Genomic DNA, 144179 nt, shown 5'->3' with positions numbered 1-144179 from the left:
CAAATTAATAAAAGTAATAACAACAATAATTATGGCAATAATGTAACCACAGACCACTGAGCAAGCTGCAATATTTTTGAAAGCTTCACAATGTAAATCCTCTTAATGGAAGAAGCACAACAGCAATGTGGTGGGTGACCTCCTTGCCTAACAATTCCAGGAGCCTGGAGTATTAGCCTCTAGATCTGACAGGAAATATTTACATTTCCCATTACATTTCCTGTTTCTCTTGCTCATATTTCACCAGTGAAGGGTGCCAGTCCAAAGCCAGTGACACTCAGTCTTGCTGCAGTAGGCATGTGCTGACAGGAGGGAAATGACCAACCCAAAGGAGCCAAGCAGGGCAATTTCTTGGCAGAACAAGAGGCAGCAAGCAACCATAATCAGCCCAAAGGGTTGTAAGAAAGTCAGGAGACCTTTGCACAAAGCTGTAAAGCACTCTGTGAAGCTGCAAGCGGGGAAAGGGCGTGTGCCACAGCTGAGAGTGGCACAGCCTGTCCTGATCCACGTGTGAGTGAAAGCATGGCGCTGTCCTCACAGGAGGTGAAATGTGCTCTGCTGCAGGAACACAGCCTGGGGGATCGTGCAGCCAAGCCAGGTATCTCACTGGCTGATACATCACAATCACTCAAACAAAAGTAAATTACAATGAAGCAATTCAGGATTTTCACTTCTACATGTATCATAGTTGCACCCAAAGCCTACAAATCCCATGGGACACTTGTGGAGTTCATTGGGTTTGAACCAAGAACCCAATCCTTGTTCAGTCAGGAACAAGTGCTTGTACAATCAGTGGCCATTGAAGAGTGCTGATACATGACTCAAAATAAAAAAGATGATGCATTTGAGCTACATACTGATCAACAGCAATGGAGCCTTTTATGTGTTGGCCTTTTAGATACTTCAGGATGTAATTCCCTGTGCTGGACTTGGACAGGACAAACAGACGCCTTTTCCAGGAATTCTGCCAAAGAGAAAGAAATTTGTGTCTCATTAAAATTCAGGACAGCAGATATGAGGGATTGCTGAAATATGACTAATTTGTGCTAGTATACCTGTGAGCTGAAAAGTTGGTGAGGTGGTGATTTGACGAGGAATCCGTGCTTGCAGACTTCACCTTCAGGGCAAAATATATTTTGAATTCTCACTAATCAAAGAGAAATGAACAGCACCATTACTTAACTTGCTGCCAATTATCTCTTTTAAAAGACCTGTTTGAACTGGAAATTGTTGCTTAGCACTGGGCTTCTGTGCTTAAATGGCCATAAGACAAACACAAATCAAGGCTATAAAATATAGAGCCAGGCCCTGCTTCCCTGATGTTAATGCTGACAACTGGCCCAAACTGCAAAGTAATAGTTGTGAAAACGTAGGGGCTCAGAAGATATCATGAGTTGCTGTCTTATTTAACTGATCTTATTTAACTTTTGGAGTCTGGTGTTACTTAGCTTCATAATCAGTAATCTGAAATACACCCCTAAAGAAATTCATAGGTGGCATTCAGTCAGCTAAGGATAGGTGATCTCACAACTTTACTACTGACAAATTTTAATATAAGAAATTTTGTACCTGCAGAATTTATTTTATTTGTAGAAGCCATCCTGATTGTTTCTTCCACCCAGATAACAAAAAGAGCAAAAATGTTGAAGCTAATTCCTTTCAGTTTTCTTGCTGCAGAGCAGCATTTCACTGCACACACAATTGCTGTTGAGAAAATAACAAAAATCTTACAACGGTAAATTTCCATACTGATGATCAAAATACATAAAACAGCCATAATAACTATTAATTTAAATATCTTTATAAATAATTTCATATTAAATTATACACTATATGCTATATCTGTTATTTTATAATACAATAAAAAAATTACAAATAACAAATATTATCCACTTTTATGAGCCAAAAAGATGATTTGCCTAGAAGTGATGAGAGCTGCCAAGAGAATTTCATTTGGCCCTTTCTTTGCACTAGTGACAACACCTGTAACCTAGGAATATTGTCTCCATGTATGTTTCTGACACTGCCCTGCCTCTATAAAACTGGCATAACTTGGCCTAAAAAGTTTAAAATATATGTAGAATATACAGTTATAATACTATGGCAATTTTAATAATTTGCAAGTTTGTCGTACTAATACAATGTTTTTCAAAAGTTTCCCTTTGCCTTACCTCAGAACTCTCATTCCCTGCAAAATCAGACCTTGGCTGGAAGTTGTTGTACCCACAAGGAGGTTACACAGACCCCCTCGTGCCACCTGAAGCCACAGAGCCTCTCCTGGGAAAATCTGAAGGATTACAAGTGCTGCTCTCTGGTTCTTTACTGAGAACCCTGGCTGCAGTGAGAGATTTAAGGGCTTTCCTCTGCTTCTCTTTCTTCAGCGATTTTCTCCATGGTGCCAAAAGCAAACATGGTCCAGTCAGGAGTAGGCTGGTCAGGAATGGGGTGGGTTACACATGGAATCTTACCCCTGAGACACAACTAAAGCTATAAACTTTCATTCCTCCTGTTCCAGAATCTAAATGGGAATGACCCACTGCAAGCTTAGGTACATCAGAGGTTTCTGTACATTTCTGTCTGTTTTGTTTTTGTTTTTTTTTTTCGGGGAAACCTTTGCAATTTTTGCCTTTTGGGAGGAAAGATTTGTTGTCCAAATGCCGTGATAAACTGTTATGAAATTTGCTTCTAGGGTTTTCATCTGTTGCCTACCAGAAAAATAAAAGGACAAAAAAGCAATTTCCAAAACTAAAAATGACAGTACACAAAGTCAATAGTAGGGGCACACACCTGGGGTTGCAATGAAAGGCAATGTATTGTTCTGTTCAGTGTGACTGACAGTCACCTCAACTGGCAAACCATGCAATTACTACAAAACAATGTTCCAAGAGTCTCTGACAGGATAAAAGTCTCTTCTGGATGTCAGTAAAAGTCAAGATTTGGATGGATAGACAAACACCTGTGAGATTAGTTGTGCTGTCTCACTCTGCCTTTTGGGAAAAAGTTTTTAATTGTTACATCTAATTGTCTTTTCAACAGAAAGCAACATTGTAAATAGGTCTAATTCAAAACAGAAAATGCCAATTCCATGATTATACCCCCTCAGATTTTTGTATGCCAGGCATTAAGGGATTTGATTGCTTCAAACCTTTTGAAATGCAATGAGACATTTCAGTCAAAATGCAAATAAAATGCCTCAAATCATTATGATGAAAGCTATTATAAAACTTCAAAAATTTCCAAGATAAGGAAAACAAACGGTGTTAATACTTACAAGCAAAATGTCTTCATGGTGAAGGAGGTTATTAGAGAAGTACACCTTCAAGTAAGTCCAGATTCCCTGTCCTGCCTCCTGCAGCAAAACACGATGAGACCTTGCCCTGCATTGTGACTGCCCTCTTATAATCCATGTATAAATACAAACACCCTGAAACATGACCCACAAGGAAATTCCTGTTTCTGCATGGGAAGTAAACAAAGACTGCTCTGGAAAGGGGAAATCCAGAGGATTAATATTCACTTAGAAGCAATGAAAAATATGCCCATTTGAGGCAGTGATAAATGTCCCCCACACAGAAAAAAATCCTGGAGACAGCCTGGTTTTGTTGGTTCAGCTTTCTGAACAGTCCCTTCATTTCCCCACCTGTTTCTAAAGCCTAATATCCACCCATGGCTGGAACATAAAGCAGCAGTAAGAGCCCTAAAAGATCATAAAAGTGCCATAAATTGAAATCAATTTCAGATTTAAAGAGCATTTAGTTAAACATACAATGGTGAAGCAGGATTTCTTGTGCTGCCCATGTCACAACAAGGTAATTTCAGTGTCAGTTTTGGCTGAAAGTGAATTTTTGGGTTTCTCTCCAGAAACATTCAGTGCATCAATAATGAACTAAACCATCTGGCTAATCCTGTAGATGGCAAGGGAATTGCTTTCCAATAGAAAATAGTCATAAATTTGATCAGGGGAAAAAAGCTAAAACACCCTGCAGCTTTTTGAATCACTGTTCAGCAACCTGGCTCTGCTGAAAGGGTCAGGGGTTCCCCACTCTGAGTGGGCTCCTTAGGCTCACGGGCTGCACAGCTCTCAGCCACCTCAGGATCACCACGCAGGGGTGATGTCTGCTGGTACACAATCTTCTTTTGAAATAATATTAACTTTCCTGGATAGGATCTAAAGCAATGCTCATCTAGCAGAGATAATGGTACTGACACAAGGGGATGTTCTTCTCTCTATCTTTCACTTCTACTCTAAGTTAATCTCTCCATGTTGCTTTCCTCTCTGGCAGTGTATCCAGGTATTTTATGCTGATTTTTCTGTGTCTTATATACTGGAACTGGCCTGAAGTTCTGGAGACAAGGGAATATTGTTCACAGAAATTTAAAAACAGGCTAGATCTCAAGCAAATTAAAACTAATGAACTATAAAGACATGAAAGAACCTCTAGAGAAGTAACAAATATTGAAACGTTAGCTGCCCATGGTAAACCAGGAACATCCTTAATTCCAGAAAATAGCTTAAGCTGGAGCTATCTGGCAGAAGCAGCAGGGAGAACACACTCACATGCACTGCTAGAGCACTGTACAATTTACTGTGTAAAGGGCAAGAGGAAGCACTGGTGGAACATGCAATTTCCAATAAAATACTTCCACTAACTTTGGTTTACTCCAAGAGAGGACGTGGCCTGTCCAACCAAAGTCACCCAATGCCAAATTCCTTTTCTAACCCACCTTTCCCCTGACACTGTAAACCTCCTCCTGAAAAGATGCCAGAGACCACCTGCACTCCTTAAACTGAAAGGGACTGGAACATATCTTGGTTGGTTTTTACCAGATCGAGTGACAAACATGCAGATATACAAAAGAATTTTTTTTAAAAAGGTCTTTATTGATGTCATGCTCAATATTTCCATAAATCACCACTTATTTCATTCAAACAACTGTAAATTTATGAAAAAAATATGTGTCTCACTATGTCACAGTATTTGTAAGAAAATAAACTTAATCATTTGCTAACTTGGTTTTCATTTTCTCAGAAGATTGTAAGGAGTGTAGAGTACATTAACTGGGAAAAGAGTGAACAACTAATTCTTTATCAGTTTAACCAAATCATTAAACTTACTTTTTTGACCTAGCTACCAACTAAAAGAAATATAAAAAGTAGAAATATAAAGATCACCAACAAAACTCTAAAACACAAAATCAAGACCATACAGTAACTAAGAAGGCACTTCTCGTTTCTGATTCAAGTAACCATTTCCAGTTTTGGCAAAAAATCCTCACATCTAGAAGTTAGATCTAAACATACATTTGTTATTGGAACATATAATTCTACCTTTTCAACATTAAATTTTAATGTTTTGAAGCCTTATCATTAACTTTTGAATCAAGAAGCAGACACTTTTATTTCTGCAAGCAGAAGAAATGCAATACCATTATTTCAGGTTGTTCTCTCAGTCAATTGTCATTTGCAAGGCAAAATATCTTCACAAAGGCACTTTAATATGGTTCCATCCAAGTAAAATTTGCCAATCTTCTACAAAGATTTTAATTTTGATTGTTCTGTTTATTATATTTCTATATTGTTCAGGTAAATAATCTAAAAATATTGATTTTTTATACATTCATCTTATGCTAGAATGATGACTAAGTAAGCTGACTTCCAGACTGAGCACAGAGCAATCATGAGCCTTCATGAATAATGTTCATTAGAAGAAAATTAATACATTAGAGTAAGAAATGCCCTTTTAAATAGCTACAAACTGTTTTATTACTGGACATACCCATAATATGATGGTCTTTGGGAATTTCCAAGAAAGTTATGGTTCCATGAGCTAGTAGTAATGAGAAGGACTCTCAAGATTTTTTTGTTTTTATTCTTAATTTACAATCTGATTTCTGGGAAAAAGCTTTATGGGTCAGGTAGCTGACTCATAACATCTTCAGTAGGCATAAATCATCACAGCCACACTAAGGGAAACCAAGACACAATAATTAGTAATAGCTGTCAGGCTGGCCCACAGCTTCTTTAAAATATTGTATATTCTCCATCCACGAGACACCCCCTCTTATACAACATTAAAAAATCTCGCCTTACCACATTTCTGTTATTAAAAATGTGCTACTCCTGTCCACACTCACATCTCCACCCAAAACCTGCCCTTTCAGCACGGGCTGCACTGAAATGCCCTTTCAGAAGTAAAGCTCCTTGGTGAGCATGGAGACCACGCAGGGAATCTGCTTCTTCTCGCTGAAGCGCGGATCGTCGGACTGCGACTCGAAATTGGTGGCCACCACGTAGTTGACCCGAGTGAGGATCTGCATGATCTCAAGCTGCTTTCCATGCTCATTCAGCACAGAGCACAAAGACTGCACAAACCAGGAGCCTCTTCCAGGATTTCTCCAGGAGTAATAACCTGACAGGAAAGACGAGGAAGAAAATACGGGGAGAGTTATTTTTGCTCTTTTGTGTGAAAGACTCTGGGCAAAGACTGACAATGCACACACTGAAACTGCTGTTACACATCCTACTTCATTACAATTGAGAATAACAGAGTTATTTTTGCTCTTTTGTGAAAGACTCTGGGCAAAGACTGACAATGCACACACTGAAAGCTGAACTCTCAACTGCTGTGTTACACATCCTACTTCATTAAAATTGAGAATAATGTATATTAACTCTCCAAACCTCACACTGCTTATGTACCATTCTACATTTTGGCACCAGGGAATCTGCAAGAAGTAAAATTACACAGGTTTCCTTTCTGAGAATAAGTATTGTGCTGAAACTACTCCTCCTCCTGCCTTCACCACACGTTCAGCACACCAGGACACAGAAGGGCAGGATTCCCAGAACACAGTACTGCCTTTGCCATCTGAAATCTCCCTTTTCCTCTGCAGCCAGTGCAGAAGTGGGGGATACCCAATGTACACCAAACCTTTGTTCTTTGTCCATCAGTGCACAATTTATCATCAGGGGATCCATCTCCAATTCAGTCAGTATGGATGGTGAGTTTTCAGGCTTCTACCCCCATCTTACCCTCTTTTCCTTACCTGGCACTGTGGAATAAGCAAACAGAAAATCTGCTTCCACTGGGATTTTATATCTCGGGTTGGCATCTGTCTCCAGGGTGTCATTGGCAGGTCCAGAGTCAGTTTGTATACCTTCATCAAATTCAGAGCCTCTGCAGGCCTGAAAGCAGACAACATCAATAGAATGTTTCCAGTAAGCAGAAACAAGGTTTTATAACAATTAGTATTCATCACAGTTTTTTAACGGATTTTAATGTTTTTTTTAATTCTAAGCAGTACTTTGCATGTATTAAAAGCAGAGATACAGTTCTGGGGGATAACTAATTGTTCAGTGATAAAGTTACTAGCTTACCCTTTGAAAAATATACATTTTGTAAGCAGAGGAAGGCAAAGGTGTTGAGGCTGTGCATCTAAGCTGTTTGTCAACAAGTGCCATGCCAGCACTGGTTTATTCAAACCATGATTAATTTTACCAGTCTAGAGTCATTCTCAGCACCCAATTATTACATAATGCTGACTCCTGGACAATTTCTTGGCAGTGGACTCTACAGGCAGAGACTCTACAGTGTGGACAATGTGGTCTAGTGTTTGACCACCCATTACAAGTATACTGCATTTTTAATACTTTTCCATTTATCTCTTTGATTCTTAATTTTCTCTTAATAATGAGTTTAGCTAAAGGGCACACTGGGACAATGGTCCTGGTGGGTAATTTTCAGCTCTTGATCAGTAGCTTTGACTGACAGCTCTTGTGAAAAAACAAGTCTGCCTGGCTTATATGACAGGGCTGATTGTCTTTATTAAGATAATTTTAAAGTCTATAAAGTAACCATTTCAAAAGTGTAATTAGGAGAAACATCACTTTAGTGGTATGAAGAGTCTAAATCAGTTTTCACTTTGAGGATGAGGATTAATTGATGGGATAGCCTAGGGAAAACCACATCTGCTGCAACTCTTATATGCAAATAATGCTGTGTATTATCTAAAAAAGAGAATTCAGACCCATGATATGTCAGTTAATGCTGTTTGAAACAGTTGTCTTTAAAAGTTTTAACTAATACAATTAATACATTAACTAATAATTGTATTAACTAGTACAAATAATTACATGCTAATTTAAAAATGCAATATAAATTTTTAGGCTACTGAGGGAAAGAAAAGTGTTTCTTTAAGCAGCAATTTGTAGAGGAAGCCTTAATTCAAAGAGACCTGGACAGTATTATTCCTATTGAAAATCATGTACTGTCCTTAGCTCTGTCTTGTACAAAAGTGAGTTTATCTTTCTGCTTTGAAGTCCATATATTACCAAGAAAAACCATGTAGAAAATGACAATGATAATATTCTTTACACCCGTGAATCTCGTATACAAATTATCTTCTAAAAACAAACAATAATTTTACCCATAGACAACTTCTTTCAACACATTTTTTCCACAAACCTCCGGCAACATTCAGTAAGTCAAGCTACAGGGCCTTTCTAGGGCAGACAACCAACAGAGCATGTTTTCCCTGCTGCAGCAGTAGGACACTTCATTTTCCTTAGGGCTATTACCTGAATGAAAAACAGTTTGGGTTTGCCTATAAGGCTTTTACACTTGTCTCCTCTGAACAGTGCAGTCAGACTCTTGATAGCCATGGGTCCATCTGTGCCATAGATGAGCCCCTCTTCCCCATGGCTTAGGAGGATACAGGCAAAACAGGCAGCATCACTGTGGTTCTCCTCAGCAGCTACAAGGCAAACACTTCCGAGTCAAAAAAAAGCCATGTTTTAAATGGAAATGATATTTAGCAAATGCATTTTTCTGAGGGTAAATACACACTGGGCTCCTACTGTCAGGCATAAGAAGGAGTGGATCATCTTTTACAATGCGGTGAGTACCTTGAGCACAGGGATGCATCCTTCACTTGACTCTGAGTTTAGCCCATTGGAATCAACAGGCTGAACTCCTTATGTAATATGAAGGCTTTTCACCTAACACACAGGACAAGTGCTTCACAAGAATACTGTGCATTTCTGAACTGATGCTGGGGGATGAGGTGGGGAATTAAGCCCAGTCCATTCAGAAAACAAATCCTTCAATACATAAAATTGTATGCGTGGGGCCTAAGCAATCTGCTCTACTTTAACCCGCTGTGAGCAGGGAGTAGATTCAGTGACTTCCAAAGGTCTGTTCCCCTCTAAATTATTCTACAATTCTGAATTTTCACCTTTCTTCAGTAATTTTTCCATATCATCACGGCTTCGGTCATGGTGTATATCAACCTCAAACCCCAAGTTTTTAAAACTCTTAGCAAGGTCTCCAGCATCTTTGTCAGTGCCATTGCGTGTGCCCATTCCTGCCAGGAAACAAAGAACATGGTTGACTGCACATTACACAACTCAAAATGTTTCACGTGTTCAAAGGCAAACGTTTAAGTTTATCATTGATAAAATTAAACAATGTCTCAGTGACATGTTTTTAAAACAATCCTCTAGCAGCACTGAGAACAAATTGTGAGATTTCAAAAATAAGGCCATGTTCAGTGTTAACACATATTTTATCCTGAAAAATGCTGGCGTGCCCCCAGCACCTTGCAACACAGGAGCTCTAAGGATGATCCATCTCCTTTTGGTTATGCAGGCACAAAGCACCCCATGGAAAACCTGATGAAAAGTGTCTCTATTATACCCAGTAAAAGGATCTGATACAGAATCTTTTGGGGAAAACAATTTACTGTGCTTGCCAAGCGTACAGGAAAAATCCTACAAACCTGATTGTAGCACAAGTATTTGTCTACCTTGAAACCACATGTGGTCTGGAAGGTTAAATGCAGGAGTGTGAACAGAGCACACCTACAGCTATTAGCTTTTGTAGGTCATAGCTGCAGCTCAGGGACAGAGAATTTATAACATGGGTTGCAGATGCCAAAGTTCAAATTTTAACAACGTAGTTTTAAGCTCTGGAACAAAGGTTGAGTTTGAAGTTGGTACAGCAAGGAGACATGGTCTTTGAGACATATACTGAAAAGATGTTGAAAAGAGCCACTCTAACACAGGTGTTGGAGAACAGGAAAAGTTTTAGGAACAACTATTTATCAAAAAAGAGAAAAACATTCATCAAAATTCCATGTCCTAAAACTAGAATACTTATTGATTAAAGAAAGTGTAAAAATTCTATGGTCTGTAATGAGTAACATCAAAGAAAGAATATTACCTGTTTTGTCTTCAAAATTTTTGTTGTTTATAATAATACATTTGCCAACTTTCTTGTAATCCATATTATACTGGAATGTGGGTGTAACAATTCGGTATTGATTACTGGGAGAGGGCTTTGGCTGCTCTTCTTCTCCATTCTTCCTTTTTCTAAGTGGACTAAATGAAATTATTGTTAGTGACCAGTCACATGCACGGCCTCTTTACCGTAATTCAAACCACTCGTGCAGCCCTGCCCCATGTTTTTCCTTCTCCAATATTTGTTTTCTTCATTTACATTTTGGATCAAGGCATTAAGATCTTGTGATTTTCATGAAGTGATTATTGTGTACAGATGGATTCTGAGGTGAAATAACTCTGGAGTGAACTGCAGCCAGCAGCAGGACACAGATCCTGACCCAGAGATAAAACAAATGGCCTACATGAAGTGAGGCTGACAGCAACCTTTTGCAAACTGTTACTGGACATATTTTACTTTTACTGTAAGTAATTAATGTAAGAACAGACAGATTTCCCATAGTAGCTACTCCAGGAACATGGAGATATGCAGTTTACCCAGCTGTGTGATGAGAATTGTTTACTGAATCACCATCATCCCTAAATTTTGTGCAGATTAAGACTAAGAAGGACGTAGTTTCTACTGATAAAGGTTATAGATGTGAACAAGTCATGTGTTAATTTGGCCTGCCAAACAGCAGTCTGAACCTATGAAAAACCCAAGCACATTTCAATGTAATCACTGATACCTGAACGTTGTAGAATAAAACCTAAGAAAAAACAAATCAAACTATTATAATAATTGTGTTAATGGGTTATATTTATAAATCTTCTCTGGTTATATGACTGTGTACTGATCTTTTTGCTATGTACAGGAGTCTTACACTGTATTAGAAAGAGATGCCAAAGGATAGCACAGATTTTACTCACAGATTTAATCTAAATAAAGTATTAATATCAAATCAATTACAGCCAGCATGCACACCTGATGCACAAGCATGAGGAACTCAGCAGTACTTGCTTTTACAGGTGGACTTTTTGGTCCAAGCAGGTGGCTTCAGGTGTGGTTAAGATTTCCTCAAGCAAAACTGAAGCCAGTAAGAGCCTATAAGGAGTCTGAGTCAATCCCAGAATTATAAGCAATTTTTGGAGCCCACTTAAAAACAATGCTCAGGAAAGGGCAGAAAAAGTTATTGACACCTCTCTTATTTGTTCCAGCATCCAGCTTCCAATAGTATTTATTGCTGATGTTTGAGAGGAAAATATAGACTACTTTCACAGCACAAAGAACTGTATAATACAGTTTGGTTATAACAGCATTAATTTTTTCCTATAACCTCAATTAATTTAAGTACTTTCACTATTCTCATCCTGCCATCTTCCTAAAGAATTATTAATTTATTTGGTTCAATAATAACCTGTAGACATGAGATTGCTATGAACTGATTAAATGTTTAGATAATCTATTTTCTTACCTGCCTGATTTAACAATGGTTGTCTTTTAGCTCTAAGTGTCCTTTTTTTATTACTAAAGGACAAGACCAATAGGAATCTATAATAAACCTTCTTTAAATGATTCATCATGTATAAATGTACTGCAATTCAATTTCAAAACAGCTTCTTATCTTTGAGTGCCATCACATTCTATTCTAAAGGGCCAAATTAAATAGCTGCACCTGGCAGGCTTCCATTATACTCTTTTTACATGTGACCATCTTAATATCATGTCCTCTTTTAGACTTCCCTTAGAGACTGAAAAACAAGATACTGAACTGGATCTACTTGAGGATTATGTCTGGAAATACAGGGGTTTTTTTCTGACAAATTGCAAATATGGATATTCTCCTTGCATATGCTTCTTGAGGGCTCTGGAAGCAATAATTAAATATGCTTTGCCTCAAGAAAAAGTCTTAACCAATTCTTAACTAATTTTTTTTAAAGAATCACTCAGAGCTGTATGATGCTGATATTACATTTGACTTTCAAAGAGATTTTGGATTCTTATTTTAAGCTAAAATTTGCCCTGGTCCTCCATCACCAGGCAGTTCTTTGTGAAAGAGAGAAAAATAAATTTCAGAACAACAAATAACCACTCAGCTCCATGAAGGTTCAGTTTCTACAGATTTATCTGGCTTCAGTGATTTCCTGAAAAAGTAATTAAACAACAGTGGCTGTTAGAGACACTAACATATATATTTTCAAGGATATTTTCAAGGGGATTGTGGATTTATCTGGCTTCAGTGATTTCCTGAAAAAGTAATTAAACAACAGTGGCTGTTAGAGACAACAGGATATTTTCCAGGGGATTGCACACACATTTCTGTTTATGTCCAACCCATGAACAGCTGTCAACACTCAGGGATGGACCATTTGAGCAGTATCATGTTTGCACTGTCTAAAATGCTGGAAGTGACCAAACTCCAGCCCAGAAATCAGGCAGCCACGTTACCCCACGAAAAGCCCCACTGTCAACAGCAGCGAGGGTTAAGTGGCACAGCAATGTAGCCACGCAACTTCTCTGAAACCACTTTACTCCCAAGTTCAACAGTTTGCACTCATTCATGCAGAAATCCTCGTGAGTTTGAGGGATGCAATTCCTGCTGCTGGAATTCCCAAGAGCAGCCAGAAGCTCTGTGCCAGTCAATGGCAAACACCACAGCCAAGCCTGGGCAGCTCATTTCCCCGTTCCTTCACACACCACACTGTGGTTTTACTCTAAGGCTTCCTCCCATGATGAACAGGTTAATGAGATACCCAAAACCCACAGCATGGTCACGCCTATCACTTCCTTACTGGAAGACAATAAAAAGTTCCAGAAATCTTTTGGCATCAGTCCAAACTGAATAAATAAGGGAGCAAAGGCTGTGGATTATACTCAGCCTGGATCTGCAGTCCAGACAAGATTCTGGCTCCTGTGCCAACATAGCACAATATGGGAACTGCCTGACTGGCTACTCTGACAGTATAATGTCCAACATTTCAGATTCAACAAGCTAAATCAGACCTTGTAATGATAACTAATAAAGTTACAAATAAGTAATAATCAGGCCTTAAAGGAAATCTTCTGTCAATGATGGGCAGACTTATGACTGAAGCCTGAATCTTTTTTTCTGTATTTTGAACTGGACACCAGCTAGTAAAATGTTTACTGCTGCTCTTACTAAGCTTTCTAATTACTGTATTTTCCAAAAGGATTTCCACAGATTAGTTATATGCTTTTATAAAATGTTTTAAACTATGTGTCCTCTGCTTGATTTCCTTCTGCTTCTCTGACATCTAGTGTCTTTAATTTCCCTCTTTTGGGATTCAAACCTGCCTGGACTAAACAGAAAGTTGAATTTCATGACTGTTTACTCATTCTTCAGGTCTTAATTACAGCTGTACCATTATTCCTCACTCCATTAGTGGTCACTAATCCTTCCCTTATACAGAAATATTCTCCCCATTATTGCTGTCAGGTATTTCAAGTTTCCTCCCTTTGGTCAAAAGTTCAGAAAAACTGAAACTCCACTCTGGCACTCTCATATAGCTTGCACATTTTCACCCTCACCGTGTCCCTAAATCCAGGTCTCAGGCTTGCCAACTGCATATTTGGGAATGTGACTTCATCAAGTCTAGACTCAGTCAGCATCAACCCTGAGAAAATCATTATTACCAACTTCCCACTTTTCAAACATAAAACTAAAGTTATCTATTCTATTTATCATTTTGTTACTGAACTTTTAAATAGTAGTAAAGTTTTTAATCAGCATAAGTGGCTAAAATTCTGCCAAAGTCAATGGAGACATCTCACTTGCACAAGTAGTGGACTTGATCATCTAAAGGACTGGCACCTATCACAACAAACCTTCTTTTCTCTCATACTTGGAATAAATTATTGTTTCAACATGGTTCAAGATTTAAGGATAAAAACATCACCAACAACATTTAACTATACCTAAAGATTATTTAGAAAAAATAAAGCAGTGTCTCTTAGCAGCTGTGATTTTCTCTCCTTTGACTTCCTTTCTAGTGGCACCTTCCTCCATTCCTGCTGCTACCACACATTAGTGTGACATACCAACATATTAAGAATCCATGTGCAGGACAAAGGCTTCCTTGAGCATTGTCTTTATTCATCTAGTATTCATCTCCTCCTCTGCCTGGCTATTTAAATGACTGTTCTCTTCCAGGGAGTGTTCAAAATAAATGGTATTACAGAAGGATATCTAGGTTTTAAAGAAAGCTGTAGTCCCCTTCTCTCCCAAGAAAATCAGGGCCTTTTGTTGCTGTACTGAAAAATGTAAGCAGATTTAAAAAAATCTACAATTCTACACTATTTAATTTAAGGGAGCTGACATTCAGAGTTGGATGGAAAAAGCCACACTGATTCCATTCATTTCTATTTGAAGTAAACCCACAAAAAGAGAGAACTGTGTCTTACTCTGCTCTATGCAGTAAACTTTGCCTTTCCTTGATAAGGAATATCTCAAAACATTGACAGTTTTACTCTGGCTTCCTTCTTTTATACAATGTGTAATATAATTTTTGAATAACTGATAACATGTTTCAGATAAAAAAAAAAATTGCCCTTGAAAACATGTTGTCTTTGCAAAACATCACTTCAGGACACCTGGAGTCCAAATGCTTTCTTGGCATTGGTGAATAGTTTTATTCTAGTTTCTGTCACATTTCTCAGCCTTTCTGTTGGGTCTGGGCAGGATTAGAGCAGTGAACAGTACAAACATTCTCAGGTAATCCACTGACACCCACCAGAACTTTCATACCCTTAAGTGCTGTGGGAACAAGGTGTCTTAAACTGCAATGCTCTTTAATCTATTACAAACAACTGAGATGCTTCCCTTAGGACTTTTTGGGGACTCTATACAGGCCTCATTTGAATAAATTTCCCATTAAGTTACAATATTGTGGAATGCATGGGACAATGCATTAGTCCTAAGGCCTCTTGAGAAACTCACATAGCCTATTGCTGATTTATTTTTATGCAGTTTATGTTGCCCTTTCTGCTTAAAAACTCCCACTCTCCCTCCATTGTTGCATGTACAATATAAATTATGTTTGTGACTACTGCTCATCACAAATGCTGTTTGCTCTCCTGGGGAAAAATCCTGGACTGGACTTATTCACTTAAAAAGAGAGTGAAAGAATAGACAGAAAACAATGAAATGCAAATAAAATTGTGTTTGAATTCACAAGGCATCACTAAGCTATGTGCAGTAAAAATGAGTGTGCTGGAGATCAATTTAGATTTATTCATTAAAACAAACAAACAAACAAACACACACAGAACAGGAAACAGAATTTATAAATTAGCCAAAACAAGGTTCAATATTTTGTCCTATATTTCTACCTTAGTCTCAATAATTACTGGTCTGATCTGGGCTCCATAATTCATACTTCTGATGCTTTCTGATGATCACACATTAAGATCTCTTACTTCTAAATAAACTTCTCTTCAAACTACCAGCTTTAATACCTTAATTCCATCTAATTTCACTGTATTTAATAAACCTCTAATTACTGTACACTCTCCCCAATTTGAATTTTTTTTTAATTTTGAACCCTGTTGGCAATATCAAGCAAATGACACTTGTTAAACCTGACTAGATCTTTTTGTATCTTAAATTCTCTAAGCCACACTTTTGTTCCTTGTCAGATCTGTTTTGGTAGTGTCACACAGATTTAGAACTTCATGCAAATAACAGATTATCCTGTTGCCTTTTTCCATTAATGTTGCATCAGGTTGGCAGAACAGCAACATTTCTGGACAAGAACAGTGCATCACTACTTGAATTGTCTTTCATAAAAATGACTATTCCTTTTCTGTTAAAAATCAGAAAGCAAAAATTACATGGGATAAAGACTAAACCACAAGGTCTAGACCAAATACCAAAACTGTATTACAGTGCATTTGAAAGTGCATACTCAGGCTTGCAAATTATGTGCCATGACAGAAACTGAAGGAAAAAGTCTAATAGCTGAAACAGAAGTCTCCTGAGGAAAAAGGGGCAATACTAACTGTATAGGAGGAAGGTCAAGTAAGCCTTGCATACTTTCAATTTCCCTGTTAGCAAATGTTAGCAAAGGACTGCTGACTTTGATAGATGAGCACCAACAAAAATCACCAGTCTTTAGACAGCTATTTTAAAATATATTCCAGATAGATGTCAAAGGAAAATTGAGAAAAAATTTCTAATATTAAAGTCAGGATATTTTCCACACAATAGAAAGTCTTCATTTAGCAGAGAGAATAAAAGGAATCCTACAAAACTGCACACAGAAGTTCCCTAAAAAGCATTTAAACATAATGTCATCTACATTGCTAACCATGGCTCACAGATGTCTTACACAAAAGGCATGAAAACTGACAGCTGCAACTTAGAATAGCAAACATAAACAACACAATACCACACACAAAACCCCAGTGTTCCTAGATTTCTGTTCCCTGTCAGGATCTTGTTTCATCTGTTAAAGAAATTCAAAATTTCAGTAAACCATGCTAAGCTTATAACATGGGAGTCTGAAGTTCATATTTATTGATGATATATGAAGTCTGTGCTGCCCTTGCCTATTTATATATTGCTTTGCTGAAATGTCTAAAATTTGAAAGTCATTTTTGGGAATGAGTGGAATAAAGGGAAATGGCCAGTGTGCCTCCTGGAACACCAGAGCCCCAACAAACACACTCCACTTTCCTCCTGGGAGCAACAGCACTGCTCAGGCAATAAAATAATGACTGTAAATGTTCTCAAGGACAGGGCCATAGGAATTAATCAGCCTTCAGTATCTTTTTGAACTGCCAATTAGTTCATGAGTTCTTTAGGGCTTCTTTGGAATCAGATTGCCAGCTGACAAAACAAAGCCAGTTTGAAAGCCAGCAGAGGCAAAGCCTTTTCTCTGAATGAACCTGAAGTTAGGAACCTACTGGACAGTACCTCTTCACCTGGAAACTCACGTCACAGGCCCTTCAAATAATGGTAAACACAGTAATTTTGAACAGAAAATATTGCTGTAGCAGTATCAAAAGAAAGAGTTAGGTAAACAATGTGATTATTTCCTTTAACTTATCAAGATAATACTAGAGCTGGAAAGGACCTAAGCTATCATTAAAAAAATTCTTTCCAAGACAGGACTGACTGAGTTCATTCATCCAAAAAACCAATGTTATAATAAAAACATAGTTTTGTTCTTGATATGGCACATGAAAGAGTACTGTAACAGATTTCACAGAAAATCTGCAATATGAACTGCTTCCATTTATTTAGAGAAATCCTGGCATTTTCCTAAATTTCTTAATATCACATCCGAGAGTACAACACAGAATAAAGTATATTTATTAAGACCATATGCTAGCTGTGCTTTGCCCAATTAACTTGATGAAAGGTATTAAACAAACCAAAATCAGTTGTGCTTCTGCTGTGGAATCACTTTGGGAAAAAAACTCCGTATTTCTTGGTCTCAGTTCTTCCATCACAAAATGAAGTCTAAACAAACAGATTTCATAAAGCAATTGCAGATCATGTGGCTTCCTTCCAGGAGGAGGATAGTACAAAAACTGATGCCCCATGTTCCAACCAACTGAGCCAGTCTCAGGGGCAATCCTGGACCCTGTGCTCTGGGATGCCCCTGCTCGAGCAGGGGGCTTGGACCAGAGGAGCCACTGTGGTCCCTTCCAACCTGACCCACTCTGGGACTCTATCCAGTAATGGTTTTAAACTAGAATACTTTTAAAACTCGTATTTTGTCCATCTGTGCAATGTTTATGTCTAGAGTGTGTGGGTTAGCTTACTGACAGGTGCCTCCTGGAAAGAAAATGCATGGAACAAACCATTCTTACTGTAAAGTTATTATTTACATTCTTATTGTAAACCTTCACTATGGAGGTTTATAGTGGATCTCAGTCCAGAAACAAATTCCTAACTCTGATTACTACACATCAGTTTCCCTGAAGAGAGAGCAATGCTAGTGTCTGTATGACTATTTAACATCAACTGAAACACTGAATACATTTTCAATACCTCATTATAAGACATTTTTCAGACCCTAAGCTACTCTTGTAGCTTTTTTGTTCCATTTTAGTTTCAGATTAATCTCCAATTAGGAGAGAGAATCTTCTCTAAAAACCTGGAAAACTGAGAAACTCAGTGCAAGACAACTCACAGTATAATGAAAGAGTTGAGCTGTTTGAAAGAACAAGCCTCAGACTACAACTTCTGGCACAATTTGTAAACGTTTTTTGAAGCTCTGATAGTTAATCTAAATATGCCTTCCTGTCTTTTAAAGTATGTGTTAGTGATGGCCTTAACTAATTCAAATCAAAACCACAACTGCAATTTAATTTATTATATACAAATGAAGCAGACCAAGTGCATTGGGACTAAGCCAGCTGCACTTTGGACAAGAAGTTTCAACAGACAGATCAAATATTGTTCACATTTCACAACAGTTCAAAAAAGACAAAAGGAAAAAGAAAAGAAACAGGTAGCAGTGCCCTAGTTTTGTGCACTTAATATTTTAGGGATCACTTACAACCCACTTGACAATTTTGTGATGTGATGACTGCAAAATGGAGTTCTAAACTCTCAATCATCACTTTGTAATTGAGATTCAGCTTCTCAATTAGCTGCATTTTATCTGCCAATCAGGTCTCACAATATTGTATGCAACATAATAGCCAAAAAACATTCAAAATGTAAATTTTTACAAATAAAGAATTTTACTTGCTGAAAGGCTTTCTGCTCCTTTCTAGAAAACCTGCACATCCATACCTTCCATGGGTGTTCTGGAAACTGAAATCTTGCATGATCATACCCTAGGCACTATAATGTACATAGGCAACTGACAATTATATGCAAAAAAAGATGAAGCTTCTTCTGCCTTTCATAGTACTAAGAGAAATTAACAGGTACATAGGCATTGCTTGGAAAATGACTCAAAAAAAAGCAAGCCCTCCAAACACTAATGCTCAGAGAACACTCTAGCAAGGATTAGCAATTGCAAAATGCCAATGGAGCTAGGATTAGCTAAACTGAACAGTTTTAGGGTATAAACTCATGATTTTTCCAAACAGGTGGCAGAGAAGGAAGGATCTGAATAACATTCCACAGTACCTTGGCTCATCATCAAATGGTACTCCACACTGCATCTGAAAACAGCTTCAGCCTGTCCTCAGGAGCAAGTCTGGCGTTGTCTGGCAGTGCTAGGAGCCCACCATGCTCGGGCTGCATTGCAGAGAGAGCAGGATGCTCTGCGAGCTCAGGCCCGGCGTTCGCCTGTGTCAGCAGTGGGTCACGCTGGACTGTTCTGCTCTGTGGGGCCATTCAAACCCCCCCAGCCACCACCCTGCCAGCTGAGGTCATGCAGCCCGAGCCACCCTTGCTGACAAGCAGAAAACACTCATTCTACCTCTGCTCCTGTGTAAGAGTAAGGGAAAATAGACGTTGAGGTGGAGGTGGGATGGCATACTTCACTTTGTGTTATGTCCCTTCTGTCAAAACCTGATCCACAACATTTATAAAATGAATGTTTCTAGCAAAATAATGCAAATTAACATGCATAGTTTACAAAGCCTCTCTATGCTTTAACTAATACAACTACTTCCTACACATTTACCCTCAAACACAGTTTATTATAAATTTGGCTTAAATTTGTTTGGATTGCTCTGAAAGCTTAAACGTGATGCTACAAAATAGCTGTCCTCCAAATTCTGTATGATACAGCCCAGAGTTTGTTACAATAAAGGAAATAAATTACTACACTAATTACAAAAAGTAATTAGGATACTTGACTGTGATTACTTCAGCTACAGTTCCTGGATAACCCAGTGTTTGCTGTACTTCACATTAAAAAGGCTCTAAGGAGACTGGAAACAAATATTGACTGTGAATCAATGAGTTCTTGTAATACAGACTAAATACTATTTCAAGATACATGGGCTTTTCCTGGGAGGTAAATGCAGTAAGCATCCAAGGGAAAGCACAAGCACTGGCCACAGTTTCCACCCATTGTTAAATACTCCTGCAGTGCTCTCCAGAAGCTGAGTTCCAGATCTAACAAAAATTGCTTTAACAAAACAACAACAACAAAAACCCCAAAACACAGACACACACACACACATATGTACACAAAAAAACCCTCACCAAAACCCCAAACAAACGAACAAAACAAAACCAAAACAACCCCCGACTTAAAAAAGAGTAATAAATATGAAATATCCCTGTTGTTTCTTGTTACAACCTCTTAATTGTCTTTGTAGGAACTTTTCCAGACTATAAATTACTTCTGAAATTTCATGTTTGATGCTTTCAGGTGAACATAAACAATTGGTATTTGCCTTGTGCTAAGCAGAACAAGCAAACTCCAACGAAAATTAAAATTATACTGTGATAGATTTTGGAGCTGTGGCAGTAAAAGGAAAGATCATCACCCATTTACAGGACAAACTAAGGCACACAGTGACTTCCTCAGAAGCATTAAGGGAACATGAGGCTGAAACAGGAGGTCAGCTCAGACATCTGAGCTGCAGCCCGGAACATAACTTCAGATAATGATTCATCAGCTGTTAGTTGCTTTAAAGTAGCTTGCTATTTTTAGTCTATCTAAGGATAAAAGAGATACTTTTCTTAGCAATATTTATTTTGAAAGGTCTATTATATTGTGACACAGAAAAATGTGTAACAGAACAGACAACTCTGGAGAACATATGCATCTGCATCAGTGTGAAACTGTTCTCCATAAAAGTTCTACCTGAAAAGCAGCTTCTTTTACAAATCAATATAAAAATAAACTGTTGGTATTCCCCATACAGGCATTTATGGGCTGGACTTGGTGATCCTTGTGGGTCCCTTCCAATTCAGAATGAATGTGATACTGTGAAAAGTGGATGGAAAATAGATCCCAAAAGACAGAGGAACAACATAAAAGCTTAGAAACAAAGACAACTTTCTACACCTGTTACAACTCCAGACCTGAGGTTCAGCTGAGGATGAATCTCAAAAATGAGTATTTATTCTCTGAAGGACAAGGTTATTGGTGTTGAGAAATATGGCTGTACTGAGACAAGGGTCATGAAGTTAAAAGAGACAGCCTAGGGTAACATCTTTGTTTCCCCACTTTGATGTCCTACAACCCAAATAAACACTGTACACATGGAAAGAAAAGGTAATATCCATGCAACGTTTTCATCTAAATACTAATTTACAAATGTGGTAGATATCTTAACAATATAACCAACCATTGAACTACAGAAGGTGAGAGGCACACTGGCATTTCCAGGAAACTTTCAAATTACTCAAAAGTCTCAAAGTTTAAAGTGGTGTGACTTGACAGAAATAAATATCTGACAGATATTTAGGATTTGCAGTGTTAAACAGCTAAAATATTCTTGGTGACTACATGCACCACAAAACCTCTGAAATTTCTCAGTGGGGTTTTCTTACAACCCATTTAATGTGTCTGCATTGAGGGCACTATAGAATCACACACTTTCATTTGTAAGTAAGTATTTGTAAAGATTTTTTAGTAGATATCTGTTTTTTCTGTTTCCAGATGAGAAGGGGAATATTGACTGTAAAAGAAGACAGTAGGGCTGGAGCAGATAAAAGTAACCAGATGACAAATGGTTCTGTACAATTAAATTAGGATAAAACTGCTACCTAGATACTACTAATAACAAAACTCTTCTGCACTGAAGCTCACGAGCAGTCAGGATTTTCAACAGTGCAAATGCAAGTCTACCAAGCCTTGGGAATTTCTGGATGCAGCTTTAAAAAAAAACAAAAAAAACCCAACTTTAATTAGGATTAAGAGAAATCTTAGCTCTACTTAACACAGTGCAACTGCAATTTTATTCCATTTCATGTTCCATTAGCTTTCCTGGATGCTAAAATGCATTTGCTGCTATCAATCATAAAAATCAAAAGATACCAAATGAAGTTATTAAATCTTCCTGCAGAGAAGCAAGACTATATTTAAAGCCTTGAAAGTGTCAAAGGAGCACACATAGCATAGTAAAAAACCCCAAACTCGTGTGGGAAAAAGTCTATTAGTTAGCTAAAAAAATAAAATATGCATTTGAAATCCTTAGTTGAATCTTTTTTTTAAACAGGTTTTAAACTTTTTTTGGTGCACAGCCCTGCCAGAATGTGCAAGGCTGTGCACCAAAAATGTGCCTGTGCACCATTTGCTTTCTGGAACATAACTTTTTGCTCAACTACAGCACAGCCGATTTTTAGCTCTTTTCGCAGTACACAAAATTAATCCCCTCCTGCCATCTAGTGGCTAAATAAAAACCCGGCTGGCATATTTAATCCAAAATTTCTTCCAACTCTTTTCCCCACTGCACAGTTTTTCTCACCAACATTAGCTAAGTATTAGCACTTTTCTAAAGAGAAGGAAATATGTAGAAGGTAATTCCCCTAAGTTGAGGTGTCAAAAGAATCTGCCCATCCTGGCTTGTTCTGAGCCTTGTGGGCTCCTTGGTGCAGCAGCCTCACAGACTTCTCACAGAGAAATATCTGTAGTGAGTAAGGTTTTAATTTATTTCTAGTTACTGCTGCGACAAGGCAGATCTCCAGTCACAGCCAGAGTGGCAAATTGGAGCTGTGAAGCTACTGGAAACAGCTGGTCTTTCTGCACAGCTTTGAATGTGGCTTCTCACTGCTCTGCTCTCTCAAATTAAAATTAACGTGCTTATGTAACATCACAAGTTACTTGCTTTCCCACTGAACTCACTTATGCTAAGCAATAGTACATGAAATGCAGTGAAGAATTTAATTGAGAGAACTGCACAACTGGTAAAAGACTGGGTGGATAAAAACAAATAAAAAGGGACAATAAAATCATAGTCATTCCAAAGCTTTCTGGACACCTTATTTAAGATTTCTTCATGCTGCCAAAATGAAGCTTTGGCAATCAAGACAGAGAGCCCCACTGGTTCAAGTACAAGTACGTCTAGCCTGGTACCTGGTACTGACTAGGAGTGAGTCTGAAGAAAGCAAACAAAAGAAACTGGATACAGAATATATTCTCACAGAGTTGTGACTGAGGAACATCTTCACCAAAGATTTTAACATCTGGAATTTTCTTCCACACATACATTTAATCTCTTCTGAATTTACCTAAAATCTTGACATCTGCATATCCCCTGGGTACAGTGACATTCTGTACCATGTTAAAATTACATCTTAACACTTCTTTTAAACCTACTGCATGAACTTTTCATTGGATGTACCCTAGATTCCCTGTGAGGCACAAAGGGTGATCATTCTCCCTTCACTTTCTCCTTTATCACAATCATAGTTCAGATCAGATCCCATTTGCCTTTATCCTCTCACATTCCTCCCCTACCTTCCTTCAGACCAAGGACTTTTAGTTTCTGTAGGACATAGACAGACAAATACCTTAATTGTCAAGCACCTCATTCCTCTTTAACAAATCACTATTTTCTTCAAGAAACTCTGTTAGATTTCTCAGAAGTTTTTTTTTCCTACAAAATCTAAGTTGAATTCTCTAAACTGCATCATACTTAATCTGTGTAATTCTTTACTTCTGAAGAAAAATGTTGCAAATTGCATCTTCAAGGAGTTCCCAAAAGATGAATGCCTCAAACTGATGAATAGCCAAATTATTTGAAAAATTTCTTATTGAAAAAGTCATAGAAATGCTGATTATTGCCTTTTCTTTGGCAATTATTAACTTTGAGTTGCACAATTTAGTAATAGTATTAACATATCACCTCTTATAAAGAAGACCAAATTAAATATCAAACCACACATTTTATAAAGTTGGAAAGAAACCTTTGAAAAAATATTTGACAAGATTTAGAAACAAATGTTACATTTGTCTATTTGTTAAAATTAATAATACACATATGCATCATGAAACATATTTGAGGAATGATAAAATGAGACAAAGTACAGTGATTTGCTTAACAGCACATCAAAAGTCTTCTAAGACTAAAGCATCTTCACTTCTCTCACAAATTTGTTATCCCTATTAAACTCACAGAATAAACAGCAGAAATAAAAGTATATTAGCCATGTACTCTCTGAATTACATTGCTCACTTTAATGTAAATTTCCAATAGTAAAAAAAATCGAAACCTCTCTGTAAATGCATTAGACTTTGTATCAAATATCTCTTGCAAAATCTCACTAAATCCAATGTGAAGTAGCCATTTGCTGACATTCAACAGTATTTATACACTTTGCATGTTCATTTTTCATCTTTTGCAATTCTAATCACATTTATCCAGTGTTTTCAGGAGTACAGATGAGCAGTAAATAGTTCTTGCTTCCCACTGCTTTAATGAAAGTAAGCTTATGCTTCAGTGAGACTACTATGCTTTAAAATGAAAGGCTTTTAATGTGTTCTGTAAGGGGTTACATCTCTAGACTTGGTGAGGCTTCTTTGTGCTACAACCTAGATGGCACATCCAGGCTTTAAAGTAACTTAGACAGTCAGCAGGGGATTCCAGTGATGCTGGAGATTAGCTGAGCTGAGTGCAGTAAAATAGATAATTAATGGCATATTCAATTCCCAGCTCCACCAAAGGTCAATGTTTAAGATGTGCGACTGTAATTGATGCTAAATGAACTTGGTGGTCTCTTAGCTGCCAAATAAAACTTATGGGAGATATTATAGGTTTCCCTACAGGGGATATTACAAAGAAATGTTTTAAGGTACAGACAAGATACATCAAATTCATACAACATAAACCACCTTTCTATGCAGACCACCAATAACATTGTAGACATTCCAAACTGAACACCAAATCAAGCCTTTTTATGTTTCTTTGATTAAAAGGGTACCATGGCAGCTGATACAAGAAGAAGAACAGGAGTACAAGTAGGAACTTACTTTCCAAAAAGTGAGAACCTGCTGCTTCTGTCTGGCCTTGCATCAATTACATCACAGCCATCTTCATCATCTCCCTCTCCAGCAGGGAGATCATCATGCTGATCCTCTGACATCTGCAAATGAAAGTACAAGAATGTAAGTGTCCCTCAGTGAGCACTGACATTTTAGAAATACTTCTGAGAACCAGATTATTTATGGTCTGGTTTATAGAAGATACATTTGAGGGTTTTAGTCAGTTTCATTGCATACTTCTTCCTCAGGAAAGAGTGGCTACAGATTTCTGGTCCTGAATTGCTGTGGCATTGCACGTGTTCAGCCATCTCTATCTTCTTGTGCCAGTTACCAAAAGGAACTCATCTAACATCACTCTCAAAAAAGCAGATTACAACAAAATCAAAAATAATTCTATGGTGAAAGATCACAGAATCATAGAACACAATCATAAAATAGAAGCAGAATATTCTGAGTTGCAAGGGACCCCTGGGATCATCGAAGTCCAACACCTGGCCTACACAGGGTAGTCCCAAGTACCCTGCCATGTGCCCAAGGGAGCTGTCCCCATCACAGAAGCAGTTCCCAGATGGCTCCCCATGGTCTGGAAAGAAGCAGGTTGGGATGAAAGCAGGGCTCCTGTGTTTTCACTTGCATATACATAGTCAGATGTGTGTAAGTGCAAGAGTCCTGTGTGTTTCCTATGGGTGGTTTTAATTTCACCACCGAGCAATAGGGAAACCACAGCAGAGCGACCTGTGCCAGCTCAGCGGAGAGAAGCGCAGGGCACACGCAGGACCTCCCCTCGGGGTGGGACGCACTGAAACATCTGTCTCGGCCTCCAGACTTCCACCAGGAAACCAGCAGTGATTCCTGCCCCTTCCCCATAGTTAGGCAGATTATATTTGCTTCTATCACCCATTTACTGCGAAGAGCAGACACGCTTACATCGAAAACCACCGCAGCAGCAGCTCAGAGGCGCACCAGCGGCTCCATGGCTGCACCACCCGGCCAGGGAGCAGCACTGGCAGAGGTTTGGGAGCTCCCCGAGAGTAAGAGCAGCTCCCAAAGCCAGGTCCAGCCTCGGCTTTGGGAAACACAGACACACACAGACACACACAGACGCACAGACACACACACAGACACACAGAGCAAGCAGAGCGCGCAGGCCGCGGGGGCTGCCCGGGCACAGGAAAGCAGCAAGGAACGGGAACCGCGGGCAGGAGAGCAGGGCAGGAAAGCAGGGCAGGGGCCGGGCAGCGGGCCCGGGGGAGGCAGGGGCAGGGGAAGGGCTGCGAAGGGCCCGGGGCTTGCCTTGCTGCTGGGTCCGGCCGCGCGGGAGCGAAAGCGAAACTTAAAGGGAAACTTAAAGCGAAAGAAGCAGGAGGCGCTCCCGGGGCGGGGCGGGCTCCCGTGGCGTGTCCCAGTACACATCCCTGATCCTTGTTCCCGTCCCCATCCCTGACCCTTGTCCCCGTCTCCGCCCCTATCCCTGACTGTTGTCCTCGTCCGCATCCCTGCCCCTTTTCCTGTCCGCATCCCTGACCCTTGTCCCCATCCGCATCCCTGTCCCCATCCGCATCCCTGTCCCCATCTCTGTCCCTGTCCCCGTCCGTGCCCCCGGCAGAGGGTCTCGGGCACAGCCCCCGGGCCCTCCTCGCTCCCCAGGTAATGACGGCCACATCACAGCGAAACCGAAATTACCACGTTTTATTAGCTGTGCTCTGGCACACCCCCGCCAAAGAAGAGTCGAAATTTCATGGTGACACGAGGTTGTCTAGATCTAAGGAAATTTTCCCCCTTATATAAACTTCAGTGGCATTTCCTTATCCTCCCAATTATTGTGCGTGTTGCATCTCTGCTAATTACGGTATCCCACTGTGCAGCCGTAGCATCAGGCCCAGCGGTCCAGTGCACAGACTGAAGATTGGCACAGTCTTGCTAATTACTCCTGGATGCAGGCTCCAATCCTGCAAAATCATACACCTACCCAGCGGTGCGTGGTGTTTAACATTCACTACCTGAAGAGATTTACATCAAAGAGACATTTTTCAGTGTAACTGCCTCCTAATTGGCACAAAACACAGGCATGGTAACAAACAGGCTTTTGCTCCCCGACAGGTCAGTGCCTCCATGTGATGGAGGAGCTCTTGCCGTGTGTCTGCAGGCTGCTGCTGGGACAGCTCCCTGCTCCCTGGGATTGTGCCCTGTGGCTCCTGGCTGGATGCGTAGCCAAAGTTTTCTCCTGAAAATCAAACTAGCAGAATCCCATGGTTCCTCTCATGCCATCTGTTAGCTGCTTTTTTTTTGAAAAACAGCGTCACTTCCAAATCCATAATGGATCACCATGGACAGCAGGGAGACTGGAAATGTATGGATCGTTATGTATAGATCAAATGTATGGAGGAGTGAAGAGGAGAGGAGAGGAGAGGGACTCTGTAATCACCAGCGGTGACTGACAGTGGCACCCGAAATTCAGAACATCCAAATATGCTTTTCTGATGATATATATGGGTCTTACCCATATATATATATGGGTAACACCCATATATATATGGGAAATATATATAGTTTCTGTATTTCCCATATATATATGGGAAATACAGAAACTGTTTGATTCTGTGTCTTCATGAGAATGTTTATCCATTGCCATCTGGTCACCACAGCCAAATTAGCAGACTTAGAAATGACTTTTTTCTACACATCATTGTATTGCTGTCAAAAAAGTGGTCTGATAATGCTTGCCAGTTTTCAAGAGTTTACTACTAGAGTTGGTTGTGGGGAATTTCTCAAACTCAGACTCAAACTGTTGATGAAACTTCAGTTTCTATTTTCTTTTCACATTGGTTGCTGGCCTTCACAAAGAGAAAGTTTGATTTCTCAGTGTGCTGCAATACCTTTCTTAAATACATCTTAATTTTAATGCAGTACAAGGTGCTAGACTTCTTTTTCAGAAAATCTTTCTTGTTTTCAGTATGGAGTAAGGGGAAAATTAGAAATATAATAGAAATAGAAGGAAGCATCTTGCTTCAGGGAATGGAGTGATTGCCACCTAGGAAAGGGTCAGAAAGGAAAAAAAAATTCTCATGTAGAATATGGCACAGCTGGCTGTATGCATTACTGGGCAGGGGAAAGAGCCAGCAATGTGATACCTATAGCATCACCATTTCTCTCCTTTGCCCTGGAGACCCAGCCTCCTCCTTAGAAATATTAATAATGGAGCCTTTGGATATTTACATTGGGGAAAATAAGTGTTTAACCACTGCATGCAGCTGCAGGTTGAAAATGGGGTGTACCTATGGGAAACTGGAAGATGGATGCAGGTACAAACTAGAAGGCTCGAGGCAACTGCAGTTATTATTCCTGCCTGGAATAATAACTGTGTCCTGTGTTCTGCACAACAGCTGTGAAAACAAGGATGGGCTCTTGTGAGACCTGGGAGGCGGGTGTGGGGATACCTTTAGCATGGAGGGTTTGAGTGACTCACAACGTGTTCCCTCCTAAACAACTGTTGTTAGTTTTTCATGTATTTTGCAAGGAAGGATGGATGGTTTTGGAATGCTGTGAGGAACATGGCGGTAGGGCAGGGTGGTTGGGCACACTACAACTTTATGGAATTCTGCAGAATAAAATACCTCAGCCAGCTTGATGGATGTGTTTTGTTGGGATTTCTCTGTAATCAGGCAGAGATGAGAATAATGCACATACCATATTTTGTGAGTTTTAAACTTGAGTCTTATTTGTGTTATGATATGCCCACAAATGGGCATATTTGGACACTGGTGGTGATGTGGGCTGTGCTCTACATGCTTTTCACAATTTTCTTCAAGCTTTTAGCCTAGATTGTCGCACATCCTCTGTTCTTTCTCTGCTCTGTAACAGTGATTTCTTCTTAGCCCCTTGGTTCTTTTTTGGATTTCTCTATTAATTTATCTCACTCTGTTAGAGTTTTCTTGACACTGGCAACAAGGGGAAAGTGTAAGCATAAACTCTTTAATCATGAAATATAAACAGTTGTTGGTTGATTTCCAAAACAGCAAAAATTGGGAAAGCAACTGTGTAAGTTTGTAAGGTTCCTTAGAAGTTTTTATTCAAATTTTGGGAGATTTTGGTGTTGATAAATCTTTTCCAGTTTTCTTTCAATATTTTTTCAAGCTGGATTTCCTACTATGCTAAATTTGATTAGCATGGAGAGACTGTATGAGGCAAAAGGCCCTGAGCCCAGGTAACTAATTAACCACAGCATCCAGAGAAGGTGAACATAGACAAGGCTGGCTGAGTGCTGGAAATTTTACAGGCAGATTTTAGTGGTGGATAAAACTCCCACTTTGTGTAGTGAACCAGCACCTTTGGGGTTTTTTGCAAGCAGAGGGAAGATGGGGTTGCCAGAATTTGTCATGTTTGGCTTCCTGTTCATGTGGTTGGAAGGGCACAGCTTCAATTCAGGAGTGACAGAGGAGATGACCCTGACTTGAATGTCTCAGGAGAGGTTACTTTGTGTAAATAATATGTGCTTTTTTACAATCAGATTGGGGATGCAGACATGCTTCAAGTTTTCTGCGCAGTTAATTCACTGAATTCAAGGAGGCTGGAGAGGTAACAATGTTTCTTCCCACTAATTTGCACTTTCAAGGTGCTGTCTCCTTGTACTTTATGTGTAACCACAGTACTTTTAAACCACATTGATTAAGGTTCTACTGTTAAGTCAAGCCTTTTAAGATTTTCATTGATATCAAAAAAGCCTTTATGAGGCCTTACTAAAGGAGGAAAAAAGCCACAATGAGCTTTTAACTGAAGAGAAAATGTCTTGCTAAGATTTGTCAAGATAACAAAGTTGCACTGGTTTTGTGATTTAATTCCTTGCATGATCAAAATGCAGCGTGTACTTTGTAATGAGACCATTCAATGTTTATTTTTTAATAAACTCCCTTTTCTGTTAGCAACTTGGCTTTAATCCAGGGTGGCGAAGAACAGGACAATTTGGGGGTCCTCAGAAATGCGAAAATCTTTAAGAGACTCCAGCAGAACTGGTGCACAATGGATGTGAGGGAAACACTGTGGCTGGAAAAGACAGTAGCTGTAGAGGACATTGTGTCTTACCACACTTCTCCTCTTGAACATGCTGTGACCTGGGAGAAGCAGGAGAACTTGGAAAATGCATTTGCTGACTTCCAGCCAAGCTGGTAGTATCTGTCACTGTGAAAAGAGAAAAACAGGCTTTGTATGTCTGAAATGAAGGATTTATCTGTGAAATAAAGGGCTTTATTTGATCCTTCCTCTTGGAAGGAGCACACAGTCTCATTCCTTTCAGGGATGCCTGTGTGCTCTGTGGGTACACAGTGCATATGGGCAGCATGATGATCCATGCTGGAGTCCTCTCCAAGTGATCAGGGCTCAGGTGACTGCTGGATTAATTATTTGTTCTGTAATTACCAAGTGTTTATGGTTTTGTGTGGTTCAGGGATGTCCTGCTTTCACCACCCCTCTGGACTCGTTTCAGGAGGGTCTTAAGCAATGCAGGGACAGGAGCAGGTCATGCACCCTTATTCTTGCTGAAGTGGGAGACAAGGGCTCCAACATGGCTTCAGACAGCATGGAGATCACTAGGACTGTCTAGAAAATGCACAGTATGGTGACTCCTGGAGTAGGTGAATACAAAGAGGCGATAACTGGTAGTGTGCCAAGTGCTAAGTAAGGAGGAGACAGCCTGGCCACTGTGACCCTAATACAGGTCACTTGTATAAACACAATGGCAATCTGGGACAAGATGCAAAGCTGTGTGAGAACGGAACTGGAAGCCTTCCAAATTACTTTGGTTCACAGGTGTGAGTGAGATAAATATTCTTGTGATGTAACTTGGTCAACATAAATCTCTCTTGATCCCAAAACGAATAACATAAGGTAACTCAGCAGTTATTTTAGTATAAGAAATTATGTTCAAGGGACATTTTTAAAAAATGAAAATGCATCTGTTTATATACTGATATTAGTTACTTTGAAAGACCTTAAGTGTTTTCAGGACTTAGTGCCACTGCTCTTTAGATTAGAGACTCTATTTTCAGCACACCAGTTGCTGACAGGACATTGTGCCAGTACATTGTCAGCATTCAGTAAAAGCAGCAATAATAAGTTAAGCAAAACTGCATAGCTCAATAGAGAGATGAATAGGAGGCTCTCTAAGCACACCCAGAAGGTTTAGATAGAAACTATTTTGATGGAATTGTTTGCAATTTATAGACAAGGAAAGTGCTTAGCAATATCTCAGGACTGCTGCAGGCAGTGGGGCAGATGCATAGATGACTAAGTAGACTTTTACTCAGATTGAGATAACTCTTAGCTGTGTCCCAGGGTTATGGAGCCCTGCAGCTGGAGGTGTTATGATTAGGTAAGATGTAAATCTTAAATCCTGACCATTTGTAGCTGGCAGAATTTAATAGCTTCTTTTGTTCAGAGCAGGCTTCACAACCCTAATAGCTTGCTTGAATCTTAATATCAGACATTCCTTATCTTTTTTTGGTGAAGAAATTTTTATATTCTGATCTGTTGCAGTCTACTCTTAGTGAACACTGTTAAATAGCTGCTTTGTTCATTCTATTAAAAAGTAAATGGTTCCTTTCTGAAGTTTTTCCTGTAGGAAGTAGAAGTCTGGATTTGTACCCATCATGTTTAGAACTCTTTGAGATAAGAGGCTCTGCCTGCTTCACTGTGCATCCTCCTACACCTGGAGATGGAGTGACAGGTGAATGAAGCAGAAAGATATGAGAGAAGAGTGTGCTGACATAATACACAAGGTGAAACTGAGCTGGCAGCAAGGGAAAAAATGACTGGGACAAAGGCAATGAACTCCTTCTACATCCACCCCAGGGCCAGGAAACTTCAAACCCATCTCTGACCTGTATCTCTGGTGGTACCTCCTTCTGCTGTGAGGCTGCTCCTAAATACACAATGCTCTCCCGTGAGGTCACTTGTTTATCAGGGTGAGGAGAAACTAATGGCAAATTGCTGCTGCTGTATGTACTTTTTGCTTCATCCTGGGCTTATGACTGCAAAACTGAAATACAAAATGATCGGGCTCTAACATTCACATGGATGTGATTCGTTTCTGTGAGTTCATTCTTCTATTTAGAGAAAGATATTGCTGCCCTCCCTTCTGCACTGACACAGTTGCCAAAATAACCACTCTTACTAACTGGCAGCTTTAAAAGCCAGCCCGCAGCTGACTTTGAAACAGAAGGTCAGCAAAGGGAGCAACAGACTTCAATTCAGAGCTTTAATGGGAGCCATTGACCACAGCAAAAGGCCTTGACTGGAGTGTCTAGAGTGTGCTTTGCACAGGCCAAAAAGTCACTTTCATACTCTTTGAACCTTTTGTATAAACCTATATATTTTTCACTCTGTGGATTTCAAGATGAATGTGCAGCCGTGTGCTAGATGTGGCTATGGGGTTTACCCTGCTGAGAAGATTAACTGTATAGATCAGGTCAGTTCTCTTTCTTTATCATTTTGGACTATAATAAATGTACAGATTGGCACTTCTAACACTGTGCAAATCTCTCGGTTCCAAAAGTTCTTTGCTCATAACTGGGTTCAGAACTGAAATGAATTAATAACATGTATATATTTGAAGGAAAAAATAGTTAGATTCATTAAATGAAAGGTAAGGATCAGCAGTAAGATTTTAAACTTAGCAGAATAATAATGAAATACAAATCATGTCTGTTTGGTTTCTCTTTTGTGGCGTGTCCAGACGTGGCATAAAGCCTGTTTTCACTGTGAAGTATGCAAGATGATGTTAACTGTAAACAACTTTGTTAGCCATGAGAAAAAGCCTTACTGTCAAGCGTAAGTGTATTTTCTTTTTTTTCTTTCCATTTTATTTTTTTAAGCAAAGGTTTAATTTGGCTAGTCATTTTAATATAATGGAAGATCATCATTTGGACTCTCTGTCCCATGTGTGATGTGGAATTAGGTATTGTCAGTGCCGTCATGCTTTTCTTTGGATTTATGTGAGTCACAAATGGTGGGAAATTCTTTTTACCATGCAAAAAATCTTCCTCATTTAGCCAGTGTGTTAAAAGATACCAAATCAAGTTCCATTTCAGTATTGTGGGGAGAAAATAAAACCAACCACAAAATTCAGTGCTTTCCGGATCAGTGGTTAAGAGTAAACAAGGTTGAGCTAATCATAAGGAAAATGTATAAAATGCAGATTTTGGAGTTGGTTTGTTCTAGGAAGTTTTTATTTTATAATGATCAATTCCTGTCAAATTTGTCAGCAGAAAAAGGAGAGATGACAGTTGTTTTTTATTCTATTATTCTCTTTTGTTATTAGAAACACAGCATTGATATGATGATCATTAAAATTAATTTTGCTCTAGGCACCTACTCCCTACAATAATAACTTGAATGTAATCTAAGATCTCTGTGTGAGTGGGGGAAGAGATGTGTATAGAGGGGTGGAGGCTGGTATTGTGTTTTTGAGTGATGGGAGAGAACCTTTCTGGTGGGCTGTCTGGTACATTCCTAATATCCCTTTACACTTTTACTATACCTTTTCTAGGCACAACCCAAAAAACAATGCATTCACGAGTGTATTTGAGACACCAATAAATATGAATGCAAAAAAACTGTCGGAAGTGGTAAGTGAGGTAAGAAGCTTGAGGGCCAAATGTGTTTGTTCTACATTTTGATAGCATATTTATGTCTCTTGTTTTGTAAGTATAAATATGTGCTTTTTACTTACCTTCCTGTGTATGATTCAAACCTCATCTGGGTTTCAATCATAATTTTTTTCAATGCGATTACTCATGTGAAAGAGATCTCTGGATTTCCTTCTCCCAGAAGGAAAAACTGATTGGAGCTGCTCACCTGTATATCTGATAATCTATACGGAAGCACAGTTCACCAGAACTCCCCAGAGCTGTGCAAACTTAGTGACTAAGCAGGGTTTCACAACCTCTGGAAGCAAGAACAACTGACTTGCTTTGTGATCTCATCAGAAACTGCTCCGAAACAGCAGATAAATTATAACTAGGTGGGACGCACGCAGAAGTTCCCGTAAATACTTTGTCGAGTATTTCCGCGGGACCTGAGGTGGGAAAGCAGCAGGGCTGGGCAGCTGTGCAGGGTTTTCTGGAGGTGTTTTTTGGGATGGAGGTGCATCCCCCCTGCGGGTGCTGCCGTGCCGGTCCGGCCGCCAGCGCCGCTCCGCACCCGCGGTCATTGCCAGTGCCACCCCCGGGTGCCCCGCACTGATTCCCTCCAGACACATCCTCTTCAAACCTGCACTGCGAGGGGTCTGGTGAAATAAAAAATCCAGGGACGCCCAATAATTGATGGCTACCTCACTTTTCTGCATAATGATGTTTTCTTGGATGTCGCATCTTTCTATATCCTGAAATAACATTACTTGTGAATGTATTTCACAGGCAAAGATGTCATTAGCCATCAATAAAATTAACAAAGAAAGTTGTATTTCTTGGATTATGGCATGCTAAATTAATTCTGATGTCCTGTATTAGCTGCAAAACCTTGATGCACATGAATAGCCTTTGTCAGACACTATAATCTATCATTTTGTACAGCATTCTTATGCCTTGGTTTTTGCAGTATCATGGGCTGGAACTATTTCAGCAATGACTATCTCACTTACTTTAAACTGTGTGTGACAGATCTGCTCAGGAATGAGTTTGGGATTACTGCAGGTTCTATTTCTGGTTTAGGCAGTGATATGAGACTGATACTTCCAGTGCATATGAGTACACAAGCCAGAGAAATTATAGCTCAAAGATCACTTTCCCTTGTTTTACACACCTTAAACACCTTCTGTCCTTTTCAATCACATTATGAGGTTCTGTTCCAGAGAGAAAATTGCTAAGGGTAGTAAAGAAGCTGATTCTGCAGTACCCGCTTAAAGAGAGTACTTCTGTAAAAAATATGAAAGCAGGAAAATTTTTCGCTAGTAAATGTATAAAATAATGATAACTTGGAAAAAGGTTTCTCTTGCTACTATGGAAGTTTGTTCTTTTTATATTGAAGTTTATTTCTGATGCAGAAAATAGAATGTTTGTTCAATCCCAACACGATGTTCTCACATAAATCTTATGTTGAGACATCAACTGGAATGCAGAGATAAAAATTAGGTCTCTTTATACAGAATTTCTGTGTTAGCAGGCAAATCATTCAGCTCTCTGCACCTCTGTGCTTAAATTAAAATGGGAATAATGGATCATGTGCTCAATAACATTTCTGTCCAGTCAATTTAAATTTTCTACTCTGGGTTTTTCCATCTGGAGAGTGAGTTGTATAACAGACCTGTGATTTCAGTTGGATTTCTTCTACATGCTATCATGATAAAAGTAGCAGTAAGAACAACATAATGACCCAGGACTAAATATAGTAGTCATTTTCATATGCACGGTTAGGATATGACACTTTGTGGACACTGTGCAGGGAAATAGGAGAGTAGAATATTGCTCACTTGGTAATAGCTTCTTCATCTAATGCATTGACACATCCTGCTTTAAATTTCTTAGGGATTTCAATTCTTATAGATTATTTCCTCCAAAAGTATTATCTAAAGATCAAATTATTCTTTCAGAATGTCATGCCAGGTCTCCCCTTTTATTCTTCTCCAAAGGGGGAAGAATAGTTAGTATGCACTAACAAACTATTAAAATGAGTCATTATCTTTTCTTTTTTAGATAAAATATCGAGAAAAGAGTGAACAAATCAAATCAGTCTTTCAGTGGGATGTAAGGTCCAGAGAAATTGAAAGTGTCTATAAAGCCCAACAACTGGCTACCCAGGTAAGAAATATTCCTTGAGTCTCCCAGCCAGCAGCCTGCGGGACACCAAGGATTGGCCCTGCCTGTCCTGATTGTCAGGGCTTTAACCATGACACTTCAATGCTAAAAAAAACCCCTTTGCTTCTCATTTAGCTAAACTTTTCAAGACAAAAGAGCTCAACTATAGCTTAGGATAGAATAATCAGAAGGTGAAGCAGGAAGAGTGTGTCTATAGTCAGCTGTTGGGGCTGCTGCAAGCCACAGTGTATGTGTCTTCTCTCTACTGGCACTGGAGCTTCACAGCAGGAGATCTGATTCCCAGGGGATGTTATCTGAGTTTCACTCCAGGATCCTAGATCCTGTCATCTTGATTCAGTTCTTGCTGTACAAGTTCTGCCTTGGCACTCTGAAGGGATGTGGAGTGCAGGCCTTGTGCTGTGCAATTCCACTTCCACAGCACTCTGTTCTTCCTTTTTTTTTTTTTTTTTTTTTTTTTTTCTGTCAGATCAGCTGTTTGAATGGTAAAACCAGGCTGAAGATAGGTAGTTATTTAGTTCCTGTCTTGCAGAATGCCTACTATGCTGCCTATGAGGAAGGAAAATCGTGGTACCCAGGAACAATCCCAGATCCTGAGATGGTCCAGATAACACAGGCACAGAAGGCTCTGACTGGAGTAAGTGGACTGGTGTTTGGCTTTATTTTCATGGTCTATCATATTCTGAAGATTCACAAACGCATCAGAGTCGGTCTTTGGTAAGATGTCACCTCCAGGCTTTGCAGGAAGACTATCTGGAGGGTCTGTCTACACACTGTTAAGCTGTTTCCAAAGGAGAGACTGACATGTTTATTTCTGTCACTAACAATACTTAGCCATGTAAGGAATTGAAGTCACATAAGAGTTTTATTGCTATCACACATTTATATATTTATGTAACTCAGAAGCACTTCAGCTGCTGACCAGACTGAGGTGATCTGATCTAGGAGGTAATGCTCTTTCCTTCAGTCGAGCAGGACTCATGAAAAATGTGTCGCATTTTCCCCAGACCTTTTCATTGACTGAATTTCCATGGCTGATGAAAATCACTTCTAAATTACTTCTAAATTATGACTGTGTCCATACAATGGGTTAGTGACCTAATCAGCATAGGCAATTAACAGTGAATAATTGATACAAATGAGAAATGTTTTCTGTTGTATGTAGGAAATAGCTGTAACTAACAACTTACAAAGTGGAAGTTCTTGAATTTATTTTCTTTTGAATAAAGTGATGCATACCTTTAGGAAGCAGGCATGAAAAGAAGAATCACATTAAACTACAGTGGATTCCTCTCTAATAAACAAATTCATCTTCCAGTTTCAATATACAGAAGAATTTGAGCCACGAAGAGGCAAAGGCAGCTTCCCTGCTATGATCACTCCAGGTTATCAGGTTGCTAAGAGAGCCAGCCAGCTAAGCAGTGATGTAAGTCACAAGGGTTTTTAATTATATTTTACACTTCTGAATTTGGAGAATCCTGGGTTCAGGCCATTCACTTGAGATGTTAGAGTCTATGGTGAATATTTATATTGTTACAAACTGAGAAAATGTTAACATGATGCAGAAAACAAGGTTAATGAAGTACTTGGCCAGGGAAGACAATCATGTAGAATAAGTGACAATGTAGATATTTCCTGGAAAATGTAGCAACTTTTGCATAATTTATCACAACCTGAAAAAGATTGTGACTTGCACTGGAATGTTCATAAAATTCATTACCTTTGCTTTCCCATTGTGGCTATATTCATCAAATTATTTACATTTGACATTTTTCACTTTATTATTTGAAATCAAATAGCTGTAAGATTGAAATTAATTCACATACAAGATACTTTAAATTTATGCACAGAAAATTGCTTGTTTATTTAAGAAAAATTCACATGAAAAACATAAGCAGAAAATAAATCCCATAAAAATGATTTTAAAGTATTGTATTGTGTTCTGCAGATACTATCTACAATGTCATTGCAGTATGGTCTTGGGACATTAATGATTATTCTCATGGTACTTTAATCGAATGTATGGCTCACATAAATCAAGGGAAAATTTGAATATCTGGGTCCATTTCTGTCTGGTTTTGGTATTCACTTTAAGGAAATTGGGGCTTAAATATATGGATAGCTTGACTGTGGAGAGTGGAGAGTGTCACGACTGCTGTTGCTCATTTTTTCTTGAAACCTTCTGATAGGAAATATACTTTTGCTGCTTACTGGTATGTGTAATATGGATATATATGTTTTCCTCTTCAGGTGGAATATAAACGTGGGCATGAAGAGAGAGTTTCAAAGTTCACCTCTGTTGTAGACACTCCAGATATACTTCATGCAAAGGCTGGAGCACATCTTGCAAGTGATGTAAGTAAAACAAAATAGATTGATCTGATTTTGGCTCTGCGAGTGGTTCCTAGGTTATTTATAAATTATTTGAAAATATGAACACAAAGAAAAATTAAAAAATAATATTTTAAAGGCAGACTCATTTTACCATGAAGAATTTAATACTTTCAGTTTATTCAGTTAATACTTTCAGTTACAAAGACCACATTAAATTTGAGGCCATTTTAGGCTGTCAAAACAGAAGCTGGGTAACCAGTCTGCTCCATACCCAGCAACTGAAAAGAAAGAAAAAGAACATGCAAACATGCAAAGAAAAGAAAGAAGCTGCCTGACTAACATAAATAGAGCAGGCATCTTGCAGACACCTTAAGTATTTTCTTTAAACAACTCTCTTCATCCTACACCCTGAACAAGACTCAGGGGCCATGCAGAAGATGTGTGATTGTGTATTTAAAGACCAAATTGCAAAGAATCAGACTTCATGGTTCATTTTCCTTTTGGCAGACGACAGCTATCAAACATGCCTGACTTTGCAACTTTAAGGATTGATTATGTGTGCAATCAAGACACATTTGCTCTAATTGCTCCTGAACTGTCTTAAATTTTTACAGTTGAAATACACAGAAGACTTTGAAGAACGGAAGGGAAAAGGCAGCTTTCCTGCTATGATCACTCCAGCTTATCAAATAGCCAAGAGAGCGAATGAATTAGCCAGTGATGTAAGTGTCCAAAGAAAAGTCTCTTTCGGGAAAGAAAATATTAAACTGTCACACAAATTTTGAACTAAAACATTTGCTGGCAGAAATTCCATGAGCATGGCATACTGATCTTCACTGGCTTTCTTTTCCTTTCCAAACATAACAAAACCACAACACCCCTGTAGTCTTTAATAACCACCATAAAAGGACATCAGTGTTCCTTCAAAATGTACAGTTAATTGTGCTTTGTTATTGGAAACTGAAAGAAAAGCTCTTTTTGTTGGAGAAGATAACATATGGAAGAACATATAATTCAAAGGAAGTGAATTTAAAACATTTGATAAGAGTCATTAAGGAAAATAAGAGATCCCTAATTTTGAAGGTAAAATCAACTGACTCTTAAACAATTAGATACTTTTATTTGACTTTGATCTGTGGAAAACCCTTCACTTTTGCCAGCAAACCCACATGGTGATTAAAGGGCAGCATCGGGTTACAGGCATTGTTTTGACTTCAGCAAATGTAGTGCAAATCTTGGTCTAAACTTGAAGGTTGATTGCCTAAAATTCCCTTTATCACTGGGGATAAAGCATCTTTCAGGAACAAACCCATTTATTGATGGGGTTCAGGTGACCCTGTGGTAACAAAGTGCTCTGTGGTAACCATGAATTTGCATTACAATCAGTTCTATTTGTTTAAAGTGCTGGAGCATCAGGGATTAGCCACTGTCAAGCAGGTGGTGCTGAACACATTGACCCAATGGTCTGGGTTGAAACGGCAAGTCCCATGCTCCTAGTGCATTATTAAGTGCACCACTAGTTCTGTTTTTATATCTTCAAGTGGCATTTTTGACTTGTGCAGGTTGGTGGCAATGGGAATTTTGACAATCCTTTATTGGCAACACGTGCGTGCCATTGGTTGTTATTTATTGTGCAGCATCTGTGAACCAGACTATTTGGATTATTCGTTTCCTTTTTTTCCTGTTAGGTGAAGTATCATCAAAGATATGAAAAAGAGATCAAGGGAAAAGCCAGCCATACAGCTGGAACAGATGTTGCTTTTGCAAGAGAAAATGCAGATCAGTATGGACAGGTATGCAACATCCAGGAGATAGCCATGCTGGTGTTGGTCATTTCCACAGCTGATTGCTCCAGGCTTTAGAGACTGGTGACACCTGTTTTCATTTTGTTTTCCTGTGTGAGATGGTAGAAAGCTGGTAGATAGTTAGGTATTACTTTTCCCTGTGGGTATTTTAACAAATCTTAGGAGCTTTGCAGCTCTAAATATGTGTGAACAGCGCCCAATCTCTTAGATACACAGTCTCTTAGATTTCACCTCCTCTACAAAAGGGGAATTACAAACCTGACAAGCTCTATTTCTGTTTTTGTGGAACCAGATAGGCTTTAGTTCTGTTTTGGTCAGTGGCATTTGTTTTCCTTATGTTTCGTTTTTAAGGGAATACAATTGGTTTTGTGGTTGCCCAAAATGCACCCAAATTCCAATTAGGTTAGGGGAATAGCACAGCTATATAGAACTGAATGCAGCTAAAAGGAATTTGAAAGGAATTGAATAGTGGTGTTGTATAAAGAAAAGTCTATGGTTAATCTCAGGGGTTTTTGTCCTGCTCCTCAGTAGGTCCATATACTTTGGAGAAATGAAGGAACAGGGGCTGTATTTTCCTAAACCTTTGGTATTTTACAATCCTTCACTTCTGTTGAAATCTACATTTAGTATTCTGTGGAAAGGAAACCATCCTTGAAGAATATGGGTTTAGAATTGTAGCAATGAGTCCTTCAATTACTTCTGTCTTTTGAACTGCTACAAGTTTTAATAGGAATAAACAAATAAAATCAATTTGAAAAAGCACTAATTACATTTCCAAGCATTAGAATGCTTCTGTTTTAGAATTAATTTAAGTTTTCTTTCTTTGAAAGTGTCTTTGAAACTTCAGTCATGGACTTCAAATTCGATTTGAGTTTTAATCTTTATAGATTGGATACTGATATTATTAGTCAAATAACACAGAGTCACTGAAATTAATGGATCTTTCTAAGTAAATTGTGACTTAACATGGGTAAGAGATTAGATTTCTAACTGTTGAGATCATTAACAATGAATTGAGTGTGCATCAGACAGATATACATAGATATATATATATATATATATATATGTACATGCATATTTATGTATATAACAAGACAATTTAAGGAATCTTACAGTAAAATTCCTGTACTGAACATCTGTTTTGTTCATGTTTAAAAACCTTGAAAGTAGCTAAAATAGTTTTCTGAAACGTTGAATATATGCACAATATTATAAATTATATTAAAATGTATTTAAGAAAGTTAGAAGCAAAAGACAGGTTGGTCTGGAGAATTCAGACTCATTAATGGTATTTTAAGAAACTACCTCAGCTGATTATTCAACTGTATTTTTTCTTTTCTGGGCCTGTCTATAGAATAATTTAATGCCATTGTAACTATTGTTCACCAATGTGCAATAATGTCCACAAACTTGTGGCGTGACCTATTTTAAAACGTGACTTTGATGGTGCCCAGAATGACCAACAATGGATGGTTTTGCACTGAGAACACACAAAAGAGACATCCCAGATATTTGTAGCCGTTCCTGTCTGTGTTCTCCACGGCATTCTTGACATGCATTCTATTCATGGCACATTCTATTTTCACTCAAACTGCCTCTTTACTACAAAAGATTTACCAAATATTGCAGAGAAGACACATTACACTTTATCTCACTTGTTTGTATTCTTGTTTGTACTCCATATTCTCCCCAGATCTTGCCATAGAAGGCTTTGAGATTATTATTGTCCATTACATTAAAAAAAAAAATCTGGTATTTTGCTGTTAAACTATCTAAATGGCTTTCAAATGGTCAGGCATTTACACCTAAACTTATCTATAGATGGATTTAAGGGTGTTACTTCCACAACAATTGGGGTTTTTTTTGGTCAGACAAAATGAATTTTTGGTTTTGTTCACTAAGGAGTTTGGCATTTTGATATCTAGGTATCTCTGCTTCATTTATTAATAGCTACCTAAATTTCTCTTGGAATGTAGCACAGGTAGCTTCAGAGGCATAAGTAATTTAACAGGTCAATTTATTCTTATGTTTTGGTCACTTTTTCAGTTAAAAAAAATAATTGAAGCCATGAACCTTCCTACTAACAAGGTATTTTACTTTGTAAAATAATCCTTGGCCCCACCTGCTCATGTGTGATGAGTAAACAGTCTGAATTTTCTTCAGGGATATATGGATGAGTTTGAGGAACGCAGAGGGAAAGGAAGCTTTCCTGCTATGATCACTCCAGCTTATCAAAATGCCAAGAAAGCAAATGAATTGGCAAGTGATGTAAGTATGAAACCTGAATCAATACAATTCATAAACAATTAAAACCAGCAGTTTGTCAGAGCAGTGCCTGCGAGGAGGATGCTAAAACTGCACTTGAGAAGTAAACAAAAGTGACATTTTGCTGCATTGCTGGGGACTGGATGGCTCAGGGGATTAATAATATCCATTAATAGAAGGGGGCACAGCTCCAACTTGCATGAGGGAGGAGATGGATGTAGCAACTAATGGGGATCCCTACTGTTAGGTTAACCCTCCTGGCAAATCTGCACCTGTATTATTAATGAAACCTTCAACTGCCTTAATCATCCCGTGGACTGCTGTGGTATTCCCAGTAGTGAATAAATGGAGGATGAATGAGCTGTACTGGTTTTGATATTTTGATGTATCATGCCCCCAGCACAAAGCAAAATATGGAGCAAAAGAAGCATAGAGTATGACACTGTCACTTCACAAAAGTGAGCTTATTTCTGGGGTGTGATTTTTGGTTTTGGATGGTAAACTAAAGAATTGGCAAAGAGGTGGTGGTGTGTGATTCCTGCATCCAGCCCATCCATTAGAGGGCCTCAGCCCTATTTGCAGAGACCATTTCTGGCAGTGACAAAAAAATGAGTCAGTCTGTGGGTCAGTACCCTGTGGCTGCTCTGAGGGCTCCTGTGAGTGACAATTTTGTCGTGTGGATGCCTGTCCCCGATGGGGCTGCCCGGGCTGATGAGCTCAGTCTGTCTTCTAGGGACCTAACAGATGGTGGAGCCTTTCAGCTTGTATTAATCTGGACTAGACATGAGCAACAAACTGGAGTGAAAGGAACAGTCATGTTCTGTTACCTGAGCTTATCACTGAGAGAATATAAAACTCCTCAAATCCTCTGTGACCAATCCCAGTTTGATGACAAACTCAGTGATCCCCTGTTTAATCATGAAATATTTAACATTTCCAGGTAAAGATCACAGTTTCATAGGTTTTGAAAATGCTAATGGTCAGTAGTTTCCTCATTAGTTTATAATACATAGAATGAAGAGGAGGATTGCTTCATGGAAGTAACATTTGCACACTACCGTACTTACCAACTTTCCTTGTAGTTTTAAAGCCTGAGGAAATGTGTGCAGACTTGGAAAATAAAAAAAAACCCAAACTACTTTGTATTTCAGTTCATGTAAAATAATTTATAAAAGGCCAAGTACTACCTCTCTTCACCCATCCAAGTCCAATTTATGTAAAAACCTGATGTCTAAATTTAATTTTAAAATCCCTTATTTCAGTCTTGATTTCGTAAAGAAATATAATTCCCTTAAACACACTAAAAGTACAAAAATATATAGCTTTTTAAAAAAGCTGGTTTCTACAAAAGGAAAAGTTTACAGACTGCTTGATGACTATCTGTAATCCTCTGACTAAAATTAAGTACCGAGGATTAACTTCATTAATAGAAGAGCACAGAAGCTCCAGCCCAGAATCTGCCAGTAATCTCTTCAAGCTATGAACAACAACCACTGCTGTTCAGTCTATGTCAAAAAGTTACAAAAAGTGCTATCTAGTAAAATGTCTTGAGAGGGACTGTGAAGAGCTATGGGGTTATATTTGGGTTATTCAAGGTAGCAAATACAGTATTTCAGCTTGGTAAATTCCATTTACTTATCAAAGCAAGCACAGGGAAGATATTATCCTGACTCATGAAGCCAGTCTAAATAGTAAGGATGAAAAGGTGCGCATCTATTTTATAATTCTCCCTACTTCTTTTCAGATAAAATACAAGAAAGATCTTTCCAAGATGAAAGGTGCAGCTCACTTTCACTCCCTAACAGCTGAAGACAACTTGGTCCTTAAACAAGCCCAAAGTGTTAACAAGCTTGTCAGTGAGGTAAGGGCTTGAATCGATCTCTTAACAAGTTTGGGAGCAGCTCACACAAACATCTGTGTTTGATGAGTAAGGACTGCAAGTTAAAAAAAAAAAAAAAGCTGTTGTTCTTACTGCATTGTACATAACAAAAATTATCTGTGTGCAACACAGCAACTGGAGAGAAAAGCTCAAGAACAGATCTTTAGGTGCTGCGTTCTGGCCCTTCCAATCATCTGTGTGAAAGTGTGGGAAATTAACCCCAGGAGAGTGATTCTAGTTCTGACCACATAAAGGATTGAAATCTGAAAAAAACTCACCCCAAACCTGAATTGTGCAAATTAATCCTAAAGCTCTATATCTTAATATCATATTAAAAATATGATATTAAGATATAAAGCTTTTGGATGAATTTGTTGTGTACCTTAGAGTGTCTCAGAGGGTATTCTAATAATCAAAAAATAGGAAGACACAACATTTATACCATTCTGGTTATGCAGATTTCTGTTTTCTTCCATCCTGTGAAAGACTGTGAGTCACTGATAATTGATTCTTTTTCTGCTTGATAAGGGAAGATTGCAAGAGAATTCTCAGTAGATTCTGAATTATTAATTTATTTATAGTGTCATATCAGCTATAAAACTATTAATAAATGTGAGTTTCGAGAACTTCCCCATGGCACTTTAAAAACTTATACTCTTGAGATGTCAAAGTATAAAACCTTCAATAATGAAAAACCCCTGGAAGTAGGGCTGGAAGGGGCCTCCTGGGCCAATGATTCCTGGCTCCTGCTGCTTCGACACAGCACTGTATAATCCTCCTATTCCAATTTCTAGCCTACATTTATTCCTGTCCACTTTATTACCACTGTGTTTTGTGCTAGCGTTGCCCTTTAGTTTAAAAAGTTCTTCTCCCTGCATGGTTACTTTTCTGAGAGGTTTACAAATACATCATTTTCTTCTCTCTGCCTTTGATTTCCTCAGCTAAGCAAGCTGAGTTCTTCTCATCTCTCAGTCTTTCACTGCAGCTGTTACAGGCTGAGTTCCTTAAACAGGAATGACTGTAAGAGTACAAAAGCTCTTGCTGAGGTCTTGCTGGAATTTGGTACATGGCACATTTGTACATGCTCATTTTCTCCACACTCACCTTAGAATTTCTTTGTGTGTCATTGTTTTTGTTAATAGTTTCCCTCCTGTCACTGTCTGGTATAGCTTGCAGAGGATGAAATTGCATTTCTTTTGCCTGTAAAATGAGGACTGAATATGAATATTCTCTTCATATTAATTTTCATCATCCACCTGATGAACACCATGTGTTAAAATCTCTGAACAGTGGGTCTGCCTAATAAAAAGTATATGAAGAAACTTGATAGAGGAGATTAAGGTTTTACCATAGCTTCCCGTTGTGCATTTTTGTCACTAAGGTGGAGTACAAGAAGGATCTTGGAAACAACAACAAAGGCTACAGCATGAACTACTGTGACACTCCACAATTCAAGAATATGAGCAAGATCTCAAAATTCACCAGTGATGTAAGTTTTCAGTACCTTGTGTGTGGCTTGCTTGCCCTGGTAGCTGCTGGAATCACAGGTCATCTGTGAGTGTGTTTTTCATATAAATGTGTGCTGGAAATAGGATTATTACTCATTTTAGCCAGTTTTTGTACAACACTTCTCCTAGTGTGTCCTGATGTATAGGTGGGGCTCATTTTATTTAGGATTATGAAAAGAACTATTATGGTATTTGGAAGAAAGGTCACTTACCAGGCCCTGCTGATCTAGAGAAGTAGCAGAGTTGTTACTCTTGTCTGTCATAATTATGACTTATTTCATTGTTCATGTTTATCTCCTGACTGGACAGGTAGGCAGAAGATGCTTCACCAGAGTTCATGCCAGAGAGAAACATAATTACTGTGTGAAAATAATCAGTGTTAATAGTTAAACCTCTGGTTTCTCATGAAATACAATTTTGCTTCATACTGCCTCTTACCATTCTCTGAAATCCCAGAGGAGTAAATATTTTGCCATACAGTTCAGATAGTTGAACAATCAATTTTTCTCATGAAATACGGTTTTGCTTCATACTGCCTCTTACCATTCTCTGAAATCCCAGAGGAGTAAATATTGCCATACAGTTCATATAGTTGAACAATCAGTCTTTCTTGTCTAATCCCCTACTCTGGAACTGTGGAAAGCTGCACCAAAACAACCCAATTTTGTTCATTTCTTAATGTACAAATATTGTCTCCCTGGAACTTTGTTCTAGTATTTATTTCTGATGAAACACAGATGTATCTTCTTTATGTGGCATTTAAGTGATATGAAGAGCAAGGAAATGATATATTGTAGTAAAAGAAACTCACTGAAGGTTTTAGCTTTTATTTTTTAAAATACCAAGGCTGCTGTGGACTAGTGAGTTCCTCTGTTGGCTTTATACTAGTAGACCAGAGCTGTAACATGTAACAATTTCTCTCCCTGCTGTAAAATATGGAAACTCTTAAAAGCTGAAACTCTTCACTAGAAAAACTGAATATATTTTCTCAGAGTATTTTTTGTAACAATTTCTCTCCCTGCTGTAAAATATGGAAACTCTTAAAAGCTGAAACTCTTCACTAGAAAAACTGAATATATTTTCTCAGAGTATTTTTATCTTTTTTGTTTTTTTTTTTTTTTTTCTGGTACAGCTTAAATACAAAGAAACCTACCAGAATGAAATGAAAGGTCACTATGTGGGTATTGGCATGGACAAGAGGATGCTCCATGCCATGAAAGTTGGCAGCTTGGCAAGCAACGTGAGTCCCTTTTAATCAGACTTCTGTGCTTGTGGCCTCCTTGTCTTTCAGTTTTTTCCAGAATTAAGTTGATAGAAAACTTAAGATCATACTGTACTGGGGATCTGATGGATAGATATGTTGAAAAGAGGGGAAATTCTGGAAAGCCTTTTGTACTATTTTATGGCTCACTGTGTGGAAGAAGTTAAAATAAGAAATTTCAGTGATCTGGCAACATACTGAGATCCTTCAGTTTTCTTTGACATCAGTAGGATGCTGAAGGTTGTTTGCCACCACCCCCAGGGTCAGACCTTTGCTGGAAAAAACAGTCTTTAATGAAGATTTCTGGATTCTAATTTAATTTACTGGGTTAGTCAAGAAGCTATTTCATTACACACCATTCCTTCAAGTACATTATTTACAAATCTGTAAGAAGCTTGAGAACTAAGCAGAAAGATAAAAGAGATGTGTCATAGGTGGAAGTTAAGTTAATGCTCCCACTGTTGGCATTGGATTAATTGAGAAGCTGAAAAAGAATCAATTAGTGGCTAAACTATGCAAATAATTTCATTTTCTTTGTCACTCATGACATTGAACTTACTTTGTTTCTTGCATTTAATATTAATATTATTGTTTCTCCTTTCCTCTTGACTGATAATTATTCAAACAAATGACAGCTGAAAAAAAAAGAATTTTTTTTTTTGTTCTCCTTGTGTTTCAGATAGCCTATAAGTCTGATTACAAACATGACGGTGTTGACTACAATTACCCAGCTACTCTCACTCCTTCATACCAGACAACAAGAAAGTTGGTCCCTTTGAAAGATGTAAATAATTTTATGTTTTTATTTCTGTTTTTTTCCCCCTCCTGTGACTTGCATAGCTCATCATCTCTCTGTAGGAGAGATTGTGATAGATTGCATGTGTCAAATGATGATTTCGTGACAGCAAACAGCCATTGCTAACAAAGTTAAAGCAAAAAAGTGCAGTGTCAAGAGATGTCAGAGCAGTAGAAAGTGCTGCCGTGTCCTGTTGCTGGAGTCAGTTCAGCACAGATTGCAGAGTGATGTGAAATCTGTGACTTCTGCCCTGTCCCAGCCCTGTGCTGCTAAAGCCTCTCCACCCTGGGGCAGCTTCAACAGCAGCATCAAGCCCTGAAAGCACAGGGAGACCAAAACAGCCTTTGTGAATCCTCTGTGAATTCCCTGGGGATCGGTGTTCCCCTTTGGAGGGGAAGGGGCTGGTCACAGAACCTTCCTGGTCCCCGAGAGAGCAGCCCCCTGTGCCCCTCACTTGTGGGAAGTGAAAGTGTGATTCTTTCACTTCTCACAAGCATTAAAACCTTGACTGATCTCCTCTACCTTTGGCAACTCACCCTGTGCCTCAGTCGGGAGCACGCAGTCACCAGGCTTTGCTTAGAAAATCAACAGGAGGAGAGCAGCAGCTCTGCAGGGCATTTCTCACTTCCTAAGGCGTGTACACCGTCTTTACGCTGGAATTGCAAAAAAAAAAAAAAAACCAACCAGGAACATTATGCCTTAGTGAGATCATTATCATTATGTAAAAAAAAAAAAAACCAGGAACATTATGCCTTAGTTGAGATCATTATCATTATGTGAGATTTATCTGAGATTTATTTATCTAAATACCTCTTCCAACACAAGGATGGTAGCATGAAGAGCTAGAATTGGGAGCCCTGATGTTTTTGAGGAAGTGTTGGGTGTGCTTCAACTCCAAGATGAGCTCTTGCCTCTACAGCAGTAATTTCAGCTTTGTCTTTATGAAAGCTGAGAACAGTAAAATTCAGTGTTTGATTGCTTACTGTGTTCTTAAAGAGTTCAAGGTAAGCCTAAATTCATGTCCAAAATGTAAAAAACATTTCAGCAATTCCAGTGTCTCTAGAATTGATGGTCAGCATCAGGGTCTGAAACATATAATTCCACTGGCCACAGACACCAGTCCTGATCTAGGATTTTGCATTAGTCCCAGGACTTGTGCACTCCCAAATAACCAACATGGTTACTCTGAACTCCTTTAGGAATACACCTCTCTCATACACTAAGCAATCACAAATAGCAATAAATACACAGTTTCAGTTAAAAAGAAATGATCCCTTTCCGTGGAATTAAAATTCTCTCTGTCTCTGAGGAAGCAAATGCACTGTTTTAAGTACCTTAATCACTTTGGACCTGTGAGATAATTCAGGCCTTTTTTCCTAGCTTTTATCATTCTGGCAGAATGAGGAAGTTTGTGTGAGGATACGGGAGATAAGAAGGTTTGCATTGAAATAGTTTCAGTAACTCAAAGTCTCCAGAAATATGCTCCACTTTACTGTAAAGAAGTGTTCTTAAGAAACTAGTTTTAAACAATGTGATTTACAATGTTTGCAAAGTGGTGATTAACGGCAGTGAATATTAATGAGGGCCTACAGAGAATAATAATTGTATTTTGTAGTATAGCAACGAGTCCTTTTGCAGCAACAGGTTTGATTGGAAGAGTCATGATTTTTTTATCATGCATAATTTGAGGCTTTGACATATTTATTTTATAACTTATTATTGTGGCTACCATATTAATGCGTTAGTAATTTAATAGGTTTCAGCCCTCTTGTTGGCTGGCATTAAAATGACTTTTTTTGTTCTATAAGTATGTATTTTTCTTTTCTCAACATCCACACAAAACTCTGACCACACAGAAAAATTATGTGGTTAATTTATTACATTCCAACTCAGTAAAGAACAAGTATAAGAGATTTCATTTGCTCTTTTCAGTGGTACACTGGACAGACCTCTTCACAGACAGTTGCAATAAATCTTGTCTGATAAAGTTAAATATTGACTAAATGATGGTTAAGAATATGAGTTTTATAGCAATGATTTGAGGGATTTTATAGCAATGATTTGCAGCTGGTGCTGCATCTTCATAAGAATTTGTGGGTTTTACAGGAAGGGATTATAGGTGAAATAATTTTCAGAGTGGGATAAAAACTGCGACCTCAGACAGGGAGACTTTCAGAGCACTAACTCAGCTCTCATCCAAGAGATCCTGGCATTTTATCTCAGCTCTATATATTATGGGTTAAGTAATATTTTATCCAGAGTATTAACTATTAAAACTTCATCTATTCAATCTTTCCTTTTCTGGTCTGACCATTTCTTCCTTTACTAAATCTTTTTTTTTAAATTTTATTTTAAATTAGGTAAACTACAGGCAAAGCATAGACAAGCTGAAGTACAGCTCTGTGGCCACTACTCCACAAATTGCTCAAGCCAAAATAAATGCACAGCAGCTCAGTGATGTAAGTTCTCCCATCTTTAGCCCCTGTTGTTTATTAGAATGATGAGATAATTTAATTTCATAGCATTTGTAGCCTTAAGTGTTCTATTCTTGACAGTTCTTCAGCAGATACATAGCCAAACCAATAATACATATTGAATAAAATCACTTTCAAAAGTGTGGCAAGCATACCAGTAGATTTGTCTCCACTTTTAAGATTTGTATCAGTGTGCTTTTTAAAGAAATTATTTTCTGTGTATTTATTAAGATAAGGTTTTAAATTATATCTTTTTTGCTGAAAGATAATCAGTGGCTCATTTATTTATAGAGTAAATTTCTACTTCCTACTGCTTAAGTAAAAGTTAGCCTTATTGCCTTCAAACTTGCATTACAAACTCCTACGAGTGCATTTATAATTTATGGCACCAATAACCTGAAATTTAAAAGCAATCATTCAGTCTAATTGTTATATTTTTATTAAGTTAAAAACAACTGAGTTTCTTGTTGACCTTTTCAACATATGCAGGTGAACTACCGAGCCCAGTACGAGAAGACAAAATCAAATTACACTCTACCTCAGGATGTACCACTGTTAGTGAAAGCCAAAGCCAATGCTGAGTTATACAGCGAGGTAAGTCAAGCCTTGGGGAAATACTGGCATTCATGATGCTGTTAATAGACTGAAATGAATATAAAGATGATGACACACTTTCTGGACGCAATTGGCATTTATCATTTGGCTTTGTACTAAACAACATGAAATATGGTGACCAGAATAGACAGAGATCCAATTTCAAAGGCAGTGAAACCTCTAGACTTTTTTTTACAAGATATTTTCTGATGATCTGAATTTCTTTAAATCAGTAAATCAGTATTCACTCCACAAAATTAACTGCTTCTGAGGTGAAATTTGTATGACGAACCAACATTTGCACAGTTCTTGTAATTCAAAGTCCACTGAAGTCAATGGAAAGAAACAGTGACTTCAGCCAACTTGGATTAAGCCCACTGTTGGGCTTGATAAAGAGCAGGATAAATATAAACATGCAAAAAGCCAAATCCAGAAACTGGGGCTTCCTGAAAACCTTCTACCTCCATTGGGTGCCTGCACAGTGTGGATGAAGCCATACTTGATATTGCTTTACTGGAATTTCAAGTGGAGTCTTGAAAAAGAGCTTAAAAAACTATTACTTAAAAAACTATTATTCCACCAACTTTCAGAAGTTAAGGATGTGATTCTCCTGCATTTCACTGGTGCTTGTGAGACAGTGTGGCTCATGAGTGTGCTTTTGAAGACAACCTGACCATGGGGGATGCTGCTCCAACCTCTGCTTCAGCCTGTGGGTGGTCTCAGGGCACACCAGCTGGATTCCTTTTGAATGCTCTCTCATGTAAAGAACTGCACCTTCAAATTCAGTGCATGGGACTTGACTGGTTATAGTTTGGGGTGGGAAAGAAAAATCCTGAGATGAGTGGAGTGTTGCCTGGCTCTTAGCACAAGCTCTTCTGCCTATGGATCAGCTTCTACAGATCTGCACTGTTTTCATAGGTAGACATAACCAGAGGCAATTTTGAAAAACCCTTCCTCCTCCATGTCTGTCTGAAATTGGGAATTATTGCTGGATGGTCTGGGACATTAAGTGCCTGTGAACTCTAAGAATAAAGTTTTGACGCAATCCTAGACAATTAATTAGCTCAAAATGACAATGAGCTGTTAGTTAAGAAGGTCCCAGTTTGTGGACTGAGCATATTCGTGCTTCTGTTTTTCTCTGAGTCATTTCCACGTTTGTTTGAAATTCCTGTGTGTTTGTGTTAGTGACATGTTGCTGTCTTTTCTTGCTCAGGTTAAGTACAAAGAAGGCTGGGAGAAGAGCAAGGGCCGGGGCTTTGAAATGAAACTGGATTCTCTGCCTTTACTTGCTGCCAAAGCTTCAAGGGATCTTGCCAGTGATGTATGTTACATTTAGTTACCTGGGAACTATTCTTTATATAAGTAGCTGTAGCACAGGGAAATAAAGCATAGCTCACTTCATCTGGATTTTCAAATCCTGCATTTGGCTGTCCATTTACTCAATGGCTAATGAGCAATTGTAAATTTTCTCAGATTCTGCTGGGAAATTTCACTCTCCAAAAATTATTTTTTTCAAATTGTGTGTACAGAGTGAAGCAAAATTTACATAATAAACCCATAGTGAAATTCAGTGTTTTGACTTGTTTATAGCCTCAAAAATAGTATTATCATCTGCTACAAAGGGAGTGCATATTTCTTTAGTCTGCTTCCTTAACATAAACATATGTATATTAAAAAATGCCAAAAAAAAGCTTTTTAAACAATTTATATCAAGATTTTTAACCCATGGAGAAGCAGAAAAGGGAGATACTTTTTCTACAGCTGGAAAGTGTTCAGCAGGGGTGGGAATTCTAAAATCATTGAAAAAATCAAGTCTTTAATTCCTTGCTTGGATTGATTTCTTATTTTTGCCTCTAAAAGCCAGATAATTTAGCTAATCAGAAGAATTAAAGTTTGTAAGCATGTTGACCTCAGAGAGCTGAGCTTTAAAAAATGAGTTTAAAAATCTCATAAATCTGATCTTGCATCTTTGGAATTTCTGAGAAAATCTGGGAAATTTGAAGTGACAATGAGGGAATCAGACCTCTTCTAAATTTTGACCATCCAAATCACAGTGAAAAACATATTGCTTATTTCATGGGTAATTGGAAATATTTGTAGATTTACTTTGTTTTTTCTTTTTACAGATTAAATATAAAGAAGAATATGAAAAAACAAAAGGAAAAGCAACTGAAACCAAGGATTCAAGACTTTTGCACTCTCTGAAGGTGGCCAAGATGAGTAGTGAGGTAAATTATTTCTCTTACTCAAAATGTGTTTTCCATAATTAAGAAGCTTTCAGCAACACTGTGTGATCTACCACCGTTACTGCTCTCGCTGTAAGAAATTCTTGGAAGCATCTAACAAAATTGGTTACCTTCACCATCTATTAATCTGCAATGATTGCACAGCTGGGGTTTTTGGGCAATGGTGCCTTTATTTTGGGGCAGGAAAATAACATCCTGTTAAAACCTCAATATGAATTAAATATCATCATATTAAAACCTCAATATAAACACTTCAACACAGAACTTTCAAGTCTGTAATGGTATGTTTAAAAGTAAGATTTACCATAAAAGAGAAAATGTCTCTAGAATTTAGAAAATTTACCCTGGCATCTGTTTTGTCCCTGCTAGGACCTGACTTCTACATGTGTTTGCGTTTTTTTTTTTGCCTAATCTGCATGAGGACCAAACAAGAGGGGTGACTTGAGATAGCTTTGTAATATCTGATACAGACAATCTATTTTCACTCCTATGTCTAGATTGCCTACAAAAAAGGTTTTGAGGAGAGCAAGGCCCATTTCCACCTGCCCATGGATATGATAAACCTGAGGCATGCCAAGAAGGCTCAGGCTCTGGCCAGTGACTTGGATTACAGAACGAGACTCCATGAGTACACTGTGCTTCCAGAAGATATGAAGACCAAGTGGGCAAAGAAGGCCTATGATCTCCAGAGTGATGTAAGATGATGCAGCTTAACTGTTAAAAACAGTGCAAGAGATTATAGCTTTTCCCATTTGACGTTAATTTTTGCTTCTTATTAACACTGTCTGATTGTACTGTGGCTTTTAAAAATGTCTTTACAATGGCTGTGAAACTGGAAAGGGTGCACGTGTTCACTTGCAAACTTTATTCTTGTGTTCTCTGTGCCAATAAATGTAATTTTCCTCTGCAGCTCCAATATAGGGCAGATCTGACGTGGATGAAAGGAGCTGGATGTATCACAGAAGGAAGTCTTAATATCCAACAAGCCAAAAAGGCAGGAGATTTAGTCAGTGAGGTAAGAAAAGTTCTCAGGCTTCTGTCTGTTGTTTGTTCAAAGGTTCATGCACACTTATTCTGCTACATTATGTGGAATAAGTATGGGATTCCTAACAAGGAATATCTGAGAAATGGAAAAAACCTGATGGGCATAATTTAGTTTAAAAGGTCCTGGGTTAGAGGTTAAAATTACATTTTCCCTTTATATGATTATCAAACTAATCTGTGAGGTAGAAATCCCTGTATTTGTGGTGCCACCTCTTTTCATTCTCCTGCCCATTTTGCAGACCAGCCTTGAATTTCCACTGAGTTTCATGTGCTGCATGAAGTACAAATAGCCTTTAAGGAGCAGTATTGAAAAATTAGATATTTGTTAGCCATAGCTGAAAATTTCCTTGTTCCTTGGCAAGTAGGGGCTGTGACTTTACTGACAGCTTCAGCTTTTCCTGCTTTTCATTGCTTTTGCTTTATTAACTCATGGTTTTGCACTGCCTTAACCTTATGGAAGTAAACTTCCTCAGCTTCTTAGCTATGGTTGAGCAGTCTCACTAGTGCTAGGAAAACTAGAGAACAGAAAGAAGAATAAATTAGGGGAAGTTTGACAAGAAGAATAAAATCCCACTTAGTTCTGGAAGGAGGAACAGAAGCCAGTTAGTTACTGGCGATCACAGTCTCTGACACCTTGGGTATCTGACATCCTCTCACTACTTCTATAAGGGGAAAAAATACATCTTAGAAACAAAAGAAGAGCAGCAACTTCAGATCTGGTGTCTTGTTACTGACATCTGCTTCTGGGGTGTGCTGTAGTGATAATCACTTCCACAAATATTTAATCCACAATGATCTGCCTTCTCATTCCAGCGCTGTGCAAGGCCACGAGACGGCTGCCAGTCACCTGAACTGCAGCCTGGTGGATATTATTTTAGAGATCTCTAGTGCCATACAAAGACTGGTGTTTTGTCATTTCTTTGCAGGATGTCACTACATTGTGTTCCATGCAATGTGACAAAACATGCTGTTTTTAATCTGCCGCCCTCCCTTCCAGGTTTCTAAAATAAAGCGATGAGCACCTCTTTGAAGTGCTGCATGCTTTTTTAACTTCTATTTTGTGTTCCCCTAGCAGAGACACAGTGTAAACTGATCTGTTCACCCATCAGTTCAAACAGGAGAATTTCTCTCCTGAAATGCCAGATAGTGAAAAAAAAGCATTTACACCCTTTCTGGGTGGAATGCCCCACTTCATGACTGAACTGGTAGAACAAGAATTCAATTAAAGTGTACAAGAAGAGTTTGCTTGGTCTCCCCTGCCACACTGTGGTCTTCAAACAGAGTCCTGCATTTCCTTGTACTATCTCAAGGAAAGAAAGGATGCTTAGCTCACTCTCAAATGAGTGGTGCAAAAGGCTGAGGCAGACATTAACTTAAAATAGACCAGTTCTAAAGCCTTATGTAAACTGATCTGTTCACCCATCAGTTCAAACAGGAGAATTTCTCTCCTGAAATGCCAGATAGTGAAAAAAAAGCATTTACACCCTTTCTGGGTGGAATGCCCCACTTCATGACTGAACTGGTAGAACAAGAATTCAATTAAAGTGTACAAGAAGAGTTTGCTTGGTCTCCCCTGCCACACTGTGGTCTTCAAACAGAGTCCTGCATTTCCTTGTATTATCTCAAGGAAAGAAAGGATGCTTAGCTCACTCTCAAATGAGTGGTGCAAAAGGTTGAGGCAAAGACATTAACTTAAAACAGACCTGTTCTAAAGCCTTGTGAAGCCAATTAAAGTTTTCTATTCACTTCAGTGTGTTTCAGATGTAAAATAAAATGCAAAATGGAATGAAACTATGGACAGTCTTATTTACCAAACAAAAAATATTAGTCTCTATGCACATTTGCTCATTCAAATGGATTTTATATAAGTGCTGGTACCAGAGGATGAATAAAGAACAATATTTTTCCCGCATCTGAGACTTGGGCCTTGTGGAGGTGTCTCATAGCTGTTCATCCCAGAAAGCCTTGACTGCAATGTCTGTGCCTAGGTCTGCTTTGAAAAAATGAAGATTTTGAGAGGATGGGGAAGATTTTGAATTCAAGTTACTTTCAGGACTCTGAAATAGCTCGCTCTAATTTAATTATCACCTTAATAATTTAAAAATATCTCAGTAACATGTGTTCAGCGATTTGAACCACCCATGCATGTGCTTGAGGAGACTCTTGTAAGGAAATGAGATAGTAACACTGACTGTGTGGCTTACCAGCTCTCTTGGGTCCTGACTTAAGTCATACACAGGCTGTGAACAGCTCTCACTGGTTGGTGTGCAACCTAGGTCCTGTAAGATATGTAGACAGCACACCTGGCACCAAAGGTATCCATGCCTGCAGTGTCAGCAGCAGTGCATTTGGCACACACTTGTGCACTGCCCTCCTTGCCCCAAAATCCAGCAGTAGGATAGTGCTTGGAAGCTTACCTTGTTGATTCCTGTGCTAAAACTGTCTTGGGAATTTACAGGGCACTTCTGGCTCTATCACTCATGTATTTTTTAAAAGTGATATCTTTTTTTGGGGAGGGCAAGTACTGTAGAAAATTTTGTGTAACTTGCTTTAATTTGCTGTAGACAAAGTACAGGCAGAAGGCTGATGCTCTGAAGTTCACCAGTGTGGCTGACAGCTCTCAGATCAAGCACGCCAAGAAAAGCCAGGAACTTCAAAGTGATGTGAGTCCTTGACTGAATGTGTCTCTTTGCAAGCAGCTTCGGCATAATGTGGTCATTCCTGACACATGTACACCAGTGTGATGGCAAGAGAGCCCTCAGTCATGAAGCCTTTCAATATATAAAGTTTCTTCAGATTAATTGCAGGGGGTTTTATTTGTTTATTTGATTAATTCTCTCCTTGAATTCTTTGAACTAGAACAACAGCAACGAACATCAAGCACCATTGGGAGTCTCTTGTGTGCTTATCTCTTGTGTGCTTATCTCTTGTGTGCTGGACAAGCTGCCTTTCTGTGTGTGCTGAAAACAGAATAGTAACCATAGATTTTGAGCTTTATAGTAGGGACTTCTTTTTCTGTGGGATGTAAGAAATGTAACACTTTGTGAATGGGGCATATTTTCATAGTTTTTCAACAACTTCTCCAAGAACTTCATGGGCTAAAACAGAGCAGTTCATTTCTCTGCTGTTGTAGCCCTGGGATATAAAATGAGGATGATTTCTACTCAGATCATAAAAGGTCCTTGATGTTTTCTTCAAAGTTGTAATGTTAGTCCTCACTGGAGTATTGTGTCAGCAATTACATTTAGGTCACAAATGTTCTCTGCAGATTCAATTGCTAGTGTTCTTTATTTCATGCCTAGAATTCTCTGTTTCTGTGTCCTATTAACAAGAAGTAGCTGCAGTTTAACACTGGGTGAAATATGTTCTTGCATGCATTTTGTATAGAGTATGAATTGCTGTCAGCTTTATAGCTAGATAAGTAGCTAACTTTGGGAAATAAAGTATCCTGATATATGTGCTGTTTCACAGATTCCTTGAAATTTAACCATGAGTAGTTTAGTCAACCTGACTCTGTAGGTCAATTTTTAACTCCATATTTAACACAAAAGTTCAAGATGCTAGAGAATAACTTTTCCAAGTAAGTTAACCCTTACAAATCCTTGGATATTTGGAGTGTTTTAACCACTATTCCTTCAACATTAAATGTGGACTACTGCTTGTTGACCCTCCTTTGCTTCCTGTGGACAGGTTGCCTACAGGTCAGGGAAAGAGCAGTTTCTTCATCAGTACACCATCAGCAAAGATGACCCTGTCTTCATGCTGGCCAAAGCAAATGCTGCCAATATCAGTGAGGTACTGTGTGATTTCCTCAGTCCTGTGAATATTACAGCTGCTGTGAAATAATTGTTCTGTAGGTAAAAGTTTTGTTCTTTCTCAGAGAAGGTCCTCACGTTTTAGATATAAAAACTTGAAGTTTAATTCCATGCTCCTAATAAATAGTGGTCACATCTGCTTTTCTGAAGACTTGCCACTTCTAGAGTTAGAAGCTGTGCATTTTTGACATGCTTCCAGGTGAGTGGCACCCTGACAGTTTCACTGGAACCAGTGAGATACTGGGGTTGCAGTAACAACTGTTAAGAATTTTTAAGGGAGGACACCAGGATCTGATCTGTAGCCATACTGTTTCTGGGCATGGAGTACAGGAGGGACTCATTACTTGAGAGCTTTCACTGTGACTGTAGAAGAAATAGAAAGGATTGATAGTAATAAAGAAACTGTGCTGTTGTCATCTCTTTAGAAACTCTACAGGAGTAGCTGGGAGAAGCAGAAGGAAAAAGGATTTGTGCTTCGTTTGGATGCTTTGTCATTCTTGACAGCTAAGGCAAAGAGGGATCTGGCAAGTGATGTGAGTATGGTCTCCATCAGCCTCCTTTTTCTTAGGACAGCTGACAGTCGAGGTTGCTGCTAGTGTTGGGGATGTGTCACATATGTCTCAGTGCCCTGAGCCACCCTCACTCGATTCACGCTAAGGAGCGATGGAGGAGTTGTCTGGGTGATTGGCATTCTGTAATTAGTCAGAAGGTTTGCTCTGAGCAATTCAGAGATTTCCCCACATGCTGACTGTGTTTTCCTATTCTCATTTTGACCTGAGGGTGGATTTTAGAACTCAAAATGAAGTGGAAATCTCCTGTGAAACATCATAACTTAATACGTCTCTGCCTGGCCAGAAAATTCCTGAAAGAACCTTCTGACCTCTGTGCCTGAAGAATGTTGTTTTTCCTAGAGAGAACTAAAAAGAAAATATTTCTTACAGGTTTTTACGAACATATTATTATCATCAAGAAAGGGCTTATTCTTTATTGACACTAATTTCTAAGGCATTCCAGTTCTCTTTTGCAAATGATCTTTTTTCTGGCTTGTATTGAGGACCCAGCTTTACTCCCAGTAGAGCTGTCAGTTTGGCAGCTTAAACAATTTACTCTTGGTCTGTTTTCATCTTCACAGGTTAAATATAAGGAGGGTTATGAGAAGATGAAGGGTAAGCTCATTGGAGTGAAAGCTGTGGAGGAAGATTCGCAGATGGCTCATTCCCTGCAGATGTCAAAGTTGCAGAGTGATCTGGAGTACAAGAAGGCCTTTGAGGGCACCAAGAGTCAGTTCCAGATCCCCATGGATATGGTTAACCTTGTTCATGCCAAAAAGGCTCAGAATCTGGCCACAGATATAGGATACAAGACCTCTCTCCACCAGTACACAGCCCTGCCTACTGACAGGAAAGTGGCATGGGCCAAGTGGGCCTACGGATTGCAAAGTGATGTAAGTCCAGAGCTTCACCTGCTTCAACCCTCTCTCATCCTGCCCACTCTCAGCCCCATTTAGGGCTTTCTTCACATGTTTGTGATTGTAATGCCATGAAATCTTTATGCACCTAATTTTTCAGCTATTAAACAGTGAATATTAACAGTAACTATTAACCACTTATCTCCTCAAGAGGTATATTTAAGTTGTGCAGTGCTTCTGGAGGAGGAGGGCTGTAACTCCATTTATGAGCATGGCTTCTTCAAAGCCTACTTCAAATGCTAATAAAACACTAGGATTCCTATATGATGTACATTTATTTTTGTTTCCTAATGTGCAGGGAGGTTAAATAATGTATGGTGATAAAATTGGTGATAAAATTCCATATGGGGACCACATGTAACCATCAGATGAACTGTCTGATACTGTAAACAGTTTCCATTCTGAGGTTGTGAGTCAGAACTTTTCAAGTAAACTGAGGTATAAATGTGTACAGGCCTTGTTGAGGTATGGCTGCTGAACCCTTTGTGACATCTTTGAGGAATCTGACTTACAGCCAAGCATTTGAAATGCAGTGCTGTTGGTAGGAGAGATTTTGTGAGGAAAGTGAGAAGTGCTCCTGTACTCTTCTTCCTTAAAGACACGTGGGAAAAAAACAAACAAACCAAAATGCTTTCTCTCCAGTAAAACCAAAGGGTATGCTTTGGGAAATGCTAAGTGTCATCTTTTTATTGCAAGTCATGGATGATCTTTTAAAGAGTGCTCCATATGCAATAAAACTGAAGTTAGAGTAAAAATTGCAAACAACAGTAAGGTGTAGACCACTTTTAAAAATTACTTTGCAAGGCATATTGCACAAGTGCTGGTGAGTCCTTATACTTCTATATCATTCTATATTTTTTTGCTTTCCTTGCTACTGTGCAATAGTGAATAAAACAAAAGCAGGCGCTAATTTGACTTCATTGTTGTTCTGGAGATGTCTGAATCCTTTAATGGCATTTTAAGTCTATGAACACCAACAATAGGACATTTTCTTTTCTTTGTCAGAACCTATACAGAGCAGATTTGAACTGGATGAAAGGAGCTGGATGGATAGCCACTGGGTCATTAAATGTGGAACAGGCTAAGAAGGCAGGAGAACTCATTAGTGAGGTGAGATTTCATGACAGCATGTAACAGAATTTGCTGCATAATGCGTGCAAAATGTCTGTATAAAATTAAAATAATTTCCACTCAAAGGGGAAAGAAAAAGGCATACCACATGAAAGCCCTCAAAACCAGGGATAGGACTGGTAATTAGAGGGAAACCAGATACCAAACACATACCAGTAGGAGTCCATATAGCCTTTGCAAAAACAAAGTAGGTGACAAATGATATTATGAATAATAATGGCAATCAAACAGTGCTCAATTGCTACCCACTAGCCTACCTTTTTAATGAACCAAAACAGGAGAGATGATGAAAAGATGGAGCCATTGGACCCAGAACCTTCTTTTGTAACAGATACACATTTCTTTCTTGCTCGTTTTTCATATATGTTCATGCTAGCTATTGAAATTCATATAGATATCTGTCTGTAGCTATCTATCAGCCCAAATAGTTTTCATCCTTGTTCTCCCTTAACAAATATCACTTACAGGACAAGTCAGACTCTACAATACTTTGTGCCTGTCCCATGAGGCCTTCAAATGAAGTTCTGGTGGAAATGGTTAAAAGCTTCATAGTACTCTGTTTCTGTTATTTCAGAGGTAGTCCTGCTGGCCAAATCTGTTGCTGTAAGAGATTGAATCCCCTGATTTTTCAATAGCTATGATGCAAGAATCATGTGTCCATTCAGTCTGTGGTGTCTCAGAAAAATACAGTCATCCTTTCACAACTGACTGATTGCTAACACTATTCCCCCCCCATGTAATCATCCATAGTGAAGAATGATGATTTTTTTACACACAATAAATGACATCCTCAGCTAGTGTCAAGCAACATAGCTTTATAAAAGCTGCTACAGTAATGCCAGCTGGAATAGTAACGCTAAATTCCATTTGGGTATTCCATTTGGCTGTTTCAGTAGTGAAAACTGCTGAGTAGAAATTTGACTCCCTAGGCTGCTCATCTCAACCTTTTTGTGAGTATTAAGTAATGTTAGGTTGCCATAAGGATTGTCCTTTCTTACATATAGTGACCAGTCCTTCTAATACTGATAAAAAACAATTGCCAGGATATAATGTCTAGCAATTTTTTTTCAGAGATGTTCTGGTCAACTCTGCTTTGTCTCCCCACTTGATTAAGACAAGGCATAAACCACTTTTGTTCCTTGTTAAACTCAGTAAGATTGCTCAGTTTTAAGATATTACTTTTGGAAACCAAAACATTACTTATAAGTGTAATTACTTATTACTTTAAAGTGTTTATGTGTTTTACATTGGTATTTTTAGTCTTTGAAGGGTCAAGATGTTGCTTTAAATGAGTTTTAAGATATTACTTTTGGAAACCAAAACATTACTTATACGTTTATAATACTTTAAAGTGTTTATGTATTTTACATTGAACATCTTGAAGGGTCAAGATGTTGCTTTAAATCAACTTCTGTGGGTCACAGCTCAGTTTAAAGAAAATGACAAGCTATGAGTTTGTCTCGGGCATTTGGAAAATTTAGTATGTGCTATTTGGAGAAGTGATAAAGATATTGATGGATTTAAGACAAATCCTGCAGGAAGGGAAGCTTTTAGTGACCTAGCCAAATGGAAAAACTGTGATTTTTCCACTGAACTGCCTACACCTTAATTATGTATATATAACAAGACCAAGAAGCTCTCAGACCTACTATGAGTCCTTAAGAGCAAGAAAAATTAATACATTATCTAGAAGATATGCCGTAACAATTAGACACTGTTCAAGGACTGCACAGATTTGCTGCAGGTTTAAGGAGGTAACCTAAATCCCTAACCAATAAGTTAAATAGTTGCCATTGTTAACATACTACAATTGTCTATCATTTTTTGCTTAAAGGAACTGTAAATTAAAAATACAATCGGTCATACTCTATTTAAAGTACTGTAGAAAATATTGTAAAATCCTGAGTTCTGGAGTATTTAGGTAAGCAGACCTGATTTTGAAATATTTTTCTTATATTTAAAGATTAATACTAATTGGCAAAAGGTTATTGTTGAATTGAAACAAATATTAATCTGAAAGTACCCAGGACATAAAGATGAGGAAAGAGGAATAATAATTATGTTCACAAATTCACTCTAATCTCCAGCAACCTATGATTTTTCTCTTTCAAATAGCATGAAAGAGCAGCACAAAATTCACAGCTTTGATCTTTTTCTGCTCAACAGAAGAAGTACCGTCAGCATCCATATGCTTTGAAGTTTACCAGTATTAAAGACACTCCTGAGATGATCCAGGCTAGAATTAGTTATAACCAGGCTGTGGATGTAAGTTATAATGTATATACATTATGATTATAAGAGTGGTATCCTCTTTGAACGACCTGATTGAAGCACTGGCTTTCTCTCTCTTTCTTTCTCTGAGATTATCCTTTGGAACCATGAATCTTCTGTATTCTGGTGTGGTGCATCCCGCAAAGAGCATGTTTCTAACTTGGATTGGGAAGAGATCCCACAGAAGTCAATGGGATTTTCATACAGAAAGCACTTTTTGTACTGTTTATTTTCAGAAGTAAAATTTAGGAGTAAGGCTGACCTTTGACCTTTAAAGAATTTTGGCCTTCTGATATTCATTAAGGAAGAACATGTTTGGGGTTCTTTCCCCTTTTCAAACAGATATTTCAAATTTCAGTTTCTGCATATTCTTTGGAAACAAAACATAAGGCAGTATGACAAGGAAGGAAAAATAAATTATTTCAAGCTGTCATCCTGCTGAGAGAGAAATCCAGGAGGGGAAACCTTAAAGGGAAGAATTGAGGCTGTTGGGTGTTTAAACATGTTTATTTTTAATAGAAGAGCGATTTAAAAATATTGTAGACTTAACTGGGATAATACAGAAGTGAATAATAAGCAAAAGTCACTCAAAAAAGACAAGTTTCAAACATGAGAGGATGTTTTATTTTGAAAATAGATATTTTTAAAGTGAAGGAGAAGATGAAAGACTTTGTGTAAAACACATGCTATTGTAATACTTTTGGTGTCTGTGCCTTTGGTTTAATTAATAAGATCCAAAAGGCTTACATCTCAGGCAGGATAAATATAAGTAATTTTGTTTCACTGAGCCACAGTCAAAATCAGTCTGGTGCTCTACTTCTTCGCACATGGAGTTCTCATTAGTTTTCCTCTTATGGAGCTGCAATACAAGTGGGCCCAGCTGCTAAAAAGGTGTCAGACAGGTGAAATGGAGGGGTCCATTCTAATCTAGACAAACCCTTCTGCAGAAATAATAGCCTGGGAAAGGCAAGTCAGGTGCTGCAGACATGGGTCATATCTAGGGCCAAGGAAAGAAGATGTACCCATCTGAAAGTTATGGTGCCAATGAAAGAAGAAAACTAGGCTAGCAAAGAAAAATAATATGAAAAGGAGAACTCTGCATAGCCACTGCAGGGGAAGTTCCAGTTCCAGTTAATTGCACAGAACTCCCCTTACCTGTCTGCAGACATCTGAAAGTTATCTGGTCCTGGGCCAGCTCTGTGCTCTGCTTCCAAGGGTTGATGTGAGTGGCACACACAGACACCTCTTCTGTGATGGGATAAATCAACTTCTGAGGCGTTTCAATCTCTTCCCACTGACTATTGAGCACCCCTTTGCTACTAACTCTGGACATAAATTTGAAGTAATTGAACAGATAATTACCATCCAATTTATCTGCTAAAATCTCTCACGTTTGGAGAGGTGTTTGGGGATCTTCCACTCCCTGTATTTCTGTGGAATTTCAGAGTGTTAGTGGGCTACTCATTGCTGCACACCCTTAATCACTACTGTTTATTTTTCTTCTCCCCATCCACATATGTTAGAAGTTTTATCAAATTAATATTCAAATATCTGAATTTTCATATACATTGATTTACACACTTAAAACTTCAAGGAGTTCCTCTCTAGCATACTCTAGCTGATAAGTATATCAGATCCCCAAATCCTTTTGAATCCATTTTGACTGATACAATTACCTGTATTTATTAATGCCTCTGCTGCTTTTCTGTAGTGTTTGCTTTCCATAAACTTAATTGTTAATGTTTTTGTTTGAACTAATGATTGAACATGTAGAGAGTACTTGCTACTGAAATTCATCTCTGTTTGCAGAGGCTGTACAAGGAGCATGGAGAGAGTATAAAGCATCAGTATACACCAACAACAGATCTTCCTGAAATCCTGCAGGCCAAATTAAATGCTATGAATATCAGTGAGGTATAAACCTGACCTTTAATATTTTAAAGGAAAGTAGATATATTGATAGTGCTTTGCTGTTTGTCCTAAGCAGGAAATCAGACTAGATTTCTTTCATTTCCCCCTATATGATCATTCTATGGTCTAAATATTTCTGAAGTAATGTGGGAAATCAAACTTATCCAACTTCACCTACATAGAAAGATTAAGAATGATTAAATAAATAGTCTTTTCTAATGGACATTTGTCTTGCAATAATTCCTGTTGTGCACTGATAGTTTCATTTGTGTTTGCCCTCTGCATTAGAATAGAGTGAAACTCATCTAGTAACATTTCTAGGGTTTCAATAATGCTGTGATGTCAACCCTCTGAACAGCAACTCTTCTTTATTTCTGTTCCATATTTCCTAGACTCGTTACAAGGAGTCCTGGAGAAGGATGAAAGATGGTGGCTATCAGCTGAAACTGGATGCCATCCCCTTCCAGGCAGCCAAGGCTTCGGGTGAAATCATAAGTGATGTACGTCAGCCTACTGCTGATACTGTCCAGTAGGACATGTCAGTCACTCCAGACTCTGTCTGCCCTGCTGAGTGACTTTTCATGGAAACAGCATGTCCAGCCAGCTCTGCATCTGGGAGACATCTGGCCTCAGAGTAGTTAGTGTTGCTTTTGGAGGTGCAGCCACAGTGATGTGTTGTTGGTAAATAAGAAAAGGCAGGTCTGTGAAAGCAAAGCTGAGCAGTTTACCTGCTGCAGTGACTGCACAGTCACAGGGATTGCAGCTGGTGAGGTCTTCCTATAACCCACTAAGTCTTCATTCAGATTTATTATCATATTGAATATTGTCAGAATTTATTATCTTATGAAAGCACTTTAATTCAGGTTTTAACAGCTGGACTAATACTTTACACCTATCCTCATTTCTCTTCACTCCTATCCTCATTTCTCTTCACTCCTATCCACATTTCTCTTCCTGCTTCCTTTTTAGCACAAATATAAGGAGGTCTTTCAGAAAATGAAAGGGCAGATGGCTGGGTCGTGTGGTCTGGATGGTGACATTCGTATTGCTCATTCAGTCCGTGCAACAGCTCTGCAGAGTGATGTAAGTACAAGGAAGAAGATGGGGGCTTTCTTGAATTGGTTTTCTAAATGGGAGTAGTTCCTAAAGGAAGATGCATTTAGCTGTGGACTAGCTGTAGAACAGCCTACTTATTTTAAACTTAGGGCTTTCTGTCCCACTTTTCAGATATATTAATGCAATTGTGATATTCTTGCCATTCTTCTACGTTATTTACAGTAACATTCATTTGTTATTTGCAGTAACATTCATTTAGTAGTAAAAGAAGCCTGTGCTCTACCACATCCCTCTGTTTCATACCACTGCTGCCTACCACAGACTATTTTACTCTCTGAAAGCATCACTCAGAGGCAGGTCTAATTGAGAATTAGCACTGGTCTTTGTACCAAAGCAAATGAAATTAGTTATTCAGTGTTTGTTTTCAATTTATAATTTTTCTGAAAGACCAAAGGATGAATGAGTTTATGGAATTTCAAGTTGGACTTTTTTGGTTGGGGAATGGTTCCCACCTGGTCTTGACATGTGCTAAGAATGACATCATTTGTTGTTTGCTTATAAGAATTGTAACTCTTCAGTGCATTTTGAAGACTGTGGCTTGATCCAGAAAGCTATGAAATATATGGGCTTGTGTTCATGGTTCTCAGAAGTGCTGGTCTTGTAGTGATGGCAGGCTTAGACAAACAGCTAGAAAGTGTCTGAAGAATTCATCCATCTGCCAGGTTACTCTAAGTCATCTGATGACCACCAATAACTCTGGATGTTCATTATCCTGATGAACAGCCTGAACATCTCAAATTTGCATAATCTGATTAGGAAATGTCATGTGGAAAAAAGTTCTTTGAAGATTACTGCACCTTTCTTCTCTTGGACAGAGACAAGACGTGAAAAAAAACAACCCAGCACTAAATATTAGTCTAGAATTATGAAACTAAACTGGCCAAACAACAAATATTTGACCTGAGGGTTTTTTTCTAATTCTAATATAAATAAGGCTGCTTGCCTGTTTTACTCAGGCAGTAGCTGCCTCTTTTTGTAGCACTTTCTAAAAATGCAGTAAATTAGGACTTCTCTTGCCAGTATGCTTAATTTTATAGATTCAATGTATCAAGTTTTAACAAAAAATGAATGAAATATAGAATCTCAGTTTAATTTAATATAATATAGATGGCTACTTTTTGATGAAGTATAGGCTGCCACATATTCTAATTATTGATCTTTCACAGTATGGTTAAACAAGTTAGGGAACTTGTTTTAAAAAAGAATAATTTATACTGCAAAACGGAAGAAATACGAGGAACGTCTCTTCTGATCAAAACCTGAATTTTAATTACGTTGCCGCGGTACCTGTGTGATCCCTTTCTCATTTGGTAGGTGAAATACAAGCAAGGTTTTGAGGACACAAAGTCCAACTTTCACCTGCCTCTGGACATGATGCACTTGGTGCATGCCAGGAGGGCCCAGTCGCTGGTCAGCGAGCAGGAGTACCGGCAGCTGCTCCACCCGTACACGGCTCTGCCCGACGACGTGAGGCTGCGCTGCGCCCTGAACGCCCACAGGCTGCAGAGCGAGGTGACTGCAGAGTGTCCCAGCCAGGTTTCCCCGCTGGTTCTGGTGCAAGACGGTTCTGCTGCAGCTGGTGACAGCTGGCAGCATGTGTTTGAGCGGAGCTGAGGGATAAACAATGGCTGTTCCCCCTTGGTTATGTGTAGGAATGAGACATTTATCTTACTGCGCGGCGGAACGATGTGTGTGATGTCATCACACTACATCTAAAGCCTAGTAATTTTTAATGATTGGGTAGAGAAGGGTTTGCAAGAGAGGATGATTGGACAATTGGTAAAAATGCCCTTTTTTAGGTCTTTCTAACAATGCAAACCCTTTACCAACTGGTATTTACAACTGGGTTTGGATCTGGGTGAAATTTCATGTGTACTTTCACAAGAAAGACTGGATTTGTAAGGCACTTACAAGCTCTGGCCCAAGACACATCCACTGAAATTCTGAGGATGAGCTTACAGAGCCTTGAGTAAAATTAACAAAATAATGCCTTACAAATCTGTAGGCAGAGCCTTCAGCAAAGAGCTTTTCATAGATCACATGGCCCCTGCAGACCTCAGGAGGGGATGTATCTTAAAAACATACCTGGCCACAAAATGCTACTGTATGTCATCTAAACATATCAGCCAACAGATTTAGAGATGACAGGATGTGTCCAAACAAGTGTAACATCAGATGCCAGTTGTGTTGCCCTAATTTAGGTGAAATACACGCAATCAGAGATTCTAAGGCAGATTTCCATCCATCCTACTCCTCATCCTTCTCATTATCAAATGAAATAATATGGTTGTAATGTATTTATCAGGAACCTATTGGTAACTTCTGAAAAATTAATATTTACAGGAAGTCACAGCTAGGTTTTGTGGTCCGGAAAATATTTTAATGATGTGTATGCAGTGGTTCATTGCTATTTTTCCTTAGTGTTCCTTGCTTATATTATGACCATTCAGAACTTTTAAAAATCAAGGCTACATTGTCTGCGGTTTCTCTTACTTAAAAGAGAAAGAAAAAACATATTTTCTTATGTTTTTATAAACTGGTCTTATTTTATCTATATTTATAAATCAATAATATCTACCTGTGATTTATGTATTATATAAGAAGAAAATTCATGTACCTAAAGAAGGTTTTTTCAAGGTTACAAATGGAAGACAGAAGAATGAAGCAGCATTTGGTGTTCATGGGGCTCAGTACTCCTCAGAATCCTGCATCTGTGCTGTAGATCTGTCCGGGCTGTATTCACACAGACACGTTCACAAACACAAGATCTTAGGGCAACGTGTACCAACTCTCTGTGGTAGATACTAAATTGAATTGAGTTATTGCATATTTTTGGGTGAATAAATATAGGGCATCTCAAATGCAAACTCGTAATTACTTCTGCTTGGTTTTCCTCAGAATTTATATCGGTCTGACATGAACTTCATGCGAGGCGTTGGATGTATTACCCCAGGGGCCCTGGAGATTGAAGGAAAGAAGAAAGCTTCTGAACTCATCAGCGAGGTAACAAAAGAGGGTTTTGATTTCTCCACTACGAACAAGAGTTTGCCAGATGTCTTTCTATTAGACTGGGCTGGCAAAGTGACTCCTGGATAATGCCAGACTCCCTCCCCTTGTGTTTGATCATTCCACTCGTGTCCTAACTGCAGATGGGTGAACCTGATGGAGTTTTAGGCTTTGCAAACTTTGCTAACTTATTTTGCAAGTATTTTCTCCTGTGTTTCAGACCCAGGAGGTATTTATGTTATTTATTTAGGAATTTAAATGGGCTTTTTCAACTAAAAATAAAGCTGTGCCTATCTGTAATAAGTGCCTTGTACTATTTCTGCAAAATTAGAATGAGCTGTGCAGTGCCCAGAATATTAAAGGGTCCTCATCTCTACTCCTATTTTACAATCAGTCTGGTTTTCACCTGCTGCTTTTGTGTGCTGCTGTTTTTCTCCCTCTGTAACTGGACTTTCATTTCATCTGTCATGTTCTCTTCGTACAGTCTCTCATAGTTTTAAATCCTGCATCTTTTGCCTGTATTCACATAGATGTGAAATGAGGAAAAGTAGGAGTTGTGTTCTACAGAACAAGTGCCTGCTTGCAGTGATCATGCAGTTGTTTTGTTAACAATTCTGACATCAGGCCACAGGCCAGGTGAAACCTTTTTTCTTCACAGAAATATCCAGTGGGTTTGTGCAGCTCCTTCTCTCTCTGGACTGGGTTGTCTTTGCTGTAATTTCACTACTCTGGGTTAATGACACCAAGGGATGAAATAATCTCGTTACTGTTTTCAGCATATTCAGCACGGCAGCAATTTTCTTTCATGTCTTATTCCTTATTTACTTTTCATTTTCCCTGTGAAACTTGAACGCACCTAACTCAGAATAGCAAAAGGTAAATTAGTCTAAGGATCAATAGACAAACTAGAGTTTTAAGCATAAGAAGCAGTGGAATTCCACTAGAATTGGAAAAAAATCCCTTATCTGACAAGGCAATTTACTTATTCTGCTCATTTCTCTTTGTGTGTGAACTCAGAGTAAATATCGTCAGCAGCCACATTCCTTCAAGTACACATCGGTGACAGACTCTCCTGGCCTCCTTCATGCAAAATTCAGCAATATGATTGCTAATGAGGTAGGCTCTCCTAACGTGAATCAGAAAATATGCTTTTCAAAATGCAGCAAGCTGGGGATGGAGAACTGGGAAAGAGACAACCCTGTTCTGAAAGCAAAATGCATCAAAAAAAGAGAAAGCATCACTGATTTGTGCTTTTTCACAGTTAGATCACTTTTTTTTTTTCCCAAGCAGTTAATACCATTTTCAATTCAATCTCTTTCAAAAAGCTCACATAGTATCCATACAACAGAGTTCCATTATCAAGTTCTTTTGCATGAAACAGAGACTCAAAAATCAGGGCTGTGGGGTGTTCTAGAGGGAGCTCATTTGCATAGTATGATCCACTTTTGAGGGTTTTTCAAAGAGCCTTTTTAAAGAAAAGAATAACTGTTCTAAATTCTGAAAAAACAAGACAAAACCTATAGAAAAATTATCAAAATCATATATAATAACTTGAAGAAAAAATTCAAGCTAGAAAATATGCCAAGAAATACTTGCCTTTTTATTACACACACATTCATGATGCCCTTGAAATTCTTAGGTCTACTTTTGCCTTGCTGGGAATGTAACGTTGCAAGGCTGAGAATGTAGTGGTTTGGAATCATCATATATTTATAAAAATTAGTGTAAATGTCCTTTATGCCCAGCAAAAGCCCCACATCTTTATGCCCAGAAAAAAACTTTGCAATTTCAATGATATCCTCAGCTATTTTCAATGATGGCTGACTACAGTTGTCACAATCATTAACAACTTAAGTACTGCTGTTGTATTATTGAAACAAGAGAGAAAATTAATTTCTGCTGCCTCTTTGATCTCTTTCCTAGCGCCTGTACAAAGCAGCAGGAGAGGACAGTCGGCATCACTACACACCAACACTGGGTCTGCCAGAGTTTACTCGGGCTAGAATAAATGCAGCCAACCTCAGTGATGTAAGAATTTGTTCTGTATTTCTTACAACTTATTTCAGATGCAGGATGAATTGTGCAGTGGCAAGGAAGATGAATAAGTAGAGGAAATTTGAGATCTATTCTATTTATGCGTTCCCTGATTTGATTATAATCAAATTATGTCTTCATTAGCATATATACGGTTGTGAGTAAATTAAATCTACATAAAGAACGAGACATGTTTTGTCTGAGTTAGTAGGATTTCCCAAAGATAACTTAAAAAAAAAATCCTTTGATTATAAAGAATGAGACTGTAACACAGAATAACAAATGAAAGATGGTTCCTTTGTTTGTTCCTTTGTGCATTTAAAAGTAAAGCAGCAGTCTACATGCGCCTTTCCTACTTTAGGCAAAATACAGAGAATCTTGGCATAATCTACGTGCTCAAGGCTACAAGCTGACAATGGAAGCACTCCCGTTCCAGACTGCCAGGGCCTCCAGAGAAATTGCCAGTGATGTGAGTTGAATGATTCAACCTCCTTTCTTGCCTAATTTCTGTTAACTTCATGTAAAACAATGTCTAAAGCAGATTTTACTGAATTAAAGCAACTCCATAACCATGTGAGACAAGTGTGAGACAGAATATATTACTTATGAATGAGATTCTTTGTGTGAATTAGGGAAAAAAAAGAAGAGGAAGAATTGCTGCTAATCGGGAACCAAGCCAGGTTAAACATCTTCCAGTGGGAAATAGCAAATGAATTAAAGTATTTGCAAACAGAAAGAAAAGGGATTCTGCTCTTTTTCAGGCAGCTGGCTCCTCATATTATAAAGTGCCCAGTAACTCTGTCTGCTCTGTGTTGAGCTGACTTTTGGAAGTATTTAGTATTTCCAAATTGAAATGAAGTCAGGAAAGGCTGAGGGTTTTTTGAATCTCCAAAAATCAGGAGTTCTCTGCCTGGTTAGGAAGTAAAAATCAGTGAAAATTCCTGTAAATATGTTCCTTAAGTTATTCCTTAACTTCTAAAACAGAAGAAACAAGTCATCTTATCCTTATAAATATCCTATCATTTGATTGCTGTATGCAAAACACTCAGACAAGATGGTACCCGTTTCTCAGAAAGCCTTAGTTCATCCCTCCTTCACAAGATATTTAATAAATACTAGGAAGATGGAAAAAGTCTTCATTTTGTGTAGTACTTAGTTGCATACTTTATCTCTAATGTGATAAAATATGAATATGCTTCACATGTGTTTGTTTAATGAAGCAACCATTTCTAGTTGTAATTTATAATATATACTTAACCATATTTTGCAGAGTGCTTTTTGTTACAGCTTCAGATCTGCTCTAGAGGGTACAAGTCTGTAATAGAATTACATCCACTTACAACAGATCTGAATTTGGCCCTTCATCTTGGAAGCACTTTATAAACATTAGATGCTGTAATTTAATCCCCACAACTCTCTTGTGTGGTAGATAAGTGTTATTATCCCATTTCAACTACATTATGAACTCTTCAGGGCCCAGGCCTTCCCTTTAAAGTTCTAAGTACCCTGTTGATGCTGTATAAATAAGCATTATCATCATCATCACTATTTCACAGAGAGGATAAATGCAAGATCACAGGGAGAGTCACAGTGCCAGCTAAGATGAGAATGAGGGGTTGCTGGTTCTTATTCTTTCCAGGAAAACTGAATTTACTCTTTAAAATAGCTGGGTGGCATTTGCAAATCTGAAGGCTACAGAGTGCATGGTTTTTTGCTTTTGTATAGATTTCTTTTTTTCTTCTGTCTTTTGTTTGTTTCTCTCACATTCTCATTCCCTATTCTGATGGGGATAGAATTCTTAGAGAGATAATAAAAGTACATGATCTGAGGTTAAACATGATCAATGTTTTGGACATATTCAGAAAATGCAATGAGATGCACTTAACTTTAATGTTGCAGCTCCTGTGGTATTTAAATTTGAGAGCAATAAGATATTCAAACAAGTGTTTTCTACTGCTACATACCTTGACTGGTTTTACAGAAAACATAGATGTTTTAGTAATTTAAGTTATTTGAAATAGCTCGTCTAAGTTTGGCACATTTTCACTTTTACCCTTTTTCTAAATTTTTTAGTACCAATATAAACACAATTTTGTGATGGAGAGAGGAAAATGCATTGGTGCCAGAAGTGTTCTGGATGATGCCAGGTTGCTGCACTGCTTGCATGCTGCCAAATTACAGAGTGAGCAAGAGTATAAGAAGGGATCCCAAGACGTGTGGTCTCAGTTTCATCTGCCCATGGACATGGTCAATCTTGTCCATGCCAGGAAAGCCCAGGCCTTGGCAAGTGATCAGGATTACAGAAAGAGACTCCATGAATTTACAGCACTCCCGGAAGACATGAAGATGAAGTGGGCCAAAAGAGCCCACATGCTGCAGAGTGAGGTAAAATCTTTCTTTTTGGACCCTGCCAGCCTCAGTAGGTAGGCTGCACCAGTAGCTCAGGCTACTCCTGAGCCAGCCCGGAGAGGGACAGGACAGGATAGGATGTGAGGGAAAACCTCAGCGCTTGGCTCCTGCTTTAGAGCCCCGAGTCAGGAGTCCAGACAAAGGGTGGTGATGGTTTTGCCTGATACCCTCACTGCCTAGCAGAGTAATGTACAGCACACATGAGTTAGTTCATTGTCATGTCCTTTGTACATATAGGGGAGAACAAAAATGAAAATTGGATGATTGGATTAAAGTCACAGAGTGAGACACCATGACTCTGAAGTGAAGTCAGGATTATTGGGATTGTGAGCGCTTTTCTGACTTTCACTTTTTATTGGGTCTGCCTGATTTTCTTTAATAGATTAGGAGCTAAAAGCAGGCCTTTAATGTGAGTAAAGAAAGAGCAATATGTTCTCCTAGAAATGGGGTTAACGAGGAACCATGAACCAGATAAAATAATTAGTATTCTTGACTTGTACTCACCTCATAAAATTATTTCAAAAGAGGTTCTTTTACGCCCAGTACAAACAGGTTATTACTTACTGCTTTGAGTCATACTAATTCACTCGTGGGGCCTTCTCTTGTAACTTGCATATGATACATTATTTAATTCCTGGTGGAACGAACAAATGCAAACAGTTTGGCTTTACGATCTGATATGTGCATGGCAAATGAAAAACCTCAAAATGTGAATATGAACCAGAGAGTTTTTTTAAAAAACCTTAATAGCTGTGGATACAAAACTGATAGTTAACGATTTTCATTTTTAACAGCATCGCTATAAATCAGACCTGAACTTCATGAAAGGAGTTGGTTGGATGGCTCTGAGATCTCCGCAGATAGAAAGTGTAAAGAAGGCTGGAGAGCTCATCAGTGAGGTAACTGATAAATCTTTCATGGGATAGCAAGTCTGTAGGAATTGTTTACCATCAAGGCTCCTCGTTACATGACACTTACGAATGTAGCTTATCATTTCCTTTTGATGTGGGAGCCTGTTTATACAAGGTGTAAGTTACCAAGAAGCAGTATGGGAGACGCAAGTCCACTGTGTGACACCTGCTGAATATTTTCCATTCCAAATGAAACACAAGAGTATAAGCAAAACATGTAGCAATAAATAAATGCAGGAAATTCCATTATGAAATTCTAAGCAGGTGGTTATGGAAGTTGTGTAGAAAGATACAGCACTGACAACCACAATGAAGGGGCATTTGCCTGCTCAGTATCATGCATTAATAGAGAAAAATTATGAGCTGTCAAAAATGTAGTGTTCAAAAGCTTTTTGCATGTCAATTTTAGTGGGAAGTCTTTTGTGCACACACACACATAGACACACTCACAAAAAAGTTCTATGCCTGATACAAAGGCATCCCCAGTCCCTAGCTGAAAGAGCAACTGAGACTAAAGCACAACAGCAGCTTCAGGAAAGTGTCTTTTATGTTTTACCCCAGTTATCACACTCCTGGAATTGTCATATATCATTAACAGAAACATCTCCTGTTTTTTTCCTTTGTTTGTTTTTCTTGCTTCCTGCCCCTCTCAGGTAAAGTACCGCCAGAAGCCAGAAAGTCTGAAGTTCACTGCTGTGGCTGACTCTCCAAGTTTGATTCATGCCAAAAACAGCTACCTCCAGTGCAATGATGTAGGTTTCGTTCTAATGTATAAGTGACCTTAACTTTTGCTGTACCATAATGCATAAAGGAATTGATCTTGACATTGCTTCCAGTATCACCTGCATTCAATGACTTTTGGCCCCACAGAGGCTGTACAAGGCTGGAGGTTCCGAAGACAGGCACAGGTACACCCTGCCCCCTGATCATCCGGATTTCATCCGAGCCCGCCAGAATGCACTCTACATCAGTGATGTAAGTGAACCTTCCCCTTTGGGGAGCTGGCTTGGTAAACTTGTTTGGGAATAAAAACTGTCCTGTATGTAGAAGCCAAGTTCTCTGAGCCTGACCAGAGCTAAAAGAAGCCAGAGGCAGTGAAAAGCCAATTTTCCTTTTCAGCATTCATTTCATTTTTGAGGGCAGTAAGTTATTATTAAGGATTTCAAACCTTCATTATAGATATGATTAGTTACAAATTAAAATCTTTTCGGTTTTGTTTGGGCGAGGGAGGAGGGAGAATCCTCTTTCCTAAACTATATATTCTACCTTTCTGAAGCTGAAACACTGTGTTGAAATTATCCCTTAGGCATAGTTGTCATCGATTTGGATGTAACTGAATCAGTGAGTGGAATTAGTTTAAAGAGAATTTGTTTCCACATTATCTCATACAGAGGAACTCAGTCTATTCCTAATGTCCTGCTCCCTGACTAAATAGCTGTTGTCTTTACCTGTAGGGTCGGAATGACCTTAGTTTGATAGGAGCTTTGAGATAGGTGAAAGAAACAAGTAGAAATTACATTTTTGAAGCAATAGAGGAAAATGTAAAAAGACAAATATTACGTGCAAGGATTGCACACAAATGAAAGGTCATCATTGTTAGTAAGGTGCACAGTGCTATTGCTTCTGCCCTGGCTGTCTTGCAGGATTTCTGGCATCTAAATTTACTTTCAAATTTATTACCATCTAGCACTACAGTCACCAGTGAAACAGAAGATTGTCTTAAAATGTGGAGTGGATTTTGTGCTCCTTTTCGTACAATCACAAACTCCTGGGGGGGGGGGGGGGGGGGGGGGGGGGGGGGGGGGGCGTGAATCAAACACTTAGAGAAAGCAAACGAATAAAATCAGAAGGGGACAGCTGAAAGTGTCAGCTAAGATACCATGGCTATGTAGTAGGACCTGCAGACTGGAAGCTATTTTAAGAAAGCTACTAATGGAAGAAGAACCAAATCTAGAGCAACTTCTCCTCAGGATGTAAATGTGATTCACATCCTCAAAGTCACATTAGAACCGGCTGTTATTCCACATGAGTTAATGAAGCCACATGTGGCTGGGGATAGAGATGAGGATCATTTGAAAAGCTTGAAATAACTGGTATTGAAATTAGGATGCCAGGAAACCCAAGACACTGTGAGTGGATGCATCAAAAGAGAGAATAAGGGCAATATCAATGCAATATTGATGTGACTGATGCATCACAGTTTCTAATAGAAATTAAATCACATCAAAAACAACCACATTCAAGTACAAAAGGAAACCCTGGTGGCACTTTTCAGATGAGGCATTTTATCATTATAGTGAATAGAAAAGAAGTTGAAGTGCTATAGAACTGGATCAAAACCTTGGAGATAGTACTGATGACTCTTGATACAAATAAGCCCAGTAGGATAAAACATTTATTATTGCAGTTATGGGACTGCATTTAAGAAACTGCAGGGGGAAATGACTTTTTTGTTCTTTTCTTTTCAACACAGAAATTGTATAAAACATCTTGGGAACAGACAAGGGCATCTGGCTATGATTTCAGGATTGACGCCATCCCATTCCAGACAGCAAAGGCTTCAAGAGAGATTGCTAGTGATGTAAGAATTGTTCTGTTTCAAACACTTCCCAGTCCTCTTCCCAAGCTACCCCATCCTGTAAAAATGGATGAAGTCTGACATGAGTGAACATTGTTCTGGTATGGAAAATTGGTGATCCAATGAAACAAAGTGCTGGTTAAGTGCAAAAATTACCAACTAAACTCTACCATTAATAATGTCCAATACCAAGCTGTTCTTATGTGCCAAGAGTTTTTCTTGGGAAGAAGACATACTATGATTTAATGAAATAATATAGATCCTAGGCTATGAATAGTTAAAACATAGTCTAGAATAAAGAAGACCACAGCTGGCAAGAAAGCTAAAGATGGAGGAGCTTCATTGGTTGAGCTCTGTATTGTGTGTTCCCAAGAGTGCAACAGTAGGAGGATCTCTGATTACTTTTGAGAGATGAGCATTTTGGGCCCCCTAAGTCTTTCCACTTCTTTAAAAATGAGCACAAAAGTAATTCTTCTAAAGTGTCTTGTTAGATTAGGAGATGTGGTTTGATATCAAACAAACCCTTGGTCTTTGTGCACTACAGGAAACATGATTGATAGCCAGGGGAGGATAAGTTATTTCATAACAGAATTTGAAGGTAATTTGAATGTGAAAATGAGATTTTTTTCTCTGTACGTCCTGCAGTACAAATACAGAGAAGCCTTCCTGAGAGACAGAGGCCAGCAGATTGGATTCCTCAGTGCAAATGATGATCCCAAAATCAGACATGTCCTCAGAGTGGGGAAACTCCAGAGCGACCTCCAGTACAGGAGTGATTATGCTCTCAACATGGCACAGTTCCAGAGTCAGCTCAACCAGCCAGGATTCCTCCATGCCAAGAGAAGCCAGCAGCTTGCAAGCAATCTTAACTACAGGCAGCCCTTGCACCAATACACTTGTGACCCTGAGCAGCTAAATGTGAAACATGCAAAGCAGGCCTACAAGCTGCAGAGTGATGTAAGTGTGGCTGAGTGACATGGTCCTTCCCTGGGCTGGGGGCTGTCTGTGCAATGTCCTTTGCAAACCTTACCTGCCAACAAAATCACCTCAAAAGAACCACAGTCTGCTTGTTAAAAATGAATAATTTGTTTATTGTTGACTCTGCTGCTCCTTTATATGCTCTCTGTTGAATACCCAGGGCATGTGATTTGGTTAGAGCTCAACAAAATAATACATCCTTGTGCATGTTTCATTCTCTCAGATAAAATACAAGTCTGACTTGAACTGGCTCAGAGGCATTGGCTGGACTCCCCCAGGCTCTCACAAAGTTGAAATGGCAAGAAGAGCTGCTGAGCTGGCATACCTTCGGGAAATGGGATTGCTGCAGCCTTCTACTCAATACAGACCTGGAGCTGTAAGTAGAGCAACCCATCCTTCTCACAAATCCCAGCAGTTCTGCTCCTTACCTGCACACATCCTGTCTAACAGTCCTGAATGCTCCCTGGAGTCTACAGTTCTCCCTATTGTCTGAACAGGATATGTGAAGAAGCTTTGTGCCTTAGTGTGCATCTTAATTTGAAGGAACCATTGAAGGGAATTCAGCAGTGTCATGTCAGGAATGTGTTTTCCCCAACATGTGGATTACGTCAGATCTCCAAGTGTCCTAGTACCTCTGAGGAAAGCAGAAGCAGAGGTAGAAGGGACTCCCCATGCAACTCCCATTCTCTTTTCCTAATTTCATCAGGAACCATGAGTTGCCATGTAATTCCATGTTGCCATGTAATCTCCCCTGGCAGCCGTATTGGCAGGCTGAGTGTAGGCTCCTGACAGATAATATGTGCTGTGGGAGGCTTTGTGCAGAGGGGCCATGCTCCAGGCTCCTCTGCCTCTGTCCAGCTCAAGGTTAACGATATTACAAGCAGGGATCTTCCAGGCTTTCCTTCTGTCACAGGGATGACTCCCAGCCTGCAGTGTCCCAGCACAAGAGAGCAGAAAATAATAGTTAAAACCCTCCCCTATCCACTGGCTGGTTTCATATTTTTTTGGTGTTTGGTGTTTCATATTTTTTTGGATTTTACAGGACCAGTTGGAGACAGAAGGATCTCAGCAAGTTGGAGTCAATCCTGATGCTTCAGAAATTCTGCAAGTCAAAAGAAGGCATATGCAGCTTTATCAGAAGTAAACAGAAACATGACATAACATTAATAGATTTTCATCTTGTACTGCAAATCCTGTAGCTTTTCCAGTTTTTTGGGAAACACAATAGATGGCTTTTAAGAATTTTTGTTTTAAAAGGCAATCAAAACATTGCAATTTATAACTGATCATTATATTTTTGTGTGGATACCTTGTGATTTATCACTGAATGTATTACAGATTCTGCTATTTATTTAAAGCTGTAAATGAAATTAGTACTAGATGACTGGCAGGCTCAGCTTTGTACCATGGATGGTAGAATATGAAATAATTTATAATTAATAAATCAGGTGACTCTTATTCCATGTTTGTAATTTTTGGAGGTTTTTATGTCTCTGAAATATTGGCACCATTGACCTAAGAGAGTACAAAAGCACAATTCAGGTGGTTTAAGAGATGAACGAGTCAAAGGCCTGTGGGAGAAAAATTATCACTGACTTGCCAAAGGCAGGTCTTCTAGCAGACATCAGGGAATCTGTTCTAGACTATCAGGATGTATTCAGGTCTCAATCAGTTCTTCAGTTTTTTTCAAACCTTATAAAGTAAAAAATCAGAATTACTCTTTGCAGTAGGGGTAGCTATTGACAGATTAGGTAGCTGCTTAGAGAAGGTTGTAAACCCTGGAATTAAAGTGAGAGTGACATTACTATTTTAAGAAATTGACTCTTCACAAACAAATCTATTCTTTATATCCTGATTTAATACCAATCCCTTGTTTTTCAAATTTCTGTGCAGAATCATTGGGCAAAAGTTACACAATTTGACAGGTACATCTTATGAGAACTCTCAAATTATCCAATGGCTTTAGACAGATTTTTTTAATAGCATTTAGTACTACTAGCTCTCACTGGTTAAGTACATATAAACCATTGTAGATCTGGAGCATGACATGTAATTATTCTCTCGTCAGGAATAAAGTGGATAATTCTAGTACTGAAAGTTTGTTTGGTTTTTCAATCTGAAATGCATCACTAAGGAAATTTGTGGTTATTTACCTACAAAAGTGCTTTTAAAATATTTGTCCTGTCTGATGCTCTCTCCTCAGGAAGTTCTAATGGCTGCAATCTGGCAAACTCAGCCACATGGTGATTCTTATGTGTGTGAAAAATGGTAATGGAGCACACACCAATAGCTTTGAGGTGTCAGGGTCCAATGAGTGCAGAAAAAACACACCTTAGACAGGAGCATGAGGGGAAGAGCAAATGTCTGGCAGCAGCTGAGATGGGAGAAATTTCATGGCTTGAAAAGCAGATCTAGAAACATGATATCAGGGCCTTTGATTTGTTTGGGGAAAAAATAGAGTAGCTTTACTTTCTGATCTGTTTAGCTAAAAAAATGTGGGCTTATTTCAAAGCCCACAACAGAAAAAGTGTTACTGACATTCTAGCTAGCACTCTTAAGGCTATTTTCAAGATGGTGATGAAGGATGTCCCATGTAGGCCATGAGAAAATATCAGCAATATTTTTCATCAAAGATGAGGCATTTAGGGAAAGAATAAAACCAGTAAAACTCTCAATCTTACCTTTTGTCATTCCAAAGCTCTCCCCTACTGACGTGACCTTGATGAAGACTGAATTACATCATTAATCCAACTGGCGAATTTTGTCACCTGGGTATAAACTCCTGGCTTGTTTTTCAACCCACATCCCTCACCCCAGCTCACAAGGCCGTATACGTAGTAGGAGCCATTTTCTACACAAGTCAGTGGGCCTCCAGAGTCTCCCTGAGGAAGGAAAGCACACATGTTCAAAGCATGAAGCAAAATAGTAACCAGAATCAGAATGCTTCTCTCTCATCACAAGACTTTGAAGCTGTAATTACGGTTTTTTTCCTAACAGATGTACCATCAGATGCTGCTTAGCCCCTAAGTGGACTTGCAGTTCTGTGGCCAGGTCAAGTGATACCAGACTTTTTGGATGCTTGTTTTCATTTTTTTCCAGTCTGTGACATAAATCTGACAAGGTCACATGAAATTTCCCAGGCGTGAAAGTACCAGGAATTCAGAGCCTGAACTCAGAAAGATAAAGATGTGATCCCTGGCATTAATGAAAACTTAAGCTGTCTCACACTCCTCAAAACAGCCTTATTCTGAGTTGCTTACTTGCATTTTTTTCATATTTTACTTCTGATTTCTATTGCAAAATATTATTTACAGTGGTAATTGGCACCTTAGGAAGTGTTGTACAAACTGTTTCCTACCTTTCAATGGTATAAGTATGAGCTTGTTTCACGTTTGTGTTAGCTGTAATGAAAAGAAACATCAATACTGACTCCTTGCAAGTCATAGCTCTGATAGTGAAAATCAGATTAGAATTGGCAGTCAAGGTAGAGGCCATAACAAAACTGAGGGGAAAAAAAGAACAGGTTTTCAGGTTATTATGGCAAACTGCCTCGGAAGTCTCTTGATTCCAAGATCTGCCTGTAGGTGACAGTGGCAATATAAGCTCTAAAGATGTACAGCTCAAAGTGTACTGTTGAAATACACTGATGTGACAACAGGTACATGTGCAGCACATTGCCAAAGTTCTGCACAGCCTGACTCTTTACACAAAAAATTAGTGTTCAAATACAGAAAAAACAACAGACCTGACAAGAATCGATTCCAGGTTTCCGAAGATTTCCTGCACAAAACATGCTATCATCCAGTTTGTCATTATGTATTTTGGGTTCATTGCATTTCCTCTGTGAAATCAGCTTGACATTGGCGTCTAACAGCTGATGGGATATGTCACCTATGGGATGTGCACCAAAAAAATGGAATCACTTTCTTCCCATTCCTGTCATAATTTGTCTTTTATTCAAAATACAAGCTTGCTTGGCAAACAAATGGGATGGGGGAAGAGAAGGGGGGACGATGCATGTGCTAGCCTGGGAAGGAAAGAACTATCTGGATGAAATGATAAGATTCCAATGAGCTGGAGCCTGAAGTTTCACTCAGGACAGAGTTGTTGTCTAAACAAAAGTTAAGTCAGGTATTCAGAATTTGGGTCTAATCAGCTCTCTCTGTGTAATCCTGCTTTTCCAAGGTGCTGGTTTTCTGCAGCTCCCAGAGGTCCCCATGGGACTTTGAGCTGCTCAGCACTTCTCAGACTGGTACTATTAGATGCTTTAACATGCAAGCTAATGAAACAGATGAAAACTGAAAAATCATACAATATTTAAGGGCAATGATTAATTACAGTGAATCTAAAGACATAACTTGACATCTAAAGGCAATAGCCTTAGTTTCAAAGTACTACATCTGTAGATAATTAAAGGTGGTTTATAAGTTTGGTTCTGCTTGAGTTTCAGGAAATATTCAATTTCTGCAGTGATTTCCTGAAATGCTAATAATAGCTCTGCTCAAAGAAGGAGCCATTTAGTTTGAACACGTACAGGGTACTTGATATTCTTTGTTGGGGGGGAAAAACCCATAAAATCCCCCTTACCCTTTTTAAGAGAGACTTTATTTGGAACTTTAAAAAAAATGTCCATTAAATTCTGTTGGTGCATTCTGATCAAATGAACACACTTGTCTCTTGTGGACTTCAGTGGGAGTTATATGAAGGGAGAATTCAGTCCCATGGATTGTATCTGGCTGTATCAGTCACTAAGCACTAGGACCACCTACTGCAGCCTCAGTGACAGGTTTTCCTTCTGCTGCTTCACAGTACCACATCAATCAGAACATGAGAAAATGCATTTTTCAGAAAATTGCCATTATCTTTTTCTAAGCATAATAATTTCTCCCCTTAGGATTTACCATGGGCAAGAAAGGTTTTTGGATAGAGCTGGTTGAACTTGAAAAGCTTGAGATTTTTTTATTTTTCAGTACATCTGAAGGTCCAGATGCTGCTTCCAAAAAGCTTTATCTGACCCAATGGGCTGGAAAACCATGTGAAAATTCCTGTCTTTCTTGGTGCTGTTTTGAAACACACAAGCTATACTACAGCCTCTCTTGATACTTCCTTGCTTCTGCAGCTGGCTTCAGATGAAACCATGACATGGAGAGTCGGATGGCAGGCTAATAAATGCATCAGGCATCTTATCAGAACTCTGTCAGGTTTGGTTGATTTAGCAGTTGGAGTTTTCTGCTAATGAGTAATTTGCATGGCATGGTTTAGCTAACTTTATTTTTGAATTCCATGGTTTCACCAGTGTCTAGGTCCTTATTTGGGTCTGGCAGTTGCTACTGAAAGTAGCAGCAAACCTTGCCACTGGAATACCCACCAAAATCCAGTTAGCCCACAGGTACCTGTCTCTGTGTCACCCCATCCAGAAATGAAGCAGGAAGTCCCAGCAGGAAGCAAGAAGTCTGGGAGACATGCTATTTTCACATGCTTTGTTTCCACTGCACAGTAACCATCAACAGGCTGCAGTTTAAGTAGTGCTGGAGAGGAGATTAAACAATAACAAAAATATTTTGACCTAATTTTGATCCCTAACTATTTAGCAGTTGTTACCCTGCCAAGCTGCATAAACTCAACATCCCATTTGCCCCCCTATGCTGGACCTGTTCCCCTTGTTTGGCTCCTCCTGAGCAGTGACCTCTGCCTGCCCATCACAATTTACATCCCAAGATTCAAACGGGTCTAAATCATAATTTGGCTTGATTATTTCCAGAGCATAGTATCAATGAGAATTTTACATTGATTTTAGTGGGAGAGACACACTTCAAACAACAAAAGTTGGAGGTGAGCAAGGTGAGTATCAAATAAAGGATTTACCGATATCATTGTATAGGGCATGACCTTCCTCCTCTCTGTATTTGCCGTGTAAAATTATTTGCACTGCATCAAATATTTGCTCATGATCCTCTTTCTCCTTGAGGTTTTGCTTGCCAAGGGCTACTTGGATCTTTGTTTTTACATTTCTGAGGAGAAAAAAAAAAAAAGTCATTTATATACAGACATTTTTTATCAGTGGTGGTGTAAACCTGCACTTTTAGTAACAAGAAGTCAAGATATTTCTTCCAGTTGTAAAGCTTGGCCACAAGATTTTGTAAAATAGGAAGGCTTAGATAGGAAAGCAGTGGATAATGCATGTTCTCTTGTTGCAATCATGAAATAAAGTGATTTAAATCTGCAAGTACATGACTTTCTTTGCATTTTAGGGCAGAGGAGCAGTGTGCATCACTGTGGCAGTGATGACAAGGGGCAGTTCATGTAGCCATGGCAGTAGAGTTGCTTGCTATTGTCTGAGCATATTTAAAATTATATGTGTTGAAATTATTTTCAGCGTGTAATTTACCTGTTTGGTGGTAAAAGGGTGGTGGTTTCCAAATGATTCAATACAAATGTTCGAGGAAATGTAATATTCTAACCTAGCTGACACAGAAAAAAATTAAAGCTAAGTGCATATTTTGACTGTTTTGAAGAACTTAATTCTGATGTAATAGGTGATGTTGCTCATGGCATCCCAATGTCCCCTGAGGTTTGCATAGAGTTCTTCTTCTGCACATTGCAATATCTTCCTCCTTGCTTTCCTCCTTTTTGACTCTTGCGCAACTTCTTTAGCTCATTTTGTTTGAGTGGGGCCTGTTTGTTATTTCAGTAAGCACCATTTTCAAGTATATAAATATTTTTATGTATGTATTCATTTTTTTTCTGTCCACATATATGTTTTCCTTTCAATTTGACTCCCAACAATCATTGTGATTGCAACTAATTTGGATACCAAGCTGCCTTTACTAACCATCCTGATTTTTGTTCTTTTATCTACCCTAATGATAGGACATGCACCTACTCAAGGCAGTGTGCAGCAGTAAGAACCCAGCATGATTTAATTAGCACTCCACCACAGAAATGTTTATTCCCATCTGGAGTGGGTCTCTGCAGAGATGCCATCCAAGGATGTTTTCCAGGTGTAGCCTTGGATCCACCATAGATCTTCTTGACTGTCCTACGAACCTCTGGTTGTCCACATGTTTGGAATACTTCAGTGGGGTCTGTAGGGGGTTCTGTTGGGGTCTCTTCAGCTGCATTGGAAGAGACAGCAGATGTATAATTCAGAGATAATATCAGACTGGAAGAGTTGAGTAGCAGGGAGTCACCTGCTGCTCTAGACCACCTAGACCACCATGCTGCCAAATCACTTGCTTCTAATTCTTTACCTGAGCAGGGTGAAACATTACAGTATTCCCAATCCACTTCATTATTTTTCCTGACGTAGCACCAGGGTTTTTCATCCTCATCAGGATTCCTGAAGGGAACAGTTGAGAGAATCAGCCAGTGGGAATGAGGAAATCTCCATGAAACTGATGAAGGAGCTGAGGATTCTTAGGGAGAAGCTTCATGTTCCCATATGGGAGATGAACAAAGATAATATTTCATAAGATTGACAAAGAAGATGGCTGCGTGAGACATACAATACTGCCATATTACTATTCCCTTACCTATCTTAGCCATAAGAAAAATGTGAGACTGGTTCAAAACAAAGAGCAGCTTCTGGAAGCCTCATACCAGCATAGTTAGAGAAGGTATCTCTAATATTCTGGTGTTTTATGGGCAGGCAGTGTCTAAAAAGATGTGAGATCTTAACACCATCAGTTTCTCAAATTCATGAGCAGTTTGTCCTCAAGGATCTCCTTGATACAGACATCTACAGCCGCTTCTTCAAAACAGTACCTGCAGAAGTTGTGTTCACCAATGCCATATGAGTCAGCATCCTCCATAAAGGCATTAAAAGGATGGTCCAAGAGATGGTGGGAATTCCAGTGCAGGCAGGTCCTGCCATTTTCTGCTTGGTTCACTCTACCTCTATAAGTAGAGGAGTCATCTTCATAACAATCATATGGTCCTATTGAAAGACAATGCTCTTATGAAAATAACTTTTGTGTTGCTCTTTGCTCAAAGTGGTTCCTTTTCCTTCCCTTCATTGTCCTACATTCATTTTATGGAGGATCAGAAGTACCTACTGGGCCAAGAAAATTATGTTCCTTATTGTACACAGGCCAGAAATGAGAATAATGTCCCAACATCTGTCCATCTTCTACCTTGATTGACTTCAAATATCACCCATCAGAAACAGTCCCCTCAGCTTGGGGAGTCACAAGGCAATGGGGCAGGGATCTTCACTACATCAGATTTTAAATGTTTAAGGAAATCCCGACATTTCTTCCTTTTGTGATGTTTAACCTCTGAGGACCTTTGGACCTCACTTCCTATGTACCAGCGGAACCTTGCCAAAGCACACTTAGAAAACACCAAGATGGGAGCTGTTTCAAGCCCCTTTGCCAGCAGTAGCTGCAGAAGTCAGCCTCTTCCTCTGACCCTCTCTCCGAGGTCCTCAGGGTCCCAGTGTAGTCAGGCTCTTGGAGCAGTGACAGGAAGTCACCAGAGGATGCTACAGGAATAGCATCAGACAGTCTGGCTGCAGGGGAAAGCCAGCCCCTGCCTCTCTATAAGTTCATCCCTCCCCCTGAGGGGCTGTGACATACCAATCTCGCAGAATCTCCCTCTGAAATGTTCAGGGCACCTGCAGGTGAATTTTGATCTGTATCTGTTCCGTATGCAGGTGCCTCCATTTTTGCAAGGGTTTGGGCTGCACTGTTTGGATGCTGTCAAGGTGGAAAATACAGAACAGCCTTGTCAATGTGCTGAACACTACACAGCCACTCACATGCCCAGTGGAAACAGGAGAGCTCCCACTCAGCCTGTTGGCTTTGAGTTCTCATGAAATCTTATAAAACACATATCTCTGGGGGTTTTACCAGTGACTGAACCACCACTCTGCAAATCAAGCATAACTCATCACTGACCAGGCCCATGGATGGGAGCTGAAACATTACACCCACTGCAGCACCCTCTGCAGTGGGTGATTTCCCATTGCAGACTGGCCATGGTGCTGTCCCCACCACAATTTTTGCCCAGCTGAGTGCTCACCGAGCTGGCAGGAGGGTCTCTTGTAGGGAGGCTTGCAGCTGCACTTAAAATAGGGTGGGGTTAATATAATCAGGCAGTCGCCAAAGTGGCAGTTCTTCTCCAGACACATGTCCTCCACTGTAGAAAACACACATAAAGTACATCATCAGCATTTGTGTGTGCACAAGAGCTGGGCCCTTGCAGGGATCATGGGAAGATGCCTTCCCTTGAAGCTCCTAGGAAGATTTCATTTGGCAGATGTGGACTTGGAGTCTCACTTCTTATTCTCAGCATCTATGTAATAAAATCTCTGGTACCAATGAGCAGCTCCCACTGCCCACCTTGCAGGGCATAGAGGAGCACTCTCTGCACTCCTGAAATTTATTTCATTGGATGCTCTTTAGACAGACTTTGGCCTGGATGAGGTCCTAAGAACTATGGACATGACTGCTGTGGGCTGTCAGAACACTCAGCTCAGCAAACAGCAGGTTTATAAAGTTGCAACAATAGTATTACCTGCCAAAATAAGGAGTGTAGGTTAGCAAAAGAGCCATTACCTTTTTCACATGTAGTCCCACCGTATGGCTCAGGGCAGTGACAGCTGAAGTCACTTCCTTTGGCTTCACAGGTACCACCATTCTTGCAGGGGTTGGAGGAGCATGAGTCTGCAGAGGAAAGGATGGAGATCTTTCAGCATCTCAACCTTCATCACCTGCTTTTTCTTCTTGCATTTTTTGTGGCTGCAGGAGTCTGTCTTCCTGGGCACAGCATCCTGCATAACAAGTGCTATGCTTTTACATCAGCTCAGCACCCACAGGAGTGGTATGTGTTGCTGCAGAGTTTATTCCAAGATGCAGTGGCTCATAGCTTTGGGTCTGGACATCCTCTACTCCCCCTGCCCTATTACAGAGTTGTAATGGGGCAGGTCCCTTCCTTTGATCAGAGATAGATTTGTCTCTGTGGTATTGCCTCTGGCTGTCTCCCTTCATGCCCTGAGTCTGGAGTGATGTGGATTTGGCAATGTCCTGTTTGGAATATAGGATTAAATCTCCACTGGAAAAGCCATCCACCACCATTAGACTCTACCATACCTCTGGGTGGCTCTGCCTAAAGGGAGCTGGCACCTGCTGAAAGTCACTTGTGTGCTGCTCCTTACACTGTGCTCAATATCTCCACTGCAGTCCAGGCTGCCAGGAGCAATTGGTATTGGAGACAGCCCAAAGTCAGCTCTGCTGCTTTGCACCAGGGGATGACTTGGAGAGTGTTACAGGCAACTTCCCTGCCTCTCCTTCTGAGTCCCCTAAGCAATGTCTAGGATCCTTTCCTGTTCTCCTGAAGTTTGGCAAAACAAAAAATGAAAAGGAAATAAAACCCCTGCAACTAATAAAAGAAGAAAAAAAAACCAAAAAAATAAACCTGCTCTACATTTAGTTCCTAGCATAAATACAGAACATATATCCCATGAAAACAGCAATTACATCTTACAGTGTCTATAGACAAATAAGCCTGTGCTTTTTTTTGTAGTAGCAATCAGAAATGTTCTGCATGATCAGAATCCATCCTGTGAAACCTGGAGATAAAACACAGGAATCTTACAAGAGAAATACAAAGAAGAACACTGCAAACGATTCTCCTAACTCATCCCTTTGATGCAGGCATTTCGAGAGCAGGCTGGCAGCCAGGCCTGCCACACTCATGCTTCAAGCACAGGGTTGGGATTTTACCCCTTCCTTGCCTTCCTGCCCACTCCTGGCAGGTACCTTCCATGTAAACGGTGTCACCTAAAGATGTCTCCATCCAGCTTAATTCCTCTGGGAGCGCCTTCTGGAGGTTGGTGTCCTGCTTCGCTTCTGTATAGTAGTAGTCCTCATAGTCATCAGCCTCATCTGCAGGGAGGGGTGAGAACAGAGTGAAAGAACAGAGGAATTAAAACTGGAAGGAGACAAGTTGTTAAAGAAGTTATTTCTGAGATGGACAGTACTTTTCCCTTTCAGCTGATTTGGGATGTCAGTGGGTTTAGTGACCATCTTGAGCACCAAAAATGCTCTTCAGCTCTTCCTTGGCATAGGCAGAGTTCACCTAGCTCAGCATGGCCACCCTGAGCACAGGTGGCCCCAGGGCTGCCCTCGAGAATGCTCCTGGAGGGCACAGAGGCTCTGGCTGCCCAGTTGGTTCCTCTGGTGACAGCCAGGATGCCCCAGAGGGAATGCAGGCCAGGGCTCTCCAGGCAAGGGCATAAGGAGTGTGGTACCACAGCCAGGGTAGATGATGAGGCTGTAGCAGCACAAAAAGAGATTAAGGTTCCTATAAGAAGAAGGGAATTTCTTTGTCCAGCTGCTTTGCTGACCATCACCACTGCTGCTGCAGAATGAGGCAGGGCCCTCCCCAACACAGGGGCCCTGCTGTGTGCGGGGACACAGAGTCCCATCCCGAGAGCAACCAGGGGGAACAGAGCCATCCACCTGAACGACTTTGTGACTTCTCACTACAAAGCAGCCTTCGAGCAGCGAGGGCCTGGCACTGCAGACGCGTGCTGAGGGGCCCATTCCTGCCTGTGCCAGCCCGTGGCCTACAGGAGCCCTCATGGAGCCTGCGGGGAGCGGGGCTCTGCCAGCCATGCAGGGCCTGTTTGATTAAAGGGGACTGGAGGCTCCTTGCACAGGTACAGCTCTTGCCAGTGGAAGCCACTCCACTGTTTCAAAGATAAGCTATGGTAATGAGCAAAGCTAAGCTACGTACAGAGACATTTTAAAAAGCTCTCCCCTAGGGCCGGACCGATGGCCCCATGGATAATGTTCTGCCTTGAACTGATTATCGACTGCATTATCTTAGTTTTCTCTCCTCATTCATTCACTTGCAGCCTTTATCTTTATTCTTTCTTTGCTTCTGAAAAAAAAGAAAGAAATTCCACGTTTGTACAATGGGTGTTTTATATTTCATATTAAAATAGAACCATCTTTTTTTCTTCCTTTTTTTTTTCCTACATGCCAACTCTCGTTTCTCACCAAAAAAAAAAAAAAAAAAAAAAAAAAGAAAAAAAAAAAAAGAAAAAAAATAGAGGAAAGTTTCACCTCATTTATTGCTATGTCAAGTCAAGACTCCTTTTCCTCAGCTCATTATTTCCACAGGAGCCGAGTCTTTACTATGTGCAAGTGTTGCAGAAGTGTACGCCTTGCTGAGGAACAGAAGGATCTTGCTGAAAGATAAGGACATTGTCTACACTGAAAAAAATTAAAATTAATGTGATGTAGTTAAGGAAGAAAAACAAAAAGGAAGTTTTGCCTGAAATTCAGCCTCCAAGTTCACTTTGTTGGAGAGGAGATTTTGCAAACGACTTGAGGTTGAGGGAACTGTCTGAAGTAGTCTGATTTTGTATCCCTTGTTTATTTTCAGAATCTTAGAGGGGCATGCTGGCTTTTATCCCACAGATGCTGTCTGAAGAATGGGATATCCTTTTTTATGGAAAAATATATCTGCTTAAAGTTATGAAGGATGAACAGGGGAGCGACGGCTGCTAAAGGCAGACTGCAAACATGCCACTGTGCTTTACAGAGGACTCTCCTGAGTCAACAGAGGAAAAATTAGTGCCCTGAATGAGCACAAATAGCTAAGCCATAGTAGAATCATCTGTCCTGGTTTTTAAGCCAACTGCTCTGTGTGTGTTAAGAAATTATGCTACTGTCACTTGATTTTTGCTTGGCATGATTTCTCAGCAACAGATTACTCATTTATTAAGAGCACTTATGTAATTACTTAACATGTTATGAATGATTTTTAAGTTAAGCTCTTCTGTAAACAAGATGGCCAAGACATAACTCAAGTTTTGCAAGACATGCTTCTGGTGGCTCTGAGAGGTTTGGGGGCACAACCCCCCATGTGCACTGATGGGGTGGTTTTGGGAGAGACTATAGCACACCGGCTGAGTTTGGCACCCAGCAGCCTTGATGAGGGCAGCTTCAGGTAGCCAGGGCTGAGGTAAAGCAGGCAGCCCTGAGCAACCCCCTCAAGGGCCTGGCACTTATAATTTCAAAAAATTTAATGGTCAAGGCATGGAGTTCAGGGTGCATGTAGAAAGGGCTCAGAAGACATCAGCAAAGCCTTTTGGGTACCCTGTCCCCCACGTGGATACAGGAGTCAGGAAGCTGAGGTTACTGGCTGGGAGACCAGCCAAGGTGATGTAAGAGTGCAACAGATCTGAGGAATGACCAGTGTCCCTGCTTTCCCCATTGCTGTCCCTCTTCATGAAACTGAGAAACAGACATAGCTCCTACAGGTCACATGAGTGATGTTTCCCATCTCCCAGCTGTTCTGTGTCATCTCCAGCTGCATGAAGCAGTGAAAAACAAAGACCAGAAAACCCTCACTGGGGCATATGATATCAAACTAAGAGATGTCTTCTTTTTTATCACTGTTTTGACACTAAATAACTATTTGGCTTCCACATCTCTTATTTAAGAAGTGCTCCCATTCCAAATTTTTAAATTATTCATAACAAGCCATAGGTTTAGTAAAGCAAAAACAACACTTTTTTTTATCTGAGCACATAATTAAAGCACAAAGTCTGATACACTGGTTGATTTAAACATATTACTAAATCAGAGTGTTCATTCTTTGTAAGTGCTGGAAAAACCTTAACATGCTTAAAAAAGCAGTGATCTGACATTTGTCACTGAAATGTGACTATTACATGAAATTAAATTAGACATCCTGCATGCAAATTTTCAAAGAATAACTTTCCTCTGTGTAGTACAAAAAATCCCCCCATAATTGATAGACAGAGATTGACTTTTAAAGCTTCAAATCAGCTTTGAGGTCTGGGTGATCTTTTAAACTGTGCAAGCTTTCATCTGCAGTTTTTCACATTGCCAAGAGCTGTCAATCAAGCAATGGATTTCTGATCAATATCCCCTTGTTCATTAGCTGACATGGGCTCTCTGTTACGGAGAGAACAGATACCCCAATGCCGACAGTCACACTGTTTTCAAAACCTTCCCTGGATCAAGTGATGACTAATGTTCCAAGTGGGAAAGTGATGCATTAGGATGCCATCGGGTGACCTGAATTGCGAGGTAACTTTGTTGGACTGCAGTTGTCAAGATGAGTGATGTGCAGAGTTAAAGCCTATTGCCAACACACATCAAGAGGGCCAGAAAGTACCCAGCATTTATTCAAGCTCTCTGAACCTCTGGAGACTGACTGAAATCTGGCCTAATTTAAGCAGGATGAGTTTTCCTACCACCCCCCCTAAACACTTTTTGTCCCCAGCTCTGAGATTATTGCAGTGTTATTTTTATGAGGCTGAAATCCTGACTGTATTTTAAATAATGAGATATTCCCCATTTACTTCTGCAGAGATGAGACCTCACAGTATTTCCTCCCTTCCAAGCAGGCTGTGGCTTGGAGTAGCTGCAGCTTCAGAAAGAAGGGAGACCAGCTAACAACAAAGCCAGAAAGCCTTTCAAATAGTTTTGTAGCTGTTACTTAAAAGCAGTTTTGCAGCACTTTTTTCCTCAGAGGGATGGATGCAGGGTGAAGGGGATTCATGATGGCTGAAGGAATGGAGACTTTAAGGGGGATGGGGAGTAGGAGATTGTAGGAACAGTGGGTGGACAGATGTAAGGACCATACACCATAAGGCAGGGAATGAGTTAAGAAACTGTTAAAGGGATAAGCTACCATCAAAAAGCTGATCAACAGTTTGCACAAGGTTGTGTAAACCCTGAATCAAGTGCATGACTGTGGCCAAATATTTGCAGAACCCAAATACTGAGCTCAAAATTATTTGGAAATTTGTTTTCTATACACATTATTAGAACAGCAACATTGATTTGGTCACTGCTGTATGGGTGACAAGATTTCTAGTTTGACCTGAAAGTCCAAATACCACTGGAATGAACAGGAATGCAGATTAATAATGAATGCATACTAAAATCCACCATATTTTTTTCAGGAAAATCGGAAAAAATATTGTAATATTTCATTAGATATGCATTATAAACTCAGCCATTGAAATCAAGAGAAGAAAGAGCAGGGCTCACCTGCAAAAATACTAAACTTATCAATAAAAACATAATCTTCTACATGTACCATGTAGGCTGTGAAAGGATAGACAAATCCTCACACATCCTACACATCCTCACACAATATTCATCACAGCTTTTCCCTTATCAACATCTTAATGCGACACAGCCTTTAACGATTTTTACTTGCATGGGCTTGTTTCTGAATCTTCTAGCACTTGGGACAAAGCCTTGCAGAGATAAGTTCCACAGTTAGTTGCATGCTGCAAGGGAAAGTCAGCCTTCATTTATTTGAGCTCCAGTTTTGATCCCCAGCTATGCTCTTTGCTTATCCTTCTGTGAGGTTTGCAGCCCAGCACCGTGACCTCTCCTCCAGACCATGGGCCATTGTGTCACCTACAGCTCCCCAAAGCACATGAAGGCAGAGAGTGGCAGCAAAGTCCTGTTTAGGGACAGAATTGGGAGTTGTAAGTGCGGTCCAGGAGAGCCCTGTGATCAGCTGCATGTTGGTACTGCTGCTAGACCTCTGTTTTTGGCTCCAGTGTGTCAGACACACTCCTGGCTGGGATGTGATGCAGCATTGTCTCCTGCACTGACACAGCACATGTGGAGGCCTGAAAGCACTCACCATATTACTTGTCCAAAATCAGACTTTCTACTTGATCACAGATCATATTTAAGCACAGCAAGGCCCTCCATGATGTTAATATAATTCAGCACTGGGCACTAGTGAAGGGTCTTGATGAACCAGGTTGCCAGCCTCTCAGTTTTGTGGCAGGCAGAAGTTGAAATGAAGAAACTGAAACCACTTACCTAGCATCGTGTTGGCCGAGAAGGAAAAATGGGAAGCCTGCATGAGATAATAAAGGTCAGAGTGTCATTTTTTGTCATTTTTTTGGATAAAACAAAAACCAGTATGGAGGTGTGCTTACAGTGCAAAGTTCAGTTTGCCCCTAGTGCCAGACATCCAGATAAGGCTGTTTCCCCTTCCAACTTTGGAGCTAACTGACCTAGATTTTTAGAGCTCTTTGCAAAAGGTAACAAAATGTCAACAACCCATGGGAGAGGTCTGGCTTTTCCAAGCATACAGCCTAAGCTGCTGGGCTGATCTGATCTGGGGCAAACCTGACCTGAATGAGTTGTCTCTTTACTTATGAGGTGATGGCACGCTGGCTATTTGTCCAGCTTCTCTGAGATGCTGACAGAGGCCATGCTCCAGCTGGCTGCCAAAGCTGGAGGCTGGGAGGTGCCTGGGCATGACAGAGTGGATGTTGAGCAGTGCAGCTGGGCCCAGGACCTACATATGGTTAACCCAGTGGGACCTGGACCCCTGAGCTGGAAGGCTGTTAACAATCTTTGGATGTAGGGGAATATTTCTGTCACCCTCCAGGAGGAAATGCCATGTGTCCCACCTCCAATTTGTGGCTCCAGCCTTTCCTGTTTGGCTCACGATCAAGGGCAAGCAACAAAAGAGAACATAAGAAGGAAAACAGCTCTTAGCCTTTGAAGAGTGTGAGTGAGGTTTGTCTGAAAGGAAAGGCACTGACTCTACACCAGGACACATCCCCAGCGTGACAATTTCCGTTTGCTTTCCCTCTTGCTCTAAATCCCAGCTGAGGACAGGATTACCCACCTGCAGCGAGGATACACATGCTAAAAGTGGGTGTGAAGGAGATTTGAAGCTGCTATTCTTCATCCTTCACATAATTTTAGAGTGTAAAATGTATTTCCAAACAATTTAACACACATAATAAAGATAGCATACATACACATGCAATTATTATGTGCACCTATGCATTGCTACAGATACAATTAACTGTAAATATATGCCCTGTTTAGTCACACATTACATATAGAGGAAAGACATTCTCAGATAATGCTGGTTGAGACTAAGAAGAAATGAATCAGAAGCAATGAATAAGAAACAGGACAAAATAAAAAGCTCAGAATTCACATTTGTGAATATTTTCTGGAATATATAAATGAGTTTTTGCTTCAGGCATCTTTGCATCCCTCTTGTGTTTGAGCCAGGGAGAATAGAAACTCCAGTTCTCCCCTTCCCCACTGACTTTAATGAGAGCAATGTCCCCTGAACCACTCAGCAGAGGCCCTTCCCAGGTGCATTTGAGTGAGCCACACACACACAGAACTAAATCCTTTGCAGCTGGAAGGACACACATCCTCACACAATTGCCCCTCCTGAATGAGTGTGGAGATGATGGTAAATGAGAAGGCTGTAAAAGCTCTGTCCTTGGTGTATATGTTTCTTGAGTGCAGGTACAGCATTCGTCAGATCCTTTGCCAGACCCCGATGGAGACCACATAAAGCAAAGGTCTAATTGCTCCATTTACAATTAGTGATAGCATTCATCCATAAACACAGACCAAAACAAACCCTGCAAGTGTGCTCCTCTCTTTTGGAGGAGCAGATGAAACAAAGAACAAGGAAGCAGCACTGGGAGCAGGATGATGCAAGAAACATTTCATCTCGCTCTCCAGATCTCTGTGCTGCCCTGCTGTGGTGTTTGCCTTATGGGGTTGGAAAGGGTTTGGCTCTGAAAGGTTTGACTTAGTGAGTTTGCCCCTGCACTGGGGGCAGCCCTTGGTAGTCCAAGGAATGCTGGAGGGTTTCAGCCCAGGCTGATCAGGTGCACCAGACTGTTGTGTGCCTTGGTTTCCCCAGCTGCAGGGTGGAGATGACAGTCTCACAATGCTCATACCCCAAGGAAATAGGAAAGATGAGAAATGCAGCATTGTGCTACACTACTTTCTTTCCCAGGTTATTCACCTGCTGCTCTGTCGAAACATGGGTAGAGCTGACCACAAAAAGGCAGGTACCCTAAACTCTTTCTTGCAATAAAGTGGTGCCCTCAACAGTGTGCAGGTTTACAGTATCATCCTTCAGAGCAGGCAATGACTTGGTGGCTGGTGACTGAGTCTCAGATTTTGATTTCTGCTTTTGGATGAAAGCCTCTGTCTTCTGCCACAGTACAAATATTACTGGGAACAAAGGCTTCTGGAACACCCAGCAAAGAGAGTCCAGGAGTTAAACACAATCTTTACTGTGTGGCTCCTGCATCTCCTTTTGTGCTGCAGCTCTCCCTCCTCGTGTGCCTGTCACAAGCTGCAGCAGCAGAGCCACAGGGGACAAAACATCTGGCAAAGCTGACTTCTCAGCATGAAGTTTTTTCCTCTGTCCTGGGGTCCCCTGGACCACTCACCAGCCCACACTGCTTTTGAAGCAATTTCACCTCTCCTAGCCAGGAGAGGGCCAAATTTTAGCTTTTTGACTCGTGGCCTGAAGCTTGCCATGGTGATGTGCAGCAGAGGAGGAGGAAGAGCTCACTCCTTTCTCCCTGTGTGCTGGATCTCCCCTTCATTCCCTCCAGCAGAGGATGGGCGATGCAGGATGGGGGATGCAGGATGGGGGATGCAGAAGAAGGCTGTCAGGAAGGGGGCACAGGGTGGGGGTCCCGGAGGGGGCTGCAGGAGGGAGGAAGGCAGGGGCAGAGAAGGCAGGGCCTCCCCTCCTGCCTGCAGTGCCGTATTGCTCGTGGCCAGCAGAGGAGGATCTTGTCCTTCCGACGAGGTGCAACACTGAGCCCAAGGAGGAGCAGGATTTGAACAAAGGGGGGAGGCAAGAAATGGGCTGGTTTCACCAAGCGGTCTCATTGCTGCAGCTCGACACAGATACTTTGTGTGCTCTCTCAAGAGGGAATAAAATCACTGGATTCTGTTCATAGGAGTTCTGCAGTGATGAGGAACAGAGCTGGAAGAATTTGCAGAAAGCAGTTTTAAATTTTACTACTTCATGCTCATAAAAAAAAAGCTAGGAGGGACATTTTACATGGGTACAGTGTGCTGCTGACTATGGAGCCAACTACATTTATAGGTCTCCTAGGAAAAAAATGTGAAATTCAAAATATCCTAATTTCACCTCACCTTTGCTGTATTTTGTCACTGTAATGATTAGCACTTCACTAAAAGTTCATTCCTCCGAAGAACCTTCATAATTTTGCTAAATAGATTTTGTACTAATTACGTTGCACATACATCATACATGTAGTTTTTCCATTTCAACTCCTTAAGAAAGAGAGACTAATGAAATGTAGTGGATTTCAAACAGGAATGACTAAACCATGAGCTTTCTTTATCACAGGATGGAATCCTATGGCTCTTTCTCACACAAAAATGTCCAGTTAATCTTTAGCAATTCTTTCTGAATAAACCCAGGAAGATTTGGCCCCAAATTCAAGCGAAATTATTTACAGCTGCCAAGACCATTCTGCAATTGAACTGTTTATTGTGTCTTGGGTACATTGCTACCTCTTATTACAATAAGAATGAATCACTACAACAAAAAATCAGGTGGAGATGGAGAGGAAAAATGTGACAACCCAGGGCTATGCTGTGAATTTACATGTATGCAAAACAGACTTCCAGAGAAAACAGTGTAATCACTCAAGCTTGCATGACAGCGTAGCAAGAGAGACCAAAATTAGCTCTATACATACACAGACACTGCAGCAAAGCACTTCAGGAATTCCAGTATTAAACTGCATTGGTAGGAATTGGCTTATTCACTCAATTGCATTAAGTCCTGCAAATTCTCCTGCAACTTGTCACAAAGTGGCCTCTGTGGCAGAAAAAACAAAGATTATGCTTTCATTTGTTCATCTGTGCAGTAACAGCTTTGCAGCCAAGAAGGAGGTGGGATGGGGTTGAACTGGAGAATGAAGATGGATATTTGATCAACTTCCATCCACAAGTGACACAAGCCATGAAGGAGCCACGAGGGCAGACTCAGCTACTGCCTTCTCGTCGTGAACCCCTTGATCCTGCTGACAGCTCTCAGTAGGAACCTTTGTCTGGGCTGCTTGCCAAAGGAGGAGGGAATCGACAGTTCTGATGCTCTTACAATCGGCCAGATTTTTGCCTGCAACCATCTTGGGTAGTGACAGTCTTTGAACTTCAAGGGAAAGTGGCTTTTCCAGCAATGACATTGTGTTTCTCAGCCAAGGCCATGGTTGCAGGATAATGAAAGCAGGGCATATTATCATCTGGAGCACACATGCAACACATGTTGTGTTTTTAGCCTGGGAAACCATTCTCTGAAAGGATTCCACCAAAACCTCTGAGTTCTTCACTTCTCTGGTAACAAGACCTCTCCAGCCTCCACACTGAACTGCAATTTGTGCATCAGAGTAAATGGTGTGTTCCTTATCAACTAGTCCCAGAGAAGTTCACACCTAAAATCTTTATTTTGCTGATAATTTAGTGGTGACCCTTTCCCATGGTAGCTCCTGATATGAAACCCACAGGGATACGAAAAAAAAAAAGCAAGATCCTTCAGAGGCACTGCTGAAACCAGCTTGGTCCTCTGCTCAGAAGTTACCTGCTCCCATTTTCCAGGATATCAAAGTTTCCAAATTAATCCTTGCTCTGTAAGTGGTGGCCTGGTAGCAGCTGGATGTTTTCAAAGCTCACTGGTGATTGAAGTGCACTCATGCTCCCAGGTGAAAATGGGGTCAGCCTCGGATACCACGGCACAGGGAAGCTATAAAATGTATTTCAGGGGCTGCAGGAGCCAGCTAGTCACACTGACATGAGTGCCTGTGCTATCAAACACTCCTGCAGCCGGTACTGGGAATGCAGGTTATACTGCTAGACTTAAAGCTTATGCAAAGTCATTAAGTCCCTTTAGTTACACGGGATATCAACCTGCATGCTGCAGGGCATAAGCTGATTGCCTTGGGGGGTCAGCGAGGAACGCTTCCCTCTCTGAGAGCACGGTGCAAAATTAGCTGGGGGCGCTCCCAGGGCTTTGTTGCTTTCCTGCTGCATCAGGTAAATTTAGGCGAGCACTGCAGAAGGGCATTACATCTGATGGGCCCCAAATCCAGGAGGGCTTGGCAGCATTCCCTTCTCTTCACCGTGATCAGCACAGCAGAGCTGTGAAGCCCTCTGTGCGTGGTGCAGCCCTGCAGTGAGGCTGAGGGAAGCAGCAGTGGGAGTTTACCACAGGAATGGATCTACTGGGGGTTAGAAAAAGATGTCAGACAGAGTTGACTTTGGAACACCCTAAAATGTTGGTCTCCAAGCGCCTGAGGCAAGGAAAGACTTGAACTGCTGGCAACAGCATCCTGCTTTCTGTGGGCCAAGAGCTCTCCACAGACTCTTATGATAAGGGTTTCTTTTTTACAATTGTTTGATCTTAACGTGATACTTTTATCCTTCCCTTTCCACTACTAAGTGCACTTGGTTATTGGATTGGGCAAAGCTCGTGATTTCAAAACACTTTCCATCACAACTAAGTGGACATCAATTTTTTGAAGTTTCAAAATATTCAGTGAAGAGCCACCTCTGCTACTCTGAGTCATGCAAGTCTTCCTCCCCACTGCCAGGGATGGTGAGTTTGTAGGGATATCTGATACAAGGAAAAGGTCTGATCTGAACACCTGTAGATTTAAAAATAACTTTTTTCCTGCAAACATGTGCTGAATCACTTTAGAGCACAGTTAAGTGGGAGCGGCAGGGGGGTGTAGAGAAAGAGCTGTCACTGGAGTATTGTGGGATCCAATTTCCTGTTGTCCTGTTCCAGATTTCTCTAGCCCAACTCAGCACAACATTTAAGCATGTCATTTAAATCTGAGTGCATTCCAGAAAAGCTGCTTCAATACAAGTCTGGATAACTGAGGATACACAGCTCAGTTGCAGCAGAGTTCTTTGGCTTTCTCTTTGACTGATTAAGGAATACTTAACCATAAAATACCTTGATGGCAGGCACATTTCTACTACAGCATCTTGGTGAGCAGAAGTGGAATGAAAAATGGGTAAAAAACCCCAACCCAAGAAGACCTGCCATGTCTGAAGACAATATTTGGTGCAGTTGCATCACGTATGCTAAAGGACCAAATTCAGTGCTCACCATACAGCTTTATGCCTTTTATGGAAATAGTTTGGATTCATGCAGATGGAATCAGTTTCTTATCAGATAGTATGAAAGAACTGAATGAAAATTTTTGTCTTAGGGTTCTGCTCCAAACCTGTCAGATCCATGAATGTCCAAATGTTTTCTTGTTCTATTGTGACAGACTCAGCATGAACTATTGCTTAAACCCATGTTTGACTTCTGTTATAGTTCACCAATAATATTTGTTAATCATCTTATTTCTTATAAAAACATCTAAAACCAGATTCAAATAAAAATTATAAAGATAGTTCTAGAAAATGATGAAAATATGAATTTAAGGGTGTTTTCTGTGGCTTCAGCAAAGTGCAGCATTTATTATCTTTTCATTCAAAATATTTCAGTGCAACTTTTTCTTCAGGAAAAATCATTACGACAAAAATATCCTCTCATAACTTGTTTGTCATGCAATGGTCACATCATGGCAACTCATTCCCTTTTTTTTTTTTTTTTCCTGGGATCCATGCCAAGTGCTAAGCCAGAAAACCTTGTTATATTAATTATGAAGAAAAAGCATGTTTTATTAAAAACTAGCCTGCTGAATATTCTGTCGTGCTGCTTTTCAGTGACAGCAGAATTGCTTTTGCATTTTAGCAATGTTAATGAATTTTCAGGGCAGGGGGAAGATATACTCTACATTTTCCATAGCAATTTCTAAAGCAAAGTCAGATTAGGACTGTCAAAGCATTGAATCAATCTAACACTTAGGACTCATTAGAAAAAATCTGGGCAAAACTTCATGTTGTCCAAGACTGGCCCCACATCTTCCTAACTGAGCATGAATTACCACTGCCAAATTCATGACGATCTTATTTGTATTAGATGGGGTTCCCACAAAGTTTGTAAAACTGGCATTTAAGTACCCTAGAGGTGGTCCCTTCAGTAAGATGCTACATGCACACTGGACCAAGTGTGGCATGGGTCCTGGTGATACACTAATTATTAATTACTCTACTGAGTTGTGAAAATCACTGATCTCAAATCCCAGACTTCTTAAAAAAAATCTATGCCACATTAAACACCCGCACCATATATTTTTCCCAAAAGAATTCAATTTAAACATGTAAACTTTTACATTTTTGCAATGTATTTCAGTAAACATGAACCTGCACACATAGGAAAAAATCACTAAGAAAGCAGATGTCTTAAAGAACCTCAGATTCCTTCATGAGAAAATCTACTTGATTGCTTGGAAGAACAAAAGAATTTTTTTTTAAACTGACTTTTAACTTTCCTTTGATTACAAGTCATTCTTCCAGTCTTTAAAGAGGAGATGAATAGATGTAGGAAAGCATATCAAGCTCTGCAAGAGCAGAGCTTTGGTCACCCCTAGCTGTGTTGAATATTTTGCTATTAACCTTCCTCCCACGTTAGCAACAATGATAATTCAGTCATTCAAAACATATGGCCAGGGGAATTTCTACCGTTTACAGAAGAGTTTGCAAAACTGCCAAGGCAGGGCCTACCTGTTTAATCAGACATTTAGTCCCATCAGAATGAAGAACGGAAATAAAGAAGAAAGTTTTTACAGTCAGGGAGGTGAGTCAGTGGCACAGGTTGCCCAAGGAGATGGGGGATGCCCCATCCATGAAAATACCCAAGGCCAGGCTGGATGGAGCTCTGAGCAACCTGGTCTGGTGGAAGATGCCCCTGTCTGTGGCAAGGGGGTTGGAACAAGGTGATCTTTAAGGTGCCTTCTAACCCAAAACACTCTGTGATTTTAAGACGAGTTGCCCGTGCTGCAGCTCAGGGTTTTGGAGCATTTCTTAGTGCCCAGGGCCAGGAGAGGGACCACGCTCCCCACCACAGACCACAAGGAGTGGTGTGGCCACTCAGTGCACCCAGGAGAGACATTCCTTGACACTGTAGATGTCTGCTTCAAAAAACCCATGGGGCTTCCCTCTTATGTTGCATTAACTTGGTCTCCTCAGTGGCCTGAAATGCAGATACAGCAGAGCTGGCACATGGAAAGAAAGGGAGAATAAAAACATACTCACGCCCGGACATGTGGTCCCTACGAGAATAACCAGAGGAAGAACCTGTAGTGTCAAAGCACTGTCAACCATCCTTGTTTTTTTCTTGAAATTAGCTTTTTCTTCTTGCCTATGATTTTTCAGACAAGCCACAGTCTTTTGAGGCCAAGCTAATTCAGTGCAAATAATTAACTGTGCTTCAAATATTGTTTAATGTTCAACAGATTGCCCTGATCAAATAAATGCATCCTGTCCAGATAATCACTGCATTGACCAGTGCCAAATGTTTCAAATCAGTAAGTAACAAGGATGAGAACAGTATAAATTAACCATAAAAACAAGCATTTACCTTGTATTAGAATTATCTTTCAACTATTTTAAATTGGAAAAAAAGTATGAATCATACTTCTCTCTCACCTGAAAAACAGTGAGATCTTATTACATAATATATGATTTTTAAAAGCATCAAAGTGTTTATTTTCTAAATTTCAGATATGAATCAGAGTTCATGTTCTCAAGTTTTTTTCCACTAATGTGAGAACCAGGATTTTTTTTTTTAAATAAATAACAAAAAAAAAAAAAAAAAAAAAAAAATCTAAATTCTAGAGTAACCTTTATTCTCCTGAGGCTGAAGCATTTGTAACAACAGTAGCAACTCAGGAAATCTGAGAATTACTGCAAGAATAAACAACCCTCTGTTGCGGAAATGCTGACAAATTTTTGCTGATCAGATATTGTTTGTGCTGCATGTTACAAAAACAAATGAAGTGACCATTCTTTCTCCAAGACAGTTTAGAGGCTGAAAAGGAAGAAAGTGATAGAAATAATATCCACATGTTGAAATACAAGGAAGAAAACAGTGAAATCCCAAGGGCTTCAAAATTTCCCATCCTGAATGTGATTTTGCGGTGAAAAAGACAGTTGTGATTACAGTGACAGGTGCTGAAATTTGGATGCCAGAGAATTTTGTTTCTGATGATTCCTTACTCTGGAGCATGAACATTCCTAAAGGAGATTTCATGCAACAAAAATACACAAAGAATTTTGGTATCCTGACCATGCCAGGTGTGCATACCTTAAGCAGGTGCCTACAAGCAATATGTGCTTGAGTAAGTATGTTGGTGGCCAGCCACAAATACAAGTTTATGAAATTCCAGATTCTTTAACTAGTTAGAAAGATAGCAAGATAAAAGGAGTTAGATAACACATGACTTTATGTAATGTGTCCTTGAGTAAGCTGATTTGCACTGAATTTTAATAGAGCCCTGATTCATCAAATCTCAAACAGAATTAAGGTATGGACTGGATCCTAATAACATCATGCTTTATATCCATGAAAGATAAATTAAAGGATGCAAAACTGCTATTGACAAACATTGATTATATGTACTTTGATGGACTTTGAAGTTGTGCCAGATGCATCTTATCAGCCTCCAAAGTTTTCTTTTAAATCTCATTGCATAAGGCTTTTACTTTTTAATTATTTTTTTCCTCAGCCTCTTTGATCAAGAAAAAATGTAGATCATATTTGTGTGATGCTATTTCCTATGCATTTTATTTAGATATGCCCTTGTGCACAGCTCATGATATGTAAAAAATGTTACATGGCACCTAGTGATCTTACCCTGTTATCCGGGGTGCTATTTAATACTTAATTGACCTTCTCGAGCTGCTGAGTGAAATCCTGCCATGTGCAGAGAGCTAGCACACTGCCCATGGTCTTTTATACCACATAAATCTACACAATAAGATGCAAAACACAAGGTTGCTTCTCTCTCTTTGCTGCCAGGAGGATTTTGACCAGTGACAATGTCCAGTGGATCCATTTTTATTCTGCCCCCTGACAGTGGTAAAGTGGTCCTCATGCCAGACCCAATGGGAAGGCAGACTCCCTGCAGCTCCTTCTGGTTTTAGGAGATGGAGTGAAGTTTATACAATAAGTTTAAACAAGTGGAAATCTTTCTTTCACTTTCCTATATACAGACATATTTTGTCAGTAGGGAGTTTCAAGAAACTGAAAAGAGGCTTTGGAACCATTCTGACATTTCAAAGTTGTGAGCCCACATGCACATCTTGCTTTCCTTGTCCATCGGGCTATGGCCACCCCCTTGTGGGCATGGGAATGCATAAAGTACATTGCTGTGCATGGCAAAAGTCTTCAAGGGTGCTCCAGGACGCAAGTACAGGTGGGGTTATTTTTGGGAATTGACTAGTCCCTACATCTCCAAGCCCATCCTACTGATCATGGCTTGCGTATCAGACATGAAGCATTTCTCTGTGACAATTTAGATGTCCTCCAACAGTAAACATGGAGAGGAAAAAAAAAAGATTAAAACCATCAAATCCTTTTAATTTGAGAATAAATAGATGAAAACAAAAGTTTGAAGTTCTGGATCAGGGCTATGGTGGGCTGTGGGTTTCTGCATCACTGTTGATACCGCCCTGAACAAATAATTTCCCTAAATACTCCTTTATTCCCATCACAAGAGTGTGGCTAGTAACTTCTCTACTTTCACTATGTCCTGTCGGTTTAAATAATAAACTGGCTCACTATTTTCTCCTGTGTTAATGAGCAGCTCCAGGCAAAAGACATATCCTGTCCTAGCTGTGATGTCTACTATAAAGGAAGCAAAAAATAACCAACCTAAAAGACTGTAGTCTCAAATGATTTATTTGGAATTACTACTGGGTATTATAGTCTATAATGCTTGAGCAGCTTTGGTTGCCAGAATAAACAGCAGAAACATTACTTTGTCTTTTTTTCCCCCTTAAAATGGGAATTTCCACTGAAAATATATTACTCTTGGATATTTTTCTGCCACTGTACAGATCACTTGAATTCTGATCCTGGAAAGCATTTCAAACCCTTCCTGGCTGATAACTCTTCTCCATCCTCCAACACAAATGAATATTCTGTGCTGAATCTACCTCTGTGTGTCTGGTGTATGTGGATTATTATGCTGTTAGACACACTAACTGCAGATCTAGTTATTAACACCAGAATAAACAAATCACCACAGCTGTGAGGGAAGAGAGAAAATTCCAAAGATAAAAGCAAGAAGAAAACATCTACTATGTGAATCTAACAAAAGCAGAAGTTCAAGAAATACTTGCTGGCATCAGCCCACAGGAGCACAAGCCACGCCCTTCAAGGGTAAGAACATTTTTCTTCACAGTCAACAGCAATGCCATGGAATATGCATGGATGCTCTAACTTTGGTCTTTTACACTGCTACCATTTTGTGGCTTTCTTTAATTAACCTAATAAGTCAAAAGCCCTACACATGTTCATGCTTCCTCTTCAGTGTTCCCTCCACTTCCATTAAATACAAGCCCTTTCCAAACTGCAAATGAAAATGAGAAAGCAGAATCCCTATTATTCCTCTTTCTACAGAAGGACTGGAGCTAAGAAAGAGTATAGGGAATTGACTTTTAATATAAAATCTGGAAAGTGGAGGAGGGGTATTCTCTAAGAGAAATTAATCTCAGTGCAGAAAGCCAGCATGAGGTCTAGACATCCCTTAGATCAACATTTAAAGTGTTGTGGTTGCATTTTGCTTCATAATTCTCTCTAGCAGCACATTCCCAGCGATGGTTTCAATTCTTGGGCTCAGATCAAAAGCACAGTTAAAAATTTCAAGACAATTAAACAAGCGAAAAACAGAATGAGTGCAGGCAGCAGAAAGTTCTGTTGGTCCTGCAAGAAGGCTCTTCCATCGTCCATCCTGCTGTAAGCCAGAAGTAACTCATCAAAGGCTTTATGCTAGCTCAAAGCTGGTGCAAAAAGCTGAGCTGGTTGGAGAGAGAGGCAATCCCACCCCAGGGATGGACACCAGGACCAGCAGCATCTCTCTGGCACTGATTTGGTACCAAACTCTTCTTCTGAAAGTGCATAAACACCACCTTGAAGAACAACCTGCCACAGTGGAGCTTTGTCCACGTGCTCAGTCAAAGATTGACAGATGCCCGGCTAAGAGATTTTCCGTCCTTTTCTGGCCTCTTGGGTGTTCTTTTAAATCTTTCCTAGAACAGCTCCATATATTCTTGTTAGCTGCTTTCTGAGCCCATTTCTGTGTCTTGGAGCTCCCTGCTAAAAGCATTAAAATTGTAAAGTGGTGGATGAAGGAAGACAGTTTTGCTTTCAAGCTGAAAAACATGCATCAAAGCCCCTGTAGTAAATTTACAGAGTATTTAAAACAAACAAAAATCTGACCGTAGGGTAACATCATTTTAGGACAGATGAGATGGCCTACCTCAAAGTCTGCATTTAATGTGCACGGCACTCACTTAACCTGCCTAGGCTATAAATCCCAAGGGCCAAATTCTGTCCAACCATCCTAAAACAGAGATATTTTTAGACTGCAAAGGTAGAGCTAATATAGTCTCTCTGCTCCAGTTACCAAACACCTCCTCCACAGGCCCCATTGGTTGTTCTCCAGACAAAGTGGAGAGCAGGAACATTAATCTGAGGGAACTCGTACAAGGAAAGATGTAATGAAATATGACCTCCATCATATTTTGCATGCATTAGAGGCAATCACAGATTAGAAAACACCTGAGTTTAGAAAAACCCCAAGACATGCCTCCAAAATACATAATTTAATAATAATTACTGCAATTTTCAAAATTATTATTCTTCCCATTTGCTGTAGTGTTGTTACTTGAAGAAGGACTCACAAATTTTTCATCGAGTCATCATTTTTTCAGGAAAGGAATCCAACAGGCTTATACAGTAATACACATACTAAATATCTGTGAATTCTTCAGCAGAATAGTTTAATATGCTGTTCAATGAATTGTCTGAATGACTGAAATAACAGAGACAAGTAACTTCAGGTGCAAAGATGCACAAGTGTCATGAGCACAGCTATGCAGTTCTGACAGAGCCAAATAATTTTCAGTAAGAACTATTTCATTCTCCTAAAATGTTTGGATTTCCTTCTGCAGCACACTGAATAAGTATATAAAGCAGATTTAAAATTTTCATGTATTGTCTAATGGTCAATAGTGCATATAGACAGAATTATTCCTCTGAATGGCCAGCTGGAAGGCTGTACATGGTGGCAGACCCTGCCTTAGCTTCTTGTTCTCTTTGTGGAGGTGGTGACTTAAGTAGCCTCATGTCATATTTATCTTGGTTTTGTGTTCAACTTGGCAAGCCTGGTGTGATAAGCAGGGCCAATTTGGTTGAGCATAAAGATGTTGATTAACTTCAAGCTCAGAATCCCCAGGTTACAATTCCTCTTTTTCTTCCCTCATCTCAGATCCATACTTTGACCTGTATTTTCTTTCTGAAAAGCTGTTTTTTCTGTAGACACTGATTCAGTATTCAAGCTCATTTTTAACATAGTTGGAGTCAAATAAGTTTTGTTTTTTGTAATTTGAGATTCTGAAACTTGCAACATAAACAGCACAGTATGGGGGGCTTGCACTTTTCTCCATGTAGCAGTGCCAACCACAAGTAAAACTGATCATGGTTTTTATCAGACTTTCTCAGATGAGAAAGTTGTCTCTCGAGCAACAATGCTAAATGTGAGCAACAGATCAATAACTGCAGGGGTAATAGTTTGTAAGTTAGTCACTGGAATTGTGAGCAGATCCTAAGGGATTTTGTGTCCCGTTTCCATCCTTACCTTACTCTGAAAGCTTCAACCACTAGTTCTTCCCCCTAGTTCACTACATTCAGCACAGTTTGCCTTCTTCCCTTTTGTCCTCTTTAACCAGCCTTTTTTTGGCCAAGCAGCTACCAAATATATTTTTTTTACCTTTTGCAATCTCCACTTTCTGTTCTCACTGCAATCAAACCTTGCAGGCTCTAAAGATACACTGATGGAAGGTATGAAGAGCCAGACCTGGTGGAAGTGATGGAAGCAAGGTATTTGCAGACCAGTGGGTCTCTGTGCCCACACCACCAGCACGACCTTCAAAGGGCCAGACTGGGAATGGACAGACCCAACATCATGAAAAATCAGAGTCTGGTGTTCATAAAGGGAAACGCAGACAGTGTCCAGTGAGGCTTATCTTGTTAACAGCCAAAAACTGTATCGGCTCACTGGAAAGTCACTGTGGTTTTCTCACTCCAGACTCCTCAAAGGCTCAAAAGTTGAGCATTTTTAAGGTTGAGGAATTTTTATATGAGCCTACCATGACAATGTTTCATGGTAGCAGCTGTCAAGTTCCTCCTTTCCTAACCCTTGGTAATAACATGAACATCCTGGTTGACAATCTCCCTGTAAAGCATCATAGTCTTCCAGAAAGAAGAAAAGAGGAAAGAGTCACTATGTTCCTATGAAATACTTCACAAGAAGGATATCAGTGAATTCTTTTGGCTGTTTTTAAAAAGAACCTTTTGAGAAAAAGTTTATATTTTGTGAGTAAAGCAGCACTTCTCATACAGTAGGTTTAGATGGCCCCTAAGCTTTCACTGCAAATTTGGAATGTGGAGGTGCTGGTATGGGTGGCAGCATATACCAGTGTTTACATTAAAAGTAATTACAGTGATGTTATAATTCCTAAGCCAGGCACTGAAAAACTGAATAATTTATTGTTAAAACTAATGCAAATGTGCTCCAAAGTGGAACTGATTCCTGAACAGCCTGATCTCTGTCTTTCGTGACATGTTGAAGACAGCAAAGCAAATATGGTTACATTATTTTGAAGTCTCTGGTCTGTTATAACAGTATATAATTTTTAAAACCTGTATTTATTCCCCCTTTTCTCTTTACCATGGTGCCTCCCTAGCACAAATGTTTCTCCTCCCTGACATCCTCACTTGTGCATCTGAGTGGGATCCCAAAAACCAAAGCAAACACCTTCCTTGAAGGAAGGATCTTTCACACCGTGTACAGCATACTTTGGAAAAGAAGGTTTCAGGCAGGAGAAGAAGTTGGAAAATTCATTTTCCCTGGCCTCTGAAGCTGGTTCTGAACAGATGTTCCCATGGGGGAGCTGCCCAGCTCCTGGCATTGCATCCAGCAAGGGGATGTGACAGACAGATGTTGTACACAAATCCCCTTTGCTCTGGACATTTGTGGGTCCATCCTTCCAGGAACCTGCCCCATATACTGGTTACTCAAGTAAATTCCAGAGGAAGGAAAAAGCATGTCTGAAGTTAACCCTTCCCCTTCCTTCTCTCCTCTTCCCTCCCCAAAAATATGTACCCACCCCCACCCCCCCCCCCCCCGCCCCGACTCTATGGCCCATATTTCCAAACTTTTTGCTTCTTTGAGTGATTTTCATACTCTGAAACAGCATAATTGAATTTTTCTTAGTTAAGGCAAGACGGCTCCTGTCAGAAAATGTTTTCTAGATTGGGTCTCATTTTGTAACATTTCCCCTCAAAGGATAATTCAATGATGCATCTTAGAATCAGATTCCAGAGAGGGAACTAAAAGAAACATCAATAAAAAAAGAAACTGTGAGGAAACTAAATATAGAACAGGCCAATATGAATTAAACAGCATCCTAGAAATCTTCACACAATAATTGATTTGCTCATTTGTACTTCTTTCTATTCTTTAATCTTTCAGCAGGGCTTCAATTCTCCCCCCATTGCTTTTTTAATATTCTCTGTTCATCTGTTGTCTACAATATTGTTTCTGATCTCTCTCATCCCATCAATCATCTATAAAAAGAGACTAGTCCACACACTCTGGTCTCCAATCCTAATGACTGTAAAGAACTAATCACCTAAACTGAGTGATGTTCATTGTTGTAAGTGTCTCTTTGATTTATTAAACATCTCAGTATAAATTCCTGCATGTTTTGCAAGTTGTTTCCTAGAACCTGTATGAAGGCACTTTGAAATCCTAAAACTGTCTGCTTATGGGGGTTTTGTTTCACCTAATAAATGGATTCTAGTCATGAAAAATGAGCTTTTACTTAACTGAAAGGAGCACTCATTTCCAAATTCAGGTCAGAGCCTCAGTTTGAGCTTCCCCTGAATATACTGCAAACTTACAAAGGCCACTCATATACACTTTATATTAATTTGAAAGTACTGTGTGCATTGCTTTGGGATGTCTGCCTGCTGATGGAGAGCCATAGACACTATGGAAATGCTCCTAATGATGGCATTTTCCATAGCTGTCACTTTCACATGCTGTTGCAAGTTCTTTAGTTGATCAAGTGGACTTCCAATCTGATTAATTAAACCTTAAGAACTGAGTATGTTCACAACCTGTTCCTGTCAAAGTGATGTTTTCAGCACCGTGCCATTGGTGTGGGGCTGCCCCAGGCAGGGCCAGAGTGGGATTCCAGAGCTGAACCAGGGCCTTTGTTGGATGGTGAGGCCACTCAATGCCCACCAAGGGATCTGGGTGTCACCAAGGTTGAGGCATCTTCAAAAGGGTAGAAGATCTAGGATTTGGGAGCTGCCTCCCCATCTAATCTGGTATCACTTGAAAGAAAAGGAGATACTAAGGAGAGAGCAGAATTCAACACGAGCAAGGTAAGTCTGAAGATTGTGTGAGGCTTTTGAAAGAACCCAACATGACGTTCTCGTGAGCTAATTGCCAAAAATGGGAACTAGACAAAGCATACAATGAGCACAGCTGTTGGTAGAACCACACTCCATGGACATCACTCAAAACAGAGGACCAGTTTCACCAAAAAACCCTCTCTGTGCTTTTCAAGCTTTTTCACGAGCACCTTAGGGTACTGGACTAGAAAGAAAAGATATAAAGTGTTTGAATGAGGCCATCCTGGAAAGGATTCTTTGCCAGTGAGAAATCCACTCCCCTTTCTCATGCTGGATTTGCACAGAATATCGAGTCCCTCCTAAAAATAAATGCAGCCTCCACAATGTTCACCCCAGTCTTTACAGCAGTCCCTGGCTAATGAACCAGCCACTGTTACAGACGGGTGAGTTTCATGCATTGATTGCCTTAGTGCTTCATACTAAGTAAAAAGGACGTTAATAATCTTATTATTACAGAAACATCATGGAAACTCATAAATATAGATTCAACAGTTAACATCATACATCTGTGAAAACCCTTTCTTCAGCACAGTATGGGCAGAGTTATGCTGTCAGAAAAAAGAAGTAGGGAAAAGTATGTATAAATTATTCTATAGATTTGCCCACTTTTTATGTTTACAAAATGTGCTCTAATACCTTGCAAATTTTGTATTTTGTAACCATGAGCTAAACAGTCTCCTTCAACCCTCTGGTAAGGAAGCCAGGCTGGTAAATCTTCTTTTGGTATATATAGCTCATATGGATTTCCTTTTCACTGCCCGGTTAGCAGATCAAGTGTTACTCTTAGAATGAGATTTTCTTTCCTTGCATTAGATTTAGCATTCCAAATTTGCTTTCTGCCTGTATCTCAGGATCTCAAGCAAACATCAGTATTTTGTGATTGCAGTTGTCACCTAGAGTATCCACAGAAAGTGATCAGCTTCCCCACAAGAGCCCAGGTTAGGAGAGGGCTGCAACATAAAAAAACAGCAGAAGTAGGGTCTTTCCAGTCTATTTTTCTTTCTTTTAAAGTAAATGTGACAATTATATTTGGGGGGAAAAATGATTTTCTTTCCCCAAATAACTGAAAAACAAATAGAGAGATTAGATAGAAAACAAAGGAGATTTAGATTTCTGTTCAAGAAAATATTCGAGGACCTGATTAGTAAAGTTTATAATGTTCCCATTATATGTACTCTTTATATATATATATATATAGTTGCTGTAAAAAGATATTTCTATTAATATTAGGTGAGAGCACTCCATTACCCTCCTACAAGAACATAAATAAATAATAATCATCTGCAACACTGGTGTCAGCATCTTTATCACAGGTGCTGATTTGGGCCAAACTCTCAGGAAGGAGAGACTCATATCTATTCTGAGGAGCTCCCACACAGGAGACTGTCACACAAATGGACAGAGATTAGGGACAACCGAAAATTTCCACCTGTGTGAAATCCCTGCACCACAGAAAGGCTTGCAGGGAGAAATGGTTTTAAAGAGCTTCAGAAGTAAAGCACAGGCAGGGAAGGGGCTTTGCATTGTGAGGAAAAGATCACCAACAGGAGAGCTGAAAGCTCACAAAGAATTTAGCCCCCAAGCAAGTTTAACAAAAATGCTTGCTTAGAGTGCTTGCTTATATCACAGCACTCTGCAGTTGGATCACTTAAAATAATATCATATCCTTGAAATACTTACTGATGATGGACACTGTCTACAAATTTAGTAGCATTGGTTTCACTGAGAAATGATCTGTGATTTTTCTCTGTACAACAATACTGGCAATTTCAAATCTATTATCTCACAACCTACCTAAATCTTATTTTTTTTTTCCCCTCTCTTGTCAAACAAATGGTTTCCAAATCTATGTGGGATAAATACAGCGATGATTTAATGTGCTTTACAATCCGCTGAGATTTAAATATATCAGCTCACCTAGGAATAGATATTATAAATTTTACAGCCCTGGTTTGGGAGAAAATCATACATCTTGAAGAAAAGAAACAAAGACCTTTTTTTTTTCTGATTTGAGTGTGTTGTTTGAGTTTTATTTTCTTTTCTTTTGTTTTTCCCTGAAAGATGGTTGCTGCTTGAGAGGCACCGAGCAGTAAAGAAGACAGAAAGCAGTTAGTCTTGGTGGAGGTGAACTGTAGGGTTAGAGGGCAGGAGAGGAGGTCAGAGGTATATATGATCAATACAATATTGCACAGGAATTGCCACAGAGGACACCTCATGCCTACTTTGTGTGAGCACTTATAAATACCTGTCTGTATTGCCAATGCCTGGCTCAGCTGAAAAAGGTTCTGTATCTTTGACGTGAGGCAAGAAGATCTCCATCCCCGCAGTTCTACTGAGATTACTCAGCTGTGAACAGATAACTTGATACAAAGAAGAGGAAGAAAAAGCAAGGAAAAAAGTAGAAGCAGACAATTTCATAGAGCCCAAACCAGACAAGACTCTCTCTGATGACCAAGGGAAAGGCTTTGATAAACGGTAGGGCAGCTCCTCAAATCCAGGTCTCTGAAAGTGGGGGTGGAACACTGCAGGAAATAATATGAGAGTCCCTGCTGTGGGAGTCAAGGGAGACAGGGAAAATAGTTCAGGTAATAAAAAAAATGTTAATATTACAAGAGTGGAATGCATCTGAGTATAATTCCAGACTTTTAAGTTCAGTTTTCAAATCTTGGAGAAAGAAAGAGGCAGCCTGCTGCCATCTCACTAGTTTGTCACATTGGGTTTAAGGTGTAGAATAAATCAAAACTTTTTTTTTTTTTTTGGAACATGGTACAAAGAAATGCATTAATAATACATGAAAAAAATCTTCATCACGTTGGTGTGCATCAGTGGAAACACTATTTTAAAGAAACTATGAGCAACACATGAAAAGATTTGACCTAGGTTTCACTTCTGATGTGCCAGGGTGGGGGCAAGGTGAGCATTCCTCTTACCTACTGATGTGTTACATCTGTGACTTCCTACTTGGGTAGAGAAGTTGGGTTCCCAAAGCAGGGATGATTTTTTTTTCCCTACAAGCAAGCAAGGAGGTTTGAATCCTCTGAGCCATCCCCTCTAAGTGCATTCAAGAGGAACAGAGAGAGAAATAAAACAAAACCTCCCAGTTAGCTGGTAGCTGCCATGCCTTTTCTTCCTCTGCATGCTGAATGTTTAAATGTCTAAAGGCTCTGATGTTTGCTGAGAACAGCAGTGGTATTTGTGCTCAGCTTGGCACTAGTGCAGACATGGGACACATGCCTACATCCTGTGCCCTTCTAAATGCTTGTGATTTCCTTCCATTTTGCTTCCAGATACACAATTAAAAAAAAATATATACAATTTCTATTTATGGAAGAGCATAGCTGCAACAAATATTTGTTTCTAAGCTAGCTGAATCTATCAGCAATCACAGTGTGGGAAAGATCAAAGGGAAGGGAGGATAAACACAAAAATGTTATTTGTGATTTGGATTGTGGTAGCACCCAAATGCTCCACACAAAAATGGGACCTCCTGCAGTCAATGCTGTACAGGCAAAAAGTGGAATTTTCTTCTCTTCTTAATCACCAGGAGTCTCAATAAGCAAATTTAACACAAGGAGGATGAAAACAGATTATTTCTGTTAGAGACCAGAATGAGGATATGCTCATTTTGCCAGGACATTTCTGGTTAACTTGGTTTGCAAGAGCTGTGGGCACCCTCTCCCCAGCTGGTGACGTGATGACAAGAGATACCTGGGTTCCACCACCTCTGTGGGGCTCTGTGCAAGAGGGAACTCTTTGGAGCCCTTGTGCTCCAGGAATGCAAGAGCTTTGGTCCCACCAGCTCTTCCATGAGCTCCCTGTCCTCTCAGGGCTGGTCAAACACTGTCAGACCAGACAATTTCCTGCACTTAGTGGCCACTTGGTGGACAGGGAGCATGAACAATGGATGTGACTGTGCTGCCCCACTGGCAATCTTGCCCCACTCTCCAACACTTGCTGGAGGACACCTCAGCTGTGCCTGGACAAGCAGAGAGGGAAGGTGAGTGCTCTGCCAGGTGGGGGAGATCCATCTGACAGCCCTCACAGGGCTCTTTGCATGCATTTTATTCCTCTCTCCCAACACACTGCCACTCCATCACCCTCCCCGACCCAGATGTTCAGGAGAAGAGTATGAGAAGGGAGGAATTCACTGCTCCAGCAGGCAGTCATTGCTGTCCCTATATATGCCTTCAGCCTGTTGTCACCATCTTCATTTGTAGTTTTGTGAACTACTTTTAACTCATTTAATAAGCTCCCACAATAGGAAAAAAGGCCCTAAGGAAAGAGAATAAAAGTTGTTACTTTGCTAAGACCTTGCCTGGCAAATTTCAACTCAAAAACCCCAGAGAATGCACGAGAGATTAATGAAAATGCTGAGAATCACCATAATAATTCCAACTACCAGCACCAGTGTCAGCAGGCTCAGCAGGGCCTGTCATTAGAAAGCCCCCTTTTAAATGGGTGTCCCTCCTATTAGTTAAATTATCTACACTGCAGCGAAGAATATTCCAATGTGACAGAAATCGAAACAGTACAGGCTGCTAAAAATGAAAATCAGATAATTGCTCATAAATTACTTCTGGGGTCTTTCAAGATCTTTCGGTCTTGCTGACTGAAAGGCAAGTCATTTGGAATGCAATAATTAAAATAAAAGCTGCAACATACAGGAAATGTGGTTGGAAGGAAGATATTAAGAGATGCATTGTACCTGCATAAATTATCATCTGGTTTTTGATAGCATCCTGAATTCATTCTTATTCTCCTTAAAAAACAAGTAGAGATGAGAACCTTGACTTGGAGAGCACCTCTGGCTCTGCTCCCTGGATCTTCACACGTATTCCAGCCAGGGATAAAAAGGGTCTGGATATTACTGTCCCTTCTCACACTTTTTCCCCAGTGCTGTCTCTGTGTAATGCTCAGTGACACCCACCCCTGACACTGGGGACCAGCAGATCTTCAAGCGTGGCCCAGCAGTCCTCAGATGCCCTTGTGACTTCAGCCCCTTCAGAGAATGGGCACTGCCCTGCTCACATGGACTGAAGGGAAAACCCCAGATTTCCTCCCTCGGGATGGGATCTCAAGACTTAACCCGGAAATATTTTAAACAGGTGGCCTTTTCTCCTAATTTGCCACATCTGAGGGTAAAATTAATGTCACTTGGTGTTCAGCAGAGCCATCTCTGTATTAGTTTTTTCCAGTAGTTTTAGATGAAAGTTGCTGAGAGACGGAAGGGGTGCTCTGATGAGCTGAAGGTCAAGACATCGTCACCTCTTCAGCTGTATTCTCTCTTCATTCTCTGATCATCCCACACAGCTACCAACTGTTTGGAAGAGGATAGCCAAGCAGCTCCAGAAAATGTCTGTTAAAAATCCATTTGACACTCATTTACTGCTGACCACATTTGGTCTAAAAACATTAAGAAACTGTTTCACCCCTCTTGGCATTTATTGGACTACATGGAGATATTTTTTCAGACTTTACTTGTTTGTTTTTTTTAAAGCCAGACTTTATTTTGTTAGTTGCCCAGAGGACTTTATGCATGGGCTACTCTATAAATAAGACTTATTATTCCCCAGTGACAAATGCAGCTTCTTTCTCAAAAGTTCCATAATAGCTCATGTGGGACAAACAGGAGTTTTCTGATGGTGTCAGGTTTCACAATTAAAGAGACACCTCCTGCTATAAAAGGAATAGATAACCAGTTTCTAAACCACCATTTAATTGCTGAAGACAACAAATCTTCTGCCCCTGAGTTACAGCTGGGTAGTGAGAATGGGATGATGTCAGTCACCAGCTGTGATTCTCTGAGATTCCCCAGGGAAAAAAATTTGGTTCCCCCAATCCAATTTATAGCTTGAAGGAGGTAGGGGAAGCTGTAAAATCTACCAGGCTAGCATAACAGGCTGGTGCTGCTATCCTGATCTCAGCAAGGCCAAGGACTGTACATGCATCTGAAATTCCCTGTGGTGTTCAAGATGAGGCAGGAGAAATTCTGCAGGACAGCCACTGCAGCATGGACAACACCGTTTCTGGGAAGGAAAATACAGGATTTCTATCTTCAGGGCTTCTTCTCTGCACTTTTTGCCAAAAATAAATTAACCCCATGAACACCGAACAAATGTACATATATTACAGTGCTCCTTTCATTAATAAAGGATGCCAGGTCACCTAACCTCCATCCAAATAAGTGGCACAGGAAGGGAGAGAGGAGAAGTGAAGGTAATTTGATGTTACAGCAGGGAGGAGACAGAGGTTTGCACATATCCGAATCATCCAACAACCCAACCTGCCAGAAAACAGCAAATATCACAGAGCTGCACATGATTTTCATCAGTCTGTCCTCTGTCCTAGCACTGCTGGAATGTTCTCTAACAGGATCTCAGAGAGGTTTCATAGCAGAGGTATCTCAGCCTCCTGGCACAGCCCCTTCCAGCACTGATCTGCAAGGCTGGACCTCAGCACAAAGGACAGGGATGGTTTTTCCAGTTATGATATCACTTCCTCACAAATAATTCTTTTCCCCAGTCCCATCACCTAAACCTCCCTTAACGCATGGTGGTTTAGTGCATGTCCAAAATTTCCATTACAGTGAGTTTTTACCATTCTTCCTGCTTTTTAGGCTCAGGAAATACTTTATGTAGGATTCAGGGCATGCAGGTGGGAGTGTTCCTGCAGCCTGACCTTTCTATGATCTGTAATTCTCAGTGGCCATGGTTTCACCTTTATCTGGAAACTTATAGGAAAAAATCTCTTTTGGAACAATGAGAAAAAGGCTGATTAAATAACTTCCTATCATCTTCTGGGATGGTTATCCCTCAGTGAATGCCTGAAATCAGCAGTCAATAACAAATAAAGAGCTCAGACTCCTATTTCATGGCTAGATCTCAGTGTTACACTGAAATGAAGCCAGTTATCCTGGGTGGCACCCAGGTCTCTTGGAGTTGGACACAAAAGGCATGATGGATCTGGTGCTCAGAGGCACCACCGAGGTGCCTGTCTGCAACACGTGGGCTCCTCTTACTCACTTTTAGGGGTCACAGTTGCTGTGTTGAGGGGCCAGGGCTCTCAGCTGAATGCACTGAGGTGGGCTGTGTGTTGACAGTATGTATGAAGCATGTGTGTGAAGCCTGGAGGAGATCAGATTTATTTGTAGGCAGGGGAATTTTGAAGTTTCTCCGTGCAGGCATCCACTGGAGAGCAGGTGGAGATCAGGCTGCAGAGTTGGTATTTCATAGGTCTCAGTTCCTGCACAGCCAGTTTCACATGCTTCTCTTACATTTCCCTGCTCTTTTACCACTCTGCTTCTCTTTACTTACTGTTGAAAAATATTTACATGAAAAATGTTCTAAAGGGAGAGAGGTTAGCAAAACTGTCAACTGGGCTAAAAATATTAAGCAAACCATTTCCATCCTCCATGAAGTAATAGATTTCTAATGCTGCTTACTCAGGACTTCTAGCAGGCTGCTGTACTCACAGGAGGGTGCTTTCTTTGCTTATTTTATGCATCAGTTTAATGTAAAATATTTGTTTGCTTCTGTGAGTGAAAAACATTTGTTTTCTGATGGAGATTGCTTACCTCAAGGAAAAGCTAAATGTAGATCTTCAGCCTTGAGAACATTAACTTTTTGTGCAATTTAGATAACAAATCACAAAATCATAGAATCATAAATACCATGATGGAAGGGGACATTGAAGACCTGGTCCAACCTTGCTTGGCAAAAGCACAGTCTAGACAACGTGTCCCAGCACCCTTTCCAACTGAATCTGAAATTGCCCCAACACTGGGGAATCCAAACGGAAAACCACACCTACTCTTGAGGAATTTCTTCAGGCCGGAACAGATACATCCTCAAAAAAGACTGTGAAAATGTGTTGACATTGAGTGTGACCTCAAATCTTGATACCTGAACATCTATTAGGCCAGATCTAAGCACTCCACTCATGTGCCTTTTTTAGTGGTAGACCTTTACATTGTTCTCTGTCTCCTTGGCCATAACCTTTTTCTCTTCCACCAAGAGCAGGATCTCTGCCTTTCCAGATAAGCATCCAGCCACCTAAACCTCTGTATGTGAGACAGATGTCCTGTCTATCCCAGTAAAACTGGGACTGCTTTGACAGTTCTCCTACAAGGTGTTCCTACGTTTTTTGATCTACCCTGCACCTGCCCAACAGATCAGGACTCGCCCCTGCACCTGAATGAGCTGGATCATATTTTTGTGAAGAAGCAGGGAGGACAGAGGAATGGGTACCCTGCTGTGCTGGCTGACAGAGGACAGAAGGAGTAGAAGGAAGAGGGAGGGAGTCAAGCTGCCAAATGCAGCTGCAGCATGTGACATTGGGACAGACAGCACAGAGGGGACAAGTACACATGGATGGAGCAAATTCTGCAGTTTGTTTACTCTGCAGTGATGAAAGAGAAAGGTCAGTTTCTTTACACCCTGCCTCATAGCCTGGCATATATGATTCATATATATATATTTAAAGTCTTCTATATCTCTCTGGCTCAGGCTGCCACTCATTTCTAGTCTTCTAACAAGCAGGCTTTTGAACAGCATTCACGCTCACTTTTTAAGTTTCTAAAGAAGCATCTCTGGCTGTAGAGGCTGCTGCTAATGAGAGATGAGGCAGTAAGGAGACAGCACTATTCCAGGTCGTCTCTGTGTTGTGTCATCCTGTGCTGTGTGAGCAGACGATAGCCGTGCTCTGCACTGCTCTGGCTGCACCATGTGGGTCAGAGTCTGTGTTAGCACACAAGTAACCATTAACCTGGCCTTTGCAACCGGCTTCCAAAAACATCTCTGAGTATTCACCTTTTGTTCTGACTGTAACAGTTGCATTCAAGAAAATGTCAGTCAGCAACAAGATAGGGTTCACTAGGACAGGAATCACAGAAAAGCAACAATCATGGCAGCACAGAACTCACCCCAGTCTAGGCAAATAAAGAAAGTCCCTCTCACTGCCTTTTCTGTGCAAAGGGAGCTGCATTTCAACTCACAGTCACAGCAAGGGGCAGCAGCCACAAAGTCCCTCAGCTCTTCCCACCACTGGGCACACACCTGACATCTGTGTGGAAGCAACTGCAACTTTCTGTGGTCTGCAGTGGGAACACCTTCTGAAATGGGTGCTCAACACCTCTTAGCCCTCGGTCCTTTGGGAATTTAGTCACAAAGCAGACGAGTAACTCCTCTCTCCACGTCTTTACACTGAATGATAGAGGCACTTGAAATACTGAAGACTGAAAATAAGGTATCCTAGTTTGTACTGAAAGGTACCATTTAATGATACACAAAATACAAGATTGAGAACTCTGTGTGCACACTTTTATGTTAATAATGTAGCAGAGCTGCCTGACCAGATGTGTTGGATGGTCCCAGTAGAAGTTTTGCCAGTTCTTATGACCCTATCTGCTTCCCTCCACCCATTTCAAAGACCAGATACATTTCTTCTTAACATGGCTGGAAAAGCTGGGAAAGTAGGCAGAAGTAGCAGCTATCTCCATGAGCCGCCTCAGTTCTACTGACACATAATTTCCAACCAGTAAGAACCCTACAGAAACATAGAGAGTCATGGTGCCTCTTCTCCTCCTTGTTTTTGGTTTTTTTGTTTTTTGTGGTTTTTTTTTTTTTTTTTTTTTTTTTTTTGGTGGTATTTTTTTGACAAAAAACGTCTTTATAAGAAACTTCCCCACACTTGGAACATCAGTTCAGTATCAGCAGAAGATAAAACCAGTGATTCAACAACATCTTAATGGAAGACTCCCACACCTTTGGAAGGCATCAGAGGAAAAACTCAGACCTGCTATAGCTTTGATTTGCTATGTCCCTGAAAATAAAAAGATCTACAGAGACACAAAAAAACAGAAGAAGGAAATATGACTCTTGCTCAGTTAAATATTTTTTTTTAACCTACAAGCGCTCTCCACCAGCTGTCTCTTTCTCACACGAGGCTTTTGGGGCTGGGCAGAGCACTGCTTGGTGAAATGGATATACTAAACATTGAGCAAAACCCCTTCTCATTTACAGCTCTCCTACTTGAGCAGAATTACATCAGGGATCTGTTCCATCTGTGGTACAGAGCTGTGCAATCCATACACCCTCCTCTGCCTTAAAATCCCCAAGCTGCACTGTGCAAGCAAGGAAGCAATAAAAGACATGGTGCACAGACAAGGCTTAGTCTGCACTCAAGCTCTGATGCTGTAAAAAATGCCTGGCTGAAACAAAGATCTAAGTTCCACATCATTTATTTAACTTTCAAACATCATATCCTAGGTTTTACAGTGATGGGCACTACAGAAAACACAATGAGAAATAGATGGGTAATTACAGTGGTGGTTTTGACTTTTACCATCATCTAAAACTGTAGTAAAGTCAGAAGACACAGGTTTATGCTTCTTGAGATACGTGTTTAAATCAAGTTTGTGTCATAAGTGATCTGAATGTAATGGTCACAGCTTGACTCCTCACCAGTCTTAGATAAGTGACTAAGATTCAGAATTAGGCAAAATTTTCTGTATCAGAGCACGTGTGCTGCACAGTTTGGTACAAATCAGTGTGACTGGCAGCACACTCGGGACTAGGAGAGAACAAGAAACTTAATTTCTGGGAGAAAGTTGTGATGTGTGTGGGATGCTCCCTGGGCAGCTGCCCACGACCTGCCTGCTCCTGAGCCTGCAGCCCCTGCAACGAGAGAGGCACTGCTCAGTTTGGGAGGGGAGCAAGGGGCAGGAAGAAGCAGCTGGTGGAAAAGAAAAAAAATATTATGAGAACAAAACAGACATGAAAGATGTTTTAAATGCCACCTATGTATAGATCACAGGGGAACTTTGAAATGCTCGATTAAGTATTGAAGTAGCCATCACACAGCCCATAACCCCTGACTGCCACAGAAGCCCCATGCGGGCAGGTACCGCTCGGGCCGCAGCATCCTTTGATGTCCAGGTACAGGACAGGAGCGTGAGTCACCGCACGGCCAGGGACCCGCAGCGGGGTCAGCGCGAGCAGGGCGGCCGGCTGCGGGCTGGGGGCTGGGCTGCGGGCCTCCCGGCGAGGCTTGTGCCCGGCAGCCTGGGGGGCTCCGCAGGGCTGTGACCCGGGGCGCGCCGACCTGCGCGGGGTGCCGGCCCCGCGGGGACGCTCCACGGCGGCGGTCGGAGCCCCCAGGGCTGTCGGAGGATGCGGGTGCGGGCACAAGGCGCGGCGGGGCACGGTGGGTGGCGTGTCCCCGCCTGTCGCCCGTGTCCCCGCGGCGCGGAGCCGCGAGAGGGCACTGACACACAGCCGAAGGGATGAGCGCGCCCCGCGCCCGCGGCTCCGGCTGTGCCACCGCCTTCCCTCCCCGAATGGCTCTGGATAAAATTCCAGAACAAAGGAGCAACGCGAAGATATGCTCATTGCGGAGCGTTCCGACTGCCCCTTGCCGGGTGTGAAACCAAAGCGGGGCGGTAAATGCCCGGCAAGGAAAGGCTTTGTGCGCCGGGAGCTCGTAAGATGAAATGAGGCTTTCTGTTGTGGATGTTTGTCAGGCTAAAATAATAATTGTATCGAAATTCATTTTTAATTAAACTGTTCGGTGTGCTCGGGGAATCTACACTGGCATGTATGGAGTGCCCATCATTGCTGTATCGGTGGGCTTTATCTGCACAATCAGTTAAGCTTAGTATATTTTAATTGAAATTCTTTCAGTCTTTCAGCTGTTACTTCGCCCCTCAGATTATCATTCATATTATAGTTACATTTCATGCTTATCCTATTCTGAGTGATTAAAAGAATTATTCTGCCATTATATTTAATGCTTCCCTCACCTTCACAATCACTTTTTATTATAAACTTGCTGTTATGAGGGAATTTGGTGCAAACCAGTTCACACCTTTTTGTTAGCTATAAACCAGATGTAAGAAACGCCAGCATTAAGAACACGCAGCAATGAATGACTGTCATTCTTGATAACAGAAAATATGCCCCTAAGATTATATGAAATATTTTTAAATGTAATTACAATATGTAAGATGTAAGCCCTGAAACAATTCTAGCAAAATATACCCCAGGAGACAACCAAAAATCAAAAGACGAATGAAAAGAGAGTCTGTTACTCTCCTGTTTTTACACAATATATTTTATTTTACTTCATGTAAATTAAGTTTCTTCTTAAATTTTTGTTTAGCATTCTTAGCTCATCTTACTGTGAGGGAAAAAAGGAAAAAGAAAACTAGAATATTTACAGGTTCCTTTTGTGAAAGAAAAATGTTAAAATTGAAATTATTTAAGGAAGAGAGATCTTGATTTGCATTTCTCCAATAAATCGAAGTATTAACTTGGTTTAAAAAAAAAATCTGCAGTTAGTTTTATCAGTTAATACTCTCTTAGGATTGCATTTTTTACTGAAACCCCTGAAAATGCGTTTTTTAACCTCTATTTGATATTTTTTGTCTCTCATTTCACCAGTAAGGCACTATTTTCAGTTTCAGTCTTGGTGCTGAAAGCTGTGATCCTGAGCAGCCCGCATTCCCAACCTCTGTTAGAAACAAAAGAGACAGGATGCAGAGGGAAGCTCAGAGAAAGGAACAACGCTGGAGTTTGATTTTACTTCAATGGGAAGCATGATATAAGTGAGAAGAATTAGTGTGAGTCCAGTTTTGGAGGACAGCAGTCCACATCCAGTGCTGACAAGCGAGAGGACTTCACCTAATAGCTTGTTTCCACACCTCACGGCCACGGGCCTCAGTGACATCCACCACATTCCTCCTGAATGAGGCATTTATTTCAGTTTCTGAGAGCCAAATTCTTACCAGTCATAACAGCACCATTCTGGCACTCAGTGTGGACCTGCACCTTCCATCAGGAGCTGCAAGGGCCCTGGCAGTGAAGCTGTGCTGAGTAACCCCTGGTCACCTGCTCAACAAGATTACAGGGAACTTTGCCATTTGTATGTCAACATTTACACCTCAGGAGTTTTTATCTAAATCCAGATCATTTATGTCTGTCTATGCCAATATGGTAAGGGAAAAAAAAAAAAAACAACCCAACTTTGTCTAAGAATAGTGATGGTGATGATTTCCTAAGGAAAAAGCAGGTTTTCCTCTCTTGTGCTGAATTTCAGAAAGCTTGTACCTAGGGACACCTTTTCAAGGCTTACACATAGGCTCTGGCAAATTTTTTATTGTGCTTCCAAACAACTGATTTGCATCCATGATGTGTCTCAAAATATAGAATAAATACTTAAACAGATGGAGAAAATACTTGCATATATAATAGCTGTATATATTCTATATGGGTTGTATATATTCTATATGATTCTGTTATATATCTGTATGTGTATGCATGCAGAGAAATTCTGCATACTGCAGAGGGTGAACAGCACACTGGGGATGCACCCCGGTTTAGTTTAGTAAATTCCTGGTTGTACTGACTAAGGGGAGTACAAGACTTGTCGGGCTCCTGGGCAGATGACCGGTCTGCAGCACGCTCTGTGTTTTCCAGCTGTGAATCTCCCATGGCCCGTAAAATCTTTGCAAATATCTCCTATTGTTCCGAGCAGCGTCTCGCGATGCAGGGAGAGCTGATCTGGAGCGATCCCTCCCTGCGGACAGCCCAGCGAGGCAAGCCTGACATCCCCCTCCTCTCCTGCAGCCCTGGACACACACGGAGCAACCTCCTGCCTGCTGGGAGCAAACGCCAGCCCAGCAGTGCCCCAGACACACTCTCCTTCGGGGAGGGGGCAGAAAAATATATTTTCAAATTCTTCCTCCCCCACGTTCTTTTTTTTTTTTTTTTTTTTTTTTTTCCCACTCTTTTAAATGTCAGACTCCTACGCAGTTTCTTTGAAAGTTCGAACAGTTAGTTAGATCTGTCTGGAAGCAAAACAAACCACAGCACATTTCACCTTTTGGAGAACTTTCCAAGAGACAACATGCATTTCAGAGCAGTGACGATTCAGTGTTTAGCTCTCTGGGGTTGGGGTGTAGACCTAAAAATTCAAAACATTTTTTTGTACATCTGTGTTGAATCTGGGCTTATTTCTGATTAAGGTGGCTGATTTTTTAATTATTAAATTATTTTCTAAATTGATCACTTGCATTTTATTATCAGATGGAAATGTAGTTCTGCTCTAACACTGTTCACTCTGCTTAGGATCCAGGTTTACTGGGTTGGAAGGTTTCTGATTTTTCCTTCAGCTGTGTTTTGCCCGAGGTACAGCCCATGACAACAGAGCGTAGCTCTTTGACCTACTCCTGGCAATTTCTTTCACTGTGCATGAAAGAATGAGCATCACTGGGAGATGCTCAGGCTGCTGCTCTTTCCCTTGGCTTGGTGCTTGATGGGAAGTTCATTTCCTCTCCCTCTCCTCCTTGTGGGAGGCTGGATGCTGGAGCGTCTCAGGTTGATGGTATAGGAGGCACAGCTGAGACAGGCTTCCCAGGCAATAAAGTGCTGTGGGAGATAGTGGTCTGATTTTGAGCCCTGAGCTTTGAAGGGGAGTTTCTTCTGCTCTATCTTGCACTGAGAACTTTGCCAGAACAGTGAGATCACCACATAAGTACTGGCAAAAGTAGTGGATGCCGTGCAGTCACCCCCAGCACACTTTGTGGGAGTTCCACAAGCAGCCAAACACACCCAAACACAGGGCATAAATAAAGGGAGACAGAGGAGAGAAACAGGTTTGAGTCTTTACTGCACCTGGTAACAAGAGTAGCTTGTGTTTCCCTGTCCTCAACTCCCCAGAGCAGCATCAGTCTGCAGGTGAACTAGCTCCAGTGGTCTACCAAAATCATCTCTGGTGAGCACTGGTTTTGTGTGTGTGTCATCACCCTGGCAGCATCAGCCAGGAGGGTCCCTGACATTTTGGGGGTGCACAGGTGGACACTGTTGTGCGGAAGAAAGAGACCTAATGAGCAGCAGTGGATCTGAAGGGTCCAGATAATGATGCATGGCTGAGGCAGACAAGGCTGCTGGCTTGCACATCATACAGGCTGTGGGAAGTGCACAGCATGGTGCTCCAAGCACAGTTTTCTGACTGCTAAATGTGGGTTAGCCTGTTTATACCACATCCAGAAACCAGCAGGATACTGTCCAGGCAGCAGATAGGGCAGCAGGCTCACACAGTCCACACCAGGAAAAAGAGAGGGCAGCAACTGTGTGTCCAGGGGAGTGCATAGGGCAGAAAAAGGTTCTGCCTCTCAAGACAAATGAAACCACCCAATTTATAACTGAAGACGGCTCAGCAGTGATTTGGATTGCCCAGGACTTATCACTGAGTGAGGTGACTCTCATTCCCCTGGACCAGGGCTGCCACAGCAGCTGGCTGAGAAGCAGGGTGGGGGAACAGGAGCACCGCTGCCCCTCTGTGGGACCTTCACAGGGCGGCTGTGCCTGGACTTTACGACACATTTTTTTAGATGTGCTGTGCCGAGGTGAATTGTGCTCATACCAAGTTTCAACAACTCAGTTTATGGTTGTGCAGCTGAGGCAGCTTGCTTGAGAGAAAAGCTGCCTTCTGGCAGAAGCACTCGGAGTGCCTGGGATGCTGGGATGGTGGGAGATGCGTGACAGGGACGTAAATCACATCTGCACAACAGTGGTGATCACGATATACCACAAGCCATCTCTGGCAGCTATGTTTGCCTGGAGATGGCAGCTGAGTCCACCTCCACAGTATTTTCACCCTGTTTCATGTCTGCTGTTTGTATGCACTGGGTAATGGTGAATTTTAATTTTTTTTTTTTAAGGAATGCATCATAACCTTAACAACCTACAAAATATTGTGATTTCTCTACCTGGGACCATCGGATTTACCCACCCCACATCAAACTTTATGCCACATCATCATCCATCAGGCAAGAGGAACAAGGACACCCTTTTTGTAGCCCCTAAGCCTAATTCTGTGAGAGCCTAATATGTTGCCTTAACTCCTAGCTCTCCAACCAGAATCCCCTCAGCTCTGAATTAAAGAGATGACAGAAGCACTAAAAGGAAGGTTCCCTCCGTAACAACTGTGACTTCAGAATAAGTGCTCTCTTCTCAATATTAGCAACACAGAAACACTCTTGTTACCAAGCTCAACTCTGTGTACAGTCTGTGTATAACCTTTTAAACAGCTTTTGCTGTAAAACACAAGTCTGTGTTTGCTGTAACAGGAGCGTTTCATTCCTCACAGTAGAATAAAAGGGTTTGCTGAAAGAGAAAGGGCATTCCAAGTCCCTGCTTTGTGCTCTGAATTCTTTTCCAACATCTTCCTTTTAATACATCGCAAAAGGGGGGAGAGAAATAAAAAAAAACACATTTAAAAAGAAAAAAAGTGTTTTAGAGTGTTTTCCCAAGAAATATCACACGCTGAATTGAAACACCTTATCTACAAGGAGGTCCTGGTGGCAAGTGTAGAAGCAACACAGGAAAAAAATCAATACAGCCTGCAGAGATTAAAAACATACTGGAAAAACATAAGGAAAATGTAACAATTAATGCCAGTTGTACATATAATACGTGAAAACAAAGCGGAGAGGCATTAGTCTCTACACACAGATCTATTGGATAGGTAATGCTTTTATCTCAACTTGAAAATGGAAGCTTTATTAGACTGCTTCCCATCAGGAGGCATCATACCAAGAACAGTGTAAGGCTCTAACTAGCTGAAAGCCTCTTCCCCCCACACCTTCCATCCCAATCACTTTGCATACCCGTGAAATTCAAATGGCTCAACCTCAGACGGAGGTGGTGTCAAACCAGGGTTCAGATTTACCAGCCTGCATGAAACCACCCACTGCCCCTCCAGTGGAAGACGTGAAGCAGCTGACCAAGATGCCTTGCAATAGGTGGGAGTTTTTTGTCTGCAATTTAAAAAGCCCCTGCATGATGCTGCAGCTAAAGATTGTTTTATCATTGCATTGTATCATGCTGCTGCAGCTATTAATATATGCCTGACTTGAATAAAATGTCCTACACAAGTTTCAGCTGTGGGGGGGGGGGATTTTGTAATTATTGTGCTCAGGCAAAAAAATCAGGAAGATATTTAAGGTGTCGCTCAGCTGAATGATTCTCTAAACTCCCTCCAGCAGCTTTTCATTCATACAAGAATTAGACCAAATTTTATCATTTAACCCAGTATCTTGAGTGTAAATCCCAAGAAAAGGCATTAAATAGCTCTTTCTCCTAATGTTAAAATACACCTTGAAGTCTAAGTAGAATACCTGCATCCTCAGTTTTCTGGATCTGGAACGATAAAGAGGAATATCCCCCTTCTCACAACCCTTACCATAACATAAATTTCAATAAAACTCCACAAGACTCACAGCAGAACTATAGACAAGGGTAAGCATCAAATAGGTGACAATACTGGAAAAATATCACTTTAACCTTCCTTCTGCTGCCTTCACATCAAAATAAATCCAGGTTTACAAGTTTACTTTTAAACCCCAGAAACCATAAGTGAACTTATGGTTTACTCATCCCCTTTCTGACACCAGCAAGTAGAGAGGTAGGTACAGGGTCACACAAGTGTTGGTGGGTTGGACACCTAATGCTACTTCAAGGCAGTAAAAGAGCTAAGCTGACTAAACCATCTGAGAATCCTCCCGGTGAAGGAACTTTAAGGATGGTGAGACCAAAAAGCAAACAGGCCTCTAGCTGATGTTTTGCACAATTTACATCCAAATACTCCCACCATTCCACGGAGGTCAGCAACATAGCAGCCTCTCTAATGGAAGTCTGTGCTAGACAGACACAAACAGGAGCAGGCAAAGAGAGCGATTTCATGGAGTTGGGAGCTCTGTTTCACACAGATTTCATCAACAGCTCTCAGAGCAAAGCTTGCTTTTTGTGGCAGGGGCACCTCCTGCTTTGGCCAGGCTCCCATTTTAGCATCGTATAAATCCAAATGGATAAAGAACATACTTGGGCACTGGTGTTCCCACTACAGACAGGCTGCTTGCCAGCAAGGATAAACAAAAGTACTTTTCATTTATTAGTTACTAGTTTTCATTCAAACTCCCAGAGTGCTGATTCTTTTACTTTGGACCATATCCCATGCTTCCACTGAAGCCAGTTTAAGATTCTCCTGACCACATTGAGAGCAGATTCATTTGGAAACCATTTGAAAGGCTCAGCTCTGCCATTCTCACACAAGGTGTAAAGCAACTTCAACAGGTAACTCCTGAGAATGACTTTGCACAAGCCAAATTTGCAAGGGTTTAATGAGCCTTGGATAAGACCGACAGCTTTTTTTCAGTAATTCTGTCCACTCTCAGCAATAAGTAATAAACATTCCCAACACCCCATGAGGCAAGAAGTCAGAGCTGGGCCTACTTTAAGACATATAAACTGCAGAAAAGCTATTAAGGCTTCATAGCAAGCCAATGATCCAGCCAATGCTTGGAGTGCAGAAAGTCCTGGCTTTTAATGCACACATGAACCTGTTAGTGCTAAGGTTCAACTTTTTCCTGTCAGTCGTCTTGAGTGTTTACTAAATCCAGATGGCCTGAGGAAATAAATGAGATTAAAAAGAGTCTGTTTCATTCTCACACTTCCCAAAGCCCTCTGCAAAAGTATTGTGTTGCTACAGATAACACATGTACCTGCAGGCATCGGTGCAACTGTTACAGACGTGCTGGGGACTCCTTTTACCTTGTCCTCAGCAGAGCTTAACAGCCTTTAACACTTCCACACCCACAGAGAAAAGGAATATGACATTCTGCTTTTGTTCCTATTGAAAAATGCTGTTTATGCTCTGTTTTTCCAGACTGTGAAACATTTTCACTGGCTTCTCCACAAATCCTTGGTGGTATTTCCAAAACGGGAAGGGGGGATCCTAACATCGTTGGGAGATACAGGAGGGACACAATTGGGGCATAGGCTCTGTAGTGATGGAGAGGTGGCAAGTGGAAGCACTTGAGCTCTGAGAATCCCCACCCACACCAGAGACAAAAGCCCCTTAGGTTTGATTAGTCTAGAACTAAAGAAAAAGGCAGAGAGGGCAAAATCTTTGACATGTGAATGGCTGTTATGAAAGAGAAATGAGTAACAACCCTGTGTTCCACAGAGACATAAAGATATGTTGAGTCTGGGCCACCAGCCCAGCAGAAAGCTGTAGTGTGCCCTCGATGGAGCTGTTGGGGAAGATATCAGAAAGGATTTAGGGTATCTCAATCCCACCTCAACAAGGAAGAGGGATTAACCAGGCTCCTGAGGCTGCACCACAAAGGATGCACAGGGATGAAATGAGCCCAGCTGCCCTTTATGTGGGGCGCAGAAGGAGAGATGGGGGTCTTTACAGCCCCAGTCTGTCAACCAACAGCTGGCCATGCTCCACACTGGCCCACAGGGGAATGACATTCAGCAGAGAGCTGACCACACAGGATTGAGCACGGCTGTGCTTCAGGGCACAGCAGAATGGGATGCATAAACACCAGGAAGGCACCCAGGGTGCTAGAAGACTGAGGAAGAGGATGCGTTCAACTAATTTCACTTCCTACATGGTGTTTGTGGGCACAGGCTGGACAATGTCATCTTTGTATGAAAGATTGGCAAGATCTTGATTTTTCGCTTTTAACAGCTATTCTTTACTAGTAAGTCCTTCTCAGATCTCCTTACCTATGACTCTCATCCTTCTTCATTTTAATCTGATGAAACATTTCTCTTTGTGTAAGAAAAAGGCATCAGGTGGAGAGTTTCGTCTCGGATGAGAGGAGGGAATCGTGCTTGGGGTAAGGGGTTGTGGCTGGGGGAAGCCCAGATCACTGCTACCAGAGACTGGGATGGGTCTCCTGCTTGCTCCCCACTTCAGCTCTCTGCCTGCAAGTCAAAGATAACAGAGTTCTTTTCTTTCAGCCATTTGTCTGGGAAGATTTGGGGTTACTACACATCCAGCAAGAGGTGGCCCAGGCCTCAGCGGAGATGCCGGCTCTTTACCATTGTACAAACAATAGCACCTCTGAGAAGCAAGCCCTTGCTTTGTATATTTACTTCGTTTCTTGTTCAAGCTTTGTTAGGGAACCAAGGCACTTAGGCTGGTTACTAAAATAAAGAAGTGCTATAAAAAGAGATCAGCTCTTGCAAGGAAATCCAAGCTGCAGAAACATGAACAAAGATCCATTGAAAGGCAGTGTTAAATAAATACAAATTAATTTTGCATAGTTCCAAAGTCCTTCAGTCAATAAACGCCCATTCTCATTATTATTCAATAACATTTAGCTAATATATTTGGATTTGCAAGGCAAACATTTTCAAACATTTTTCTAAATTAGCACAAATCTTCTGCTTCGTCTTTTCTTCATCTACTGTCAGCGGAGCAAATAATCAGAGAACAAATAGTACTCCGCTTATAAATTCCTCTTGCCAAAGACTCGACCTCTAGAGACTTGACTTCACATTTGCTTTTCTGTAGAATTTAACAAAATTAGTCAAGCGCGATTTGTTACGTGTTTGTCTCTTTTCAAAAGCTCAGAAATGTCTAGCTCCGGTGATTAAAGAAAGAAGGGAGATTTTACTAATAATGTTTAAGTGGAAGGATATTAGAATGCAAGAAATATTTATTAACATCCACCTGTAGGTAAACGTTTATAAAATTTCATCTTCTGTCAAGGTTGAGGTCATTCCCACTTACTGCCACAAAGTCAAAAAATAGGGAACAAGTCCTCAGATACCACTGCATCTTCCTGGCTGGGCTGTGGGTAGGATAGGCCAAATATTAAATTTCATAACAGGATAATGCACAGAGCACCTGCATGATGCGGTCCTACCCTGAGGCACAGACAAGCCGAGATGATTAGTTATTATCAAAAGCTCATCCTTTCCCCTCTTTCTCATTAGAGCCAGAGGAACGTACTCTGGCTGAACCATTTGCTGCGTTGGGTGCAAGAAGGAGGCATCTGCATTTCAATAGGGTGCTTGTCAAGGCTGACAGCAGATGGAGAGCTACTTGTTATAACGCTGTGTACTCCAGTTGCCACAGCCCTACAGTATGTCTCTTTTTACTGCCAGTGCACTCTCCTGTCATTTTGAGGCCTTAAAGCATGTGAGTCCCCTCATATGGGCTCCAACACCTCAGGAAAGGAGGAACAACAGAGGCCAGGCCCAGCTTCTTGAACATGGCTCTACCTTCATTTTATGAATCAGGCTTTCTGGTCTTGAATGATAATAAACGGAGGATTTGGAGATCAAAGGTAATTTGATTTCGGAAAGAGAGCTGTGATCTGTGATAAACATGCTACCTGGGTTCATTTCAAGTCAGCAACATCAGGGAAGTTATACACTTTTTGCACTGTTGCTTCCCTGTGAAAACAAGAAAAGTCAGAAACTGGCAGTCCTGCTGTGTTCACTTAGGAGGGGCTGTCCCAGCCATTACACACTGTCCAAAGCCAGCAGAGCAATGAGGAGAACATTTGGGAAAAGTCCTGACTGCCAACATCCAGCAAGAAGTGGCAAACACTTAACAAGTGAAAGAACTATTTGGTTAAATGGAACAGAAGAGATTTTCGTGTAGAAAATTCATACCTTTACAGATCTGGCCTTCTACACTCTGTGCTCATGGTCCTGTCAGGAGCTGTATATAATAAGTATTACTCCCCAGTCCAACTAGGATGACTTTTGCAACCATGCTGGCTCTAATGTGCCACATATAAACCAAAACAAGATTCAGCCACTATTTCGGCATTTTCAAAAGAGAAGGCTTCTGTGGAAGCATAGTAAGCCTCTCTTTTTGTCAGCCTTTGACCTGGTGCTAAAAGGAGCTCCTACTGAAGTTTGATGACACCCTGTATGACTGAACCCTCTGAATTTCACTAGAACTGGAATCAGCACAATGGACAACACCACTGTTCACCATCAGATTAGAGCCCAGCAGGGTCAAATTCAATTTTTCTCTATGAAAAAAGCTTCATGGAAACCATCATTTATAACACTTATATTGGGTAAAACCAGTGCCTGAAAACTGTTCAAGCCAATACCTACAATCAGTTGTTCTCCACATGAGAATAATAAAATGAGCTAATAAAATCTCCTCTGGAGGTTCATCTTAGGACCAATCACTTAGTACCAGCTGCCTCACTAATGTCTTTCTTCATTTCCATTTCTTCCATTTTCCCATCTACTATTCTCTTCTTATTTTCTTATGTGCTGCATTTCCTCCTACCTCTTCTTTTTGTGTTTTGTGTTACTTTTCCATCACCACCTTTCAACATTCATCTTATTGTCTTCCAGTTCCACTCAGGGAAAAATTAAAGTTCATGAACAACATGCCTACAGGCTCCTTCAAATATGGCTTATCTCAAGTGGTCCATTTACCCCTTGGCCATTAAGCAATACCTTCAGAAACACAGCAAGTTCATTCTCTGAAAGATATATGAGGCAAGAATAGAGACACTGCCTCCTTAGTACATGTGCACGTTTATGGGCAATAAACTCAGCAGGGAAGGCTGCCCTGTGGGTAAGTGCACCAAGGCAGGGTAAACAAGGCAATCAGCTTTGCTTTTTGCACTTTTTCTCTTCCTATGACTGACTAACGTCCTTGGACTGCACAGCTTTTCAACAATGGTATCTATAATTGACTATTTCACTATTCCTTCATTTGACATCCACCCTTCTTTCTTTGCAGAAGAGTTTTTAGTTTCCCAATATTTTATAAAGAAACAACCCATCCCCTTCTCAAAATTCGTGGGGAAAAGAGATTTCTTGTTCTTTCACTAGGCAGTGCTGAGCTGCTAAATGGGCAAACAGTTGGAGCCAGCATTACCCAGGTTGTAACAACCAAAAAAATGTCTTTTTGCACTCTGAGACAAGCATATTTTCTGAGCAGACTTCTGCATTTAAGAGACAACCTATGGAAGCACCTGCTCTTGTGCTTTTCAGAGAAGTTCAAACCTACATAGTTATTGTAATCAGTTCCCTAAAACCACCAATAAGTAAAAAAAAAATATTCTGAAAGACAGAGCAAAACTCACTTGCACAATGAAATGGCTTTTCCTGACACACGTCACGAGTCAAGACAGGTGAGTTGAGCTCCATTTCACACTCTTCAGGCACATGAGTTCTTGGAGAAGTGCAGCTGGGCTTCCAGGCACCACAGCTTGTGTCATTCCCAAGACCAGCAGGGTCCCTGAGTGCTGCCACACCCAGAAGGTGAAAAATAAATATGGGAGGTGCATGGTGGCTTCCTTAATACTGGAAAAAAATATTTTAAAAAAGGATAAGCAACAGGCGTCTTATTATCATCCAACAATCAAATCTCTCATTGCACACAGGGCTTTTTCAAGCACATCTGGATGTCCCTGAGACACCACTGGTGGGTTCTCCTTGTGGAAATCTGGAATTCAACAGAAGCCATGCTCTAAAACAAAGATGCAGGTTGGCAAAGACTTACCTTTTGCTGGGTTAAGACCTAAAGAATTGGATCTCCCAGCAAATCCATCAACTTCCCTCTGTGCACACTCCCAGAAAGGGCAGCCCTGCAAAGCACATCCCTTCTGGCCTTCCCAGATCTTCTGATGTTCAACGTGTGCTTCAATGGATGGAAACACAAAACAACTCCTGTCTAAAAAGCACACCACAACACTGATGAAATTTTCAAAAACGTTTCAATAGACTTCTGCAGCTGGAAGCCTAATTCACATTACTGCTTTCAAAAACTTCACCTTGTGTTTCAGGTAAATTCAAAAGATACTGAATCTTGTCGTAATCAAAATCAAAACTTTGAAACTGGGCCTATTTCTGCTGGCCTTAACAGGACTTGGATCAGCCTGACATTTATGTTTGAAATAATGTATTTGAGAGCTTGTACTAGGCCAGCCTGTTCTAAATATTACCTCAGTCATTGTTTATATGTAATTATTGTGCTCCTGTAACTTCACTGAGCATTCATATATGACCAAAATAGCCACTCCTTTATGATTCCAGCTGTCAAACTCCCCATGGCAGCTCGAGGTACCTCTCAGCCTGACAGCTGCAGATGACTCAGAAAAGACTGAACTATTCTAAATGCTTTTCTTTCAAGGATGAAAATAATTTGTCCTCATTCTTCTAAACACAAGCTTTTTAGATTTGGGTAGGATTTTTTTGTTTGTGGGATATTTTTTTTTAATGTCACAGTTGGCCTTCTTAATTCTTATGAAAAAAAAAAATAGGAAAAAACCAAGACAAAATAACCTGCTGCAAACTTCGCCAAGTATGAAAACCACCAGAGGTTTAGTTATATGCTCACAAGGAGTTAAACTTGCTTGGAGTAATTACTAAGAACCTTCCAAAATAAACAAATAAGAAAAATACAGAAAGAAAAAGTTTGTCTTTCTTAATCTACTGTGTTATCACTATGTTTGTCCAGAAAGCTTCTGTAATTTTGATAATGTGAAAAATAATTTCTTTGTCGTTATGGACAAAAACCGTTTTTCAGCTCATTGTACACTGGAAAAATCTTGACTGTAAGGTGCTTTGTAATTTAGTTCTGATATACACCTTGGCTAACAGGTGTAATTAAAAACCAATTATAATCATCCAACAAGCAAATCAGAGCAGTCCCAAGAGGAGCTGAGCTGTGAGAGCCTCTATTTATAAAATCATATTTAATGTAGTCTTATCTCTCCACTGAAAAAAACATCTGTTTAACATACTGTAAACAAAAATATTAACGTTCCCTGGCCTTTTTGTCAGAATGACTTATGACGGGATCTGCCACATAGGCAATTAAGGTGTAGCAGAACTCCCTAATTTCTAAGGAAACAACTACAAAAACATGGTATGTTTGCTCCTGGTTGATACTTTCAGCTCAGGAGTGAGAAAACAAGGACTGACACAGGGGGAGCTGGGGGGATTTAAGAGAGACTTGGTCAACAATGCGCTGCCTCTTTGTTTTTATGTCTCAGCCCAGGCATAATAGAGGTGGCAACAATCTTTTTTTCTGTGATTTTGTCTTCAGATTGCAGGAAAAATGCACATTGCCTCAAGTGTTAATGAGCTCAAATTAAAAATAAACCAAAGACAAAAAAAGCACAAAAAAACCACCACCAGCATCACAACAGAGTAATAAGCATATTTGCATAATCCACTCTCTCCCATGCATTTATAGATAACCACATCTTATATCCAGAAGATGAGTTGCAGTTTGTGCTACCACGAGGATAAAAATGGGAATATAAGCACTTTATGGTTTAAGAAGTTCAACTAAAATAACACAATGTGACCAACAGAAACTGGCCATCAACCATTGTCAGTGTCATTCTAGGAAAGTCAGTCACGGAGTCAAATCTTTTCCACTGCCCCTGTGAAATCAAGCCCCCCACCAATACACTGAATCTAAAACTGGTGGATAGACAGTAAGCTGAGTGCCAGGATCAGGATGGACATTGATGGTGGTTCTGTGCTCAGAGGTTGCTCTCCCTGGAAGCAGGACACCTCCAAACAACACCACAGCATGGCAACACCCAAAGTGTTACGCTTAACAGCGGGAAACCCACCAGCAACAGCAACGGTGCTGCATAGTGAGATTTCCTGGGGAGCTTCATGGACCAGCTTGAGCTGTCACACCTGAATTGTTGTATCAAAAACCAGAATAAGGACAAGAGCTGGAAATGCTTTGAGCAGGAAGAGTCTGGAGCTCAGCACTGCCCATGGAGTCACAGGTAGGGGTAGATGGGAACCTGGGCAACCTGAATCACCCACTGCTTTATGCCAGCCTGGGCCAGCTGCCATCCAAGCCTGGTACATGGGCCTTTCTTCCAGCCTGTATGCAGTGATTATCGTCCTCTTGCTTCATTTTTGTCCCTTTGTTATTTCACAGAGTCCCATTACAACTACACTGCTGGAATAAATCAGCTTCTCTTTAGGGATAAAGCTCTATTTCTCTAGTTTATTGTGGCCAGGCTTTTATAAGGGTGAATATTAAATGCATCAATAATTATGTTTTTGAGGAAACAGATAATTTGCTATAATTAAATGTTGATAAAGCACATGATGCAGATGAGCAGCATACGAAGAACCTGAGGAAATTAGATCAGAAAATTTTTCACAGCAAGGACAAGGAACTGAGCCATCATACACTGCCTGATTTGTTTACTTCCACTTTTCACTTGGAGAAAGCATCAGGTTATCTATATGATTTCTACTTTCTGTAGAAAAGGTTTTTATTTTTGGTTAACATGCCAATATGCAAAACGCAGAAGCAAACAATCAGATGGCAATTGTGGTTCCTTCAGAAGTGCCCAGAAATGGTGTTTGTGTAAAGCACATAATTGCTTGCCTGGGCAAAAAGGTGTCCTTGAACTCCAGGTTTCAATGTCATGAAATGCTGTGATAAATTACTGGACTGGGAAAGAAAACCAACACAGGCTGAGGCAGCAACATGAATAGGTTCCCTAGAAAAATGTCCAACTGTATCACACCCCAAACATGAAGGCAGTAGGTATTGCTGTGCTATGAAAAGTCTTCATAAGCAAACCCTTGCTATGTGCACTCCAAGCCATGGCTGAAACTCTGCTGCTGAAGTTAATGAATAATTTCTGACACACAAAATGGCAACAGGACCCTGTCCTGTGTGACAAATCTGTTCTAATGGTCCCCTGTGCAGGCATGTGTGGTTAACTTTCAACATCTGCTCTTGTTGTGAACTGGTGCAGAGGGTATCTTAACTCAGACAGAAGTGATTGATAATTATTGTCCCCAGAGGTATCATGGCTGAGCCACCTACAGCAGCAGAATTACCTGCTGCGTGTTCATTTCCAAGTGGATAAATTGATAAACAGATGGTATGTGGTTTTCTTGGGATTACATTATTATAGTTAACAGCAAAATATATCTGGTTAAGAGAAATCACAGGACAATCGAGTTTTCAAGTGCTGTTTTTCCTTTGAAAACACTTCCAACTGACTGCAGCTGCATAGCTGAGCCATTTCTCTCCTCTTCTCAATAGCACAGTTGAGTAAAAAGGGAAGGATTTCCTCTGATGTTCACTTGAGCCAAAAAACCAAAACAACCTCAGAGTTGAATTTACCACTCTTCCATAACCACCACGTATCAGAAGGGACTGTCTGAGATCACAACCGACACACAAAGAAATTAATTTGGTGTTGACACTTCACAGTGCTTTGAGATTGTAAATCAGAGGCTGCTTGGCAGGTGACAAACACCACCTTCCTTAAACACAAGAGCACAGCAGCTGAGGAGACTTTCTGAGTCATCAGGCACAGTCCCCCACTATCATGGATTGCAGCAGCTAATATCCCTGTTCCCTTGATAACCCTCATTATCACAGCAGCTAAGCATCTGGCAAAGTACACAACACTAACACTGTCTCCCCACAATGATCTGAGCTTGTGCTAAGAGGGAAGAGATATGATTTGTACATTTTGATAGACCTGTGAACTTCTGAAAACAGACAACAGTCGCTTAGAGTCCTATGGAAACCTGGGCAGGAAAGATCTTTGAAATACTTCTTAGACAAAAACAGATATAAAGCAAATTATTCTATCCCACTATATACCTGGAAGGATCACATTATATTTAGGCAACACATTCCTTCCATGCAAAAGTTTAGTCCCAGACATTAAAAAGAACAAATGAATCTTTCTAGTTTTAAAAAGTCTACTGTATCAGCTTAGACAGGCACACAGCAGAGTCAAGTGAATGTGTATTCCCTGTGATAATAAATCTCATAGCAGAAATCAAAGCCAAGTTGAACTGCATGTTAGGCATTAAGTGTGTCCCAAACTGCTCATCTTGCTAAACCTTCATAATAAAATAACATTACAGTCTCTATAATTACATGGTGCAATGATGCCACAGGAGTAAAGCCTAAAGAAAGGTCTAATTTTCCAGGCATTGCAACAAGTGTGAGTTGGTGTGGGGCTTAAAAGGCATTCACAGCCTGGACCCAAGCCTAGGTGCAAATAGGACTGTCATGTCTGACACAGACCAGGCAAATGGTGTGAGCTCATGCTCAGATTTGCCAAGGAAGCACCAGGAAGGGAAGTTCCCAAAGCCCCCAGGATTTATTGGAGCTGCCTGTTGCTCCTATGGTGCTGTTTCTGACACATCTGAACAGAGGGATCTGGAGAGGTTTGGAGATCTTTTGCACTGTTGCTTCTGACAAACCATGAAACAGTGGCAGCTAAAACACGGACACAAGGAAAGCTGTGAAAAATGCAAATAGTACTTTATAATAGTACTTTATAATGGTACTTTATAATAGTACTTTACAATAGTAACCTCCATTCCTGTGGAGAAAAGTGGTCCATGCTCAACTGCTCCAGCACAAAGCAAACCATCCCTGGAAGGGCCCCTCTCGGCAGGGTCTGCAGAGGCACCCTGGAAGACCTTGGGTGAGATCCACAGCTTTCAGATTGTTAAAGTTTGGTTCAAGCAGTCCTCTTGCTCAGCTTTTCCACTACCTTCTCATGGAACTTGTAACCCGTGGGATACTCCACTGTTGTGAAGGCAACAGAAAATGATGAAATATCATCCAAAAATTCATGGAACAAATTGTTTGGGAGCAAGTACAGCCAGAAGTACTAAAATGATAATTTCAATATCTGACTAAAAGAACATTCTGGGGATTATGACAGCATTTAGTTTTTCTTCTTTTGGTGACCTGAAATATTTCATTTTGAATCAAGCCATGACAAAACCAAAAAAAAAAAAAAAAAAAGATCAGTGTTATACTAAGCTGAAATAAAATAACTTATTTAGACTCTCAGAGAGAGCCAGAATTTAGAAGAAAAGCAAGTTTTATTTCAGTCACTTAGTCACTTTGATTTCATAATACAATCACCTTCCCATTCAAATGATCTTCAGAATTCTCTGTCGAGCCCCATGACTGTGTGACATATTAGCATTTTAAATAATTCTGCAGATTTTTGCTTATATTATACTCATGGATCAGATGTGTCCCTCGTTCTGCTCCAGAGTTGCAAGAGTAAGAAGGAAGTATTAGTAGTTATTTACAGATATGTAAGGCCCATAAGGGTCACATAAATAGCAGTGGGGAGTGAAGAGGTGGTGGCTCTCCTACCAAACTCTACCCAGCACCAGGCACACAGTGACAGGTCAGGCATGGGGTCCCCCATGGGATGTGGGAGCTGCATCCAGGTGTCTGAACAGCCTCCTCACAAACTCCAGCTGGGCTGGAGAAACTACTCATTACTGCATGTCTACAAATGCTTTTGTATAATAGGATGACTCTCCCTACAGACTTCCCTCATACTCTCTCCCCTTACTCACTCCTCAGATGCTTTTGGCAAATGCTAGTGAAAACAGACTCTTGAGGTGTGGGGTTAATTGTTCTCCTTTTTCTGTACACATAAATATTCTGCAGACTGAGAATTGCTATTTCCAGAAATACACAAATCAAGTAAAAGTTTCATATCCCCAACTCATGGATAATTTCAGAGCCTGCATCATCTGGTTTGCAGCAATTAAAACAAAGGGTGCTTGTTCTAATGCATTGTTTTCACACTAGAAAGCCCAGTCTGCCTTCAGCTGTCTTTACCAACTAGGAATTCAAGAAGAAAGCAGCTATTAAAGTTTTCTCTACCCAGTTTAAATGTGGCACAACACACATTCCTGGCCAACTTTTCAGACTAAACATCTTAGTAAATTCTTCCTGACAATAGTTAGTGACAAGCATGTCAAAACCAACAAACTCAGTCACATACAAGGCTTATCAATAATTTAGGCTTTTCCCCCCACGAGAGACTGTGTGTTTTGCAATAATGAAATATATGATTTTAAAAATAAATAATAGGCTGTTGTCAGGCCGATTGTAGCTAGAAGTTATGAATTTGATTGATTGAACATTTGAGTTCATTCTCTCTAGCAAGATCAAAGCGAAATGCTTCCATTTGCCCAAGGCCACTTGCAATTTATTTAGAGATTGTGTTCATATCCCAGCAGGTAGCAATATTGGACTGAGGTACACAGAAAATCAGCTCTTTGAGGTTTTTTCTGAGTCCAAGGGATGCAACAAATGAGATTTTTTTTAGTTCATTAAATCATTAACCACTTAATCACTAAAAAACACAACATCAGTTGCATTTTCCCTTAGCTAGGCATAACAAGGAAGCAGTCATGGTATCAAAAACCTCTGTTTTAACCCTGATGCCTTTGTCAAATATGACTAGTCTGTAGTTTTTATTTGTATGGTTATTTTCTCCCTCCCCCTTTTTGGTTTAATTATCACGGCAGAAGGTAATGACACCCAAAAGGGACAGGAATATGAATAGCAATGGCAAATCCTTTCAAGAGCAACACGGAAAATAACACACGTGCATGAAAGCACACAGAATATGTTTGTATAGCAGATATTGCAATCACCCTAGTGCACAAGAGCTCCAAACAAATCAGCCCAGACTAATGCAAAACCTTCAGCCACCCTGAGACACAGCCAAGATCAGCTGCTTTTCCCCCTCACCAGACAGCACTCACATGCTGACTGTAGGGCTTTGCAAGGCTCTCTCGCCAAAAAAAGAATCTTTAGCTGTCCTGTACTCGTCCTACAAAAGACTTGGGGATTAGCAGCATTAAAAGGAACAAACCCCAAAGCAGAGCACGCAGGGCCAACACATGCAGCCAAGCAGCAGTGCATGCAGCTGAGCAGCAGCGCATGCAGCTGAGCAGCAGGACATGCAGCCGTGCAGCAGTGCATGCAGCCGTGCAGCAGCTCGTAGAGCACGCAGGGCCAACACATGCAGCTGAGCAGCAGGACATGCAGCCATGCAGCAGCGCGTGCAGCCGTGCAGCAGCTCGCGGGCAACTATGCGCTCGCACGCGGAGCAGCAGCAGCAATGCTGCATGGGCATGGCGGGGCCGCTGCAGCATGGAGCAAGATAAGAGTGGGCTGGGAGCAGGGAAGAAGGACCTCCAGGAATCCACCTCGGAACGTGACAAGGGTTTGCAGGAAGCGCAGCAGGTCCAAGCTGCGCGGTCAGAGGCCGGGTAGAGGACGGCCAGCACGGCGTGGCCAGGGTGCCGGGTTCCAGCACGGAGATTGTGCCACTTGTGGCTGTCACACCTTGTGCCAGTGGGCAGGATCTGTATCTCCCAGTCAAGTGGATGAAAGACATCTCTTGGTCCCACGACAACTTGGATGAGCTCTAGATTCAAGACTTTGGTTAAGTGCAGCTTTGTCTCCACTGGTGAAAGCTTGGACTGGGAGCAGACCCATCCATCCAGAGGTCAATGAGCAGCAGTGGTAGGGTCTTCTCCAGAGGGGTTGACACTGTCTTGCTAAAAAGCAAAGGCAATGGGCACCTTTCACTTTCTCTGCAAGAGTGCTCCTTGGATCTCTGAACCTCAGCTAACAGAAGCAGGAACCAGGAACTAGGGATCCAAGAGCTATAAGAAAAAAAAAAATTAAAACCTGAAAGCTCTACTTGTCCAAGTTATCTTAGAGTAAGAGCTGGAAACAAAACCAAGCAGTCCCAATCCTCCAGTTCCCAGTTCTCCTGCTCATTAAGGAGAATTAAGTTATTCCAGTTGTGGAAAAACACAATTAGAAGCATAATTAGACCCAGTAATACTGATTGCAGATGTGCTGTTCCATACTGGGGGAAAACATGGCACTGAGGGTTGTCAGGGAAATGTGACAGCTATCACCTGCTCATGTTATCTGAAAAAGAGGAAGAGAAGGAAAAGCTGAGCAAACACAGTATCAGAGGGGTTTCTCACATATCATACCTTCAGTCTAAGCATGAAGTTAAAGAATAAAGAGTGAATGTTTTCTCAAAAAACCCTAAATTTCATTGAATTTTCCCATAACAGACCAGTACCATAAGTGGCCAACAGTCCAGCTAAGTAACCCTTCAAGACAGACATACAAGATATTTACCAAAGAATGCACAGGCTGTACCCTAAGTACAGCTCTTTACAGTGATCACCAGTCACTAGAGGGCATTTATGTCCATGAAGATATTAGACCCAATTTTTTCACCAAAGATATGATTAGTTAATGAGGCTTGACTGTTCCTAGAGTTCAGCTAAACAGCTGAACATGACCATGGGTATGCAAGCACATAAGCAGAATTAGCAGAGTTTTCACAGACTTTCGGAAATGTTGACAGTGAGATACAAGATCAAGCCTAGCTCATTTTCTTTGTGGTACAGCCTGAAGGACAGAAAAAGCAAAGTGCTTCAGGGTCCCAAGGTAGAATTAGCAAAGATTCAGGTCCCTCAGGATGGAGGGATAAGAGGAAGGATTCAATCTACCTACAAAAATGACCTGAAGGAGTGGCCAGATTCTCATGCAGAAAGGGGAAAATGGAAATAGTACTTTGGATCTCAACAGGTACAAAATAGTCAATCTGGGCATCTCCTCAGGTAGGAACTTAATCAGGAGCTTACATGTATGCTTCATGGCATCATGACTTGGATAGAAATGCTTCCTGTATGAATCAGATTTTATTTAATAGGAAACTAGAAAGATAAATCTACAGGTAAACCAAATAAAAGTTGAAAAACTGCCTTGAATACCATAAAGGAGACATGAGCGAAACATGCCAAAGTTACTACTTTTTAAAATTTTATTTCTACTATATCCAATATTAAAGATTTTTTTTTCATAAATGCTAGTGCCCAGGTGATTAAGATAAGAAAAGATACCAAACTAGATCACTGGTACTCTCTAGAAGTTATGAAGAATCTAGACATGCTTAGAATAATTGATGGAAAGCTGGATAATAACATTATTTTGCCATCAAAACCCTTTTCTCTTAACACTGTCTACCCACAATTGAGATAGACTTATTTGGTTCTAAACACTTTTCTGATTTCAGTGGCAGGTTGCCAAAAGATGTGAAATACAGGCTGATCTTCTGTGTTAACACAGAAAGTGAATTGAGTATTTTAAGTCAGAGCCTAAAACAGAACTGCAGGGATTATTTCAGAAAGTGAGCCTTAAGTTTGTGGGCAAAGCAGGTGTTATCCTTTAAAGAGAGGAAAACTATTAACTTGGCCTCCCAGAAAGAGATGGAGTGGCTGAGAACATTGCTATGGAAAACTCCAGCAATTTTGCCTTTTTGTGCTGGAGATACAATTGTTTAGGTTAACAGAAACATTAGAAAAAATGTTCTGAATATACCAGCAGTCTTGAATCAATGGTTTAAATTAGCTTTCACTTTTCTCAGACTTGCTCATCTGTTATTTGTTCAACCATGACTAAATATTCCATGTAGGGAGAAAAAAAATAACCACTGAATACTGGAGCAAATCTGAGCTAAAATCCTTGTAGCCTTCAAAATCACTTGCTAGTTCATGAACAAAATAAATAAAGTCTTGCCAATGACAAAGGATCAACATCATTGTGATCCTACTAGTCTAAAAATGTAAGTAAGACAGAAGCAGCAAGGGAGAAATTACCTTATATAAATTCAAATAGCTTTGCCTCTCCTGTTTGCTTACATGCACTTTGATAATTGTGGCTAGAGCATGGAAGGTAAAGTTCATCATTTGTGCAGGTAACAACAAAAAATAATTAACTCCAATATATCAGCTTTCACCAGCTTTCTAGCTGGTTTACTCCCGCAAATTTTTCTTCATTATTAACACAATGTGACCTTACCAAATGGATATTTTTGTTCCCTTTCAATCCAGCTTTCTCCTTACCTATCCCATGGCCAAGACAAAGGAAAGAAAGTTTGGGGGGTTTTTTATTGTCTTTTGGAAAAAAAAAAATCCAGTGCAGAGAAGAGAAGGTTTTACCATCACCTAAAAAAACTGAAACTGCAGAAAAGCTGATCAGCATTCAGTGTCCGAGGAGGTGCAAGCAAGTGTGAAATAGAACTTAAATCAATGAGACCCAACTTCAATCCAGGAAAAAAATCTGCAGGCTTAAGGCCTGGTGAAAGTTCCTGTTTCCAAAGATAATTGGAAGTTTTGTAACTGAGAAAAAAAGAAAAGTCAAATTGCACATCAATGAGGTGGAAGAAAGTTCTGGTTATCTACATTGGCAGGGAAATGGTAATTAATGAAAATCACTCACATTCTCTGGCCACCGCCAGCAATGGCTGACAAGCTAAAATTGGCACATAATGATAGGCTGAAAAATGCTGCATGTATT

At 40.3% G+C, this 144179-nt stretch overlaps 4 protein-coding genes across 4 annotated transcripts in view; 1 reads left to right on the top strand and 3 right to left on the bottom strand.

The window, feature by feature from the left end:
- PLEKHS1 (pleckstrin homology domain containing S1) overlaps positions 1-5781 on the bottom strand; it is a 15244-nt gene extending 9463 nt beyond the window's left edge. The window contains exons 1-4 of the mRNA XM_041415541.1: positions 5778-5781; positions 1570-1704; positions 1056-1147; positions 858-964 (exon numbers count right to left, since the gene is read on the bottom strand). Coding sequence (XP_041271475.1) covers positions 858-964; positions 1056-1147; positions 1570-1704; positions 5778-5781 — 338 coding nt within the window. The remainder of the gene's footprint in view (positions 1-857; positions 965-1055; positions 1148-1569; positions 1705-5777) is intronic.
- CASP7 (caspase 7) lies at positions 4862-26451 on the bottom strand. The gene is made up of 7 exons (XM_041415915.1): positions 26381-26451; positions 25076-25188; positions 10221-10378; positions 9235-9363; positions 8579-8754; positions 7048-7186; positions 4862-6410 (listed from the first exon to the last, which is right to left on the bottom strand). The coding sequence occupies exons 2-7, from the start codon at positions 25186-25188 to the stop codon at positions 6187-6189; spliced, it is 939 nt and encodes a 312-aa protein (XP_041271849.1). The 5' UTR covers positions 26381-26451; the 3' UTR covers positions 4862-6186.
- Positions 26452-32284: 5833 nt separating this feature from the next.
- LOC121341890 (nebulin related anchoring protein) lies at positions 32285-79181 on the top strand. The gene is made up of 42 exons (XM_041415825.1): positions 32285-32546; positions 32814-32908; positions 33627-33714; positions 35770-35874; positions 36422-36526; positions 37208-37315; positions 38140-38244; positions 38838-38945; positions 39912-40016; positions 42192-42296; positions 44038-44154; positions 45554-45661; positions 46813-46920; positions 47621-47725; positions 50098-50196; positions 50701-50805; positions 52019-52126; positions 52932-53033; positions 53549-53746; positions 53962-54066; positions 56660-56758; positions 57786-57890; positions 58336-58443; positions 59043-59354; positions 60384-60488; positions 62676-62774; positions 64590-64694; positions 65084-65191; positions 65661-65774; positions 67122-67319; positions 68706-68810; positions 69831-69929; positions 70737-70841; positions 71209-71316; positions 72921-73232; positions 74051-74155; positions 74821-74919; positions 75038-75142; positions 76641-76748; positions 77391-77702; positions 77947-78099; positions 78766-79181. The coding sequence occupies exons 1-42, from the start codon at positions 32475-32477 to the stop codon at positions 78865-78867; spliced, it is 5217 nt and encodes a 1738-aa protein (XP_041271759.1). The 5' UTR covers positions 32285-32474; the 3' UTR covers positions 78868-79181.
- A 173-nt stretch (positions 79182-79354) lies between these two features.
- On the bottom strand, positions 79355-97689 carry HABP2 (hyaluronan binding protein 2). The gene is made up of 13 exons (XM_041415536.1): positions 97555-97689; positions 93557-93593; positions 88484-88609; positions 87281-87388; positions 86745-86861; positions 86300-86419; positions 85488-85659; positions 84974-85062; positions 84607-84838; positions 83589-83734; positions 83117-83251; positions 81469-81614; positions 79355-80605 (listed from the first exon to the last, which is right to left on the bottom strand). The coding sequence occupies exons 1-13, from the start codon at positions 97687-97689 to the stop codon at positions 80429-80431; spliced, it is 1740 nt and encodes a 579-aa protein (XP_041271470.1). The 3' UTR covers positions 79355-80428.
- Between the last annotated feature and the right edge of the window lie 46490 nt (positions 97690-144179).

This window comes from Onychostruthus taczanowskii, unplaced genomic scaffold (genome assembly GCF_017590055.1).
Source record: "Onychostruthus taczanowskii isolate IOZ18803 unplaced genomic scaffold, ASM1759005v1 scaffold5, whole genome shotgun sequence".
Taxonomy (NCBI): domain Eukaryota; kingdom Metazoa; phylum Chordata; class Aves; order Passeriformes; family Passeridae; genus Onychostruthus; species Onychostruthus taczanowskii.
Note: the sequence above shows the minus strand (reverse complement) of the source record. Positions and strands in the feature narration are given on the sequence as shown.

What these genes read in the sequence shown, in the direction of transcription:
- LOC121341890 (XM_041415825.1), top strand. Translation starts at nt 32,475, where the DNA reads ATGAATGTGCAGCCGTGTGCTAGATGTGGCTATGGGGTTTACCCTGCT. An exon ending in CACAGAAGGCTCTGACTGGA is followed by an intron (nt 36,527 to 37,207) that starts GTAAGTGGACTG and finishes TTCATCTTCCAG; the next exon opens with TTTCAATATACAGAAGAATT. An exon ending in CTGGAGAGCTCATCAGTGAG is followed by an intron (nt 74,156 to 74,820) that starts GTAACTGATAAA and finishes TGCCCCTCTCAG; the next exon opens with GTAAAGTACCGCCAGAAGCC.
- CASP7 (XM_041415915.1), bottom strand. Translation starts at nt 25,188, where the DNA reads ATGTCAGAGGATCAGCATGATGATCTCCCTGCTGGAGAGGGAGATGAT. An exon ending in AGGTTCTCACTTTTTGGAAA is followed by an intron (nt 10,379 to 25,075) that starts GTAAGTTCCTAC and finishes AATTTCATTTAG; the next exon opens with TCCACTTAGAAAAAGGAAGA. An exon ending in GGAAAAATTACTGAAGAAAG is followed by an intron (nt 8,755 to 9,234) that starts GTGAAAATTCAG and finishes TTTGCCTTGTAG; the next exon opens with CTGCTGAGGAGAACCACAGT.
- HABP2 (XM_041415536.1), bottom strand. Translation starts at nt 97,689, where the DNA reads ATGGTTGCAGGCAAAAATCTGGCCGATTGTAAGAGCATCAGAACTGTC. An exon ending in GAGACCCTCCTGCCAGCTCG is followed by an intron (nt 86,420 to 86,744) that starts GTGAGCACTCAG and finishes CCACCTTGACAG; the next exon opens with CATCCAAACAGTGCAGCCCA. An exon ending in CTGGAATCGATTCTTGTCAG is followed by an intron (nt 80,606 to 81,468) that starts GTCTGTTGTTTT and finishes TTCCTTCCTCAG; the next exon opens with GGAGACTCTGGAGGCCCACT.